At 38.0% G+C, this 144179-nt stretch overlaps 1 long non-coding RNA gene across 3 annotated transcripts; it reads right to left on the bottom strand.

The window, feature by feature from the left end:
- Window positions 1-66386: 66386 nt before the first annotated feature.
- On the bottom strand, window positions 66387-118211 carry LOC105470635 (uncharacterized). 3 transcript variants are annotated; one of them, XR_011613225.1, is made up of 7 exons: window positions 116579-118211; window positions 100738-101106; window positions 96522-100066; window positions 95686-95749; window positions 91679-91797; window positions 74219-74294; window positions 66387-67910 (listed from the first exon to the last, which is right to left on the bottom strand). It is a non-coding gene; the product is annotated as an uncharacterized lncRNA (long non-coding RNA). The 3 variants fall into 3 exon arrangements; XR_011613226.1 differs by lacking the exon at window positions 100738-101106 and having other exon boundaries at window positions 66389-67910; window positions 96522-97055; window positions 97206-100066; window positions 116579-118209; XR_011613224.1 differs by lacking the exon at window positions 100738-101106 and having other exon boundaries at window positions 66388-67910; window positions 116579-118210.
- Window positions 118212-144179: the final 25968 nt, after the last annotated feature.

Below are 144179 nucleotides of genomic sequence, written 5' to 3'. Positions count from 1 at the left end.
TGTGCCTCAGGAGTGTTCAGGCATTGCTTACCTGGGTCCTCTGTTCTGAGTCTCCCCAGGCTGTGCTTCAGATGTTGGCCTGAGCTGCAGCCTCACCAGAGGTCTGACTGAGATATGATCTGCTTCCAAGCTCCTTTAGGTTGTTGGCAGAATTTATCTTGTGGCTGTAGGAATAGTTATTTTATTTTTTGTAATCCATCAATGGTCATCTCAGATCTACAGCTCAGAGGCCATCCAAAATATCTTGCCCCATGGGCTTCCTCAACACAATGGTTCCCTTCATCAAGCCAACAAAGAGAATCTTTTGCTCCAGTCTGATAAGATGGAATCTGCTGCAATGTATTCTAATCAAGGAGTAACATCCCATCACCTTTGCCATATAATGAAATCTAATCAACAGAGCAGAGCAGTATTTCATGGTATTAACCATGTATTGGAAACATGTCAACAGTTTCACCGATTCTCAAGGGAATCAGAGTATGGATGCTAGGAGGAAGAGATTCCTGGGGGATCACCGTAGGGTCTTTTGACCATAGCTGATAAAAGGTTTGGCTTTCTGTATTTCAAACAAGCAAGTAACTCAACCATTTTTGGTTCATTTGATACCTATATATAAAATGGGCACAAACGCAAAGCCTTATTCATGAAGTTGATGAGAAACAAAATGAGATACCATGTGGTACCATCATAAAGTTTTATATCAATATTATAACTTTTATGTTTCCTATACATTTCAAAGCTGAGAAGATAGTAAAAGCTGATGAACTTTCAAACTAATAAAATAATTCCATTCCATCTTTTAATCATAGATCACAGGAAGGCCAACTGCAGAGTTTGAAGAACATAATTTTCAGTACTACCAGCTGGGTTAAACCTCACAATGCATAAAATAATGAAGTAGTGATTAAGAATATTGGTTGTAGGATTTCTTCTTCCAGTATGCCCGAGAATCTCCTTTCAGTTTACCCTTCTTCATATAACTATTCTGAAAAAAATACAAAAACGACCAACTGGAGACACTAGAGAGTGACCCAAAGTCGGCTGGAACTGGCAGGGAGAAGGGAGTAGACTGGGTGAGTTTCCCATGACTTGGTGGTTTTGTTTGTTTTTTATCCTGAGGGCATGCCCTGTCTGCCCTATCCTGGAAAGTTAAAACTATGACAGAAAACCTCCAGTCTTGGCTGGGGGTCGTGGCTCATGACTGCAATCCCAGCACTTTGGGAGGCTGAAGTAGGAGGATCACTTAAGCCCAGGAGTTTTAGACCAGCCTGACCAACATGGCAAAACCCCATCTCAACTAAAAATACAAATAGCAGTTGGGCGTGGTGACACTCGCTGTAATCCCAGTTACTTGGGAGGCTGAGGCGGCAGAATCCCTTCAGCCTGGGAGGCGGAGGTTGCAGTGAGCCGATATCTCATCATTGCACTCCAGTCTGGGTGACAGAGCAAGACTCTAACTCAAAAACAAAACAAAACAAAATCCTGCAGTCTTGCTGGCAGGAATACTAAGAGACTAAGGAAAGAGGCAGTCACAGCTGTTAAAAAGTGAAATGGTGGAAATACCAGAAAGGAAAGAGCCAGGCAGGAGAAGCACAAAATTGTATCAGCTCTCCCCAGATCACTGGCTGACTCCACAAACACGTGCGACCGTGTCCAGTCAGCCTATCTAAGGCCAGAAAAAAGTGAACTGAAAAATGTAAGCTGCCACCCAAAGCAGGGAAGACTGAATTTTGTGATTTGAGTTCAGCCAATTTAAATGAATATATACATAAATTCTCTTCAGTGGAGCACAAAATCTAAAGTTTCTATAGCATACTTTTTACAATGTCAAGTATAAAATCTTATTCAGTATTACGGAAAAAAACAAGAAAATGACTTACCGTCAACAGAAAAGGCAATAAATGGAGACCAATCCTAAACTGATCCAATATTAGAACTAGGGGACAAAGATTTTTTAACTCTGAAAACTAAGCTGAAATCTTAAAAATATTCTTGGAATAAAAATAATGAAAAACTTAGCAGATAAAGAGACATTATTAAAAATAAAAATTCTAAAATTTTAAAATGTGACACCTGAAATAATAAATTCACCGTATGAGCTTAATGACATAAGGAAGGTAGCAGAGAAAAGAACCAGTAAGGGTTGGGCACAGTGGCTCAAGCCTGTAATCCCAGCACTTAAGGAGGGCGGAGCATTTGAGGTCAGGAATTCAAGACCAGCCTGATGAACATGGTGAAACCCCATCTCTACTAAAAATAGAAAAATTAGGCAGGCATGGTGGTGGGCACCTGTAATCTCAACTACTTGGGAGGCTGAGGCAGGATAATTGCTTGAACCCAGGGGGCGGAGGTTGCAGTGAGCCAAGATTGTGCCACTACACTCCAGCCTCTGTTGAGTGAGGCTCCATCTTAAAAACAAAACAAAACAAAACAAAAAACAAAAGTAAATGTGAAGATACATCAATAGAATTATCCAAACTGAATAAGGGGAAAAAAGTAAAATAATAACAAATGATAAGAGACTCAGAGACCTGTGGGAGAATAGGAAGAGGTCTAATTTGTATATACAGTTTTAGAAAAGAGGAGAGACAATAAAATCCAAAGAAGCGAGGGAGGAAGAAAAGAAATAGGTCAAATATTTCCTAAATTTGGTGAGATAAATCAATTTATAGACTCAAGAAACTCAACAAATACAAAGCAGGATTGATACAAATAAAAAAACATATAGGCACATCATAGTTAAACTGATGAAAAACAAAACAAAAAAAAAAAGAGCGAGAACCTTGAAAGCAGCCAGAGAAAAGTGATATATTGCATACAAGGAAGCAATGATTTATCTATCCACACATTTGTTACCAGAAATAATGGAGGCCAGGAGACAGTGCAGCAACAGCTTTAACATTCTGACAGTGTGGGTTACAGAGTCAGACAACATGACTTAAATTGTATGGCCACTACTTAGTGTCTGTGTAACCTTGTAACAAGCTATTTGATAGTTCCATATCTCAATATATTACCTTTCTAACTAGTGATGTTAAAAGCTACCTATCTCAGTCTGCTGTTGAGGAGGTTAAATGAGTTACTAATACATGAAGTTACTTAGTACTTGATGAATATAAGCAAATTCAATGCTTGCCATTATTATGATCATGTTTTAATATTTATGGTCAATTTGAGTACTTTCAATTTTCAGAAATAATTTCACATGTATAAAGACAAACACCTTTATAAAAGATCCAAAATATAAGAGTAGTTAATTTTAATTACCCAAAACAGCAGGAGTTTGCCAAACAAAAGAATGATTTCCAAAGGGACTCTTATTCAATCATCCTTCTTGTACCCTCTGCAGCAGAAGTTAAACTATTTTCGCAGCCAGAGGAACCCAGTTCTCCCCCAGTGATAGTTGACTCCAACAAAATCTCTCACTTTCTCACCTCAGGCTTTTGCCTGTACTTATTCCCCAGTACAGGTAATTAGCAGTCAAATTCTTAATTACTCAATTAGTCCAACCCACAATGCTATCTGAATAAATCAATTAATGTAGCTTCCACGGAAGAGCCCATGTTTACAACATAACGGTTATAATATTGTCCCAGTTAATCAGTGCAGAATCATGCAGACTTTGATTTTGACAATGATTGCCTCGGCCCACTGTGGAATTTACTTTGCACATGACAGAAACAGAAGTAGGACTCTAAATTTACAGCAATTTTCTCATTTTTTCTTCCTCAGACACCATACAAGGAGGTGAGAATCAAAAGGCTGAGTGGCCGCAAGTCACTCAAATTTAGCTACTGATCAATTTTTAAAATTTATCCCTTGTTTTATTTAACCAATGTACCCTCATGCTTTGTGCCTGGTTCTTTGTTAGACCTAATAGAAGCCTCTTACTGCAGAACTCTCTCAGCCTCAGTTTCCACAAAGTGCACCGGTACTTCTCAAACTTCAGTGTATAAATGATTAACCCAGGGTTCTTGTTAAAGTAAAGTTTCTGACTCCATAGATCCGGCATAAGTGCAGAGACTCACTAATTCCCAGGAGATGCTAATGCTATGGTTATAGGAAACTGTCTTGGAGCAGCAAGGGTGTAGAATAAAGATTAGAGTGCTCACTTCACATGATTGTTGAGGCGGTTGTGAGATCTGCGTGAAACAATGAAGATGACAAACCTAGCAAGCTCTAATTAGAGTATGAAGTTCATTGTTAGAGACATGCCTTATAAGGACCAGAGTCTTATAAAAGAGAAAATACATAAGAGGATGAAGACTTACGGGAGAGGGAAACATTGGGAGCATCAGTAGATTGGGGTTCTGAACTGGTTTTACTACTGATACACTAACATTTTGATGAATTTGTCACTTAAAACCTTGGATACATGCTCTTTATGCATTAAAATAAGCTGCTTTTGAGATTTTTGTCATTTTCAGATGCTAAATTGCCTTTCATTGTAGATTATTTTAAAATCAAATCAGTTTTGAAATGTACCCTTTTTCTAAGCAATAATTTTCAGAAACCACAGGTAATATATTTTTTCTAGCAGATTAAAATACATAACTACTATAATTCAAATAATCCTTCCATATATTCCCTAAAGTATCATTTCCTATGTTACAAATTATGTTTTTTTGAAAAACAATGCATTCATTAATTTCTGCAGTTTTTTGACAAATTAAGCAATAACTGGTTTATGTTTCCAGATTATCTGAATCTTAGAAGAATAGGGACTTCTGAGAAGAGGTACCCTGTAGGCTGACCCTTGAAAAACAAGTAGTCTTTACATTTAGACAATCTGAAACTGGACTTCTGTGTGTGTTGGGGTAGGGAGGAGAGAGTTGCTGTTCAAGAAGAGAAAGAAGAAAGGGCGTTCAGGATACAGGGAGTATCAAGAATGCGAGCAGAGGTGAGAACTGGTGAGTAATTTCTGACCTGCCCAAGAGAAGAAACATGGGTGTTGTTCTAGGACTTGAGGGATAGTATGAACTGAAACTCCAAGGTTAGAGAGAAACGCTTATACCTGAGTCCAGAAAGGGTTTTGGATTTGTCCAGTTCTCTTAATATTCTGATAAACTCTCTGCATTCTCTCAGGAAAAATGCACACAGCACACACAGAGCGTGCATGCACATATATGCACACACACACACATAACATTTTGACCACAGTATCAGGATGTGTATTTCTCCCTAGGGCCAATAAGTGAAAAATCTAGAGATCTATAGATCAAACATCCAATAGTGACAGCTTTTGGAAAACTGCAACTTTAAAGATTTAAAATTCTGCCCAGTGTCTCAGCATCATGGGGCCTCTTCTGAGTCACACAGCTCCTTTATGATGTTGGGACAGTGACAGAAAATACAACCCAAACTGGCTTAGGCAAGAGAAAACATAAAACTAATGGGCAGAAAGAGGTTTAGTTTCAGACAAATCTCCAAATCCCGTCACAGGAATCAGCTGTCGCTGGGCTCTGCTGCCCTGCTTCACATTAGCCTCAAATCCATGTTCCACTTGAGGACAAGATGGTACCCATATATTCTAAACCTGGATTCTCTCAGATTCAAGTCACTCCAAGGAAATCATCCTAAATTTTAACATCCATCCATCCTCTACCAGATTCATATAGTTTCCATGAAGCTGATTCTACTCCTGGTCCCAAGTGTGCCATGTCCCTTGGGCCTGGACAGTCTGAAACTAATTTCAGTGGTGATACGAATTGGTTTAGAGATGAGTGTGTGACTGTCTCAAGATTGCTGAGATGTCCTAAGAATTTTCCGAGGCTTCCAAGACAGAGCAGATACTCCTGACCTCTGGATCAGGACATGAGGGGATGTAAAGGCTGGAGCTGCTGCAGTTGCTTTGCAGCCTTGACAAAGGGATCTGAGATGGGAATCAATAGGTGGAAATGCCGGTGAGAGAAACAGAGTGAATGCAAGCAAGGGAGAAGGTGTTACTGACATATGCTGAACCACTGATCCAGCTGTGCAGGAAATTTAGTAGCTCTGGTCTTTTAAGTTCTATGACCTACTTAACCTCTCTTGGATCTGTCAAAAAGATTCTTGTTAGCAAGTGTTTTAGGATAGATGACTTCCAAAGCCCCCTCAAGCACCATACTTTTTGTAACACATGTGGCAAACTATTTACGTGAAGTTTGTAGGCATCCCAAGGATTAGGCTCCTGTTTCATAGCTAATAATGTGGTTCCCCAAATCTACATAATTTAATACATCAGAAAGTAACTGAGACCATTAAGAGACTCATCTCTGTTTTGTTCATCTAATTGCTGATTCTGTTTTACTTTGAAGACCAAAAATATCTCAAACACTTCTCACTTTTTACAGTCTTTATTCAATGCTCATTGAAGAGTGATTTCTATTGTGTTTGTTTCTTATTTATTATTTATTGAACACACACAATTAACTCACAATGCTTTTACAGGCATACCTCAGATACATTGTGGGTTTGGTTGTAGACCACTGCAATAAGGCAAATATCGAAACAAAATGAGTCAATTTTTTCTGTTTCCCGGTACATATAAAAATTACATTTACATCATACTGCAGTCGATTAAGTTTCAATAGACTACTGTATATCTACGTTATGTCTAGAAAAACAAGGTACATAATTTAAAAATATTTTGTTGCTTAAATATACTGATGACCATCTGAGCCTCTAGCAACTCATCTTTTTGCTGGCTGAGGGTCTTGCCTCAATGCTGATGGCTGCTGATGGATCAGAGTGGTGGTTGCTAAAGTTTATGGTGCCTGTGGTAATTTCTTAAAATAAAATCAATGAGGTTTACTACGCAAAATGACTCTTTGTTTCAGAAAATATTTCTCTGCACCATGTAATGCCATTTGATAGCATTTTACCCACAGTAGAACTTCTTTCAAAACTAGAGTCAACCCTCACAAAGCTTGCCACTGCTTTATCAGCTTTTATGTAATATTCTAAATCCTTTGTTGTCATTTCAACTATGTTCATAATATCTTCATTAGAAGTAGATGCCTTCTCAGGAAACTATTTTCTTTGCTCATTCATAAAAATCAACTCATCCAATAAATTTTTAATTTAATGGATGTTTTTTAATTCTAGTGTTTTTTACTACTTCCAATACATCTTCAGTTGTTTCTTCCACTGAAGTCTTGAGCCCCTCAGTCGTTTATGAGGGCTGGAGTCAACTTCTTCCAAATGTCTGTTAATGTTGATGTTTTGACCTCTTATGCATCATAAATGTTCTTCATGGCAGCTAGAATGGTAAATCCTTTCCAAAAGGTTTTCAATTTATTTTGCCCAGATCCATCAGAGGAATCACTGTCTGTGGAAGCTACAGCCTTATAAAATGTATGTCTTAAATAATAAGACTTAAAGTCAAAATTACTCCTTGATCCATGGGCTACAAAATGGATGTTGTCTTAGCTGTCATGAAAACAACATTAATCTCTTTATACATCTCCATCAGGGCCCTTGGATAAAAAGGTACTTCGTCAATGATCAGCAACATTGTGAAAAAAATCTTTTATTCTGAGCAAAACTAGGTCTCCTGATTATAGGCCAGATGACCAACTAGACACAGGAGGAACACCTGCCAAAGAGGGACCAAGACGCTAGGAGGAATGGCACACTCTGAGCAGATCTTTCCAGGGAAGGCACCGAGAGTGAACAGAGGGAGGATAGACACTAGGCTGAAGAGGGAGGAAGCTGGGCGCCCTGCATAGGGATACTGTGCACCAGGATTCATTCCTGGTTCCCAGAGACTCCTGAGGAAGGAGTGAGTTGAACAAGCAAGGAATGACCCGCTCTTGTCGTGGACCTCTGGAATCCTGGCAGCAAGATACCCCATGACCTCAACAGACACTTGAGCTGGCAGGAAGAGCTGCTTAGAGAGGTGCTAGAGGAAGGACTGCAGCCTGCGCAGAGCCCAGCAGGTTTGGTGCGGGAACATCTGCAGGTGAGAATTAAAAAATGATCAGGTACTATGCCTATTACCTGGGTGACAAAATAATCTGCACACCAAACCCCCGTGACTTTCAATTTATATAACAAATAGGCATGTGGACCCCTGAATGTGAAATAAAAATTAAGAAAAAAAAAGTCAACAGTGGTCTTAAACCATGTTCGGTAAGCCACACTGTAATAAACACATATGATGTCACCCAGGCTTTATTATTCCATGTATAGAACACAAAGTAGATTTGGCATCATTCTTGAGTGACCTAGGATTTTTGCGATAGTACCTAAGCATTGGCTTCAACTCGAAGTCACCAGCTGCATCAGCCCCTAAGAAGAGAGACTATATTTTGAGCCTTTGAAGCCAGATGTTGACTTCTCTTCAACTATGTAAGTTCTAGGCAGCATCTTCTTCTGATATAAAGTTGTTTCATCTACATTGAAAATCTGTTGTTTTACTGTGGCCCTTTCATCAATGATCTTAGCTAAAATTTTTGGATAACTTGCTGAAACTTCTGTATCAGCACTTGCTGCTTTGCCTTTCACTTTTATATTCTAAAGACAGCTTCTTTCCTCAAACCTCATGAACCAACTTCTGCTAGCTTCAAACTTTTCTTCTGCAGCTTCCTCACCTCTCTCAGCCTTCATAGAATTGAAGAGAGCTCAGACTTTGTTCTAGGTTAGGCTTAAGGCTTAAGAAAATCTTATGGCTGGTTTGATCCTCTATCCAAACCATTAAAATGATCTCCATATCTGCAATAATACTGTTTTTCTTTCTTATTTATCACGTATTCGCTGGAGTAGTACGCTTAATTTCCTCCAAGAACCTTTCCTTTGCACTCACAACTTTGCTAACTGGCAAACAAGGCCTAGTTTTTGACTTATCTGGGCTTTCAACATGACTTCCTCACAAAGCTTAATCATTTTTAGCTTTTGATTTAAAGTGAGAGACATGCAACTCTTCCTTTCACTTGAACATGCAGAGGCCATTGCAGGATGATTAACTGTCCTGATCTCAGTATTGTTGAGACTCAGGGACTAGGGAAGCCCAAGGAAAGATAGAGAGAGTGAAGCCAATCAGTGGAGCAGTCAGAACACACACACACCATTTATCGATTAGGTTTGCTGTCTTATGTGGGCATGGTTTGTGGCAGCCCAGAACGATTAAAATAGTATTATCAAAGATCACTAATCATAGTTCTCATAACAGATGTAATAATAAAAATAAAGCTTGAAATATTGTAATAATTACCAAAATGTGACACAAGGGAGCATATGCTGCTAGAATGTTGGCATGGCCCTAATAGACTTATTCAATGCAGTGTTGCTACAAACATACAATTTGTTAAATAATAATAATAACTGCAAAGTGCAATAAAGTGTGAAGCACACGAAAACAAGCTTTGCCTGTATAATAGTTTGGAGTAAGCTGAAAAGCATCCAAGTTCATAGACCCTGAAGCCACAAAGTGAAATAGGAATCAATTAGTGACTCAGGCAATACATTACTTGGGGAAGAGTGAAGCCAGGTGAGGCCTTGGGAGTTCCAAAATTAGTTTGTGGTCTGGAATCCACAGGAAGTTCCTCATGCAGTTAGGTTCGCAGTGGGATTTGGCCTAATTTCTTTGACAAGTGAGTAACTTCCAGGCAAATAAAGCAGGGTGAACACTACTTAGACCTTTTTGCCACCCCACCTTTCACTCACATCAACAGCTCTCCAGTAAATAATTACCTCTTTTCATCTGACCTATGGCACTTAGCAATTTTTCTTCATCAATTTTAAGTGTCTTAATCTCATCAGATTGGTTTTATGTAGAAGAAACTTTTCTTTTTTACTTTTATTTTTACCTTCATTTAAAAATTGAGGATGTATACCATATGCCCTTTGGCTGAGCCTGTTTTATTAGGCACGATGTATTTCAAGGGTGATAAATCTTTTATTTGGTCTGGCTCCAGATCACTGTGTTTCTTATCACTGTAGGAAAAGGGAGGTGGTATTCAGAAGCAGAAAGCTAGCTAGACTTCAATCAAGAGGCTCAGGAAGCAGCCCCCACTTTTTCTATCAGCTGATACCTTTTCTACCTCACAGTGCCTCAGCTTCCTTCTCCATAATGGAGAAACTACTGGAGTCAAGCATACCTACCTCAGGGGAATAGTGAAAGAAACCTGAATATGCTACAGTGCATTGCAGTCCTTTAAACCTCCTGATGGGAATACAAACTGCCAGTAATCACATACCTGGAGAAAACATGTGAGTTGTAGGAGAGAGAGATCCAGTCCAGCCCCTTCTGTACTTCCTTCCACCATTTCTAATAAAACACAGGCTGGGAAGCAGAATGGTTACAAATTGTTCATTCTGGGAATCTTGTATAATAACATACTTCATATACTTTAACTTTGCAGCTAATTTCAGGGACTTTTTTTTTCTACTTGCTACATTCCATAGATAAATTCTCATTTGATTTTATAGAAAGCCTAGAAGGTGCCAATCAAGTCAAATACCAACCAAAGTTAAAATTATGTGGACATGAAAGCATCTGCAGTGGAGCATTCTCTGCCCCCCTTGCTTTGCATCCTCTTAATCATGTTGCCTTCCAGGGAGGGATGTCAGCGAAGATTGCTTCTTCCATAATGCATGGTGTCTTTTTCTTATCAATACCATTCAATATCGCTTTCTTCAGGAAGTTCCTTGATTCACCGTCCTCAGAGGTGAGCAGCTTCGTTTATTTTGATCCTGGGGACATAGGCTGTGAAAGGAAACAATTTACCAAGAAGAAAGAATGTTGAGGGCTACACACAGATTTATTGGCATAAAAAACAAAGCAAGTCCAGATGTGACTCATTTTTGAAGCATGTTGTAAATATACCTGACCTGTTTCATTTATAACAAAGGAAGATGCCCTGGCTTACAGCTGGGTTCTTTCTTTGTGTGTTACTCAACTTTTCTCTTTTTTTCAGGGGAGAACTAAAACTAGAGTTTAGGGAGTGATTGATGGGGATTTGAGGATTGTAGTTTTTTCAATGTTCCCGTTGGCTTTCTAAATTACTGCTTCTTCACAAGCTAATCATTTATCACCCTCGCCTCCTACAGTGGTTTGCATGTTGGTAACTATTTCCTGCCTTTGCCATTTTAAGGCTAATATTTAAAAATAAGGGGTTGATGATTTTTATAATTCCACTTAGTGATATTAATTAAAATGTTGAAAGCAGCACATCAAGACAGAAAACAACTGCTTCTAGTTTCTGCTGCACCGAAGAATTTTACTGACCACCTGGGATTCCCAAAGCCTTCTGAAACTCGTATTTACATATGTGTGTATAAGGTGTGCACGTGTATGGTTCTCTGCCACCTAAAATGTGGTCTGTGGGCCAATAGCATTGGCCTCACCTGGATCTTCTCAGGAATACAGCCTCAAGCCTACTCCGAAATGCAGACTCTGCATTTTAAGCACTCCACATGATTTGTATGTACAAAGAGTTTGACAGGTAATGCCTGAGACATTTTACTACATTTATCTAAATGATGAAATTAAAACCTTAAGAATGAAGAAAAGCTCATATATCACATAATATTGGCCCTGTGTGTTCAACTTCATCTTTTATTCCCATTGTGATGGTATACAGAGAAAGATTTGCTTAAATGCTACATAGTGCATTTTGTCACTCTTTTTTGTTATACTGTCATTTGTTTTATATATATAATTTCAACTTGGATTTTAGATTCATGGATTACATGTTGAGGTTTGTTACATGGATGGTGTATCTCATGATGCTGATGTTTAGGGTATGATTGATCCTATTGCTCAGGTAGTAAACGTAGTACCTAATAGTTAAGTTTTTCATCCCTTGCTCCCCTCTCTCCTGCCCCCCTCTAGTAGTCTCCAGTGTCTATTGTTGGCGTCATTATGCCCATAAGTACCCAGTATTGAGCTCCCTCTCATGAGTGAGAACACTCTGTATTTAGTTTTCTATTCCTGTATTAACTGACTTAGGACAATGGACTCTAGCTACATCCATATTGCTGCAAAGAACATGATTTTATTTTTTACAGCTGCATACTATTCCATGGTATGCATATACCACATTTTCTTTATCGTATCCACTGTTGTTGAGCACCAGGTTTATTTCATGTCTTTGCTATTGTGAATGGTGTTGCAATGGACATGTGAGTGCATATGTCTTTTTGGTAGAATGATTTGTTTTCTTTTGGATATATACACAGTATTGGGATTGCTAGGTTGAAAGGTAATTCTAAGTTCTTTAGAGAAATTGCCAAGCAACTTCCTTTTTAAAATTATTTTAATTTCTCAGATATTTGTGCAGGACATGCAGGTTTGTTGCATAGGTAAACGTGTGCCATGGTGGTTTGCTGCACCTATCAACCCATCACCTAGGTATTAAGCCCAACATGCATTAGCTATTTTACTTGATGCTGTCCCACCACTTGCCCCCAGATAGGCCGCAATGTGTGTTGTTCTCTTCCCTGTGTCCATGTGTTCTCATCATTCAGCTCCCACTTATGAGTGAGAACATGTGGTGGTTGGTTTTCTGTTCCTGTGTTAGTTTCCTGAGGATAATGCCTTCCAGCTTCATCTATGTCCCTGCAAAGGGCATGATTTCATTTCTTTTTATGGTTGCAGAGTATTCCAGTGTATACGTACCACATTTTCTTTATCCAGTCTACCATAGATGGGCATTTGAGTTGATTCCATGTCTTTGCTATTGTGAATATCACTGCAATGAACATACACATGCAGGTATCTCTATAATAGAATGATTTATATTCCTTTGAGTATATATCCAACAATGGGATTGCTGGGTTAAATTATATTTCTGCTCCTAGGTCTTTGAAGAATTGTCACACTGTCTTCCACAATGGTTGAACTAATTTACCTGCCACCAACAGTGTAAAAGTATTCCTATTTCTCCACAGCCTCTCCAGCATCTGTTGTTTATTGATTTTTTTAATAATTACCATTCTGATTGGCTTGAGTGGTATCTCATTGTGGTTTTGATTAGCATTTCTCTAACGATCAGTGATGTTGAGCTTTTTTTCATGTTTTTTGGCCTCATAAATATCTCCTTTAGAGAGGTGTCCTTTGCCCACTTTTTGATGGGGTTGTTTGGTGTTTTTTTTTTCTCATAAATTTGTTTTAAGTTCCTTGTAGATTCCAGATATTAGACCTCTATCAGACAGGTAGATTGCAAAAATATTCTCCCATTCTGTAGGTTGCCTAGTCACTCTGATGATAGTTTCTTTTGCTGTAAAGAAACTCTTTAGTTGGATTAGATCCCATTTGTCAATTTTGGCTTTTGTTGTAATTGCTTTTGGCATTGTCATCCTGAAATATTTGCCCTTGCCTATGCCCTGATTTGTATTGCTTAGCTTTTCTTCAAGGGTTTTTATGGTTTTGGCTTTTACATTTAAGTCTTGAATCCATCTTCAGTTAATTTTTGTGTAAGGTGTAAGCAAGGGATCCAGTTTCAATTTTCGGCATGTGGCTAGCCAGTTTTCCCAGCACCATTTATTAAAAAGGAAATCCTTTCCCCATTGCTTGTTTTTGTCAGGTTTGTCAAAGATCAGATGGTTGTAGATGTGTGGTCTTATTTCTGAGACCTCTACTCTGTTCCATTGGTCAACGTGTCTGTTTTTATACTAGTACTATGCTGTTTTGGTTACTGTAGCCTTGTAGTATAGTTTGAAGTCAGGTAGTGTGATGCTTCCAAATTTGTTCTTTTTGCTTACGATTATCTTAGCTATATGGGCTCTTTTGTGGTTCCATATAAATTTCAGTGTAGTTTTTTTTCTATGAATGTCATATAGTGTAGTTTTTTATTCTAAGAATGTCAATGGTAGTTTAATGGGAATAGCATTCAATCTATACATTACTTTGGGCAGTGTGGTCATTTTCACAATATTCATTCTTCCTACCCATGAGCATGGAATGCTTTTCCATTTGTTTGTGTCTTCTCTGATTTCCTTGAGCAGTGGTTTGTATTTCTCGTTGAAGAGATCCTTCACTTCCCTCATTAGCTGTATTCCTAGGTGTTTTATTCTCTTTGTAGCAATTGTGAATGGAAGTCCATTCATAATTTGGCTCTCTCCTTGTCTATTGTTGGCATATAGTAATGCTTGTGATTTTTGCACATTGATTTTGTGTCCTGAGACTGCAGAAGTTGCTTATCAGTTCAAGAATCTTTTGGACTGGGACAACTGGGATTTCTTGATATAGAATCTTATCACCTGCAAACAGACAGTTCAACTTCCTCTCTTTCTATTTGAATACGCTTTATTTCTTTCTCTCGCCTGCTTGCCCTGGCCAGAACTTCCAATACTATGTTGAATAGGAGTGATGAGAGAGGGCATCCTTGTCTTGTGCCGGTTTTCAAAGAGAATGCCTCTGGCTTTTGCCCATTCAGTATGATATTGGCTGTGTGTTTGTTATAAATGGCTCTTATTATTTTGCGGTATGTTTCATCAATACCTAGTTTGAGAATTTTTAATATAAAGGGAAGTTGAATTTATCAAAGACCTTTTCTGTGTCTATTGAGATAATCATGTGGTTTTTTTTTCTTTAGTTCTGTTTATGAGATGAATTATGTTTATTGATTTGCATATGTTGAACCACTGTTTCATCCCACAGATGAAGCCAACTTGATCATGGTGGATAAGCTTTTTGATGTGCTACTGGATTTGGTTTGCCAGTATTTTGTTGAAGATTTTTGCATCGGTGTTCATCAGGGATATTGGCCTGAAGTTTTCTTTTTTTGTTGTATCTCTGCCAGGTTTTAGTATCAGAATGATGCTGGCTGGCCTCAAAATGAGTTAGGGAGAAGTCCCTCCTTTTCAATTGTTTGGAATAGTTTTAGAAGAAATGGTACCAGCTTCTCTTTGTACCTCTGGTAGAATTCAGCTGTAAATCCATCTGGTCCTGGGCTTTTCTTAGTTGGCAGGCTATTTATTACTGCTTCAGTTTCAGAACTCATTCTTGGTCTATTCAGGGCTTCAACTTCTTCCTGGTTCAGCCTTGGGAGGGTATATATGTCCAGGAATTTATTCATTTCTTCTAGATTTTCTAGTTTATTTGCATAGAGGCTTTTATATTAGGTTGGCCCAAAAGTAATTGTGGTTTTTGCATAACTTAATGGCAAAACCACAATTAATTTACAACAAACTAGTAGTATACTCTGGTGGTTGTTTGCATTTCTGTGGGGTCAGTGCTGATATCCCCTTGTCATTTTTTATTGTGTCTATTTGATTCTTTGCTCTTTTCTTTATTAGTCTAGCTAGAAGTCTATTTTATTGATTTTTTTTTTCAAAAAAACAGCTTCTGGATTTTTTTTTAAAAGGTTTTTCATGTCTCTGGCTTCTTCAGTTTCACTCTAACCTTCATTATTTCTTCTGCTAGCTTTAGGTTTGTTCTTGTTTCTCTAGTTCTTTTAGTTGTGATATTAGGGTGTCGATTTGACCTTATTGTAGCTTTTTGATATGGGCATTTAGTGCTATAATTTCTCGCATGATATTGCTTTAGCTGCATCCCAGAGATTTTTGGTATTTTGACTCTTTGTTATCATTAGTTTCAAAGAACTTCTTGCTTTTTTAATTTCATTATGTACTCAGGAGTCATTCAGGAGAACGTTGTTCAATTTCCATGTAGTTGTGTGATTTTGAATGAGTTTCTTAATCCTAAATTCTGGTTTAAAGTCTGTTTTGTCAGAAACTAGGATTGCAACCCCTGATTTTTTGCTTGGTAAATTTTTCTCTGTTTCTTTATTTTGAGCCTATGTGTGTCTTTGCACATAAGGTGGGTGTTTGGAATACAGCACACCAGTTGATCTTGACTCTTTATCCAGCTTGCCGTTCTGTGTCTTTTAGTTGGGGGCATTTAGCCCATTTAGTGTTAAGGTTAATATTGTTATGTGTGAATTTAATCCTGTCATCATGATATTAGCTAGTTATTTTGCAGACTTGTTGATGTAGTTGCTTGAGAGCATCATTAGTCTTTGTACTTCAGTTTGTTTTTGCAGTGGCTGCTAAGTTTTTCCTTTCCATATTTAGTACTGCCCTTGGGAACTCTTGCAAGGCAGGCCTGGTGGTGATTAATTCCTCAGCATTTTCTTGTCTGAAAAGGATTTGATTTCTCCTTTGCTTATGAAGCTTAGTTTGGCTGGATATAACATTCTGGGTTGGAAATTCTTTAAAAATGTTGAATATTGGCCTCCAATCTCTTCTGGCTCATAGGGTTTCTGCCGAGAATTCTGCTGTTAGTCCAATGAATTTCCCTTTGTGGGTGGCCTGGCCCTTCTATCTGGCTATGCTTAATGTTTTTTTCATGATTTCAACCTTGGAGAATCTGATAATTATGTGTCTTGGGGTTGATTTTCTCATGGAGTATCTTAATGGGGTTCTCTGGTTTTCCTGAATTTGAATGTTGGCCTTTCTTGTTACATTGGGGAAGTTCTCCTTGTTGATATCCTGAAGTATGTGTTTCAACTTGGTTCCATTCTCCCCATCTCTTTCAGGTACCCCAGTCATTCATAGGTTTGGTCTTTTTACATAATCCCATAGTTGTCAGAGGATTTGTTTCTTTTCATTTTTTTTTTCTCTAACCTTGTCTGCGTGTCTTATTTCAGCAAGATGGTCTTTAAGCTCTGAAAGTCTTTCATCTGCTTGGTCTTTGCAGTTACTGATACTTGTGGTTGCATCGTGAAGTTCTTAGTTGTGTTTTTCAGCTCTATGAGGTCATTTATGTTTCCCTCTAAACTGGTTATTTTGGTTAACAGATGCTGTAATGTTTTATCATGGCTTTTAGCTTCTTTGCATTGGGTTAAAACATGCTCCTTTAGCTCAGCGAAGTATGTTATTACCCACCTTCTGAAGCCTACTTTTGTCAATTCATCCATATCAGCCTCTCCCCAGTTATGTGTCCTTGCTGGAGAAGTGTTGTGATCATTTGGAGGAAAAGAAGCACTCTTGCCTTTTGAGTTTTCAGAATTTTTTTGTTGATTCTTTCTCATTTTTGTGAGTTTTTCTACCATTGATCTTTGAGATTGCTGACCTTTGGATGGGGTTTCTGTGGGGACTTTTTTGTTGATGATCTTGTTACTTTTCTGTAGGGCTGCTGTTGTTACTTTTCTGTAGGGCTGCTGTTGTTACTTTCCTGTAGGGCTACCGCAGTTTGCTGTGGGTTCACTCCAGACCCTGTTCAGCTGGGTCCCTCCTGCATCTGGAGGTGTCACCAGTGGAAACTACAGAACAGAAAAGATGGCTGCCTGCTCCTTCCTCTGGGATCTCTGTCCCAGAGGTGCACTGACCTGATTCAGTGGGAATGCTCCTGTATAAGGCGTTTGATGACCCCTGTTGGGTGTGTCTCATCCAGTCAGGAGGCACAGGATCCAGGCCCTGCTTAACATATTACTCTGGCTGCCCCTTGGCTGGGAAGGTGCACTCTGCTGGGGGGAATCCCACTAGTCCAGACTGCCTGGATTACTTAGAGCCAGCAGGGGGAAAACTAAGACTGCAGACATGTGGAGAACATGGCTGCCCCTCCCCACAGGTGCTCAGTCCCAGGGAGATCAGAATTCTGTCCCTAAACCCCGGCTGGAGTTGCTGAAATTCCTGCAGGGAGGCCCTGCCCAGTGAGGAAGGATGGGTCAGAGTCTGACCCAAAGAGGCAGTCTGGCCACCGTCTACCACAGTTGCTATGCTGCTGTTGGGAATTCCTCCTAGGTCCTAACCAACCAGTCTCCCCAGCACTGGCAGGAGAAAAACAGCAGACTGGAGCCTCAGTGATGGTGGCTGCCCCTCCCTTAGGAAGCTCAGTTGTCTTAGGCAGCAGGCTGCCACAGTGATTATGGCCACCCCTGCCCCTGGAACTTGGTAGTCTTAGGCAGTCTCCAGCCAAGTGGCTGCTGAGAATCTGCACAGCTCCCTGCTTGGAACACAAGGCCCTGGTGGCATGGGCTCACAAGGGACAAAGGGCCAAGATGGTTGACTAGAAATAGCTGCGGTTGGAGGCTCCCACCAAGAAGGAAAATGGTGAGTGAATCCTGTACTAGCAATTGAAGCATCCAGGTTCTCTCATTAGGACTGACTAGGTGGTCGGCAAGACCCATGGAGAGCAAGGAAAAGCACAGTGGTGCGACCGCCTACCTGGGAGCAACATGGGGAAAGAGGAGCTCCCACCCCCAGCCAAAAAGGCGATGAGTGACTCTGCTACCCAGCCTGGGAAACCACGCTTTTTACATGGATCTGTGCAACCCACGGAACAAACTGCTTTCTGTAGTGGTTAAACTAATTTACATTCACACTAACAGACTATAAGCAATCCCTTTTCACCACAGCCTCCCTCTCCAGCATTTGTGGCTTTTTGATTTATTAAGAAAATCAATTCTCACTGGTGTAAGATGATACCTCATTGTGGTTTTGATTTGCATTTCTCTGACTGGTGATATGGAGCATTTTTTCACATGTTTATTGGCCATGTGTATATCTTCTTTTGAGAAATATATTTTTGCCCACTTTTTAATAGAGTTGTCTTTTGCTTTTTAAATTATGTTCCTTACAGATTCTGAATATTAGATCGTTGTCAGTTCATAGTTCATGAGTATTTCCTCCAATTCTATCAGTTATCTGTTTACTCTGTTGATAGTTTCCTTTGCTGTGCAGAAGCTCTTTAGTTCATTAGGTTTTACTAGTCAGTTTTTGTTTTTGTTGAAATTGCTTTTGAGAACTTAGTCATAAATTCTTTCCCAAGCCTAATATCCAGAATGGTATATCTTAAATTTTCTTTAAGGATTCTTAGAGTTTGAGGTCATCTATTTAAATCTTTAACCTATCATAAATTAATTTTTATTCATGGTTAAATGTAAGGGTCCACTTTTATTCTTCTGTATGTGGCTAGCCAGCTATCCTAGCACCATTCATGGACTAGGGAGTCACTTTCCCATCGCTTATTTTTGTCAACTTTGTTGAAGATCAGATTGCTGTAGGCATGCAGCTTTATTTCTGGGTTCCCTATCCTGTTCCATTTGTCTATGCATCTGTTTTTGTACCAGTACCATGCTGTTTCGGTTATTATAACCTTACAGCATAATTCAAAGTAAGGTAACCTGATGCCTTCAGCTTTGGTTGTTTTGTTTGTTTGTTTTAATTGCTGTTGTTTTATTTTGTTGTGTTGTGTTTTTGCCCAGACTTTTTCATTTCATAAGAATTTTAGAATAGTTTTTCTAATTCTGTGAAAAATGACATTGGTAGTTTGATAGAAATGGCTTGGAATCTGCACATTGCTTTGGACAGTATGACCATTTCAACAATATTAATTATTTCAATTCATGAGCATGAGGATGTTTTTCCATTTGCTTGTGTCATCAGTGATTTCTTTTAGCAGTGTTTTGTAGTTATCCTTGTGAAGATCTTTCACCTCCTCGGTTAGATGTGTTCTTAGGTATTTTATTCATTTTGTGGCTATTGTAAACGGGATTGTGTTCTTGATTTTTACTCTCAGTTTGAACTTTATTGTTGTATAGAAGTCTTACTGATTTTTGTACATTGATTTTTGTATGCTGAGACTTTACTGAAATGTGTTTATCAGTTCCAGGAGCCTGTGGGAGGTGTCTTTAGGGTTTTCTAGGCATAGAATTATATCATATGTGAAGATAGTTTGACATTTTTTAGTGTATTTAGATGTATTTTATTTTTTCTATTGGTTGAATGCTCTGGTTATGACTTCCAGTACTATCTAGAAGAGGAGTGGTGAAAGTGGCTGCCTTATTTGCTGCAGTTCTCAAGGGGAATACTTCTAGCTTTTTCACATTCAGTAAGATATTGGACATAGATAATTCTTGTTATTTTGAGATGTTTCTTTCACAGTTTGGAGGGGTTTTTTAATCATGAAAAAATATTGCATTTTATTGAAAGCTTTGTCAAGGTCTATTGAGAGGTTCATAGAAATTCTTGGTCTGGTTAATAACCTTTATTGATTTACAGATGTTAAACCAACCTTGCATCCCAAGAATGAAACCTACTTGATCATGGTGAATTAACTCTTTGATATACTGCTAGATTCAGTTTCCTGGTATTTTGTTGAGGATTTTTGCATGGATATTGGCCTGTAGTTTCCTTTTCTCATTGTGTCTTTGCTAGGTTTTTGTATCAAGGCAATACTAGCTTTGTAGAATGAGTTACGGAAGAGTTCCTCCTGGATTTTTTTAAAAAATATTTTCCGTAGAATTGATACAAGCTCTTCTTTGTACATGTGATAGAATTTGGCTGTGAATTCATTTGGACCAGGGCTTTTTTAGTTGGTAGTTTTTTGGTTTTTTTTTTTTTTATTACTTATTCAGTTTCAGAACTCATATTGGTCTGTTCAGGGTTTCAATTCCTTCCAGATTCAGTGTTGGAAGAGTTTGTGTTTTCAGGAATGTATCCACTTTCTATAGATTTTCTAGTTTGTGTGCATAGAGGTATTCATAAGTCTCTGAGGATATTTTGTATTTCAGTGGTATTGTTTGTAACATAACCTTTGTCATCTCTGATTGTGCTTATTTGGATCTTCTCTCTTTTCTTTGTGAATCTAGCTAGTGGTCTATCAACCTTGTTCATCCTTTTGAAGAACCAACTTTTGGTTTCACTGATTCCTGGTGTGGATTTTTCGGTCTCAATTTCATTCAGTTCAGCTCTGACTTTAGTTACTTCTTTTCTTCTACTAGCTTTAAAGTTAGTTTGTTCTTGTTTTCCTAGTTCCTCTACATGTGATGTATAATAATTAATTTGATATCTTTCTTTTTGAGGTAGGCATTTAGCACTGTAAACTTTCCCCCTGACACCGCTTTTACTGTATCCCAGATACTTAACTATTTTTGTCTCTGTTGTTATTGATTTCAAAGATTCTTTTTATTTCTGCCTTAATTTCATTGTTTACCCAAAAGTCATTCAGGAACAAATAGTTTAATTTTCATATAATTGCCATCATTCTTTTTAAGCTATCAGTGGGGACATATCGTAAAGAGCATGACATACTGTTTCCAATTAGCTAATGAAAGATGACATCTGTGCCAATGGGCCTGGACTACAGATGACAGCTGTGCACTCTGGCCTCATTTTTTAGTTTTCCTGCATAAGCAGGGCACAATCTTGGAACTCAGCGTGTGGACTTGCTTCCAACTAATAATATTTCCCTATCTATCTGCCATCATTAGTTATCATTTTTTTCTGAGTGTAAACTGCTTAATTTCAATGCTTACAATTTCTGAAAATCAGGCAAAACAGTAAAATCTGAAAAATACGTATGCCTCCAAACCAAAGTGGTTTTTGTTGTTGTTGGTTGTGGTGGTTGGTTGGTTAGTTGGGTTTTTTGTGCGTATTCTATTTTAACCAAGTCAGCATTCTTGAGTAGGGTCTTTCAAGGTATGCCTCTCAAAGAACAATAAAAGCTGCAGCACTCTAAAAATGGAAAAGTTTGTAACTCTCATGTGCCATGAATTCCACAAAAATAGATTACCACTTAAGTTGGCATCAAACTTACCTGCGGCAACTGCATTTTCATTAAATAGCTATTAAGAGATTAAAAAAAAAAAAGAACAAAACTGGCACTACCACCAAAAAATGATAATTATCAAACAGGGAATCTATTGCCAGTTTCTGAGAGAAAGCTAATCACAGTGACATTTAGGTACATGTACCAGGACTCGTAGGTGGTGATATGATTTGGCTGTGTCCACACCCAAATCCCATCTTGAATTGTAGTTCCCATGATCCCGATGTGCTGTGGAGGGGACCCAGTGGGAGATAATTGAATCATGGGGGTGGTTACCTCCATGCTGCTGTTCTCGTGACAATGAGTGAGTTTTCACAAGGTCTGATGGTTTTATAATGGGCTTCCCCCTTCGCTCAGCTCTCATTCTCTCTCTTGCTGCCATGTGAAGAAAACCACATTTGCTTCCCCTTCTGCCATGATTGTAAGTTTTCTGAGGTCTCCCCAGCCATGCGGAACTGTGAGTAAATTATACCTCTTTCCTTTATAAATTACCCAGTGGTGGGCATGTCTTTATTAGCAGTGTGAGAAGAGACTAATACAGGTTGGTACTAGACAGTCTTTTCAATGCATTTAAGTTCTGGGACCTGGGTTCAGTTGCAGAAAAGCAGAATTTGAGGCAATTTTATAGCCCTCTCCCTTTCTATTTGTGTTTAGAGATGGTGGCTCACAAGAGCCAATAAAGCAGAGAATGTCAGCATATTGTCTGTGCGCTGGGGTGGGGGTCTGTCAGAAGTGCTGGTGCCCTGACTGTGTTAATAACAGGAAGGTTTTTAGACACAGTGTGCTGGATATAATAGCTTTTTTTTTTCTTTAATAACTTTTTTCATTCAGATAATCAGAGATTTAAGCACTGTGAGGAGAGGAAGATGTCATATTTAAGGATAATCATGTTTTTCCTTTCCCCTATTTGTAAGGGATTCCTGATATCTTACTTGTCCCTTTCCTCCTCCTCATGGAGGAAAGGCTGATAACATAGTTCATGTGTGGAAATCAGGAGCCTCTGGTTCTTTGGTTCGAGCTCATCTAACAAGGCCTTGAATGTAGGGATGCAATCTTATCTTCCTTCCTCTTCACTCAGAAAGCTAGAAGCTGAAAGAAGAGAAGCTGGCATGCTCTATCGATTCAAATTTCAACTTGAGAATGGAGCATCAGCAAACTCATTTTAGATTTCATGAAAAGCTACATCAGCCAGCCAGGATGTTTTCAATAAAAGAAGTTGGGTTTGGTTCTCCACCTGCTGACTCTTGTCTGATTTCTCAGTTGGTTCAGAACTTGAACAGGAAGGAGAGATGGTATTCGTCATGTTTCAAAGAGTACAAGACACAGTAAAAGAATGAGCACTAAAAATGTATGCAGTGGGTTAAAGGCTATGTACATTAATGAATCTCAAACTGTATATTTGAAAAAGAAACCTCACCAAAGATCTATCACTGAAGAATGTAAGAAAGAATATTTCTGTAAACTTCAGACAGAATCTCTTATTTATATATATTTTTAAATGAGGTTATTCATCCAGTTACTTTTATGTGTATGCATCTTAAAGAATAGTAATTTTTTTAGATCCAAACATTTTAAATATACCACAACATTTGTAATAATGTATAGTGATTTTTTGTTGTTGTTTTTAAATATACAAGAGGCCTGAAAAATGGAAATGATCTGGGTCTTTCCTGACCTCTAAAAGCGCTTAATGGGGCTATTCTGAAGTGGCTGAAGAGCTGGGTCAAAGACCAGCCCAGGCTCACTTCTGAGAGGTCTCGGTTCATTCAAGTGTAACTAGAGAGGAAAACTGAGTGTTGCTAGGAAAAGCAATCTGCATAAACTCTAAAAAGAGAAAATGACCTGGAAATATATAAACCTTAGATCTCCAGAAATTATTTGTGCAGGAACCACCATAAATTCACATGAATGTGTTCATTGTCCTCAATAAAATGCAAAAAGGCATTCTCTGAAACAGAAGCAGGAAGCCATAAGATCAAAGGGTTGTTGAGAAGTTCATTTATATTAGAAAGGTTGGGCAAGATTAAGAATGATTCGAGGAAATTAAAAATGGAGAGTCGTAACTGTGATCCACATTGGAGACAATGAGGAACAAAATCCCTTCTCTAGGTAAAATACATCTTTGTTGCAGATGACAGATGTAAAATGTTTGCTAAGAATTTAGACAAAGGAAAAGGCTAACGTGAAATAGACACAGAATGAAGATGAAGGAGACCTGTGATCAGGGTTCCAAATGAAGAGACCAGAACAGAACTAACAAAAAGCACAGAAGACTATGACATCTACTTATAATGACAACAACAACAATAACCTTCCCGAGTTTAGCAAAATATAAAAAGGAAAACAGGGTACTGTGTACTCAACAAAATCAGAAAAGAGAACTGTAAGAATGTACACGTGGTCATAATTTTTAAATTCTATGAGAGGTAAAAATATCCTTCAAGAATATTTGAAGGAAATGAGGAAAAGAAAAGGTTAATGAAGCAAAACAGACTGGCTTCACAATTACTACAACACTTGAAAAGTTACACAACAAGAAGCCAGGAAGGGCTCAGGAAATAGAGCATTTTAGTAAAAAGAAGAATGATAAGTGAATATACAACTCACTTATTGAGCAAAATTAAGAACTTGAGATCAGAGGGATTAAGGCATAAAAATATGATAGGCAACACTGAAATCAGTCAAGCGTAGCACTGAGGCCACATAATTTTATAAACCTAGACACGAGTGGAGGCATGTATTTAAAATGACTTTTGAATGAGAAAGTTTAGGATGGTGAAAACGAGATGAGGATAACCTGTGCTAAAGAAGATATGCAACAGAAGAAAATAAACTCCCTGAAGAAAAGAGTTGGTCTAAATGTAGGATATCACAGTATTATTACTAATGATGAAATAAAGGTGGAAATGCAGTTGTGTGTACTTGTAAGTGTATGCAAATGTTTATGATGCTATTAATAGTATTTAATAAGCCTGTTGTAAATAACATAAAAACCTCAGACATGAAATTGAAGGAATGGCAATAGTAATAAAATGTAAAATGAGATGACAAAGTCAGACCAAATGTACACATTATAATAAGAGTACTAAATAACTCTTTATTATAAAATGTGTACACTAAAGGATGTTTATAAGAAACACAAAATGATTCCAAAAGGTTCTAAGTAAAATGATAGGCAAAGAAATGCCAGTTTATTGTACAAGAAAGCAGAAGTTTCAATATTATTGTGGGATAAAGTAGAATTCAAGCAGAAACATAATAAAGGTGAACAAAATCATGTGTTTATTGGCAATGGATAATCTTAATGTGAATGAGCAAATATGAAACATTAAACACAAATATTAACTTTATTTTTGACAAAGGAGTAATTAGATATGGCTCCCAAACTCAAAAATAAACATTTGGGGGCGGGGGGCGGGGGGCGGGCAAGGAAATATTGAAACAAATAATTGTCATGCAAAATGCCTAATGTACCTTTGCATTAATTCAACAAGACTTTGTTGAGATTCTTTCTCTGTAACGTAACTCAAGCATTGAGAATGCAGTGACGAATAAGCAGGTATGCTTCCCAACTTCCGCATGTTTGCAGTCTGTTTTGAATGAAAGGAGTAATACCCAGAAGAGAACAATGAAAAGCCAAAGAAACAGAGTGAAGGAAGGTTTCGGTGAAAATCTGCAGGGATTTCACTCATTTCACTCATTTCACATCCGGTTGGTAGAAGTTGCTTGATCAAGTGCATCCGGCTCTGTTAGGTACATGGAGAAAATACACAAGAAGGCACTCCAAATTAGTGTCAACTGCAAAATAAATAGATAAATAAAAATTCTCACAAGAAAATTAACGTTTTTTTGAAAGAACATGGTCCAAGAATTGCTTCCTTCCGAACCACGGGCCCACAAATTTCCACAAGCTTCCCTGATACGTCTTCCCCAACCAGGTTCATGGAAAGAGCAAAATTGTTCCCAGAGAGGGTATTAAAAGCATGGCCACGATCATGTGCATCATTTGCTGCCAACAGGCACAAAAGGAATGACTTGTGTATTCTCCAGGCTCATCAATTGCAGATGTACCAGTGGCTCATTTGGTCCCTTCGTTTGTGCCTGGCACCCTATCCCTACTTACTGAAAATATTTAATAGAACAGAACCTTCTTTTCTTGCATTTAGCTGAAATAAAATGAGTTCAAAGTAACAAACTGTTACCTTGACTAACTGGACGTACTAACAGTGAGATGTGTGGCAATACATTTCCTATTATGACATTTTTATCTAGCAGCATAAGATGACTACAAATGGCATCTTTACTGACATACAGACCAGTTCTACGTTCGCGTGTGTTGATTTTACTCCTGATTTTCTCTGCAGTCTTCTAGAGGTTGAACATGACTCTCTTTGTTCATTTCCCTTAGGATTTTCTGTAGATATTTAATCATTTTCAAGTAATAACTTAGCTTGATAATAGGCACTTGGGTTTAGGAGAAGTCCCTTTAAGTAAGACTTCACCACCAGAAACAATATGGGGTGTGCACCTCATGCATTCAGCAGCAATGTATTGTATACGTATATCTGTTTTGTGATATCACTGATGGTCAAGAGACATTGAATTGTGTATTGCTCTCTGCTTCCAAGCTGTGAAATGTTCCAGTTTCAGAGTCTGGATTTGATTTTATTTTATTAAAAAAAGAAAATTTTGAAAAGAGGTCTCTTTGTTCCATTACAATAATTTTCAGTACTCTCTTCATCTCTTATTAAGTCATTCTGTGCCTTCTCTCAGAGCACATTGTGACTGAAGCATTAATTAGCCTTCAGAGATCCTCAGACATGCTTCTTTCAGCAAAGATCTGACATTTGGGGACTGTCAGTCACTTGGAGTTATACTGAATAAAAAATTCATATTAAACATTTCAACAAGGAGTTTATATAAACTAGCAGAGGGAGAAGGAAGATTGGTAGAGTAGAAGGGAGTCTGTTTAACTTTATATATTAGACAACATGGGGTAAATGACATTTGGAATTAATGAAGCATATAATCATAATTACATGGCTGGTTCATCATCTTACCTTCCAAATTGTGCCTGAAATCAGCTAATGGCATAATACATGTACAATTCCTTGTTCAGAGCCTGTCTTGGCATGAGTATTCAATACCTTAGCCAACATTGTCAATAAGAAGCTGCTCCTCTAGCAGGAAAATATATTAGGCTCTAACCAATGAGATAGCTGCAGCAGGCTTAACAAAAAACCTTGCATTTTCTGTTCTTGTCGTCTTTTCTCTTTCACCAGATTTCACAGGTTTGAGAAGGTGGGATGACATGGAGGAAAGCTGATGTTATGAAAGCATAGAGCTCTCCCACAGGCTCTCCCTTGCTCAAATTAGCATTGAAAAAATGGAAATGAAAGAAAGATGGAAACTGTTGTTTATTAAATGGCTAGTATGTACCATGGGTGTTGCCTATACCAATAGATAAAGTATTTCATACAGAATAGATGCTCAATAAATGTGAAATCAATAAATAGATGTATGATTTATATGTATATGTATGTATTATCCATTATACATATATATATGCATTATATATGCACATGTACATTCATTATATGTATAATGTGTTAAATATGTGTTACATGTATAATGTATAATACATTATATAATACCTAATATGTGTTACATGTATAATGCATAATATATATACATGTAACATCCACATATAACACATGCATATTTAATACACAATATGTATTATACATTATATATGTAACACATGTATGTATTACATATGCATGTGTACATATATATACACATAAATATATAATGTGTCTAGAAATATAAAGTGGTAAAGACCATGGAGTTTTGTGTTTCGTGGACTTGGGCCCCTGCTCAGGCAGTACATCCTTAAGCAAATAGAACTATGACTGCTGTCACAACTTTTCTTTTCCATGTTATTACTGTTAATATATCCCTCACCATCCCATAACTTTTACTTTAATAATTCTCAGGGAAGATCTTGTCATCTCCCTGAAAAAGTCATGTCTGAGCATGAGGTCCCAGATTCAATTGAGATCTTTATGGAATCACTGTACATTTCAATATTTTGCCTAAATCCCTTATGAGGTTAGTGGTTTATTTTCTCAGCCTATGGAGAGAAGCTCTGGCAAGAATACTGCATAGGAACAGCCTAAGAGGACCTGTGGGATGCTGTCCAGGGTCCTGCTTCCACGATGGGAAGTCCAGCCATGCACTGCTAACAATGAACTGCCTTGTGGCCCATTCTCTTTCACTCTAAGGATAGACAGCTGTTCACTGCCCATATCCATTTACACCACTGACTTACTGTGACAATTGGGGTTTGAATATCTGTTTGCCACATCCTAGCTCTGTTAACAGTTTGTATATGATCTGACATAACAGCATAAACTAACCTTCCACCCAGCTCTGTATTTGATCCTAAAAAGCAAGTCCAGGTGTTTTGTTTTTGCCATAATTAAAACAGCAACAACAAAATATCGTGTATTGCACAGGAAACAATGCAATGCTCAATACGTTTAAAGAACCAATAGGGGTTCATGACACTCTCTGGGATTAATGACAGTGGATGACTTGACATGAATGGGGGGAAGAAAGGGAAGAAGGTGGCCGAGCACAGTGGTTCATGCCTGTAATCCCAGGACTTTGGGAGGCTGAGGCGGGTGGAACACGAAGTCAGGAGATCAAGACCATCCTGGCTAACATGGTGAAACCCTGTCTCTATTAAAAATACAAAAAAGCCGGGTGTGGTGGTGGGCACGTGTAGTTCCAGCTACTCAGGAGGCTGAGGCAGAAGAGTCTCTTGAACCCGGAAGGGAGAAGTTGCAGTGAGCCAAGACTGCACCACTGCACTCCAGCCTGGGCAACAAAGTGAGACTTGGTCTCAAAAAGAGAAAGGAAAGAAGGTTCTTGGAACCTGGGAAGAGCTGGAATGGTGGAAGAGGCAGTGCAAGGCAAGAAGTGTAGCCATACACAAATGCAACTACTGCTCAAACCAAACAGGCAGGGAGAGAACAGTGGGGAATAAATACTCTGACCTCTTTCTTCTTTTGTTCTTTGAATTTTGTTTGACATTACCTATTGGTTGGTCACTACTGAGCATCAGAGGACAGGCTGGCTAGACCGATGCAGTAGGAGGTAGCTACGTGGACAGAGAGTGGCAGAGAAGGCATCGTGGAGCTGGGATAGCGGCAAGCAGAGCAGAATCAGCACCATTTTGTTTTTTCCAGCCCTGGGTCTCCCTCCAGCTGCTGCTCTCTCTCCTTTTAGCTTTACAAGATTCAAAAACGCTTGCTGCTCTAGGAGCTCACCTCCTGTTGAATATTGACACTGGGAAATCCAGCATTTATTTCTGCCTCTACTCTGAAGCCTTCTTCAACCAAGTCACACTGGTGTCTTTATGGCTAAATTCTACATTGTTTCTTCAATTCTCTCATGGCAAAACCCGCTCCCATGTTGCCCGTCGTTCTCTGCTCTTTCTTTACCTTTTTGGCAGTCATTGTAAAGATCATGTTGATGACAAAACAAACCAACAACAGAATCCAAGAGCAAAATGATTGTTTACAATACCATCCTGTATTTAATTTCAGATTTTTTTTTTCTGAGACGGGGTCTTGCTGTGTTGCCCAGGCTGGAGTGCAGTGGCACAATATCAGCTGACTACAACCTCTGCCTCCCAGGTTCAAGCCATTCTCATGCCTCAGTCTAGTGAGTAGTGGGGACTACAGGCACACGCCACCATGCCTAGTTATTTTATTTTATTTTATTTTATTTTATTTTATTTTGTATTTTTAGTAGATAAGGGGTTTCATCATATTGGCCAGGCTGGTCTTGAACTCCTGACCTCAAGTGATCCGCCTGCCTCCGCCTCCCAAAGTGTGGGATTACAGGCATGAGTCACCATGTCCAGCCTAATTTCAGATTTTTATTTATTCATTATTTCTAGTCTGTATGGCATTTCACTTAGCACACAGAGCATATTGCATCATTTTGCCAGTTTCTTTCTTGTATTCCCCTCTTTCCCTTTCCTACCTCATCCAACTTGAACCGTGTGAAGAGTCTCGCATGTGTGTTCTTCCATATCTTTCTCCATGACCCATACAAGCTTATGTAAAAATGTACATATGCATGCAAGGTGACTTTAATGTGCTGGGGTTTTTTTTTTTTTTTTAATTGCACGAACACATAAAATAACACCATATATGTTTCTCTACAACTCCACTCTCATTGTAATGTAAATTATCCTAGGCTGATTTGGCTGGAATTTATTTTGTTTTATAATACTTTACCTTGTGGTTTTACAGATGAGCATCAGTCTTGACACAGCTGATCCGTCTGGCTAGGTAGGTGTCCGTTCTTTATTCAGTTCAAGCTGAACTCTCCTTTAGTCAAAAACAGGAAACCTCAAAATGAGCCACCAAGTTCCTTCTTGAAGTGTTCTGTGCCCATAGTTTCTGATATCCCTGTGTCCTGGTTTTCTTCCTCAAGTTCTCTCCCCACCTGTGTGTGTGAAATCTTCTTTCTCTGTTTCCTTTCTTTATGCTTACCTATGAGTCAACTTTTTCTGTGATAACAATGCTTAATAAACAATGCTGTAATTTTATTGGCTTAAAATCGCAAACATTAATCTGAAAAGGCTGATTTTACATTTCTAGTAAATTTCTGATAATTTCCCCTGGAGTAATGTCTTACATACGTTTGTACATGCCAACTTATTTCCTACAAATCTTTTTCTTCATATTTTAATTTGCTTGAAGCCTTTCTCCAAGCCTCTCTATGCCAAAAAATAAATAATAAGGTAAAACACAAAGTTTTTCTTGGAAATAAGTGCAAGGTGCTGTGATGAATAACAAACTGGAATTAATTCTGTCTTAGGTCATCATAAGGGACTCAGGTCTGGGTAAGCATCTTCTTGGTCTTGTTACTACAAGGCCAAAGAGTTTGTTATATCTTCATAATTTATTTCAAGTCCTCAAGGAATAAATCACTGGTTTTTCTAACCTTGATTTTATTATGTGAAAATCGATCTGTATCATTATATCTCAGTAGTGTCTACAAAATGGACCAAATATATTAGTGTCTAGAAACAATACATGGAACACAGAAGTCAATTTATATCCTCCTACTCAGAGATTTAAATCTGGAAATTTCTAATTATCGTCCTCACCATAGAAATTCAAGAAGTGAGTGTGCTACACTCCTTCATGGAAAATTAGAGTTGGCCAAGTTCCAGGGGCAGAAAAAGGGTTTTGTAGGGCTTTAGCTATACAGGGGAAAACACGTATCTTAGAAAATACGAAGAGATAAAGTGGTGGAAAGAAATGCAAGAAAGCATAAAGGAGAACCAATATCCTGAGTCCGAAGAAAGCACATAAAATCCCAAAGTCAGCTGGGAGCCAGAATAGGGGATTAAGACATAAGTTAGGAAGCTGAGAATTGAGCAGTCTGGACAAATGAAAGTCAGAGAAGTGAACAAAGGTCCTATGTTCTAGAAATGTTTTCAAATATCAGGGCAGCTCAGAGTGATAAAAGCCTAAGCCATTTCCATCTTTTGACTATTTCAGTTTTCTAAACATAATAAATGCCCAATCAGAAGTATACAAATTGTGATACAGTTTAATGCTCACTTTTAACAAATCCTTTTAACAAAAGCTTTGTAATGCAGTGTAACTGTGCCATACACAAAGCAATGATCAGACTTTGAATTAAAAAAGCACACGTTTGTAGTACCTGTTGTTTTGGTTAAGTTTGGGAAACCGAGTAAGTTGAATGCTGTGTTCTTTCAATTTTGTCAGTATTTCTCTATAATTGAGTATATAATCTAACATTTACTTTAGCAATGTAAACTTTGCATTAACAATGTAAGGACTTGTAATGAATGTGGCTTGGCTCACGTCTCTGCCTCATCATCTCTGTCCCTCCCAGGATGAATCTTTTAAATCTCAGCTGGCCACTCATCTTTATTATTGTGATGAGTTTGGCTGACCTCAGGATTAGCATCAACACTATATGAATTTATATAGCCATGAAAAAACTAATTTAACATTTCTGGGGCATCCCTGATAGGTAAATTACCCTAGAGACATGTTTTATTTATGCTTTTGTTTATTGACTTCTTTCACTCTCTTGCATGCAAATCTTTGTGTCTTAATTTGCCTGGACTCGTAATTCTCATGAACATAGCAAGACTAAAAGGGAATCTTTGGAAAGTACTTCTTTAATTTGATGAACACAGACAGGTAATCTGAATAAATTCTGTTCAAGTATATTAATTATCCATTGTGGCAGTCCACACTAATCAATTTCACCAGAAGTTACCTGTGTTCTAGATCATTTTCTGCATGGAAGTAATAGTTGAAATCATTATTAGGACCCATATAACAGAGAACATTAGAGACACACCAAAGTTAGCAAAATAAATAATGTACTATTTATAGAACCTCTTCACTTACACCGTTGTCTTTAAAGAATAACGTAAATAACTGCACATAGGAACAAGCTCAATTATAGTAAACTAAAGAAAAATAAAAGATCCTCCATTGCAGAATCTAGCACTTGGAAACTCCGTAATACACAGCCTAGCTCTTTACACTTTTTTTTTTTTTTGGAAAAGTGTATGTATGTAGTGTTCCCTTAATATCTTTGAAGATAGATGTTGAAGTTAACTTTTTAATTTTAAAATAGCTACATGTGCTTCAACTCTGGTGGTTCAAGATAATTTAATCTCCCTAAGGATATAACTCTTACAGCTGTAAATGACCAAAAAAAATCCATTGATTTAATCAAATAAGGAATATATTGAATCATACAACTAGAATGCCCAGGGTAAGTCTTGCTTCAGGTAGGGTTAGATTCAGGGGCTTAGATCAGAAAAACATTTTTTCTATCTCAGATCTGCTTTCATCAAGGTTAACCTCTTTTCCAGGTAGCACTCTCTTTCTCTATATATAACACAAAGGTCATTTATTACTCCAAAATTACATTCTACCACTTTGTCAGCCAAAGAAGTAGTGCCTCTTTCCTAATCTTTCCAGCAAACCTCTCAGGTAGGATGCCCATTGTCTCAGCTCTACCACAGGCTCATCCGTGAACTGATCCTGTGGCTGAGGAATGAGGTGCTTTTAATGCCTCTACTGGAAACAAGTAGAGTGAGAATGGAACAAACTTGTCTTCCAAGGAGAACACCTAGAAGCAAGAGAGATGAATTTTGCTTCTCTACTTCTCTGGGTAAAGACAACTTGTTCATTAGAGAAGCAGGATTATGCCTGCTTTTCATCTGGCCCATATAGCACGCCTCATTCCTTCCCTGCAGCATCTACCTGTTACAATACACATAGTAAACGGGAGTACATGTTGAATAAATGAAGGCATGAGTTTCATTTCAGAGTAGAATGGGGAATTGATTGGCTCTGAAATCAGAGGGAACTGTTTTCTAATTGTGGGTCTATAACATATTGAGAGATCTTGTGGAAAACTAATGTGTGTGCTTTCATCTTCTCTTTTGTAAGTTAGGGATAATATAGGGATTTTTAAGAGAAAAATATGTGAATATATGTAAATTACATAGTCTAGGCCTTTTTGTTTAAAAAAATTAAGTCTACTCTCCATTAAAATGATTCCATTCTACTAGAATTATTTAAATTTAACTTATTTGAAATTTAATATTTTATTAAAACCTAATTAATTTTTTCATAGGATTAAATAATGTAATTCAATATCTATTGATTTGGGTTCAGGCATATTAAATTTTAATGCAATCTTTGTATTTTTCATAAAACAAAATTGAAATACATTATTTAAGGACATTCTACACTTGACCTATTTTCTTATAAAAATATGTGCCTGCCCCTTTAATGTTTGGAACGAGTTGATAATTCTGTCACTATGTGTAAGTATATAAAAGAGGGAGAGGGAGGGCCAGGTGCGGTGGCTCATGCCTGTGATCCCAGCACTTTGGGAGGCCGAGGCGGGCGGATCATGAGGTCAGGAGATCGAGACCATCCTGGCTAACACAGTGAAACCCCGTCTCTACTAAAAATACAAAAAATTAGCCAGACGTGGCAGCATGTGCCTGTAGTCCCAGCTACTTGGGAGGCTGAGGCTGGAGAATGGCATGAACCCAGGAGGCGGAGCTTGCAGTGAGCTGAGATTGTGCCACTGCACTCCAGCCTGGGCGACAGAGCGAGCCTCCGTCTCAAACAAAAAAAAAAGAGGGAGAAAAAGAATGACCTTTTGTGTCCTGAAACAAATACTTTACTCTTTCCATTTCTGTTTACCCCAGCGTCTGGAGGACATAGAGGCAATATTGTGGAAGAGTTATCTTTTGTATGTGTGTAACAGACCAAAGAATAAATATTAAATATGCTGCTTCACTTCTCCCGTCTGTTTCCCCAATGTCCCAAGTGGGGTCAACTCTGATATCTTTTGCTATGACAACAATCCCAGAAAGATAAAAGGAACTGGCATGCTACCTAAGGAAACTACCTATTGACAATATTTTTGTTGTGATTTAAGAAAGAATAAGCCTATCAACAAATACACTTCTTTAGTAGTGGATGACATTAAATTTAATCATGCGTAGTCCTTGTTTTGGATACACTGGCAAAAAACAAGATGCCAAAGTGGCATTCAGCTTATGGAACACTGAAAGAAACATTCTGCAGCAGACTTTTGTATGTTCTCCCATCAAAAATAGTTCAGGTAGGTGTTAAAGACTATTGTAGACATATGTCTAGACAGCACCAAATCGTGTCCCTGTGCACATTTCGGAAGAACCAGGGACTGAGTGGGGAAAAAAGCCCCAGGATATTTTGGAAAAGGTTAAAGTGTATGCTTCCTGGAAGAAGCAACACCTGATAAGTAACATATTTAAACAGGAAGTGATTTGATTCACCCTATTGTTGTTACGTCCATTGGGCTGTCATCAGACGTCATAGACATGACTCGAGATGGTGTCATTAGAAAAAGTTCACTGACAGTGTAATCAGTTCAATCCCTGGTGATCTTCTTCCTAAACATTGTCGAGATTCATCTGTCCCCATACTTGGTAAACATTTTCACTAACAAGACTCTAAAAAACAACAAAAAACCTTCCATTCCCCAAGTATGTGGAGATTTGCCCAAAGTAATGACACATTCTTTAAGGTTTAGTGTTTTATCTTAAAAAGCAATTTGCATCTCAGCTTCTATATAGTTGAAAAAGTGTTCTTGATTCAGTGAAACGTATAGTGTAAAAATACTCATTTGAGTTTATTCCCATTGAACTGACCAGATCTATAAGTAAAAATGTGTGCAGCAGCTAGATTTGTGTGACTCTAGCTTTAATATTTATTTCACAACACCATTCTACAAGCACCAGGAGAAATGGAACTGTGACTCATTTCTTCACTGCTGTACCCCCTGGGTCTAGTCAGTACCTGGTAAAGAGTAAATACTTGATAAATGTTTGTTGACTGAATGAAAGAAATAATTAACATGCCGTGTGTATCCTCAGCCTTCCCATTTTCTCAGTGTACAACCCCAAGAGGATGTGTACTTCCATTTGAAAAGCACTGCTCGATAGGATGCAAATTGAAGCCAAGAATCAGAATTCACAGAGACAAATTACTGGAACAATTTTCTCTTCACTTCTGTGATTTTATTAGCTGAATTATGGGTGCGGCTTATTTCATGGATCAAATGACCGAGTCTTCTAAGTCTGTGGACTCAGTACTCAGCAATTATCTAGTTAATATGATTAATGTTGACAGTAAAAATGAGCATCAGCTTGGTCACGGGGGTCTCATGTTTCTGAGGCTTGGAAACCACATCGAATCTACGGAAGAAATGTTCTTTTGAAGGAATTAAGCTCCGGAGGATACCTTGTTCCTCTCCACTGCCTCCATATGTCTTCTGCCCTCTCATTCCTCCTCCTCCTCCTCCTCAGATCACTCAATAATTTTTTCGGATATTCATTTCTGGCCATGCTGCATGTATGTATGTTGTCAGTCTGAATTACCTCTAATTTCTCAAGCATCGGAAAGACAATGCTGTTAAAACATGATGGCAAAGCCTTGACTAAACAGTGGATATGATGACCTACGGTCATATGGGGGGAGGAAAATAATAGCTGATTAAAAATATTATTTTACCTCAGAAATGCTCACTTTTTAAGTGAAAAGTTGTCTTAAAGAAATCCAATACCAAAAATAAAAAAATCAGTGAAGGACATTTGGGCTACCTTTTGTTGAGCACACCTTAGATGCTAAGTACTTGAAAATATGAACCTGTTGAACCTATTCACCTCTCTGCACCAACCTGAGGAGGAGGGTCCTGCTGTCCTCCGGTAAAGATGGGGCAGGGAGACTGGGAACAGTGAAGGCTCTTGCTCAATCTTAGAGGAGCCTTGGCAGAACAAGGGTCCAGTGCCGATCTGACCTAAGGAAACTACCTTTGACAATACTTTTTGTCCCGGTTTAAGAGAGAGTAAGTCTATCAACAAATACACTTTTTCAATAGCTGATGACTTAAATTTCATCAGGCATAGTCCTTATTCTGATACACTGGCAAACAATGAGATCCCAGAGTGCCATTCAGCTTACGGAATGCTGAAAAAAAAAAATTCTACAATATTACTTTCAGAAGTTCCCCCCTCACAAATAGTTCAGGTAGGTGTTAAGTAAATAGACTATTGTAGGCATGTCTGGACAACACCAAATCCTGTCCCTGTGCAGGTTGGATCATCAAAGCAAGGATGTAAAGGATTACACAGAAGTTGTGGATACAATCAGAGTGGAAATTTGGTTGGCTACGCAGAGAGGATTAATCATGATTAAGAATAATTTTAACTTAAAAGCTCTGTCTGGCAAATCTGAATTCTTAACCACTGTGTTAGATTTATTTTGGCTCTGTAGCAGGTCAAAGACTTAAAACTATCAATTGAGCACCATCTAATGTAAGACTTTTTAAGTGTGACGCATACACACACACGCGCGCACAGAAAGAATAACCATATTCCAGTATATGTGGCCAGGTAAAAATGACAGTGAATTATTCTTGCAACCAAATTCAATAGTCTGAATAGAATAAAGTGAAATATTGTCACTTTATATCTCTTGATTGTGTTTTAATATCTCCTAACACCACAGCTAATCTTCAGGGTATATAAAGCTTGTTATTGAAATAATATAATTTGAAGACTTCACCTAGAAACCTTCCATTTGAAATTTAGCCATCAACATATTGCTCTATCACCTGGAATGAAACTTCACCAATGGGCTGAGACTCATTTATTTTAAATTTCTCTTTACCATGCAAAATAGTCTCATGACAGACAACACATATTTAAGTGCCATAAATCCCATTTTGAACGCATTTTTTGGAGTGATGACTATATAAGAGTTCTGGTTTATTTATACAACAACCTCAAGTGGGTTTTTTGTTTTGTTTCGAGATGGAATTTCACTCTTGTTGCCCAGGCTGGAGTGCAATGACACAATTTTGGTTCACCACAACCTCCACCTCCCGGGTTCAAGCATTCTCCTGCCTCAGGCTCCCAAGCAGCTGGGATTACAGGCATGCACCATCATACCCCGCTAATTTTGTATTTTTAGTAGAGACAGGGTTTCTCCGTGTTGGTCAGGCTGGTCTCAAACTCTCAACCTCAGGTGATTTCTCTGCCTCAGCCTCCCAAAGTGCTGGGATTACAGGCTGACAGCACCTGGTCCATCAAATGGGTTTTTATCTCCATTTGCAGAAAGATAAGGGATTTCCCCAAGCCCACACAAATCGGATATGGTAGAGCTTGGATATTGGGCACTTTTCTTTAGCTTTTCCGATTGTGAACTTTCATATTCTATAAGGAAATTTAGAAATGAGTACTAACAGCTTAAGAAAATGGGACACTGAGTAGTGAGTTTTGATAAGACTTACCAATAGAGAGGACAGGAACAAAAAAGTGCTCATGGCAAGGATTCCAGCAATAGTCACAGCAACAACATGGAGATTCCCAAGGGCTAAAGTTAGACTGATCTTCATCAGTTCTCAGATTTGCCAAAGAAAGCCTGATTATAAGGATTGGTGATAGTTAATATAATTAATGGAGACAGTACGCTACATTTAATAAAGTGTTTTGTCAGCAAATATATTTTACATTTTGAGCAATTTAATTTCAAGAAGTTCATATTCTATTCAGGAGAGGATGCCTAAAATACTTCATTGGAAAAAATAAAGGATTGCATAAAATATTTAACATAGAAAATATATGGTATGTGCACATGTGGTGTAAGGAGCTGTATAACTGTGTTACTTGAAGAAGCCCCTCAGTGTGAGTCTTCTAGGTTCTGGGCGTGTTGAACAAATAATTGAACAAAATGCACAAAGTAACAATGAAACAGTGAATGTAGGGATTTATTGAAGTGAGAAAACACTTCACAGGGTAGGAGCGGGCCTGACTCAGTGATTCAAGGGCTTAATTGCAAAATTTTCTGGGGTTCAAGTACCTTTTAGAAGTCTCTTATTTGTTACCACCTACATGAATGAAGGATTTGACCCACAGCCAACCTGAGGCCAGAGTGGATTGATGCATTATGCAAATGAAGGAATGACCTTGGCCAGGCCAATTGGGGCACTTTGCGTTTCCCATTTGTGACCCAGTGGAAGGGAGGAGGTTGTAAAGAGAGTAGCCTTTTGATCATTTGTTACTTGGGCCTGAGAGGTAGATTCCCTTTTTGATTCAGTTTTAGGAAGTCAGTGCAAATTGGTCTTAGCTTCCCTGTCTCCAGGCTCTATTCTCCTGCCTCAGTTGCAAGGTGGGGAAGGGTGAATCGTGGTGTCATCTGCATCGAAGTGATAGCTTGAAACCTGGGATGGTTGAAGGAAGCTGAAGAGATGCCAGCACCTAAAACACCTCAATTACAGGCATTGGGGAAACCCTACATTTAGGGAGAAGAGGAGGAGGATTTCCAGGACACAGAGTGGAAGTGGCTAGGCAGGTCAGGGTGAAATACAAGGATTGACTTGGATCATCAAAGCAAGGATGAAAAGGTTTCAATAGAAATTATGGATATATTGAGACTGGAAATTTGGCCAGACATGCCGATAGAAAACTAATCACAAGAATAATTTTAACTTAAAACAGTTAAAAATGAAATATCTTTCATATGTAAATAGAAAAACTCCATTTCTGCAGGTCTGTCTTTTGAATGTGGAAATGCTCTGATTTCATGTGCCAATTATGGTTCCTAGATCATGCAACCTTGTCAAACCATCTATAGAATATAGAGCAATTATGTTTTCCCCAAACACAATGAAGAAGCAGTTTTCCCTATGCAGTGGACTCCTGGTGAACTTCATTACTTCTCTTTTTTTTTTTTTTTCCACTGCTACCTTCGCCTGCCTTTTTACAAGCATAGACTTGAACATTTGCTACTCTCTTTATCTCTCCAAAGGCCCTGTTTTATTTCTCAGCAGCTGCCCTGTTTCTAAGGAGGTGAAGTTCCCTTTCAAAGCTGAACTTCAGACTGTACCTTGACCATTATTACTGCAACTCTCAGCTCCAGGACAGCATTTAAGGCAGACTAACCAGAGACCTGCTTCCCCAGCCTGCAATTGAGGAGAAAAAAGCAGACTGTAGCAGGAGGAATTTGCTATGGATTGTGTGGTATTGCTCACATGAAGCTTCTTGGTATTTTTTCTTTATATGACATCAGTTTCCACACTTTTCTTCAACTCTTTCCTTCCTGGACTCTTCTGAGGTCAAACTGCAGATAAAAGCAAACTCATAAATAGAGGCAACAAGAAAGGAGATGAACTGTTGGTCTTTATTTTCTTCCTCTTCTTGATAATCTTCCCCCTTCTCTTTATTCCTCCTTTAAAATTTACCCTGAAATTGAACTTTATGGATAGTAGAGAGTTAGTGATTTATTATTCTCTAGCAAAAGAGTATTTTTCCTTTCAGATGTGTGTCTTTAGAAGTCCTATTTTAATGTCCACAGGCACCCCACAGATAGATTGAAAAAGGATATCTGCAGAAGCCCAGTTAGCCAATTTCGTGAGTGTGATCAAAGGAGTTCAAAGGCAAATTGAGGTCTCAAGGAAAGAGACAGGGGAAACGAAACAGACCAAAGCCTGTTCTACTCAACCTAGTGGAGGACAGAGGCTTTGAGGATGAGGGAAGAAGAGGAAGAGACTAAGAAAAGAGGTCAACTCATGATGGAGCTAGAAAAACTACATCTGGAAAACAGATTAAAGGTGGCAATTTAGGGATTTCTGAGTAAGACTGGAACTTGAAAATAAGTATCTAGATCTCCCCTCCGATCTCCCCTCCTGTCTCTTCATTGAAGTTTCTAAAGGCACATTAAGGTGTGGGGAAAACACTTTTACAGCTGAGGACTTCAGAAGGAGGTCATCAGCAGGTAAGAAATATTGAGTTTTTCTCATGAAAAGTAGAAAGAACTAAATTGAAAGAAGGAAGACACAGCAGGGAAACTCCACCTCCACTACTCCACCAGCTCTAGGAAACATCTTTAGGATGAAAGTCTAGAGGACCATGTCAAAACCTATTAATACAACCTGAACAAGAAGACGAAGTACTGGAGCTAAAATTGGGCCATTTCCTGTGAATCGTCTGTGAAATTAGGACCAAAGAAAGAAGGGAACATCAGCCTTGGGATAAATGTGTTGCCTGCAGATAAACAGTGTAGCAGATCCCATTTGGGGCTCTAATCCTTAACCTCTCTCGACACCTGCACCTTTTACTATGCAACATCACAGCTGTCTTCCCTTGCCTGCCCCACTTCATGGGCAGAGTAAACCCCACTCTATCTCCTGACTTACAGTGTGGCCATGTGACTTGCCTTGGCCAACAGAACAAGGCAGTGATGCTGATGTGCCAGTGCAGGGGTGACACCTTAAGGGACCTTGCATAATGCCTTTTGCCTTTCATATGGGACAGAGCTAACCCCGAACAACCTGCTGATCTTGACAGATCAGCCAACCCCCAAGCTCAAAAGCTAAATACTTGTTTTTTGTTGCATGCTGTTGGAGATTTTTGTGGTCATTTTTTTTACAGCAATAAGTTACCAATATAATACACAAGGGCTTGTCCCTAATCTACAGGAAGCCCAGCCAAAGATCATGGTGACCTGGACCTGCTATGTGACCATGAAAATAAATGACAAAATGTTATGAAAACAGGGAGTTCATGCAAATGGATTCAACAAAACCATAGAAATCAGACCCAAAGATGGATAAAGGAAGCCAGGATGAATGTTGTTCTTCTTGCCCTGGATGGGCAGAAGGTTGACTTAGTAATGTAAATCAGTGTTGAAGCTATTCACATATTTTCTTTTCTGGATTCACTTATTTGGCATTAATCCAACAAATATGTTTTAATGCACCCACTATGTATTAGGCAATGATAAGTGCTTTGGAAAAAGTGTGGAGGAGCAGATAGACATGGTCCTGGCCTTCAGGAAGGTTGATGCCCATCAATTCAGGAAGCATGCATTGTGTGTTTTGGTTTTTTGCCAGTCAGTATAAAGGAGAAGATAATGGAGTAACTTGCATACAGTTATGGAGGGCAAATAATATCCCACAGGAACTGCTTACAGAAACAAAATATGTGTTTGTGAAGACAGAGTTGTTTGTCAAACAAAAATTAGAAGTGTATAACATTCATATTGTCTTCCTTACCCCTCCCCACAAAATACTTTAATATGCATACTACAACAAACTAAGAATAAGAAATTCATGGAACAATTAAAGATTAACATTACAAGCAGTCTGGGCACGGTGACTCATGCTTGTAATCCCAGCACTGTGGGATGCCAAGGTGAGAGGATCATTTAAGGTCAGGAGTTCAAGACCAGCCTGGCCAACATGGTGAAACCCTATCTTCTAAAAAATACAAAAATTAGCTGGGTGTGGTGGTACATGCCTGTAATCACAGCTAATCAGAAGGCTGAGGTGTAAAAACAAAAACAAAAACAAAAAAACCATTTAAGCATGGAGGACAGTCTAAATAATTACTAAATACATAAATGTTTTTGAAATTTTAAATTTACTTTTGAAAATAAAAACAATACATAAGAAAACATCCAGAATATAAAATTTAAAAATATATAATCTAATATTAATAACTCTATGCCAGGGGTTGGAAAACTATGGCCCATGGAACAAACTTGCTCACTGCCTATTTTTATAAATCTTTACTGGTACATAGTCATGTTCATCCATGTCATATTGCCCATTGTTGCTTTTACATTATAACCCCTGAATTGAATAGCTATAACAGAGGCCTTACAGCTGTACAACCAAAAATATTTGAATTGCTACCAAAAAAAATTGCTGACCCTTACTCTATAGTGATAAATTGGGAATTCTTAACTAAATGAGTAATATTTTCAAAAAATATAAATTTCAAAATTTATCCAAGAAAAAATAGTGAAAAAAACAAAAGGAAAGCAATGGATGGCAAAATAGTTGTTCCATGAATACATCTCTAGAGAGCTTTGATGCTAATGTACTCAAATTCTCAATGCTGTACAATCTTTAGAGCAGAGCAAAAGAATAAAAGCACTTCTAGTTATATTATGTGGCATAACTTTGATATTAAAACATAAAGCTTTATATAAAAAGATACCAAATATCAATCTCATGTACTAATATTGACATAAAAATAAAAGATTAATTCAGTCCACTACTATATAAGAAATATGCCATGAATTAAAGTTTATGTCAAGAATGTTAAAAAACCTCAATGTTATCTCTTGAACTAACTGATTGGTTGCTTTAAATTCCTAAAAAAGCACATTAAGATGTGGGGTAACTGCTTTTATATGGAATCACAAAGATGCTGTCATCAGGTAAAAAACTGTGAGGAGTTTTTGCCAGAAAAATTATAGAAAGAGGCTGGGTGTAGTAGCTCATGCCTGCAATCCCAGAGACTCGGGAGGCTGGGGTGGGAGGATCACTTGAGCCTAGGGGATAGAGGGTGCAGTGAGTTGTGATCTTGCCACTGAACTCTAGCCAGGGCAAAAGAATGAGACCATGGTCCTATTTTTTTTTTTTAATTAAGAAAATTTTAGAAAGAATCAGAATGAAATAAGTGATTTCCACTTTTTCGGGCAAACTAGGGCTACCATTTTTACCATTATGGCACCTTCTTAGTAAGAAAGTGGGGAGGGTGGGCAGGGCAATGGTGGAGAAAACATATAATCTACAGATGAATAAAAGGCATTTGGTAAAATGTAACATCATTATCACTTATAAAATAGTAATAGAGACTTCCTTATGACATCAGACTCAATGTTCAAATATTTAAGCATTATCACTGAAGTTAGAAACAAACCCATTGTCCACTATTACATAGCATTGTTCTGGAAGTACCAGCCAAGGTAGTGAGACAAGACATAAAATCGAACCCTAATCCACTGGCTACTGCTATTGCTGTGAGTAGTAGACTGATACTCTGCTCTGACCTAGGAGTCTCTTGTCTTCTTACAGCGTCCACGAAACTGTGGCAGGCTAACTGACTACATGGTAGGGTAAAATCTTGATGAGCTTGGGAAAATGTGCTAATTTCCTTTCAGTGCAATTTTTCCATTTTCTAAAATAAATACAACTCATGGAATTTTGAGGGATGTTCTAAGAAAATGTGAGTGGCACATGGTAAGCACAAATTTCCCCATTTAAATATTTTGTATGAATAATTTAATTGGAATGAGTAGAATCTTTGTGTTTTAACCACAGAGGATGGTGCTTCTGGTTCTCTGCTTCTCTTCACTGATCTGGCGTTTTTACTTCTTACATTTTAACCTTCAGATCCTCTCAACTCAGTCTCAAAGTCTAGCAAGTTAACTAGTTATCTTGTTAATTAGCTTTACCAAATAGCCCAAGTCATTATCCCTGTGATTTTTTTGAAGTATAAAGAATAATAATGTATTGACAGTGACACTCTGCAGAATGCAGTCTATTTTTAATAAAATAAAATAATACACATGTAAAAACCATTTATATTTTATGTGTGTCAGCATATTTTTCTCTTTCTCTTTTTCTCTCTGTCTCTTTCTTTCCCTCTCTTTCTTTCCCTCTCCTGAAACAAAACAATCTTTTGCACATAACATTCTCATGATGTTTTTTATTTTTAACACGTATCTCCATAAACAATATCCAGTTCTGTATTTGCACAGTTCACATAATAGCATCCCTGTAAAGTACCCTCTTGTAGCTTGCCTTCTGTTTTACAACAAACAATATGCTTTAGAGAGTTACCCAGGTTGATTTATGGAGATACGATTCATTCATTTTATCTATAGTAAAGTATATCATGAATAGACTACAATCTATTTATCCACCTCCCCACCAGGGAAGCAAGTTCTTTCCACAAATACTAATGCCATTTTCCAATTGGAGAAAATTGGACTCAGATACAGCATGGACATTAAATAGTACTAAGAAAATTTCTGCTTTGCACTTTACACGCAAAGAATGATACAGTCATTTGGATTGACTACAGTGGTTAAGTATGTCTTTTGAAACTTTTTCCACAATACACTAAATTTACCTCCTAGTTATTATCTCCCCTGGAAGTTAATAGAAGGTCAATTACACTATAACAGTGTAATTGATGGAGGTTGGCAATATTCAAACATTTTTTCCTTTTTTTTTTTTGTTCTTTCACGTACTAAATTGAGTTGTTTCCTTTGCGAGATTTAAAAACTGATTGAAGCCAGTTTTCTTCCATTCTCCCCCATGTCCTTGTACATATAAGAAAAGAGAGACAGTTTCTTCCAGCCCCAAACACAAGATTTTAACAAAAGGCAGGCAAATGTTGACGTTTTCTTAGTATTTTATTTATCAAGAGTATTAGCAATCTGTTTAAAGCAGTGGTTCTCAACTGGGGCAATTTTGCCACCTCCACTCCACACCTGAGAACATTAGTCAATGTCTGGAGTTAATTTTGGTTGTCATGACTGGAGTGGAGGTGCTACTGGCATCTGGGGTGGAGAGGCCATAAATGCTGCTAAACATCTTACAATGTACAAGACAGACACACCTCTACTGCCACCCCCAACACAGAATCGTCCAGTTCTGAATAGCCATAGCGCTGAAGTTGAGAACCCCCTGGTTTAAAAAAGCAGAAACCAAAATTACATCCCTCAGCTGCCATCTTTATTCCAGGAGAACCCTTAGACCAAGGCCTGACCTGACCCTATGAGGACATAAGCTAAATCATAAGGCAGACAGAATGTTCTCTCTGTCACCCTCCTATTCATGTCAGTTACCCCACACAGCCGGTTTTAATTCCTGTCTTATTTCCCTGTTATGTAATTCCCCAGCTTCCTTTGAAAGCTCCTTCAGCGCCACATCTATGTATCCTTTGGAGGTGGAGCTCAGGTGGCTTTGTTCGGCTGAGCAAGTCAACACACTTTTCCCTTTCCTAGTTACTATTCCCCTGAGGTTGTCCTCCACAGCTACTGTACTAATCTCCAGGCAGCAGCAACAACAACAATGGGCTGATTGCAAAGAAGGTGAGCAGGAAACACCCCTGGCTGCACTGTGAGAATTCAGGGCACTCTGCCCACTGCCAGCTGGCCGGCATTCTCAAGTTTAGGTTGGTTCAATTGGAGCTAACTTTCTAAGTAGACGACACAAGAGGTGGTGGTGTTTTTGTAACTCTTGAGAGCAGTCCAGAAATACCTGGGGGTGTGAATGAAGAACAGGGCAGCACAGCAAGACAGAAAGGTCAAAGACTTGTGCTGGATTCTCCTGCTAACTAGCCCTGTGACCTTGGGTAAGTTACTTAAAATGAAAAATGCCTCACAAAATAGACAGTATGTTCTTAAGCTGCATGCACCCAATAGCAAACCCAGAAAGGGGAAAGTGGAAGCTCACCTTCCATGAACTTCACAATCTGACATCCTAGAAGCAAGCTGTGTTGATTTCACTATTCATGTAAGTTTGATTTTAATTTTAAATTGCACAACCTTTTCAGTGCTTAGGATTTCTAAAAGTCTTAATCGAGCCTTGACTGTGAGGGATGTTAGATTTTCAGACTCTAGACTTCTATCTCCAACTGTCTCAGGGTCCATATTGTATAGACTGAAGGCTTTTGACCCATCTCTTCATTAAACATACAATTCTGAGCACTTATTATGCACCAAGCATTGAACTAGATCTTGGAATTTGCAGAAATGAATGATACTACGAAGTACAGGACAATCATTCATTTATCAGACATCTATTGAATCCTACTCTATCAAACAATGTGTGTAGCAGTCAACTGAGAAGAGTTCCTGCCTTTAATGATGTCACAGTCCCATATAAAAATAGGTAGATGAATACCCAGGAATAATAGTATGTTGGAGTCACAGAGTATAGAAGTATGGGGAGGGAGATAATATAACCCATTGAGTGGTGGAGCTTTCTGGAGGAGATGACATGTGAAAAATATAAGCTATGTCAAGGTCTAAAGGAATTCCATACTTGCTTGTTTGCTTTAGTCCTTGCATTGAATATTTATGGAGTATCTACCATATCATAGGCAACATGAGACGTTTCCAAAATTAAGAGAATAGTCGTGGTTCCAAACTTCACAGAACTTGTAGTCTATAAGGACTTATTGATCATACAATTCAAGGCTCTCACTTAGAGGATGTGAAGTCCAAGCACGTAGATACATTCCTTGTAAGTGTTTTTAGTGGCAGTTGCCATAATGGAACCTGAGTCCTGTGGTTTACCATAAAGCGTCTTAATACTCTATTGTATTGAACTCCATAGTGGCTTGGATCCTTCAAAAGAGCTGTTCTATCTTAAGAATTTGAACTGTTCTCTGAGAATGGCTGACTTTGTAGATTTCACAGTTTCTACTTCGAGAAACTGTTGCCCTTTTATCTGACTATAAACTTCCAGAAAAGTCATTCTTCTGGGTTATACAAGGATACATTATTCTGTGGGATGCTCTTTATCAGCTGCCCAGGGAATTTATCAGGTTACATGATTCTAATAAATATTGGTCCATGGTCTTCAGTAATTTTCAAGTTTTCAGACTGTTCATTCCAACAGCTCTTTACAACATGTCTTTCCTTAGTCATGTTCTTCAGTTCCATACCGTTTTTTTAAATTGGGTACTTCTGATCTTTTATGGTTGTATACTATTTACACTCCCTTTGCTGCTTTGGATAATGAGCACTTGCTTCCTTTGCATCCATTCCTCTTTATTTACATACAAGCTCCCTCTCTTCCACTTTCAGCCAATTATTTCTGCTGAGGCAAAACTTCTATGTGCAGGGCCAGGGTATTGAAATAGGAGGCCTAAGATGACAAGAGCTAAGTATCAAATTCCTCCTGTCATGGTTATTAAGTGCTTAGAATGCAGCCTCAGTTGACCAATTGCAGAACACTTTAAGACATTTAAATGTGTAATTTAAGAAGAGCATTTATTTTCTGCTGTACTTAAACCTGGAATGTCAGAAGGCTAGCTCCACCATGAGAGAAAAGAGTAGACCTCTAGGAAGCCACTATGCAGAGCTTAAGAAAGAAACCTATGCAATAGTAGTCAGGCCAAGAGTTGGATGGAAGACTAAATCCTGGTGACTTTGGTTGGCACCAGGATATATCCATGTGTAAATAGTTTGTTTGCTACCTCATTTTCTAATATATAAATTCATTGCTAGTATATAAATACAAATGATTTTTGCATTGTGACCTTGAATCCAGTAGTCACATTTTCCTACTTTTTTGGTGTACCCTGTAACTTTTTAATATAAGATGGAAATTTTACATGAAATAACACTAGATACTGAGCTAAATATTTATCTTCAGGAAATATCATGGCCTCTCTTTTGTGTAGTCATGAGAATGAGGACTTGTTTTAGTCTGATCTGTCGATGAGCTGGATTAGCAATGACAGCATTTGGGGGAATATTATTCCAGACTGAGGAATGGCAACAGTCAGAGCCCTGAGAAATACCAAATCTTCAAATGTTAAAGAAACAGACAGAAAAATTGTGAGTCCAGGATGGATTGAATATGAAGGGAATGTGAGGAGATGAGTTTTGGGGGTTGAGCCATGGCCTGTTATATAGTTCCTATTAGAGATTTGTTTTTTTCTTTTGAAAGAAATGCAATTCTTTTTAAGTAGGGGAATGGTGTGATCTGATTTTGATTTCTTTTTGTTTTGTTTTCTGACTGATTGTCATGTGCTGTAGAGGTAATGGGCTGTCAAAAGGCACAACTCAAAGTAGACAAGCCAGCAGTCATCACTAGAGACATGAGGGTTGCTTCAACAAGTGAGGCAGCAGTAAAATGCAAAGAGGTAGATGGATACAGACAATATTTTGGAAGTAGAGATGATGGCATTAGCAGTTTGGGGAAGGGAGTAGAGGAACAAAGAAGGATAACGGATTATTCCAAGGCTTCTTACTTGAACAACCAGAAAAATCAATATTAACTGAGAAGTAGAAATGGTTAAAAAAAAAAAAAAAAAAAGGAAAACAAGTTTAGTTCAGTCTTGGACATGGTAAGCTTAAGAAAGTGGCCTAATAAGTGTCTTTAGGAATTTGCCATGGAGGCAGATGACTATCAAAATCTGGAACTCACAAGAGAGCTCAAGACTCAAGGTAAAACTATGGGAGTCATCAGAAGAGTTAGAAAACATTGGTGACCCAGAATAGAATTTCTAAAGGAAGAAAAAATTGGGAAGTGCATGGAAAACATTTAGACTCATAAAATTCTTTCAGACAGGAACACTTACCACACAATGGGGCAGTCTGTTGTCAAAAAAAGAAGTTCTTCTTTTGCCTTAAGTTGGTTTGCCCAAGTAAGAGCCACAACTACGGTCTATTTTGTGCAGGGAGATTCTGACAGTATAGAATTTCAACGACGTCTATGCTTTCAGCAAGACTTCATGTATTTAACATTTGTTCTGAATAGAGCCCTAAAATTTTACCACCTTCCATAAACATTTATTGTTTTTCTGGGTTTCCAACTCCAAGCAGAAAGCACTAGTGCTTTATCATATATTTCTTGAAGTGTGTCATTGTCAAAGACACAGAACATATTAAGCATGTGAGCCACAGCATATAGGTCCCTAGAGAAAAGAGGCTTAGAAAGAAGCATGGACCATTGTTCCCTACAACTATTTTTACTACTTGACTAATAGAGTTTTCACCATCCTTGTTACATTTTTCAATTCAGCCTCAACAAGCTTTGCAGACCGCATGGCTAATACAAATTCTAGCAACATATTTCACTTCTTTTATCACACACCTCAAACCTTATTACTTGTTCATTGTATTGCAGTTGGGATTTAGATTTTTATAAACATTTTCTCAAATGCTATGCACTTTACAAATTTATGACTTTTATTGCAAATCAATAAATTTTATCCACCTATTACTCAGCAAGGGACATACTTTCCTGAATAAACTATGCTATTACCTTTAACTTTTTAATCCAGGGGAAATTTTAAATTAAAAAAAAAAATTCTTAGCACAGGACAGGGAGGAAGACAGAGAAATGGGGATGTGGGATTCAGGAATACAGTAGAAAGAGTCATGAGTACAAGTCTTTTCTCCAGTGATGTGCCAAATTTCACGAATCAGCAGAACTCCTTTTTTCTTTCAAAAATTATTGAAATGGTTGTTCAAGGATAGTAGTTTCCAACTGGGGATGATGAATTTTCCCTTCCCCTTCTCCCAGAGAAGGCATTTGGCAACATCTGAAGATATGTTTGGTTGTCACAAATGGGAAGGAGTTAGCCCTGGCATCTAGTGCGTAGACGCCAAAGTTGCTGCTAAACATTCTACAGTGCACATAGCAACTCCCCACAATAGACAACTATCCAACCAAAAGTGTCATTGGTGCCAAAATTCAGAAACACTGGCTTAGAACCTGGGGCCTAATGATTTTGTCCTTATTCATGCTAAGCCATACCGACAAAAAAGAGTTTTCAATATTTTGTGTATTTCTATTCCCTTCACATTTGAAATAAAGCATTACAGATTCACTTTTGATAGAGTTCCAAATAGGCTAATATTATCGAATCCTTGGAAGACTATGAATAATGTAGTCATGTGGATTTATCAAAATGCCAGTGAATGGTGAAAGGTGAATTCCTTAGATATAGCTTATAAACTGATTAGGGAACTTTAACCTGTTTCAGAATAGTCTCACAAGTCACCAGGGTGAAATTGTTGATGAGGAATATATAATTGGTTTCTTCATAAACACATACTCGGCTGACTGATCAGCAATGATTTTGTGAGATTAACAAACGGAATTAAAAACGACTATTATTTATTTTTTTACAATTTCAAATGTCCCAGTTTTATTTAATTGGAACAAGCACCTGTATACCATTTTAAACAATTACCTGCTACCTATGTTTTGAAACTCTATATAGTATTTTGTACTGTATTTTATTAATACAATAAATTTTGCATAATTCTTATTTATAGCTCTTACTCTGATTTTAGAAAGTGAATAGTTTGCCTAGAACAGATATTAGAACATAAAACTTTTCAAACCTTCTTAAATACATAATAGGGAGAATTTAAGCAACTAGAGGCATCAACGTACAAATCCATGTTACCCAACATGTTGGGTAATGAGTAATCCTGAGAAGTGCAGAGTATCTGAAAGAAGTCTTCAATATACGTGCTTCATAAGCAACTATTTAATAGTTGTAATAAATTGATAATCACTGACATTCATTGTGCAAGAATAATGTCCTAAGAGCTTTAAATGCATCAGATTATTTAACCTCCCCAGAAATCCAGTAGGCTGACATGGTTCTACCTCATCTGGAAGACAAGGAATATAGCCTACTCAGAGAGGTTAGTAATTTACTCCATGTCACATAGCTACTAAGAAGCAGAACTAGGTCTGTCTATCTCAAGCCCGAGTTCTTTATATAGAAATGCTATAGATAAATGGTTTCATTATTAAATATACAAAGTTGAAATGCATTGCTGAACATGGAGTACTCTTTCTGTCATTGTGACCTTTATGAAAGTATTGAAAAATAAGACTCCATACAAAGCTTTAACTTTACAAAGACTGAGAATGACGATAATAAATCTTCTTTCCTTGCGTTTATGTGTGTTTATCAATTATTCACGCAGCATTAGAGATGGTTGATGAGATCTTCCCACAGTAACTTAATCATCGATCATGAAACAACACATGGACTGTTCTACCTTTGTCTCTAGCCTTAACTTTCTACTTCAATTAATACCATTTCAAGACATATTACTGTACCTATTAAATATAAGTAATTGTTTTTTGCAGGACTGTGTAATTTAATTGAATCAGGATATGTGTCTCCCTCCCAGACTAATTAGGTTCTCAACTACTCTTCTGTGTGATGAGAATATTAGGGCTCCAAATAGCAAAAATTCATCAGCATGGTTAGCTCTGATGCCCAAGGAGGCAGTGATGGTTCCTAGGAACTGGAGCTTGGCAATAAAAGAGAATGGAACGAATATACTTTCCGTATTGCATTCCCTCTTAATATTTCTGCCATGAGGTTACTCATCATGTTTTAAAGGAACCACTGATACGGAACTCACTTCACTTCCTACCTAGGCATCCATTTCATCTTCAGACAGCTTTAACTTTTGTGGTTCTCATATTGAGCTGAAATCTGACTCTGAGAACTGTTTACTCTTTGACTGTAAGTGCCAGAGAAGCTACCTGATTAGACAAAGATTCAATAAGTTATTAACTTCTGTGACAGACTGGCCACACCAAAATATCCCATCTGCATGACCTTAACGTCATGCTATGTTAACACCCCTCCATAAAGTCTGTACTTTCTCCCCTTGAATCTGGGTGGGCCTGTGGCTATGGTGGGAGGAACAGTATCCGCCTGGTCCTTTTAGGATGCTTGCCTTTGAATTGCATCCCTTTTGCCGTGAGACAAATCTCCCTCATAGATATTATATGGTAATGGGGAGGCAAAAAATAAACATAGGGAATAAAACAGATATTGACCTCTAATGCTATAAAGAAAAATAAAAATCCTAAAAGGTAGTAATTGATAAAAGTAGGGAGAGATACTAATTCACATATGGTCATTTGGAATAGAGACTTGAATGAACTCAAGAAGAAGACAAGTAGATATCTGGGACCATACTGTTTCACACAGAAGGGAGGGAAGTGTAAATGGCCTGAGGCAGGTGTATGTTTGATATATTCCAGTGAGTGAGGAGGCCGAGGTAACTGAAGTGTAGCAGGGCAAAAGGGAGAATGGTAAGAGATCGGGTCAGAATAGATGCTAGAAGTCAACATACAAAAGACCTGGAAGAGTCTGCATTGCACATGAGATGGGAAGCCCCTGGGGGGGTGAATGAAGGAGTGACTTGATATGACTCCCATGTCGAAGGATGACTGATGAGAAGCAAAGTAGTTGGGAGGGCCCATTAGGAAGTTGCTGCCATGGGTGGAGGGGCAAGTTGATCTCAGCCTCACCAGGCTAGCAGCAGTTGAGGCAGTGAGAAGGGGTTCAGATTATCATCATAACTATGGGTACTTTTTCATTGTTAAAACATACATTCACATGTATATGCATTCACCTCACAGCATTTCTCTGTGGTTACTGATGCTAGTATTGTTAGCAACAGTTATTTGTGGGTAAAGGTGAAGAAATGAAGGCTTGGAGAAAACCAATAACAGCCCTCAGATAATTCTTTTTTGTTTCTTTTCATCTCTCAAACTAAATGAGGTTGGTATTCAAACCTAGAATTTCCAACTTCATGTCTATGTTAGTTTACTAGGTAAACAGGTAGTATCGCTTTTCTGATTTAAAATTCATGTTTAGTACACTGTCAATATTTAGAAAGAAAATTACACAAAAAATGAAAACAAAATAACTCATAATCTTGTTACTCTGAGATATCGTTGTCATTCTGGTGTATTCTCACACTATATTTTTACTACTTTTACATTTTATGTAATAGAATATATATAGTGTTTCATAGGCAACATTTCTATTTTACAATGTTTCACAGTTACAAGTTTAGAATTATTTTGCAATATGATTATTCATGATTACATGGTCTCAATGTACTATTATTCATTTAACCAAACCCTAAACAATGCAGTGTAACAACTACTTACATAGCATTTACATTGCATCAGGTGGTATAAGTAAGCTACAGATGATTTAAAGTATATGATAGGATGTGTATAGATTATATGCAAATACTGTGCCACTTTATATAAGAAACTTGAGCATCCACAGATTTTTATTTTCTCAGAAGGTGCTGGAAACAATCCCCCAGAGATATCAAAGGATGACTTTATTTACAAATGCAAAAAGCAAGCAAACAAGCCTCTAATATTTGACAACAGAAAATTGATTATATTAACTATGGAATATTTAATTTTATCCTTATACATTTGAAATTGATATGCCTTTAAGTATTACCCATTTTACAAACATGTCCATCCTGATCTAAACAAGTGTTTTTTGTTTGTTTGTTTGTTTTTCTCAAAGTGCAAAACAGATATGCCACTGGTTGCTGTAAGATGAGCTTAGGTGGTACATGGACACAGTATTACATTCAGCTAAATAATGAGAGATTTGGCTTCTTTTAAATTCCCTTTTAATTTCAATGTGGTATTAACCTTAACTCTTTTCTAGTACCAACTAATTTTCCTTTTGATAAAAGAGGCTTATGAATAATTGTTTTTTTAATTTTAATGGCAATAAAATAGTTAAAACTTGCACAGTATTATGTGTCAGGCATCGTTCCAAGGCTTTACATTTATTAGCACATTTCATCACAACCGTGCCAAATAACCTGTAGAAGTGTCATACTATTGTTTTATGCCTTTATAAATTTTGTGCCATTACATCCCACATATGGCAGCTGATATTTCTGTCTAGTTTTATATGTATATATTTGGGTGAGATAAGTTGATTAAATGAAAAGAATCTCAGTTAAAGACTAGCATATTGTTATAGAAGAGATCATGAAAGTGATGGGCAAAGATTGAAATTTGAAGATCACTGGTCTAGAGGGGTGTTTCTCAAATTTTAGCATACATTTTATTCACCTAAGGAGCTTGTTAAACTACAAATTCGGATCCAAGAGGCCTGAAGTGGGCTGATATTCGGCATTCTAAACTAGCTCCTGGGTGAGGCCATGCTGCTCACCTGTGGACTAAACTTTGGAAGAGCAAAAACCTAAAACCCTGTCAGCTACATGCATAAAGCCATTCAACAGGTGGGGAAAATTAGAAAGATTGGTGTTGAATTCTGGTTACTCGGACTCTGGTGCAACATCCAATGTATATAAAGCTAACTAATTTCATAATTTGTATGATGCAAAATATTCATCAATAATATATCTGAAGAAATTCCTGGGGCTCTTCCATTTTTGTACTGGTGCCAAATCAGGAAAAAATAAAAACCAATCTTATTGTATTTATCTTTCAACTTACATTTTAGATTCAGAGTGTGCATGTGCAGACTTGTTACCCAGGTATATTGTTGGAAACTGAGGTTTGGATATGAAAGATTCCATCACCCACGTACTGTGCATAGTACCCAAAAGTTGGTTTTTCAAACCTTGCCCCACTTTCTCCCTCCCAACTCTACTAGTTTCCAGTGTCTATTATTGACATCTTTATGTCCATGAGTACCCCATGTATAGCTGCTATTTATAAATCAGAACATGCAGTATTTGGTTTTCTGTTCCTGCATGAATTCACATAGGATAATGGCCTCCAGCTGCATCCATGTTGCTGCAAAGAACATGATTTTGTTCTTTTTATGACTGTGTAGCATTTCATCGTGTATATGTACCACATTTTCTTTATCCAATCCACCACTGATGGATGCCTGGGTTGATTCCATGGTTTTCTTATTGTGAATAGTGTCTTTTTGATAGAACAGTTTGTTTTCTTTTGGATATACACCCTGGATTGGGATTGCTGGGTAGAATGCTACTTCTAAGTTATTTGAGAAATCTCCAAACTGCTCTCCATAGTGGCTGAACTAGTTTACATTCCCACAAACAGTATATGTAAGTGTTCCTTTTTTTCCACAGCCTCACCAACATCTGTTGGTTTTTGACTTTTTAATAAAAGTCATTCTGATGATTTGAGATGGTATTTCAGTGTGGTTTTGGTTGGTATTTCTCTGATGATGAGTGATGTGGAGCATTTTTTTATGTCTGTTGGTCACTTGTATGTCTTCTTTTGAGAAGTGTCTGTTCATATCTTGTTCCTATTTTTTAACGTTTTTTTGGTTTCTTGCTGATTTAAGTTCCTTATAGATTTTGAATATTAGACTTTTGTCAGATACATTGTTTGCAAATATTTTCTCTCATTCTGTAGATTATCCATTTACTCTGGTAATAGTGTCTTTTTCTGTGCAGAAGCTCTTTAATTAGGTCCTACATGTCAATTTTTGGTTTTGTTGCAATTGCTTCTGGGGAATTAGTCATAAATATTTCCCAAGTTCAGTGTCTGGAATGGTGTTTCCTAGGTTTTCTTCTAGGATTTTTATAGTTAGAGGTCTTATATTTAAATATTTAATCCACCTTGACTTAATTTTTATATATGGTGAAAGGAGAGGTCCTGCTTCATTCTTCTGCAAATGGCTAGCCAGATATTCTAGCACTATTTAGTGAATAGGGAGTTCTTTCCACAATGCTTACTTTTGTAGACTTTGTTGAAGTTCAGATTGCTGTAGAAGTATGGCTTTATTTCTGGATTCTCTATTCTGTTTCATTGGTCTATGTGTCTGTTTTTGTACCAGTACCATGCTGTTTTGGTCAGTGTAGTTTTATAGTATAGTTTGAAGTTAGGTAATATGATGCCTCTGGCTTTGTTCTTTTTCCTTAGAATTGCTTTGGCTATTTGAACTCTTTTTTGTTGTTGTTCCACTTGAATTTTAGCATTTTTTTTTTAATTTTGTAAAAAATGGCATTGATAGTTTGATAGGAATAATGTTGAATCTGTAGATTGCTGCATGCAGCATGGCCATTTTAATGTTATTCTTATAGTCCATGAGAATGGAATATTCTACCATTTGTGTAATCTATGTTTTTTTTGTTTTTTTTGTTTTTTTTAGGAGTGTTGTGTAGTTCTTATAGAGATGTTTGATCTCCTTGGTTAGGTTTACTCCTAGGTATTTTATTTTTTGTGTGGCTGTTATAAATGGTATTGCATTCTTTATTTAGCTCTCAGCTTGAACTTCAGTAGTGTATAGAAATGCTACTGATTTTTTTACATTGATTTTTGTATCCTGAAACCTTGCTAAAATCATTTATCAGTTCTAACAGCTTTTTGGCAGAGTCCTTAGGGTTTCCTAAATATACAATTATATCATCAGCAAAGAGAGATAGTTTGACTTCTACTTTTCCTATTTGAATGTCTTTTATTTCTTTCCTTTGCCTGAATGATGTGGCTAGCACTCCCAGGACTACGTTAAATAAGAGTGGTGAGAGTGAGCATCCTTGTTTTTTTCCAGTTCTCAAGAGGAATGCTTCTAGCTTTTGATCATTCAGTATGATGTGGCTGTGGGCTTCTCATAGATAGCTCTTGTTATTTTGAGGTATATTTCTTCACCACCTAGCTTGTTGATGGTTTTTATTATAAAAAGCGTATTTTATTGAAAACTTTTCTCACTTCTATTGAGATGATTACATGGTTTGTGTTTTTAATTCTGTTTATGTGGTGAATCACCTTTATTGATTTGTATATGTTGAACCAACCTTGTATCTCAGGAATGAAGATCACTTGAACATGGTGAATTCAGTTTTAATGTGCTGTTGAATTTGATTTGCCAGTATTTTGTTGAGGATTTTTGCATCATTTTCATGAGAGATATGGACCTGTAGTTTTGCTTTTCATTTGTTTTTTGTTTTTTCATTGTATCTTTGCCAGGTTTTGTTATCAGGGTGATGTTGGCTTTGTACAATGAGTTACGGAAGAGAAAAACCTCCTCAAGTTTTTGGAAGAGTTTCAGTAGAATAAGTGCTAGCTTTTTGTCATACATCTGGTGAAATTCGACTGTGATTACATCTGGTCCAGGGCTTTTTGTGGTAGGTAGGCTTTTTATTATTCATTTAATTTTGGAACTCAACATTGGTCTATTCGGGATTGCTATTTCTTCCTGGTTCTTCTTGGGAGATTGTGCATTTCCAGGAATTATTCACTTCCTCTAAATTTTCTAGTTTGCATGCATAGAGTATCTTTTGTATTTCTATGAGATCAGTTGTAATGTCACCTTTTTCTATCTGATTGTGCTTATTTAGATCTTCTTTTTTTTCCATTAATCTAGCTAGAAGTCTATTGATCTTGTTTATCCTTTCAAAAACAAACTTTTATTTCATCGATTCTTTGTATGGATTTTTGGATGTCAATTTTGTTCAATTGTGCTCTAATTTTAGTTTTTTCTTTTCTTCTGCTACCTTCGGAGTTGGTTTGCCCTTGTTTTTCTAGTTCCTCTATATATGATGTTTGATCATTAATTTGAGATCTTTCTAACTTTTTGAGATAGGTGTTTAGCATTGTAAACTTTTCTCTTAATATTGCTTTTACTGCATCTCAGAGATTTTGGTATGTTCTGTCTCTGTTTTCATTTCAAAGATTTTTAAAATTTCTGCCTTGCTTTCTTTATTCAAAAGTCATTCAGGAGCAAGCTGTTTAGTTTCCATGTAATTCTTGGTTTGGAGAGATCTTGTTGGTATTGATTTCTATTTTCATTCCACTGTGGTCTGTGGGTGTGGTTGGTATAATTTTGATTTCTTTTTTAATTTATTGGGACTTGCTTTATGACCAAGCATTTAGGCAATCTTTGATTGCATTTCATGTGTAGATGAGAAGAATGTATGTTCTGTGGTTGATACATACAGTATTCTGTAGAGATCTATTAGGTCTAATTGGTCAAGTGTCAAATTTAAGTCCAGAATTTCTTTTAGTTTTCTGCCTTGGTGACCTAATGTTTTCAGTGAGGTGTTGACGTCCCCACTATTATTGTGTTACTAAGTCTTTTTGTAGGGCTAGAGGTACTTGTTTTTTGTCTTATTTTGTTTTCATACAGGGTCTCACTCTATCATCCAGGCTAGAGTGCAGTGATACGATCATAACTCACTGCAACCTCAAACTCCTGGGCTCAAGTAATCTTCCTGTCTCAGCCTCCTGAGCAGCTGAGAATACAGGCATGCACCACTGTGCCTGGCTTGTGTGTGTGTGTGTATGTGTGTGTGTGTATAGTGTGTGTGTATATATATAGTGTGTGTGTGTATATATATATATATATATTTTTTTTTTTTTTTCTCGTACAGACCAGGTCTTGTTGTGTTAACCAGGCTTGTCTCAAGCTCCTGGCCTCAAGCTATTCTCCTGCCTTGGCTAGAAGCATTCGTTTTATAAATCTAGGTGCTCCAGTGCTGGGTATATATATAATTAGGATACACAAGTCTTTCTGTTGAATTGAATCCTTTATCATTAGGTAATGCCCTTCTTTGTCCTTTTTCACTTTTTTTTTTGTTTGAAGTCTCTTTTATCTGATATAATAGCAACCCTTGCTCTTTATTTTCTGTTTGCATGGTAGATCTTTCTCCAGCCCTTTACTTGGAGTCTGTGGGTGTCAATATGTGTGAGGTGGGTCTCTTAAAGACAGTAGGCTAATGGGTCTTTTTATTGTAATCCAACTTGCCACTCTGTGCCTTTTAAATAGGGCATTTAGGTCAATATTGATATGTGAGATTTTGATTCAGTCATGAAGTTATTAGCTGATTGCTTTATAGTTTCTATAGTGCAAAATCCTTTTTTAAAAGTAACCCCAAATAAAAATCCTCCAAACAATGTAATTTACATCAGCTCCAAACAATGATTTTCCTTTGATTGGATGAGAGAGATTTTCTCCAGCTGGAATGTGTAAAATATAATTTGAGCTAAGGCAATGAAATCTGACTCATTTCTTTTAAGAGATTATTTAGTGCCGCCCTTTCTTAATTATCTTTTAATCTTATCTTTTAATTTCTAACTCACTTTACTGGATCATATGCTTTCAGATTACAATATGAACTCTTATTTCTGTGCTAGACAGTCAGACCCATTCACCTGATCAGCCCTGAACTTGTCAGCTAAAACAAGGTGACAGAGCCTGACATTCCCGTGCTCACTACAGTAAAAGTCAAGCAGCCATTCATGTTGCACAGCTGCCACGTCTTCTTTATAAAATATTCATTCACATTATGTCATTCTTTATTCAGCTGCCAAAATGAAACAGTTGAAGAACCTTCAAGTCATCAGAATGCAATCGTTGCCCATAGAGGCACATGTCAATGTATCTACGATTAATTTGGAGTGTGGATGGGACAGCGGCCCTTGAACTTCTGTCAATGGCTTTAAAAATTATTAGAAAAAAGTTGCCTAGAATACTGTCAGACATTCTTGGCTTTCATTCATATACAGTTGGAGAAAAAGATCATACACATTGCAAATAAACATTTTGTATTGTGATGAAATACACATGAAATTTATCATCCTAACCGTTTTTAAGTGGACAGTCCAGTCGTGTTATATACATTCACATTGTTGCACAACATCATTACCATCCATCTCCTGAACTCTTTCTATTTGCAAAACTGAAACTTCATGTCATTAAACAACTCCACATTATTACCTCCTTCAAGCCCCTGGCAGCCATTATTTTGTCTTCTGTTTCTACGAATTTAACTACTGTAGATACCTCATATAAGTGTCATGCCATAACTGTTTTTAGGTGTGTGCCTGGTTTTTTTCACTTAGCATAATGTCCTAAAGTTTCATTAAACTTGTAGCATGTGTCAGAATTCTCATTCTTTTTAAGGCTGAATAATATTCCATTGTAAGTACAGTATATACTACATTTTATCAGTCCATCCATCTATGGACATTTGGATTGCGTTTACCCCTTGGCTATTGTGAATAATATTGTTATAAAAAAGAAGGTGCCAATATCTCTTTGAGAGCCTGTTTTCAATTCTTGTGTGTGTGTGTGTGTGTGTGTGTGTAGAGAGAGAAGTGAAATTGCTGGATCATACGGTAGTTCTAATTTTAATTCTTTGAGAAATCATAGTGCTTGTTTCCACTGTGGCCACACCATTTTACATTCCTAACAATAGTGTTCAAAGGTCCTACCTCTTCACCAATAACTTTTATTTTCTGGGATTTTCAACAGTAGCCAATAGTATATTGTACTTACAATGAAATATTATTCAGCCTTAAAAGAATGGGAATTCTGACATGTGCTACAACATTATTGAAACTTTAGGACATTATGGTAAGTGAAATAAGCCAGACACAAAAGGATAAATATGGTATTATTCCATTTATAGGACGTGGAATCTCAAAGTGGAGAAAGCAACATTCCTAAAAAGAAACAAAATAAGCCAGACACAGACAGACAAATATGGTATGATTCCACTTATATGAGGTAGTATCTCAATGTGGAGAAAGCAAATTCCTAACAAAAAACATCCTGGAAAGAATAAGCAGAAAATAGGCTCTGGTAAGTGGCAAGGTAGTGCATTAGGCAAAAAATGGCATAGCTTGCCCTTGGGGATCTGAAACCCAATAGCAGAGTGTCGCGCTGGACCCCTGTTAACTTCAGTAGGGATGGCACCAAGTTCAGGAGGCGGAAGAAGAGATCCAGAGCCAAGAAACGAGATATAGGATTTTATTAGTGGGAAGCTTACAAACAGGGCAGTCCAGTGGCAGAGGGCTGGACAGGAGAACCACAATCACTTGTAAAAAGCATGCAGTTTATGTAAGCATGCAGTTTATAAAAGCAAGCAGTTTATATAGCAACTTAGCACCCTCCCCTTAACAGCCTCTACCTGGAAACTTTTATTTAACCCAAAACACGGGGCTTCTATGCCTTGTATGGCCCACATCCCACGGAATGGGCAGAGGGCTCCAATGTTCCTCATAGATAAGAAATGAACCTCTGTGTTGCCCACCCTCAGATTCCTTGGCACGAAACGCAGAACACACATTCATGTGTGTCTGTCATATGGGGTCACTCTCAGGGCATGCTTAAGCTAAGTTATTGCTGTCAAGTACATCTACCATACAGAGATTTCAAAAGGAAAATAAAAAGTGAAGCTCTGTCTAACTGACAACTTTTCGTTAATCACAGCCACTCATTTTCACCTGACCCTAACTCCCACAGATAGTCAACAACTCTTAGAGAAGGACTTGGGATTAATTCCAACCCATTTCCATAGCAAAGAAAACATGTCAAATCTCCTAAGCAGTGGGTGAAGATGATAATCATGATTTTCAAGTAGTACTGTGTTAAATTCCTACTTTCGAAAGCTTTGCATATTATTCTATCACCTCAACAAAAGAAAATCCCAAGTCCTTCTTTAAGCTCTACAAAGTGTAAATATATTGATGCCTTGCCCCCAAGTGAAAACATAAATGAAGGGAATTATGAATTAAAATTATATCAGTTATTGATGGAATAATGCTATACACACACACACACAACTAAACTCACTGCCTTAGAACAAAAATAATTTACTGATATGGGTAAGACTTAAGTCAGCTGGGGCATTTCTTCAGACTGGACTTTGTTGGACATGCCTGATTCAGGCTGTCACAACTAGAGTGGGTCAGGGTATACTTAGGTGTGGGCGACTTACACTTCTTGGACCAATGGTCTTGCCAGCGCATGTACTGCTTCTGGCAGTAGCAGAGGCAAGATAGCAAGCAGAGGCATGCAATGCTCAGAACTACCATGCTGACATTCACCAAGGGATATTGGCCAAAGCAAGTCCAACTCAAAGTCAAAGGGTGGGGATGAACAATGGCAAACGGGTGGATGCATGGAAGAGTGAAGAACGGAGGACATTCGCTCACTCCGTCAACTACTTTAGCTGCCATTTCTTGGCCATTCTCTGTTTGACTCCACCGTGGAAACTAAAAGTTGAGCTCCATGCTCTGTGAATTCTAAGCCAGGAAGAGTTAGGTTGTTCCAATCTGCTCTGCTATACTTTCATAAGAATTCTCCCCTCTGCTGCTTAGGGCATCCTTTTTCTGACCCATCGTCATAAAACGGAAGTTGCCCTCAAATTAAAATAATTATTGACTCTAACAGAATGTAGAAAATCTTAAGCTGTGTGCAGAGTAGTAAATGCATCTTCTCTGCTTTTAGAAACTTTTCCAGGGAAGCAGATACTGTGTGTTTATCTAGGCCCAAGCTTTTCTCTCTGCAGTACTGAGCACCACAAACAGCAGCCTCTATTCATCAGCAGCTACAGAGGAATCTTCTAAAAAATGGTGAACTAGTCAGCCAAGATGTATGGAAAAGTCCATGTGTGACTCATTTTCCAAATAGAATGTACATCCTTAGAACAATGCAAATAAATTCTCACAATTGTCCCTAGTCTTGGGATATGTGTGCAGAATGTGCTGGTTTGGCAGAAGAATTCAAATTAATAGATGTGACCTTCCAGTGACTTTGCCCCACATTCTCATAAATTTGTTTTATTTGCTAACAATGCTCCAGTGAGAGATACTCTGAAACTCTCCAACATGAAAACTCACAAATTTGGCATGATTTTATAATTCTATGAATCTATTAAAAATAAAATAAAAGCAGGATTGTAAATTACCAGGGTGCCTTTGTGTTTTGGTGATGCTTGGAAATTATTCATAATATATATTTTGGAATTTAAGTCCCCTTTTCTTCCAAGAGCAAATTCTTTGGTGGTGTTATTAAACATCAAATAATACCTTGACAAATTGTTGATGAATGCTGCCTGCAGACCCAGCTGTGCGAACAGCATTGCTGGTGGGAAAATGAGAATGTTTTCTGATGCCTTATGGAACCCAAGCAGCAAAACTCATATTTCTGTGTTCATTTCTTTCTTATTTTCTTGTGTTGTGCATGATATTGGAGGCACAGCAGCAGGAATTTGACAGGAAGAGAATATTTAAAACACAGACAAAATGTCTCTGTCCTCTCTGGCATGTCGGTTCATTTGTGAGAATCTGTCAGCCACTGGCATCGATCTTCATCTTTGGGTTCACAGTTTTGTTCACACTCCCTAAAATAAGCTAATATACTTGATACACAGCATATTAAATTCTGCAAATGGCACTTGGTTGAACTCTAATATCTAGGGAAGCTTCCCTCCCCAAATGCAAGCTGCCTGCCTTCAGGAAATCTGTTCATTTCCAATATCTTACACAATACTCTTAAAATATTCCTTGAATAAGTAAGTGATGGTTATATCCCACCACCTCCATTCTGACGCTATGTCAGCCTGTTCAGAAAGCTTGGCCATGTGATGAGTCACTGGAGAAAACGTTCTTACCTTTTACCTGGTGTTCAAGACTGTCAATATTCTAGCTGTGCCACGCCTATAGCCAACTACGGGGAATCCATTCTGGAGTTCCGCGGCTCTCCTTAGATCACCCGTCACTAGGCTTGGCTGAGGACCTTGTCATTGTTTATTTCACAAAATTATCTCTCTCATCATCTTGACCCTTTTTATAATTTCTAAATGAGATAAGGGGTTCAAGAGGTATGCAGTGGTTCCGGATCCTTCCCTTTGAAAATCTCCGTAAGTAGTTTACACTCATTATGGTATCTGCCATCCATTCTTTGGGCAACTCAGGGAAAAAACTAAAGCGTTATCAAACCTTATTACAACATAGCAGCTTTCATTTTGTAAGTTCTCCAGAAATCTCACTCATCATAATTAACGTCCTCAACAACTCTAAGGGAAGACTCTGCCAGTCAGACTTTTTCATTCCTAAGCACCCATCCCAGTTTGTTTTATGTTTTCCTAGATTAAGGCTCTTTTCCTTATCCCACATTCCTTTCTCAGAACTTTTTTCCAATTCTTCTGGGCCTAACCAAATGCTACCTGTTTCAAAACACACAACCTCCCCAAACTAAAAATCACTCCATTCATATAATAACCTGGAAGCATCCAATATTAATGACAAATGTTTTATATTTCTTCAATCACCTATTTATTGAATAAACATTAATTGAGCACTATCTAGATCACAAACATTGAGAAAAATTAAAAGACACAGACCCATGCTCCAAGGTACTTACATTCTACTTGAGAAAAGACAAACAAACAAAAACTGTGATTTGAATACAGTGCTAGGACCCACATGGCAAAGGAGCTAGTGGAAGACATCTAACCAAAAGCTTAGTAGGGTGTGACTGGAACAAGGGTTAGAGAAATAAGTGTCAAGGAATTCACAGAAGAGTGTTACTTGAATTGAATCTCCAAGGATAGAATACAGTCAGCCAGGTAAAATGGAGAAATGGGTTCCAACTAAGGAAGGCTGTGTTGGCAATTAATCTATATTAATGTTGATTATCTCAAACTGCTATTGATTTTTTTTCTTTTTCTAACTTTTATTTCACATGAGAGAAATCTTATCTCATTTTGTTCATTATAAGGATTTTCCCACTAATAGGGTTGTTTTTTTCCCAAAGAGAATTATACCCTGTATGTCTCTAGGAATCATAATATTATTGACCCCAAATAAGAAGGACTTCTCTAAAAAGATTCCTAAAGTGTTTGAGTCATGTAATTAGCGGGCTGTGATTGAAAGCAGAAGCATGAAACATTTTGTTCTACAGAGTGAAGCTCCACGTACCAGAATCCAGCACCATGCCTGAACCAAGATTGTCACTGGAGAAATATTATGTGACTGAATAAATTAGTAGTAATTTGGCCCCTTGATGAATGCATCTGCTGAGCAGAAAATTCTGAGGCTTACCTATACCTGTGTGTGTCATCTTCTCAAGCACTTAGCATAACCTGAGTATATAGCAAAACTGTATTTTCTAGCCTCATTGTAGTTAGACTGTTATAGCCTAACTGTGACCGAGTTACAGCCAAGCGAAATAGGCAAAATGGTGGGCATCACTTTCAGGACTGAATCATATACGTCCCCTTGGCACAATTTTCTCTTTTCTCTTCTTACTCTGCAAGTCTATGGAGGTCACATGTTGAAGATGGTGATTCCAGGTGGAAGGAACCTGGGGTCTCTGAATAACTACATAGAGGATGTCCCCACCTACTCTTCCATGTCCACCGATAAGCCATTGGAGAAAAGTAGATAATGCTTGTTCTCAAGATGATGAGGCCTGTAGATAATGTTTAAGCGTTTAGTTTTAAAGACATGTCTTTATCCAAATGCATGATAATGAGTATCTTTCATCTGTGGCAAGTTTTTTTGCAGGAATGATATGTTTTCTTATCAAATAACTGCATTCATCAAAAATGAGTTGATTTTAAAACTTAAATAAATATGTGGATATCATATGAATATAGATAAGATGAAAGAAAAGTTAAGGATGGAATTCCAGAAAGGATTGTATTAAATGATATAATTTTGGACATCCCTGGCTGTATTGTTCACTGTGATGTTTGAGACCACTATTCCTGTGGGTGGGCAGAGAATAGTGAAAGTCATGAAGAAAGTGTAGATGCCAGAGTACAGTTAGAAAAGCAGGAATCATACAAGGTGTTTTAATTTTAACAGAATTTAATACAAGGAATTCACTTAAAGGGTATGAGAAAATTGAAAATCTAAAGGGGACAGTGAAGCAATACAGGCATATTAAATGCACCAATAAAAAGCAGGAGGAGCAGCCACACTGTCTAGGGTTGAGCAATTACGAGAAAGGTATTGGGATTACAAGAATCTAGAATCTTTGAGATGTAACCCCATGCAGCCAGGACTCAGCTCTGAAAGCCAGGACTGGCTCGTCCTAGCACCTTAAAACCTTGGCAAAGGGCTCAGTAGACATTTTACCATGCTAGTCATTCTTTACTCCAATGGGAAAGGATTTTCTGTCCCACGTTGTGTTGTGTTCCTTTATTCTCTCCTACCCACAGATACTGAACCAGGAATAATGACAATATAATATTGAAATAATAACGACAACCACATGAACTAAATGTGTCGTTTACTGTGCTAAATACTTTTCACACATTTTCTCCCTTGATATTCAAAATATGTATATGAGTCGGAAATAATTATCCCAGAGCCTAACATTTTACAGCAGATGAAACTATGATTCTAAAGGTGAAGAAAACTGTACAAGGTACCAAAGTTAAAGTAGTAGAACTATGATTTTAAGATTTTTTTTTTCCTCTGATTCCAAAGCCTCTGTTTTTAATCATTATGCTCCAATGCTTGAATCTTCAATCATAGATTAAAAAGTAAGTCATAGTATATCCACACAAGGGAACATTGTACATCTATAAAAAGTGGTGTTATAAAAGTACAGTTATTTATGTGAGGGAAAAAAACAGGTGTTAAGAGGATGTATACGCTGATCACATCTTTCTTTTCTTTTTTCTTTCTTTCTTTTTTTTTTTTTGAAACAGAGTCTCACTGTGTTACCTAGGCTGGAGTGCAATGGCATGATCTCGGCTCACTGCAAGCTCTGCCTCCTGGGTTCAAGCGATTCTCCCGCCTTAGCCTCTGGAGTAGCTGGGATTACAGGCACCCGCCACTACGCCCGGCTAATTTTTTGTATTTTAGTAGAGACGGGGTTTCACCATGTTGGCCAGGCTGGTCTCAAACTCCTGACTTCAGGAGGTCCACCCACCTCGGCCTCCCAAAGTGCTGGGATTACAGGCGTGAGCCACCATGCCCAGTGTGATCACATTTTTCTTTAAAAAAAAAAAAAATCTATTTATTTAAAAAATGAATAAAGATGATCACTCAGTGTGAAGGGTTAGGAATGTTTACTATCTTTCAGAAATCTATATTTACTTTTATAAAAGTAAGCATGTATTACACAAGAGCATGCTTTAAAGACATAGTTCATAAAAAAAGAAAGTTTTCATGATAAAATATATATACTTTAAATATGCTCTTCACCATGATCTCTATTTTGTGACTTTTTAAAAGTAAAATATTTAAAGGAAAATTAATATGTGTTGGCAATCTCTAGATACAAAAAGCCAGGTGATTTTAATTATTTTCCTTATACTTTTTTAGTTTTATAGTTGTTTTCTAGAATTAACCATAGAATAAAAGTAAGAGCTAGTATTGTGTGTGTTTATCTGTGTATGAGTATGCATATATTTTATTCTAGACAATGTCCTAAATGTTGAGAATAAAACACATAGCTTATGTCATTTAAATTTATTATGAGGTAGTTTCCATTTCTACATTTTTTACTTTAGTGGACTAAAGCTGAGATTGTTTAAGTAACATGTTCAAGGTCACTCAGCTAACAGGCAGCAAAGCCAGAATTTTAACCCAGGTCTATAAAAACCAAAAAGAAAGACCTTAATGAATATACTATGTTATAATGCTAGTATGTATATTTTTAAATCGCCCTGCTAAATTAACTGACCTTTTACTCTTTGATGAGACTAAATTGAATTTACCTATATAATAACATTAATTCATCCAACAAATATTAATTAAGTGCCCTACTACATCTGACACATAGTGCCCTAATAGAGAACCAAACAAAACCCACTCTGGTGGATTTTATATTCTACTGGAAAGTCATAGAAAACAAACAAATAGGTCTTATTGTGGGATCTGGCCAGCAGCCCACAGTGCAACGGGGCTCTCTCTTTGCTCCCAGGCGGATCAGCAGGTCGAGAAATAATAGACACACACAAGATAGTGAAAGCTGCGTCCAGGGGGGTCACTGCCTTCTGGTCCCGTGGTGCCAACAATGCACTGGATATGCCAGCATTTATTAAGTTTAGTGAGGGCAGGGGTAGGTTAGTGAGGGATTTAGGATCATTTGATTATGAGGTGAGATGGTCACATGGGGATGAAGTAATTCTTTAACATAACATCGTTATGCAGAAGTACAGTATACAGAGGTAAGAATTTACAATATAGTGTGTGCATCAGTAATTTCTAACAGAGCCTTAAAACAGAAACACAATCTTTCCATAACCTATGATTAGCAAGATATTAATCAGCAGTAACAGTTGCAGCAAAAGCTGGTTACAAACAATCCATAGAGACAGGATGTGAAGCTAGACAACCGGTTAGACCAAAAATTCTCAGAAGGGAGTATGCCTTAACCCTAAAGAGGGCTAGAAGAGCCGTGGCAAGATGAGGGCATTTGTAGCCCTATCTTATCCATATGGACAGGCGCCCTCCATGCGTCCGTTTATAGGCTCCCCACGAGGGTCGCATTCCATTCCCAGAGCTGTGAACATCTGCTTTTCTGGGATAGGAATCTTGGCGATGTGAAACCTCCCTGACTGCACGTCCATTCACAGGCTCTCTGCAGGCGGAAGCACATGACATGCTGTTGGCTCATTCTGGCACTCCAACCTGGCATTGTCTTGACACAATCCTGCATGCAGTTTTGTATTTACAATAATCAGGAGCATTTCATCTTTTATTCTGTAGCAATAGTTTCAGGGGGGTCTCCCTACAAGGTCTGACTCTGAAAAAATGAATGAATGAATGAATGAAAAAAACTGTGTAAAAGGCTGTCAAGTAAATATGGTATTCTGGTTTTTCTGATGAGGTAACATTTGGATAGAGGTCTAAATGCATTGAGGGAAAAGGCAACATTGATATATTTGGGGACAGTTTTTGAAGCAATAAAATGATTAAATGCAAAGCTCCTGGGGTGGGATCAATAGGAATAGTGCCATTCAACCAAACAGAGAGGTTGGTTGCAGGTGAGGTGCAGATGAAGTCTTATATACCCTGATAATGACATTGTATATATGAAATGGGAAGTCATCCTAGAGTTTTAAGCCTAGAAAGTGTGATTATCTGGTTTATTTAAAATATATTATTTTCAATAATATGAGATTAGATTTTCCAGTATAGAAACAGTGAGAGCACGAAGCTTACTTAAAATGTCCAGATAAGAGATAATGGAGCCAGAGACTGGGATGATTCACAGTTGAAGTGTATGAAGATGTTTAGTAAGCAACCTTTTTTCTTTCATTTTTTTAAATTTAATAATGTAATATCTTTAAACCTTGGATTTAGCCCCAGGGTACTTAAAATGGTAAGGATTATTTTGGGGGAGTCAGGAGGTGAAGTTAAGCTCTTGATAGCATTCTGATGGCAGTGGGTGGTATAAAAGGTAGTACATCTGTGTCTGTTCAATTATTATACCCAGAAATTCACTTCAGATGGCAAATCTACTTTGGGACTCAGTGGATATGGGCTGGGATACACAAATCTACTTGAGAACTTACCAGTTAACAACTACACATATATATATATATCTACCACGGATAGCCATTTCATGAGGACTTTCATATAGATATATATAAATATATATATGAGGACTTTCATATAGATATATAAAAATATATATGTGAGGACTTTCATATATATAGGAACAGTACCATGTAAGATGCACCATGTAATATATAATTCATATATATGGATATATATGTGAATAGCACTATGTAATATATAATTCATATATATGTGTATACATATGGGTGTTAGAAGTTTAAATGAACTCTGAACATCATCTGCAATATTTCCCTAGTTAGTAAGCTGAATAATTGTCTATGAAAAATGCACTCTATTCTCTCTTCAAACAAGAACAATTTAATGAGTGGCAGTGGATTGTTTTGCATTTGAAAAATATTTAAGTTGACTTGCCACACTTTGATTTCAATGCAGGTTGTGTGTTGTTTTTGTGTTGTTTCAAACCACACAGGTGTCATTTCTCAAAATGATCTGGAACATAATTACTCATCAATGAGTAAGAAAAATTTTTCTTAGTCCTTCTTTCTTCCTCTACATAAAGATTGACATTCATTTTCATAGAGCACAATTTTGAGGCTTAGATTTTAAGCTTTCTAATTGTATTTTCAAATAAATGTTATGCTTCCTGTAATTGAATAATGGAAACAGGAAATGATAGTTTATCTCAATGAGATAAGCAGCATCATTATTTTCCTATTTTTCTGGAACCCATAGGGCCAGATTCAGCACTTGAGGTGACTAGCAATACTCCAGCATCTCAATTAAGAAAATGCTTTGAGAGACATTATGAATATCTTCCAATCCTTATTGATCTAGTTTGTAGATGAGAATCCTGACATCTGTTCTTTGTTGTTCTCAAAGTGCTTTTCTGTAATCATTTGGTCCTTATACCACCTTCAGCATTAGGGAAATGAATTTTACTTTCATGTTTTATAGAAATGGGAAGTGACATGCTGAGTGATTAGGAGATCGGCCCCAGGTCATGTAGCCAAAAAATGATGAAGAAGAGAGTCAAACATAGGTCTGCAGATTGGAAGTTCACAGCTCATTTTGTGCCTCCACTGTCCCTCCCAATTTGGATGGGGTAGATGCAATAAAAAAGCAGACTCCTCCAATTACAAGTGACCAAAAACCCAATTCAACCTGGTTGAAGCCAAAACATGAATCTATAACATGATGTTAGAGTCCACAAGCATGACTGCTATAAGACTGGAGTTACAGGTAAAAATGTGCTTACAGTAGAAAAGACAAGGTAGAAATGCTATCATTGCAAATCTGTTTCTTTCTATCAGCTCTGCCTTCTACTCTGTCAGCTTTAGTTTCAGGTTCCAAGTGGTGGTGTCCGGTCGGTCCAGGACAAAAGAGAAAACTCACTTTCTAGTAGTTCTAGCATTGTCTTAGTCCATGTTGTGTCTCCATAACAGAATGCCTGAGGCTGGGTAATGTATAAAGAAAATAAGTATTTGGCTCATAATTCTGGTGGCTGAAAAGTTTAAGATTGAGCAGCTCCATCTGGTGAGGGCCTCATGGTGCTTCCAGTCATGGTGGAAAGTGGAAGGGGAGCAGGTATGTGTAAAGAGATCATATGTGTAAAGAGATCACCTGGGGAAAGAGAAAGCAAGAGAGAAACCGGGAAGGCCAGACACTTTTTAACAGCTCACTCTCATGGGAACGAATCCATCCCTGCCAGAGCAGGAATTTGTTCACCCCACAAGAAAGGGTTTTGATCTATTTTTGGGGGATGCACCCCCATGACCCAAACTGCCTCCTACTAGGTTCCATCTCTCAACATGGCCACACTGGGGATCAAATGTCAACATGAGTTTTGGTGAAGACAAACCATATCCAAATGATTCACTGTGATTGAATGACTTGGATCATGTGCCCGCCCTGGACCAATTGCATCATTCAGGAAGATAAAATTACTCTGATTAGCCAGGTCTAGGTCTCCATTCAGAGCATGTGGATTAAAAATAAAGAACTAATGTTTCCTCCAATAGGCTCAGGGTGCTGTTACAAAAAAAGGTTAATAGCAAAACAGATATCCATTACCAACTGACAAGAAAATGAGACAATTTTATCTGACCTGGTCCTGACATGTTCAGTTTTTTCCTCTCTTTTAACAATTGTGTTAAGTGAGTGTTTCTAAAATTGCAATATGAAAATTTGTAGTTGATTAATTTAAAATGTCTGTTAATAATTTCTGTTAAATGCCTTTCAATTGTGTGTTTTCCTGTCTCCATCTCTCTAGAGGCTTCTGGTACATAAATAAATGGTGATAGCAGGTAACAGCCCCAGCAGCAGGCTGAGTGGGTTCAGGTCACAGCTCTGTGACTTTTCTTGACTTGGATAAGTTAGTTAACCTCCTGGGCTCCAGTCCCTTTTCTTCATTTGTAAAGTAGAGATAAAGAATACTCACCTCATCGGATTGTTGGGAGGATTAGAGATAATGCCTAAAAAGTGTTTGGCATATGTAAGTGTTCAGCAAATATTCAACATGATTATTGAACAAATCCCTAACTGATTGGGACAGCTTCTGGAATTTAGTAAGTTATCAATAAATATTACTTTTTGCTATCTTCCCTTCACCCAGCAGCATTTTTTGGGATCTCAAGAAAGGGTAGATTCAAATCTTCTCTTTTACATTGCTTTCGATTATCTTTCAGTAAATGCAAGATGAAGCCTTTACAAATGGATGTATGTGAAGCCCACACATCTGGCTAGTTGACTGGTTCTAATTGCCCAATCTAATGTTTTTAGAAAATAATCACTTTCAGCCGGGCGCGGTGGCTCACGCCTGTAATCCCAGCACTTTGGGAGGCCGAGGCAGGCGGATCACAAGGTCAGGAGATCGAGACCACGGTGAAACCCCGTCTCTACTAAAAATACAAAAAATTAGCCGGGCGCGGTTGTGGGCGCCTGTAGTCCCAGCTACTCGGGAGGCTGAGGCAGGAGAATGGCATGAACCCGGGAGGCGGAGCTTGCAGTGAGCCAAGATCGCGCCACTGCACTCCAGCCTGGGCGACAGAGCGAGACTCCGTCTCAAAAAAAAAAAAAAAAAAAAAAAAAGAAAATAATCACTTTCTTACAAAACAAACAAACAAAAAAATGTGTACTTCACCAAAGAGAAATCAATCCTGTGTTCTGAATAGCTGAGTTCTCAACATACAGAGCAATGCTCAGAATGGAAACAAGCATATAAACAACAGCTACAGAAAATTCAAAGCCTAGGTACAGAGCACCTTGATTCAGCACCTCTGGGAAATTAGAAACAGAGGCTCGTTTCAATTTAGTCTTTTTGGCTCTAAAAAATCAGCTTCATCCACTTTGTTCTTAAGAAAAATGGAAGTTACAGTCAGAATTAAGTTTCCTGTTACCTGTATTAGAGTGACCATTGTCCCTGTTCTTACTTGAAGCTGTAAATTTGATTATAAATACTTGCATACAAATGCCAAACGAAAGTCCTGGGGGAGAAGATGAAGCAGAGGAAGTTACCTCCAACTGTCTAAGTCAGTCATATCAATGACCAGCTTGGGATCATGTCATTGACCTTTGAAAATCCCCATTGCCTGCACCACCAGCTACCTCCAGTTAAGCCAGGTTTATGTGTAACTGTGGTTGAATATCAAGTGGATCAGCAGACTCAAAGCAGGAGTTGATGCTGGATGCTCCCATAGTAATATGACAATATCACGATTATTTTGATATTTTTCTTAGTTTATATATATATATAGAACTTCATGAAGTACTTACATTTTCTAATAGCATTCACTCTTTAATCCACTAAAATGGGTTACTGTGTTCATTTTTTAAATGTGGAGATGGAAATTGTAATTCAGGGAGGTTTGTGGTTTGTAAACAGTAAGAAAGCCAGGCAAAAGCAAACACTGAGTCAGCGTAGTATCATAATTAGGGTGAGTTTAGGAGCTAGACTCCAAGTATGTGGTCGTATTTAACATTCTAAGACTGAGTTTCTACCTCCACAAATAATTATAATGAGACCTGCCAAGGATTAAACGAGTTAATACATGTAGGACATTGATGTAGAAATGGCTCACAGAAATGGTAATTGCAATACCATTGTGATAATGGTAGCTTTTAGTAGTAGTATTTTCATTCTCACTCTAGAATTTTTTAGGCAACATATTTTATTTCCTCATAGTCAATAACATACATGTGTAGTTCCAGCCATGAGCATTTTCTATAGAAAAATCAACATGATCTTTTCTATTTCCCTGGGAAAATTTAGTTAGTTCATGATAGACAAAATCTCCAGCACCCATACAACTATTGCATTTGAAACCAGACCTCTGGGGATTATATGTCTAGATATTTGCTAAATCTTCATTGAAAATTGTTTCCTTGCAGAACATGCATGTTTAAAATAGCCGAAGAAATGTGCGTTGAATCACCTAGATTATTGACTTAAAAAAATTAAATGTCAAATATCCTCCTAAAAGCTTTCTGACAGAATGACAAGCTAAATTTTTCACAAAACGGTTTCGCCTCTAAAACAATCAGTTGCAAAATGCCAAAAGTAACCAGGAGGGGTGATTCATGACTTCCACACCTGTTTTGAGGTAAAGAAGCCAACAGTGGGTGGCAATTACGCCAAGGCAGCCATGTGGACTCCCCCTCCTACTTGGCCAATTAATGCTAAAAAAGATCCTTTGTATTTGTTCAAAAGATAACTTGGGCCTATCTCTTGAAAATTCAAGGTTGGCATATTATGGGTGCATATTGAAATATTCTGATCATTAGGCAAAAAAAGAGACTGTAAATAAGTTGGCTTTAATAATGCTATTTTTCAAGTCAACTTATTACTTTCAGGGTTTCTCAAAGCATGACACACAGCTCACCTTTATGAAAACCATCCAGAGTAATATAAATTTGGGTTTTCAGGCCCTGCCTTGGATGGACTAAATTAGAATCTTAGGGCATAAGGCCCTGAAATCTTTATTTCTAAAAAGAACCCCAAGCGATACTTCTATGAATGGGTTGAATAAGCTTGTATGCACGTGTGCAAATCTTTTTAAACAATCCTACAAGAAAAAATAAGTCAATGCTTGTTTGGATTTCAATCCAGAATGACTCTGATCCCTTTCTAAATATTTATCTTCTTGCGTGTGCAGTCCCAGGTTTCATCCTAACAATAAATTTCAATAAGAAACAGCTCTAAGAACTCTAGCAGCTTGAAGCTGGAAGCCATCATTCTCAGCAAGCTAAGACAAGAACAGAAAACCAAACACCGCATGTTCTCACTCACAAGTGGGAGTTGAACAATGAGAACACATGGACACAGGAAGGGGAACATCACACACCGGGGCCTGTCAGGGGGTGGGGAGCTAGGAGAGGGATAGTATTAGGAGAAATACCTAATGTAGATGACGGGTTGTTAAAAACAAAAACAAAAGAACTCTAGTAGCTTGTGCAACGTGGAGAACCAAGGCCATTTCTGGATCTCAGACCTGTTGGACACTGGGTGCGTTTCTGAGACACTGGGCAACTCACCATGTTCTTTTCCTTTCCCACTGGCCTTAGTAGCAGATCTCTCCTCTCACTTCTTGTATATACATGGTCTTCAACTCTGTCATTTAGGGAATACAATTAGAAATAAAATTCTGGAGTCTGCCTGCAGTTATTTAAGTAGGTTACTAATAAACACACGGTAAAATTATTTTATATTTTTTCATTTTAGCAATGTAGTGATAGTTACATTCAAAACACATGCCCTCATGCAACTGTAGGTACACACACACACACACACACACTCACACACAAGTTGAGGTGTTCAATTAGAAAATTTAAAAAATATATAGTATATATCTTAACAATTTTCTCCATCTTGTATTTTAAAATCCCTTCATATTGTATTCAGCTGTTCTGCAGTGGGGGAGGGACAGAATTGAAACGGGAGTCACCTTGTAATGTCATTAATGGGTAGGATGTTTTTCCTCATTCTTGCCAATTACAAACAATAATGTTCTCTGCCCTCCTGCCATAGGATGTAAAATGCCCTTTGCTCTCACTTAATTAAAAACAAAATTCAGCTTTTTTCAAATCTCTAAATTAACATAGGAAGAGTTATTAAATTAAACCTGTGCTGTGCAATTAAAAAAAAACTTTCACGTCATTTCTCTAGAGGTGATGAAAAAGGTTAAATGTGCAACCACAGCTTTCTGCTAATCCATAAAGACGCCCACAGGGCCCAAGTGAGTTGCAGAGCCATCTCCGAGACGGAGTGACTGCCGCGCGAAGCAGTCAAGGCCCTCTGAAAGCATAAGACTCATTTCCTGTATTTCAAGAAAAAGCAGACACTTCACACTGTCTACAAGGGAATTGAGATTTATGGAATTTGTTGAATATGTGTATTCTATAGACATACATGTTGTTTCATGTAATCCTTATAACTGCCCTAATGGGTGGGCCCAGCTATCTCCTTGATAATATGAAAATGAAGGTTGTTAAGCCAGCAAGGGGCAGGAAATACTCCATCCCACGATGGCCTGATTAGGGACATCCACCCTAATTGTTCATTCCACCAAGGAGGTTCCAGTTCAAGAGCCTACATGTGCTGGCAGTGTCTCTCCTCAGTGTCCCCACATTGAACCCCAATACCTTTTATTCCTTTCATTCTTGTCTAGGGATTGGAAGACTATGGCCAAATCCAGCCACTGCCTGTTCTTGTAAATAAATTTTTGTTGGAACTTAGCCACCTCCATTTATTTAAATATTGTTCATGGCTGCTTTTATGCTACTATTACAGTCAAGTAGTTGCAACAGAGACCTCATAGCCCACAGATACTAGAATATCTGTTACCTAGAATTTTTTTTTTTTTTTTTTTTTTTGAGACGGAGTTTCGCTCTGTTGCCCAGGCTGGAGTGTGGAGTGCAGTGGCACGATCTCCGCTCACTGCAAGCTCCGCCTCCCGGGTTAAGGCCATTCTCCTGCCTCAGCCTCCCAAGTAGCTGGGACTACACGCTCCCGCCACCACGCCTGGCTAATTTTTTGTATTTTTAGTAGAGACGGGGTTTCACCATGTTAGCCAGAATGGTCTCAATCTCGATCTCCTGACCTCGTGATCCACCCACCTCGGCCTCCCAAAGTGCTGGGATTACAGGTGTGAGCCACCGTGCCTTGCCTACCTGGATTTTCAAATAAAAAGTTTGCTGGCCCCTGCTCTAGTCATACTGGGAGTCTTCTCTGTCCCAAGATTAGAACAGGTCCTTTCTTGTCCCTCAGGTTCTCCCCACATGCTGTCCCCTCTGCCTGAAGCTAACTTCATGATATCTTTTTATCAGGGACTCTCTCATCATTCAGGACTCATTTCAAAGGTCATTTCCCTGAGAGGTCACCACTCATTAGGCCCAAGCTTTATTTTTCGTGGCTGCCATCCTCTTTGTTTTAAGTGTAATACTTTATATGTTGTCAGCCTAGAATGGAGCTCCACTTGGGTAGGGATCACATCTATGTATTCATTTGACACAACCAAGGCCCAGCTGTCGTGAAATAGGTGCTCACATAACAAATTAATATTCTAGAAGAAATTTGGCAGAAAAAGATAAACAGTAGCAGAAATAGTCTCTCTGACTTATTCTGGAAAAACACTGTTTAAAATGAGAAAAATTCTCTCCTTAAAACTACCATCACAGGTAGAGATACAACTACATAGAGTTAAAAATATATTTGTAGATACAGAACTGGTCACATGAATAAGCTGTTGTTAAAAGAGATTAAACACGCCCAATTCTTATAAGGACAAGTAGCACCCAGAATTAGGTTAGATTTTATTTCAAAAGTTGGCTTATTACAACCCCAGATGGTTCTTCCATTGTCATATCTGGTGGTTAAGTTTCAAACTGCTCCTCAAAAACTTTAAGAAGACTAACAATCTTAGTAGTTAGGAAGAAAGGCAGACATTTAGGGCATAAGAGAATATTCTAATTCTTCCTTTCCTAGATGAAAAGCAGACACCACGGGCATTTTTACAAACAGGTTAAAAGTGAATCGAATCTTGGTCAGCCTGTCTCACCGGACTTTGTGCACCTGCCCTCACTTCCTAATCAGTCCCTTCCAGGCCCTCATTAATGCACGATTTTATCTAGCAGATAGGAACTCAAGAATGTTATGGTTTAATAGACTGATTAAGCACACCTAATTGTGTTAGACAGTGCCCCCAAGAAAGGTAAGAAAAAGTGTAGTGAGGGCTAAAAAGCACTGTTCAGCCGAGCAGTTAAAAAAATAAGTTAGATTCAAATCCATGTATGTGAGGATGCGTGTGTGTGCACACGTGCCTATATATATGAAATACACATTTGATTAATGTTTCAGTATAACTTCTTCAGTGTTTTCCCCGGGCAATATTTTTTATGTTGCAATCTTAAATATCTTCCCTATTCTTTTTAATGGCTGTGTAATATTCCATGAGAAATTAGACACTCTTGTGTTCCCTAAACATTTCAAGCTTCTGTTACGATAGCCCCCATGACTATTACTGTACATGGGCTGTGGGAACTGAGCTGATCGGGGCTGAGAAAACAGTTACTAGAGAGGCTGTTTTCAATCTCAGTGGTTTTAAGTCAGGAACTGAATGCACTTGAAGGACTTAGAATTTGGTATGCAATTAATATATAAAATATGAGTATATAGTTGAGTATAGAAAGGAGCATTATTAGTGGACATAGGTGGAATAAGATTTAGTGAAAAGAGTTTAGATCATTTTTATTTTTATGCCTCAGAGATAAATCTGGAATGCTTAACAGAATAGAGTGTGGCAAAGAAATACTTTTCAAAATTATACAAAGTAATTTTCAGTAATTTACTAAAAGTAAATTTGGAACACCAAAATTTCAATATATTATTAGATTCTCCACCTAGAAGTCCCCACGTGTGCTATTTCCCAATACCATCATTCTGTCCCTATTATACCCTTGAAATACCTATGTTATTGCATTGTGTTGTGTTTATTTGTGCATGCCTGCTGCCTTAATTCTGAGCTTATTGTGAAGGTAGAAGGTCTTGTTCATTTGTATATTACCGGTATCTGACATGGTACCCGACACAATGTAGGTCCTAAAAAAGTTTTTGGAATGAATGAATTAATCAATGACTTCATTAAAAACATTTGATCCATATGCCAATGTTAGGAAGACTGTTTGCTTTGGGATCAAGCAAACCTGGTTTTTAAATTGCTCTGCCATTTACTAGCTACGTGACTTTGGAGGAAATAAACTCTCAAGGCCCGATTTTCCACCTGTAAAATGGAGGGTGATAATAGCCTTATAGAAGCATTGCAAGGATTAAATGAAGTAGGACATCTGTACTGGTTAGCTTTTGATGCATAACAGATCACCCCGTATTTGGCGCCTTAAAACAATAAACATTTATTGTTTCTCACACATCAGTGTCAGTTCATCTAAGATGGTCTCGCTCACGTGTCCAATAATTGACAGGCTATTGGCTCAGACACCCTGGTTCTCCTCCACAGAACTTCTCTAGCAGATGATTTCAGGTTCATTCTCTTGGTGGCCTTGGGGTCCAAGGGAAGTGGGAGAGAGCAAGCCCAGATGTGCAAAGCACCTTTCAAGCCTCTATTTACATCACATTTCCCATTGTCTCATTTGCCAGAGTAAACTACATGACCAGTCCCGGGATCAGTATGGGAGGGGTCTACCCAAGATGCAGCTAGAGGTTGGGCAATTATTGCAGCTATTTTGTAAACAATCGACACCCAGCATCTTAAGTGTTTAGCAGTGTCTAGAAAATAAAAACGTTTAATTTAGGTTAGCAATAATCATAGCACAATTGTTATATAGAAAAGCATTTTCTATAAAGAAAATATCATATATGATCATATACATCATATATGATCATATTTAATTTCCATGATACTTTGAGATCCTTCTTAGCTTCTGACTACTCCTTAAGTCTCTGCCTTACCAGGACTCCATCAGTCTTCCTTCACATAGAATTATTACTACTGACAGCTGATGATGATGCTTATATCTTGAGATGGAATCTAAGTCTGGGTTCCCTCCAAATCAGAATTCCAGCAAGAACTTGGAGGCAGATGGTTTATTTGGAAGGGAAAGCTAGGAAACAGGAGAGAGACAGAACAAAGTGGGGAAGAGAAGACAGCCCATCATAGGAAGGAGATGCCTGTGATGTTGGGAGAAAAGCAGATGAATTGCTTTGGATCTCTGGGAAGCATAAATATGCTTCTGGGTATTGTCTAACCAACAGACAGGAGACTGAGCATTAATCCCCTGGCTCCTGCCTCCCCTGCGTTGAATTTGCTCATGGAGCATTAGGCCCTTCTTACCTCACTCCCGTACTTGGCATCTATGCTTGCCCACGGGTGCAGGAGACTCACAGATCAGCCCTAGAGCTTGAGTTTCAGAGACTACAGGGGCACACTTTAGGTGGGAATCTTTCAGTGGGAGGTGAGTTGGAAATGGACACCAAAGCTGCCACTGAAATGGAATACGTCCCAAAGAGATATAACAGGAACACCCTAGCATCTTCTGTGGATGGTAAAAAGAGAAAAAAAAAATTGCAGGACTTGCAGACGAGAGTCTCCCATCATAACTCCACTCCACAAGTAAGTCCACACTGCCCTGGGGGGCTTTCACTGCCGGTGCATTTCTAGCAACATTGGAAACATAACCAGGAAAACAGTGATGCATGGCCCATCGAGGAAAAGGCATAATCATCAATAAAGCTACAGTTTATTTCACAATTTGATCTGAGCAATATTTTATGCAAGTCTTTCTTCAAGTATCTTCCAAGCCACTTTACTTTTTAAATGTTACAAATCCTAATACCCATGTTTTGGTTTGTTTTGCTAATTTTTTTGAATGGGTAACTTTAAGAAACTGTCTCTCATATAAAGAACTGGCCATCAGGTTCTTCAAAGAAGCACTTAAACCTAAATGGAGAAGAAAATCCTGGAGTTGTATTTATTCGAATAAGTTGGTGCTTAAGGATTCAGTGTGATTTTCTTTTCTGATTTTTAGAAGCAGCAGAAACAATTATCTCTTGGCATACCCTTGATCAAGAGAGCCAATTACAAATCCTCTGTATTTACCTTTCCTGTGTTGGGTAAGACAATTTTCAATATAGACATCGTTGACATTGAAATTATACCCTGTCCAATTGTCTTGCATACACAAGGAACCTTACAGGTTGAAGAATTCACTCCAACTTCTCACTTGGTTTTTCAAAAAGAAAAGTGAAATTGGTTAAATTGAGAAAATCTAACAGATATCTTGATGTCAGAACACAAAGTCAATGGCGAAGTTTCCAGAACATCGGAGGCACTTACATCCTCTGCTCGGCTTGTAGAGAATGTGGCATGTTTTATTTCCTAATTAATCACAGCTTAGTCACGTGGCACTTAAGTGCCCACAACTTGCTTGGAAACCAGTAGGAATTAAGCTCGGCTGGGAAGGCTGTTAAGATCAAGCCTTTTATGATTGTTCTTGCGAATTAACTGATAAATAATATATGCAACATCCCGCTGATTCAAGGAACACTGAGTTTGATCGTAGAAATCCACTTACAGAATTTTTGTAAACAAGTCTGATATGATTCCTGATATATTGTATGCTTTCTCATGAGAGTAATATGCACACATAGGCAGTCTGATTCAGGCATATGTGTATTATTTCTTTATTATTCAATTTGACAAAACTTTTATTTGAAAGTAGTTTTAACAAAAGATAGATAAAAAATATGCTTTTAGGTTGCTCTTATGAAATAATGATATTGCCTTGTCTTATGTAAATATGATTTTAACCAAGTAAAAACTTAGTTTCAAAAACACAGTAGTCTGATTTCAACAGTTACATTATACACACAAAGTCTCCTGTGATATTGATGAAAAGAAAAGAGGCTTGAGAAAGCTGAATATGAAATTCTGCAATGATGCATGATCTTATAGACAAGAACTCGATATACTGGGGCATGAACAGGGATATATAGTTCTGATTAACACGTCAGCAAGACGCCATTCATGTGGCCCCTGGGTTGCAAATGACAGCCCATTTACTGGGGTTACACACACATTGCTCAAATGAAGAATCAGTCAACTAAGGCATTTTAACACACTTCATGTAAGCAGTGTTTTCTAGCAAGCATTACTAAAGAACATTGCATGGAGAGGGCTTTGTGCACATGAGCAGAATAAGATAATGCACCTGGTTGTGCAAACATAACCTCAAATATGTCATTTTTTTTCATTGTAATTCCTCTTTCTCCAAAAAAATAAAGTATTTTATGTGAAAAAAAATAGGTAGATGAGCTAAGAAGGACATATGTCACGACACTGTTCAAGTTTCAAGATGGGCACCTGAGGTCTGAGCACAATTTCTCCCTCTCACTAAACCCTTAGAAATGAGGAAAAATAGATGAAATAACTTTTGAAAAAATATATTTTCATATTATGTTTTCTGCTATACTCTTCTGTGTGCTTAAAATACCATAATAAAATTACCAAAAAAACAAAAAGGAAAGAGAAGATACTTCATCAAGCAAAGAATTAATCTTTGTATTTCCAGGCTTTGGTAGGGATTGATCCTGACCTTGTTGCTCTTTAACCTTTCAGATGACTGTGCCTTGTCTCATAAACTGTCTCAGAATCATACCTCAGCTGCAACAAATCTCCCTCCACGTTGAAGCATCTGCATATTTAACCAATATGCTCCAATTCCAGTAGATTGTTTATGATGTAATTTTCTGCCTCCTGTGTCTAAAACAGAGGACTCTGACACCCTGCTGCCCCATAGGGAAGCCCTCTTACTGCTTAATTTTTAATCTTCATATATTAAAAACCCTCTGGTGCTCTTTCCAGGCAAAGTAAAATCAGAAGTGCAAGGCTGGTATCCACAGAAATCTGCCAGTCCTGACAACTGGGAAAGAAAGAAAAAAACTTGCCATTTCCTAATGAAATGGGAGAATTTCCTGATGCTCTCATGGGACTTGTGACAGGGGTGCTTCATGCTCAAACCCATTAGGGGAAGGGGAGCATGCACACAGGCAGGTGCAGGAGCCAGGGAGAGCACTGTTTGGCTCCAGGGCAGTGGTAGCATCCAGGGGTGTGTTACAATTTAATGCTCTTTTAGCAGTTACCTGTCCACAGATGACTAAGTGTTAGAGTCAGGGTGACAGCCTTTTACACCCTGCCCTCTTGGTACCCAGGTCCTTGTCTGGTGTCCAGGAAAAATCAGGTCACACGTACTTGAAAAATGGTGAATGCAGGGATTTTATCGAGTGATCGAAGTGGCTCTCAGCAGGACAGATGGGGAGCTGGAAAGGGTATACAGTGGGAAGATGATCATCTTCTAGAGTTCAGCCATCGGTGGTTGATCTCCGCTCTGACCATCCCCAGTTGAAGTCCTCTTGATGTTCAGACACCCCTTCTCTTCTTTCCTTCTCTGCTGCTCTGCCGCTCTTTGGTTCCTCTGCTGTGGAGCTTGGAGTTTATATGGGTACAGGATAGGGGTGTGGTGAGCCAGAGCGGTCTTGGAAAAGGCAACATTTGGGCGTGAAAACAGGAATGCCTGTTCCCATTTAGGGCCACATGATTCCAGGCTTGAGGATGGGGCCTTTACTGGGGAACCACCCTCTTTTACCCAGAATTTCCTTGCCTCCTGTTCATATCACTAATTATTAACCTGTCTTGTGAATGACTACAATAGAAACACATTTTAATCATTGTTACTGATGCTCTGGAAAGCACTTTCTCTCATTAGGGTGAGTACTCCCAAAATGACCGAAAGAGTTCTTCAGCCTCCACATGATCAATAGTATAGCTAAATGATTCTCACTTGTGGGGATTGTGCTGTGAGACGTTTAGCAGCATCCCTGGTTTCTATCCAATAGATTCCAGTAGGATTCTCCCAGTTGTAATGACAAAAATGTCTCCAGATTTACAAAATATCCATGCAGTGGGAGCAAAATTGCCCCCAGCTTAAAGCCACTGGTTTAAACACAAAAGGATTTAATGTATAAAATGATGTACTTAAAATGTGTTCCAAGTTATAGTGAATCAAGCTCCATGGAATCTTCTGAAGATACTTCTCAGGACACCACAGAAACTGAATCTCCAGAAAATAGTGGGAGATCAGGATGCCACTGACCTAACTCTTAGATGACTTGGGGATAAGGATGTCATAGACCCGACTCCTACATCCAAGACCACCTGGTCACCATCACATTTTTTTCCCAGTGCAATAGATAACTCTCTCTTCCTTTAACATCCACAACTTTAGAGACTGCACGCTATTCATCTTTGCCTACAGTCTAGTAACCAGCTAACACAATAGCTACAATCTGGCAAAACAGCTCACTTGGAATTGGATCTTCATGCAAAGGGCACAGCACATGGAACAGAATAAGCCCCCACTCAACAGAACTGTGTCTCTACAATAGAGAGATGGCACCGACTAACATCACAGATCTAAAACTTTACTGATGAGATATTTCACATTCTTTTTGTGTGTGTGTACTAAATCTTCAAAATCTGCCATGTATTTTATGGTCAGAGAACCTCTTGTTAAGTGGTTAACATGTTAAGTACTCAGTAGTATATAGCATATGGAACAGCCTGGGTCTAAATAATTTAAGGTCATCATTCCTAAAAGAAAAGCTTCATGCTGTGGAAAAAGTATATTGTCATTAGAGTAGTTGTAGTAACAACAATAGCTAACACTAATATGGTACTTATGGAGGACCGGGCGCGGTGGCTCAAGCCTGTAATCCCAGCACTTTGGGAGGCCAAGACGGGCGGATCACGAGGTCAGGAGATCGAGACCATCCTGGCTAACCCCGTGAAACCCCGTCTCTACTAAAAAATACAAAAAACTAGCTGGGCGAGGTGGCGGGCGCCTGTAGTCCCAGCTACTCGGGAGGCTGAGGCAGGAGAATGGCGTAAACCCGGGAGGCGGAGCTTGCAGTGAGCTGAGATCCGGCCACTGCACTCCAGCCTGGGCGACAGAGCGAGACTCTGTCTCAAAAAAAAAAAAAAAAAATATGGTACTTATGATGTGTTCTGTTCTGAGCACTTCACAGAGATAAACTCAGTTACTCTTCTCAATAATGCTGTGAGGATAGCAATATTATTAAGAGATGAAGATTGAAAGGCATGGGAATATTTGATGCCTGTCCAAGGCCACAATAAGACATAAATCTCAGAACATACTTAAAAAATCAGGAGAATGGAAGAGAATATGGAAGGTAAATGTACTAATTGCCTGAGTTTTATTTTGTTTTTCTTGTTGTACAAAAGGAAGCAATGAAAGTTATTTTGTTCCGAAGTTGTTAATAATATAGGATTAAAATATGCTAATTAAGGAAATACAAGTAACATTAAAATACTTTCAAAATGCTGGAAGAAGTGCATGTGGGAAAATGCTAATTACCTGAAAATGAAATTAATGCTAAATAACTGCCCATGTACAACTAAAGCCATCTTACCACCACCAGGTGTAAGAATCCCACACACTGTGATATGTAGCAGAACCTTCCAGGAATAGCAAGAACACAAAAATCATATAAACACACTAGTGGTTGTAACCATCATCATACTATTCCATCCTTCAAAAATGACAAAGATATAACAAAAGTTAAATGCTGAAATCAGAGTACAGCATTTTAAAAAAGGAAACACACAGAGCCTACCACAGAAATAAGAGCAATGTCTCAAACATAATAAATAGAAATCACATATTCATTAAAAAGACTTTCATAATGAGTAAAAAATCAAAATATACTACAAAATAAAATACATACCAAATCAAAGTAATGAAAATTGTTTTAAAATAAAAGGATGAACAATAACATACAAGAGAAATAGAAAAATATTGTGATTATATAGCATCAGGCCTGGTATTACTGACTGCATTATAATGTATAAAGAAATAATGTATAATGTAGCTTTGAAATGTATAAAGCAGTGCTTTTAAAACTTGCTTAATTCATAGACTAGTTTCATAAGTTTTTGTTATGCCTTCATGAAATTTAAATTGTAATTTGCTCTATGATTTCTTTACATTGAGTTCTTTTAAATTAAATATATGCATCTTAAACAGAAGCAATATATCACTATCAAAATACAAAATCATTCTCTATTGCAAAAAATAGAAGGTAACCTATTAATGGGAAATTTCCCTAGATGTGCTAGTGTCACTGAAACTCTCAGAAAGAAACAGATAAAAGGAGTTTTGAAACTAGACTGTTTACAAAGGTTTGGACTGGTGGGGACAAGTATAAAGAAGTTGACAAGGAATAGAGTGATGCCCTGGAAATAGCAGCCCCTGGGGACAGTTACCCACCCTTGGCAGGAAGGACACAGAGTGGACAGTTTTTCGGGAGGCATGGCTCCTAGAAGCTGTTGCATTTGGAGACAAAAATGTAGCCAACCCTAAGTGGCCCAGAGAGAAGGATCCAGCAGTTCTCAAATCTCTTGCCATTGCCCTGTTCGAACATACGTGTCTGCCTCCTGGGGCAGAAAACAGAGGCAAGAAGAATGGAGAGTGGATGGGTGTGGGCAACTAGAAGATTCTCAAAACAACTCTATTCTACCCAATATTCTTACCAAGTCTTGCTCTTCTCTAGTAAAAATAAACTAATACCGCCAAGTTCAGATTTTCTTCTATTATAATGAGACTTGAAGATAAATGAAACGGAAAGCACTGCCCACAATGGTCATGCCATGCCCATGTACAGTTGAAGCCATCTTACCACCAGTCATAAGAATCGCACACACTGAGATATGTAACAAACCTTCCAGATAGAGCACAAACACAAAATCACATCAACATACTATTAGTTGTGAACACAATCACTCCATTTCATCTTTTACAAGCACAAAGATACAAAACAAAAGTTAAATATAGATGAATCTGAATAGCATAGCCTGTAAATGTAGATTATATTTTATAGACAGAGAATGCAGCTACTACTTATGTGTATATGGGTTATTTACAAATATTGACCACAAATTAGATTCCAAACAAATTCAAAATTCTGAAGAATAGAAATTACACATACATAATTGCCCATAATCTCTGACAACAATGTAATATACCTAGAAACGCGTAACAAATGAAACAACTGAAACTTGACTAATTTGAATTTAAAAGAAAATATTTTCTACTGAGTAACTCTTGAACCACAGAAATAAATGAGAAGTGCAATTGCTAAATAGCTAAAACACAATGATACTGAAAACTCTCAGTATAAAAAATAGGGAATGATGCCAAAGAATTTGCTCAAAAGAAAATCAGAATCATAAATGTTTTCCTTACCAAAAACAAAGAATGAAAACAGAAAAATAGTGTATTCAACATAAAAAATATATAAAAAAAATAAAGAGCTAAGGAAAGCAGACAAGCAGATCAATATAAAAGCATGAATTAATTTGTTGGAAAAGACAAAAAGTAAAATTGATAAGTACATGAAATAATTGAAAAAATAGAATCAATAGAGAAGAAAGCATACATTGGAAAATAGGAAAACAGAACTGAAAAATGTATAAAATAATTCTTTTTAAAATAATAAACAATTTTATTATAAGAAGGAAATAATAGATCAATATGTAACCTTATGATTAGGAAAATGGAACTGATTAAAAGAATATTTAACAGAATACTTGCTCAAATCTATGCTAATAAATTTGAGAATGTGAATAGACCATTTTCTATAAATATCAAAGTACTATACTGCAAACTGGTCCCACAAAAAAATAGAATTCTTCAACAAACTCAAAACCAAGGAAGAAATTGAGAAAGTTGTCAAAGATCTAGTTCTCAATAAAGTTTCAGACAATTTCATGCATGAATTCATACAAACCTTCAAGAAACAGATAATTCATGAGCTTTTTAAATTGTCCTAAAGCAGAAAGTTAGAATTAATGCTTTCTAATTATTTTTACAAAACCACCACAGCACAAATACCTAAGCTTAACAAAAATACCACTGAAAACAGAACCTATAAACCAAACCCATGAATATTGACTGAAAAATTACAAAATATCAACAAATAGAATCCACATAACATTTTAAAAATAATACATTGAACTAAGCGGGTTTTAGTTCAGATATTCAAGAATAATCCAATATTAGAAAAATATCATTTTCATTCAGCATATAAATCAGCAGAAAAGTAATAAAAATGATATGATCGTATCAATAAGGCCAAAAACACATATGATACAATTCAGCATTCAATCCTATATTTAGTAATATCTATATCATTTATTATAAAGTAGATGTAGCTGCTAAAATTTAACATGTGATATATAAATAACATTTCATAAATGAATGAATCGCAATAATTTGTTCCTGCATCTACAGCTTTCAATCTGCATAGAAGAGTCGCTTCCTCCTGAACAGAAAATAGTAGCCTGGATAGAAAAGCATGTATGTCAAAATTGTGCAAACACAGGCACAAATAGGGCTCACCCAGGTATTAGCTAGGTAATTATGTCCAATTATGTAATCTATTCAAGACTCAAAGTTGTAAAAGTAACATGAGGGCAATAAAACACATCTTGCCAGGTTATTTTCAGGACTATAAAAAACAAATGCAGAACACAGTACAAAGCAGGCACTCAACTAATGCTCTCTTCATTGCCTTTGTTGCTAGCTGAGGTATAATAATTTGCACAATTTGCATTTGAATCCAAACTTACAAGATAACTATTTTCTTATAAGATCTCTACCCCTCTACCACATCCATTTAGGGAGAAGACATAACAGGTCAAAAATATTTTTTCCTTTATAAAATCATTCTTGCTTATGTGAAAAAGAATGTATAAAATGAAAATGCATAATACAGAATTAACGTTTCTCATAGTTAATTCTCTGTCATAGGCTTCATTACATTTGACATATATTCCTCTATGCTTGGGATCCTAGTTGGAACTGTACCCTTTAAATACATTTTTTAAACAAAATTGTAAAGTCTTCAACAGAAAAATACTTAATTTGACAACTTCATTTCACACATTGCTTTACAGTTACTTATCTATTTTACAACACCCAAACTGGCTGTGTCTTTGATCTGATCCAAAGTCATATAGTACATAATATAATCTGTCAATATTTAAAAACCTAGGTCATTGGTCAAATGTGGAAATGTTTCAAGAGATTATGACTGTGCCAACCTTATCCCTTCTCATCATGTAAACAAACAAATCAGTTGGAAGTGGATGACTCTTAGTGGTAGCTCAGTCATAAACATTTTCAAATATGAAGGACCAGAAATAAAAACAGATGGAACAGAATCCCATCAGATGACATACAGGTATGCTTAATTATTAGTCTATATAACAAAACATTTTAAAGTTGCCCAGTTTTCCAGTTAATTTGATCAATATCGATAACTATAAATTGGAGGTTCCTCAGTGGCAAGTAATACAAATAAATCATTGTCTCATCTTGAATTATCTCATTGAACTGTCTACAATTGATGAGATTAACCATGTAATTGCCAAGATTCCAATTTCCACTGGGCTAATGAAAACCTCAACACACTGATAATACCTCAAAGTTTTTGCCTGTCCAAGTTTTTAATGTTGCTTATGGTTAAAGTTGGCCACAATTACATTCCAGACTATTGTCTAAAATGCTTATTGTTGTTCTTGTTCAGCTGTCTAATTTATTTTCATTAATATGCTCTTAAAGCTGTTACAAAATGCTTTTTCCAAGCTAATTTGGGAAACACATTTTACAAAGAGCAGGTAGTTTCAAAAGCATCATTCTAAAGTTGATCTTTCATTATTTCTCTAATAAACAACATAATTGGTAGGACCAAGGCCACCTACAGATCCGTATTTAGGCAAATCTTATATATTCAAGGTATAAAACTTCTCTCTGAGCCCAATCTCATTATCTTATGGGAAAGTGTTGAGAAAGATCAAAGTTATAAGATTTTTTTTCCCCTTGCTTTCTACCCCACCTCCCTACTTTCACAAAACATCTTTTATCAGGTCATGTCCTGGAAAATCAGACATAATTGCAGTAACCTTAACAAATAAAGGGAAGAATCTGTCATATCCTATTTTTATCAACTTCGTTTTGAAAGCTTTCCGTGTGTGGCTTCTTCTATTAAATGACTTAATGCATATGTGCTCTGCAAGAGGAGAATAAGCCATGTGTATGCTGTCTGCTGTATCTAGGGGTGTCATTTTGAGAATCAACTTCAATTAAATGTAATTACATTCCCCTTCAACTAGAGAGGCATGAAAAGGACCCATAAACTTAATTTTAATTGTAAGCCAATTACCTTGTGAAGACGCAGAAAAAATATTAAATGAGTATGACAGAGTCATCCTGCATGGATACTATACTCTCAGACCTCATGCAAAGAGAATTACTAGGAGTGAATTTAAATAAAAATCCATATTCAAATGTTCCCCAAAATATTGTACCCATTTTTTTTAACTAATACCCATATTTCCAATGGGAACACAATCTAATGTCAAAAGACATCATAGTTCATTGGGAATGAAGAATGAAAATTCCATGAATTCAGATCATTCAAGGGAATAGACAGACAGGGATTCTTTAAAACTCAGACAACCAGCCTGCTCTGTAATCATGGCCAAAAATAACAAAGTTATTTTTATACATACCTTTCAATTATTTAATAGACTTTTGGAAAATAATGCTCATAATTTTAGAGGAATGTGATGTTATCATTGGCCAGACCCAACTTACAGAACCTCTCCTACAACTAAAGGTGGAGACGGTGTCAAAGTGCATAGACCAAGAAATAGGGCAGGGTGCCCCTACAGGAATATGGCACATCGTGAACACAAGCGACGCGAATGGATACTAAGTAACACAAACAACAGATTTCCATCATAGGCATTCTAAAATTATTTCTTAGATTAAGACATATTGGTGGCGATTTTAATTACTGTGCTATATTGCCTGTCCTCTCTCCAAGGCACTTTAATGAAACTGGTTTATTTTATGAGATTAAATGAAACAGTCTTCTAGAAATAGTCCTCATCTTCATTGTGAAGGTATTATTCAGGACATTTTTTTCGTATATTCCACACTGTTCTTTTTCTTTCTTTTTTAGAATCCATGTGAGAAATTTTTATCTGCTCTTAGCATCAAGAATAGTTATGACTCCTCTGAGAAATATGTTCAGTTTCATTTTCTAGAATCCTGGGGCTTGTGTAACTAATCATATTTCCCTAATGTTTTCCTATTTTTAACTCTCTGAGAATACTAGCACCCTTAGCAAGGAAATGTACAGGAAACTTATGTATGCTTTTTACAAAATTGTTATTACACAGACTTTTATTTACTTTTAACTTACTGTTTGAATTCAGTGCATTTTATATTTTCTTGTAAGATATAAAATTTGTTTCATCAAATGAGCAAAGATATGAATACATCAGGAGTAACAAACTCAGTAGCTTATGGGAATCAAGCTAGTGATGGAAATGGGTCAAGCATCCCACATGGGAAGGGCATCTGGTTCTCTTTCTAATGATACACTGGTTCCTCTGATCCAGCCAATTAGTGTCATATAAAGGATTGAGACCCATATGGCCAGATCTTTTAAGAAAAGGCAAAACTCCATCCTAAACCCATGTTCCCTTCAAAAATAGATGGTAGATAATACAGAACTATATAATCTTCCTTAACATATTTTTGTCTTCATTAAAAGCATAACAAATGAGAAACATTTTATTTATTAAATCAGTAAAGAAAATGATGGAAAGGGTATTTGTTAGCTCATGGAGTCATTGAAGAGTCCACAGTGGCTGGTTGGGAAAATGGGCAAGAACCAAGGATGCGAGTCTGAGCACAAACTTGACTGCAGGAATGGGAAGCCCTAGTTCTGCCACTCTGGACATTCATCAACATGCTGCTGGATCGGCTGCCACCAGCACCCTGCACACTGGATTGTCTCCACCTTTGAAATTAATCCCAAATGCACCCTGCCTCTTACAGGAGCATTCAGTAGACTAAGCTTAACTGCATGTTTAAAGCAAAGCTGCCAGAAATTGGTGAGAACCTGCACCTGGGCTTTGATCCTTCATTGCAGGAGGGTTTTCTAAACATTGGACGGAGATTCACAGATGTGGTATGCATAAGAAGGGCACATCTCCACCATGTGACCCAAGTGCAATATCCAGCTAACAGTTTTTTGAAACGAACAACAAACAACCTATTTTATGTTAAGCAATTTTTTTTTTCTTCTAAAACATCCAGTTGACTATTCTCTTAATAGGCGATGAGAACAGTTTTATCTTTGGGACTAGTAGTTATTATCCATTAGGTTAGGGCTCTTTTTGAAACTTATGTGGCATTATTAAATAATAATATTCCCCTTATTGTGGTGATTAAACAAAAATTTAATGATCTCTCTGTGAGAGAGAAAAATAAAAATACCTAGATAATGAAGCAAAAGTCTTTCAAATACCCTTAGAGGAAACCAACTACAAGGCCTTAGTGACGGCCTCCACATGCTATCAAAAACCAGTAGCTCAACCTTATTTAGACTCACCTGGAAAGGTTAAAAGTTTTAAAGTACATATTCCCAAGCCATCCCAGAGATTCTGATATAACCTGCCTGGGTTGGGGCCCAGCCTTGGTATTTGTTAAATGTTTTTCCAGGTATTTTCAGCACTGAGATCAGCAATGTTCTGATCCCAATAAGAAGGAATTGGTACCATAGATAAAGGGGAAAAAAAGGGGAAAGGAAACTTCCTTGAGAAGACCACAAGTAATCACCTTTATAAAAACATTTATCCCACTGGCATATTATTAGAGCCATTTATTTGCATCAAGGATGAGATGAGAAAAAAGTTTATATAATTTCCACAGGATTGTAGTACTATTGAGGGCTGATATAATAATGATGATGATAATAATTGTGAGCTCAACAGGAGAAAGTACAGTGACCAACTACCAAGGCCGGCCATGGGTGCAAGTAGAGTGACTTACCACGTACTCCAAGTATTTGCCATTCTTAAAGTGTTTTCTTGAAACATGCTACTCAGTATGTATGATCTCTGATTAAAACTATCCACTTGACTAGCTCTGACATAGCAGAGAATCTGGCTCTGTGAGGAGACAAGAAACAGGTGAATTATTTGCAAAGCAGAAAGAACTAAAGCAGTGGCAACAAGTCAAGACAATGAGACCAAACTGGACTAGTAGCCTCTGTATTCCTCTCCTCCAATCACTTGGCAGTTAATTATATACACAGTCAGCCCTTCTTATCCACAGTTCCACATCTGCATCTGGAGATTTAGCCAACTGCAGGTGGAAAACACAGTGATGGTAGGATGCAGAATCTGTGGATAAGGAAGATGGACTTTTTGTATCCATGGGTTCCACAAGGCTGACCACTGGACTTGAGCATCCTCAGATTTACGTATTGTTGGGGCTCCTGGAACCAATACGTGTGTATATGTGTGATATGGTTAAAATACATATTTAGTCTTCATTCCCATTTCCTGACAATATAGCTTCTAAAATGCTTGGAATCTCGGGAGTGATGTCTTCTGTACACCAGTGCTGAGCTGACTGGCAACTGGCAGTCCCTGGGCAGCTTCAGGTTGGGCTGGTAGCAAGAAACACTAAGGCAGGATTAAAGGGTTGGGGGTTTCAGACCCGCCACAACCTTCAGGGACGGGAGGAGGATGAAAGCTAAGTTGATCGCCAACTATTTAATCAATCATTCCTACTTAATGAAGTTTCCATAGCCAACCCCTCAACCTGAAACACAAAAACAAAAAAAAAAAACAAAACACACAGGGTTTGGGGAGTTCATGGATAGCGGAACACGCAGAGGTTCCCGGAGTGCAGTGCACTCAGAGATGGCATAGAAGCTCCAAGCCCCTTCCCACACACCTCGCCCTATGCATCTCTTCCATCTGGTTCTTCATCTGTATCCCTTGTAATATCCTTTATAATGAACTTGTAGAGGTACTTCTGAGTGTTTCCCTGAGTTCTGTGAGCTGCTGTAGTAAATGAATGAAACCCAAGGAGGCGGTTGTGGGAAGCCTGATGTATAGCCAACTGGTCAGAAGCATGGGTGAAACAACCTTGAGCTTGTAATTGGCATGGGAAGTTTGGGGGCAGTCTTGTGGGACTGAGCCCTCAACCTGTGATATCCAATGCTATCTTCAGGTAGATAGTGTCAGAGCTGAATTGAATTAGAAGACATCCAACTGATGTCTGCTGGAGAATCTGTGGAATTGCTTGCTTGGTGCGAGAAATCCCTGCACTTTGGTGATTAGAAGTCACAGAAACATTTGTGTTATCTTGAGTACAGAGTAGAGTAGGAGAAACTATTTGTTCATTCCTGTATTATAGTATGAATTTAATTTGTATATGTCATTAATATAAGTAGATATACATGTCTCATTAGGTAAAGAGCAAGTGTTCATTTGAGAACATATATATTCAATTTAGTAAGTTCAAGGAAATATATGTGCTTGAATGAAAACTGGATGTTTACCCAATATATAAAATGTATAATATTAGAGAACCAGTTTTACTCAAGAATTCTTGATGAAGCAATAAATATTATTAATTTTATTAACTCTTGACCCTTACATACATTGCCTTTGGTGTTGTTTGGTGAAATGGGAAGTTCCCATAAAGCACACCAAAGTATTGGTGGCTATCACATACCAAGGAAAAGGACTTGCAGGGAAAATTAGCCTCTTTTTACCTGTAGTGCCATTTTTAACTATAGTATATGATAGGAAATTATGGTTACTCAAACTTGTGTAGTTTGAAGGTGTATTTTTGAAAGTGAATGAAAGGAGTTATCACTTTAAGGGGAAAAACAAACTGTTTGCCACCAGTGATAAAATTGGACTTTCAAGTGAACATTAGAATTTTTAAGTTGTGTGTGCCACCATGAGCCTGGCAACTTCACAATACTTAAAATACTTTTCTGCTGAGATAGCTGGTAACATTAATGAATGTGAGTTTTTTGTATATTTGAGAATGTATTAGATCAATATTTGGAAAAATGCATGATGCAGTGAACCAGTAGTTCCCAAATGACCCCTGTGAGATGCCATGCATGGGAAAAGGACCCCTTCATAGTGGAAGATAGACCAAATGGGTTTTACCATCATAAAGTACAAATGCATTGATATAATTTTAGATTTTTCACCTAGCAACTAATGTATAACTGCTCACCTCTTGTTGAATTTCACTGTGCTATCAAGCAAAGTACCAACAATGAATCTAAAGAGACTTAACATTCTCCCTCCCAGTGGCATGTCATGGTCACTTTGCAAAGACAAAGACAGCCAAGGAGAAATAGAAGGAAGCAGAAGAAAGGGGAGAGTAGAGTACCCTGAAGACAAACTGACTAGCTCCACCTTTCTTTTTTTACCAAAAGAAGGGCCCTGTGATAATGGGAAGTGTCTATGAGTGCACTTTTAAATCTTGTACATTCTTGCCTTACCTTAGACCCAGCCCTATTCTCCCCTATATTATTAATTTCATTTTTTCCTGTAACTCATCTTTCCTTTACATGTGTTTGAAAAGCAAGGTTTATCTCAGTAATGCAAATGATACACCAAAAACATTTGTCTTAAGTGGAACTTAACTCTCAAATCAATGCACAGAATTAAGATAAATGTATCTTTCAGTCTATCCATATAACACCCAAAATCATTGACATTCTAACAGAGGTGCATCTATTGTTTTTCAAGTGTCTTCCTTAGCTTCATTTTAATTTCTCATGTGTTGTTCAAAAATTAATAAAAACCTTCAATGTGAAAATTCTTTCTACACTAAGAAATTTTCATTACAGTCTTTGGTGAATGTGTTTGATCTTGGAGTAAGATTAAGTGAAAATAACTAGCCAAACCAGTCACCTCTCCTTGACCATATCCTCTCCTACTATAATCTATTCTCCACCGCAGCCAGACTTATCTCTCTGGAAATTTTATCCAGTGATATTAATGCTCTGCTTATAGTTCTCTTCCTTAAACTCATTGTTTATTTCTAACTCAGGACCCTTGCACATGCTGTTTTCTCTGCCTGGAAAGCTATTCCCAGAGATCTTTAATGGCTGGTTCCTCTTTATAAATGCTGTCTTGACAACCTCCCCATCCCCCCGCCACCCAGTCTCAGGAATCACCTAACTGTGGCACCACTCTGAGTGGTGTAACTGTGGCACCACTCTGTTTTCTTCAGATCACCAATCAATATCTGAAATTATTTGTGTACTTATTTTCTCTGCCTCTAGCATTAGGTTTCACTCATCACTTATGGAAGATTGATTGCAAAAATGGCTTTGATTATTCCCCTTCCTGTATCTTTACCCCTTACAATGTGGCTTTGCACCTCATCTTTGAAGAGGTAAAGTCTAGTCCCTGAGCCCTGAAATCTAGACTGGTTTTTAATTTGCTTTAGCTAACAGAATGCATAAGAACTGGTAGTAGGTGACTTCTGAGCATAGGTTCAAGTGCTTTCCACTTCCTCCTTAGTACTCTGGCTTTACTAGGAGATAAAACTCTGGATAAGCTGAGGATGAAAGACTATAGGAGAGAGTCTAGTTGTCCTAGGAGGGGCCATTCTAGACCCATCAACAACCAACTAAGCCCCCAAACAAGCGGGAGGGCCCAGCCAAGATTAGCTCATCTGTGCACCCTATCGGTACCTGAGTGCAGATTTGTGAGTGAACCCAGATGAGAACGGCAACCTAGGTGCCCCATAGGCTGATGAGCAGTAATAGATGCTTATTGTTCTAGATAATTTTTTGCTGTTTTTGATAATTATTCACATAATTAATGTGTCAAATGATAACAGATTCACCACTGTATCCCAAGAATCTTGAGTAATGCTTGGCACATAGAAAAATATTTTGATTAAAAAAAAAAGTTAGTGGATATTTGAAAGAATGAAGAAATGAACTAAAAAATAACTTCTTTATATATTAGTCCAATTACATTTTCCCAACTTGGTCTAGAACTAACCTAAACAATATAATAAGTTTGCTCATGCAATTAATTCAGTTCTTCTAGGCATCCACACCAATTACTGGAAAAGACAAAAAAATAAAACATTAGAATAGACATTGCTACTAAATAAAAGGTATTCAAATATTTGTATCTACTCACTCTGCAGTCTATAAATACACCTGTCCAGACAAGCTTTATTGGTGTTAGATGAAGCAGATTGCAGCTCAGAGACAACCGTTGTTTTCTACTTCCCTTTGAGCCACTGCTGGCTCATAGAGAATGAAGATTTTCCTGTTTTGTTTCTGCCTAATCATTTACTGTAATGCCGAAGGGAAGAAAATAAATCTTGGAAACTTTGACCAAATCAGTTTAGTTTTTCCATTATCACAGCAGGAGAGGAAAGTGCAGGGTTTTCATTTTTAAGGATAATGTCTCTTAAAGTGTGTGCAATAACAAGCTAGGCTGAAATAATATTAAAGACATTGGAAATGTTTTTAAAGGGATTCAGGGCTACACTGGTTTCTGGCTTTAGTCAGAAGTTCATTTGTTGCCTCCTTTCATTTTCTCTGGACAGTTGCAAAGGAATTAAGTATTCTTATAGATAGATGCCATTGACCAATTCAGAGAAATGCCTGGCTTGAACTTTTCCAAATGATGTTACCATTTAAAGATTCTTCCTTGTATTTGGGGGGAAAAAGGTTAAATGCAATTATTATTTGTTTTGAATGTAATGTTTTAATTAATTTCAACTCATAAGGCACTATCAATGTAATTAGAACATTGGACTTTGAAATTAATTGAATATTTATACAGAAATGAGTTTTCTGTGTGTGCCAACAATCTTCACCTACCTATGTGCCAAAAATTGTTTTCTTTCATCTTTCCCTCTCTTCCTTCCTCGCTCAGTTGTTGATTTCCTCCTCCTTTTCTTCCTGCCTGCCTCCTTTTGTGAGCTCTCTCCACTTTTTCTTTCCTTCTTTACTTCCTTTCTGTCTGTTTTATTTCTTCCGTCCTTTTTCTCTTTCTATACTCCCTTCCTCTTCTGTCCCCTTCCTTCCGTCTTTTCTTTCTTTTTCTTCCTTGCTTGCTTGCTTTCTTCTTGTCTCTCCCTCTTCTCATCTTTACTCCTTCCGCCTTCCCCTCTTGCTCCCCACCTGCCCTTCCAGCCTCGCAGTAGCCTCTTGGTGATGGTAAAGAGGATGACAAGGATATTCCTTGTTTTAGCACATTTACTCAGATAATTCACAGCTTGGGTCCAGCATGTCTAATTTATTCTTTTTCATGAGCCGAATATAATCACTGAGAGATAGAAAAATAGATTGAGTGTGGTCAAGGATCATTCAACTTCTAACATTCTCAAATGCAGACTGAATTTTGTCTTCTATCTGTTAGAATTAAGAAAAAAAAATCATGTTTGGAGTACCTTTTCTGTTAACCAACTTTCACATTTTACACATTTAACAGTTTTAGGCTAATTAGCAACACGGTTGTGTATATGTAATTTTGATGTAATTCTGAAACATATTAGAACTTACCTTTGTTAACTATATGAAATTTCAATTGGATGCTAGATGCTGTTATTTGATCAATTTGTGATGTATACTTTGTATCTGTACCCACTTATATTAATCAAAACAGGTGTTTTAACTAAATTGGTATACTAGTTCAATTTGACTTCAGTTTCATCGACTTTATCAGTTGACTGATAATCTGATTTAATCAATGTCTTCTTTCTTCTGTATAACTTTCCTCAGGATTTAGAACTAGCTTTGTTATTGGAAGTCCAAAATTAATCTACATTTCAATAAGAGAATGAGAAAGAGCGTGGTTAGGATACTTGCTAAAGTGGGCTTGAAATTAAAATGACTAAACTCAAAGCAATTATAACCTCACTAATAAGATTTTAAAATCATGGTGAATGTTAACCCAATGTGGAGGTGAATCTTATAAAATATTTACACTTATGCCTTACTATAAAGAGTTCCTTTTTGATCTGTTGTAAGCTAATTTGATAAATTTTAAAATCATAGAAATGTTCAAACACTTAATGGTTTATCATAATAAGAAACATTTCTATCCTCAAAAATTAGAAAAATGCCTGGGCATGACACCATTCATAGTGGTGTTATTTATAATAGTAGAAATTGAAATGAACACAAATGCCCCACAATAAGAGAATGACCAAATAAATTGCAGTAACATGAAATTGATTAAATTTTATAGAACCAATAAAAATAAAAATGATGATGACTATGCAGGAACATAGAACATTCCTATAACAAACTGTTGTGTTATTTGTGTTATCATTAAATTTGTATGAGGATCATAGAACCATAACTATTTATTCAATATGTACTCACTGAGAATGCACTGGACCCTGTGCTAAAAGTGGCAGACATAAAACTGTCAGATAAAACGGAGGGAGATATGATCTCTGCCCTCTGCATTGGACAGACCCAGAGGAGCACCCCCAACTTCCCACTTAGGAGCTGTGCATACTTAATCTCTTTCAGTCTGTTTCTTTCTCATCTGCAAAATGGGGATGAAATGAGTAACCACCTCTACAGGGCATCTTTGAGTATTTAACTGATATTATGTGTATTTGTTTAATCCATTGCTTGGTGTGTTAGTTTGCTAGTTTGTAAACTGAGTGGCTTAAACAACAGGAATCTATTGTCTCATAGTCCTGGAAGCTAGATGTCTCAGATTCAAGCACTAGTGGAGTTGAGTACTTCTGAGGGCTGTGAGGGAGAATCTGTTCCATATACTTCCCTTGGCTCTCGTAATTTGCTAGCAATCTTCGACGTTTCTTGGCTTGTAGAAGCATCACCGCAATCTCTCCCTTCATCTTCCCATGACATTCTCTCTCTGTACATGTCTGTCTTCATATTTCCCCTTTTTATCATGACACCTGTCAGATTGGATTGGGGCCAACTTTAATGACCTCCTTTTAGCCATATTACCTCTGTACAGATCTTATGTCCCAAGAAGGTCACATTCTGAGGTACTGAGGGTTAGAATCCCAACATAGCATTTTGGGGAGACACTAATCGATAATACTTTGTATGGTGTAAGTTTTCAATAAATGTTAGCTACTATTACTACCAATATTGTTAAGACTAATAGTCTTATGACATTATAATGGTGTATGTGGCAAGACCTGACATGCTAACCAAATAAGATGAAAACAGTAGATTAGTTGGATGATAAGAGTCTAAGTTATCAAGTATCTTTTTACATTTTTCTTATCATTTTTATAATGCCCACCCATCCCCCTGGAGTTTGCACTATTTAGGGAGGGGAAAAAATCTGCACTGTCTCTTAAATATAAGCAACTGCCATTCATCCATAAATACCATTTCACTCACTTCCCACTGATTCCCACTCTCAAATAGAAACATCCATAAAAAAGTCCAGCTCACTTTTGGAGAATGAAAAAGTCTCTCTTTTACTCTATTTTGTATTCTGTCTTGTCTTAATTATTGCATGAAACAGTAGCCTTTTTACCTTCCTTTGTGTTCCTTCCTAGTATTTTATTTCAATATTTATGTCTTTCTTCTCCAGAAAAGAAAGCATTGTTTTCTAATTTCTCTCATCTCTCCTGACTGCTGTGTAGTGATTATGACATATGGATTACCACCTATAGATTCTTTATAGCAAGAAGGTCCTCGGGCCAAGTGACAAAATCTTTGACTTTCTTAGAGTTATTCTTTTCTCTCGCAGTCTTTTTAAATATTTATTTTCCTTCAGGTAACTTTGGCTGTTGGATTTCTTTCTTCCTAGTATGTCACAACCCTTGGCATAAAAACTCAATGTTTTATTTTCAAAATAAAGTATATTGAATTGTGCAGTTTTCAGATTAAGGGAAAGAAAGATAAAAGTAAGCATTAACTTGGAGTATTTGATGAACCATTTACAAAAATATTTTTTATGGATGATTCAGCTAAAATTGAATACATAAGTCCACATGAAAAATTGTGTCCACAAAAATATTTAATTTCAAGTCATGAAAAGTCCAAGTAAGTAGATTAATATAAAGAGAAGATGTCAGGTCATGTAACAGAAAAGTCCAAGATACATCTCTTCAGGTGAGGCTAGATCCAGCAACTTTAGTCAAGCAACAGATGATTTTTCTCTTTATCCCTCTGTTCTGTTTTCTAAATACTGACTACATCCTCAGACAGAGACCTATCTGGAAATCTCAGGACATCTCCTCACAGTTATAAACAGTAGCTGTAGGTTCAAAGCTCTCATCCTCCTTTCACACACCCAAGAGAATTAGAACGAGTCACCTATTTGATTCTTCAGAAAAGAGAGGTAGCGTCTCCTCCTCAAATGTTTCCTCACAGGTCATTGGCATCGATGCTGCTTGACTTATGCATCCAGCTCTGAAAGGCTATGGACAAGAAGACATTAGCATTCTGTGTGAGCCACATGACTGAGAATGAAAGAAAGGTCCCTTCACAAAGAAAATTCAGGGTGCTGTTCTTAGCAGGAATGGGAGTGGGGCATTGCTGCCAAATAGAAAACAACAGATGTCCACCTCCAGAATATATTTAATAGTGGAAACAATTTTTTTTAATGATCATAGCCTTGTATTTTATAGAAAGGTGATCTATACCTTGCCTGAGGTGTTCAACAGACAAGTTTGTTTTATATAGTTTAGTCAAGATTTCAAATGTAGTGTTCTGTACAGCCCAAGAGGCAAGGACTCCTTCTCCTAGAAAGTGTTCTTTTCATACCTCACTCAAGAGGGGTTCGCAGAAGGGGCCCTGAAAAGCCAGTTTGGGTAGCTTGATCCCATTACCCTGTTCATGGGTGACTGAACCAGGGGTAAGCTGCCGACCTAAAATGAGCCATCAGATTCTCTAGCCTATGCATTTGGAAATGGTGGTGGGGATGGGGAGAAAAGCTACCTAATAAAGAACTTATCCCATTTATAATAAACAGAAGCATACGCCAATAAAAATACAGGCAAGGAAAATAAATGGGAAATTCACAAAATTAAAACTTTAAAAAGTTTGTATTAGCAAGGTTCATACAAAAAATAGAGTAAGAGCAACTTACTGAGAGATTTACTGCAAGGACTCAGCTTGGGCAACTGTGATGTCTGGTTGGGTAGGTCTAGAATCTGGGGAGCAAGTTTTCAGGAAGCTGAGACTCTAAAACATGGGCTGAGACTCTGTCCTCAGGCAGTATTTCTTCTTCAGAGAGCCTGAGCTCTTTCTCTTGAAACCTTTTATGTGATTGGATCAGGCCTGATCAGCTTATCTATGATAATATCTCTTACTTAAAATCAACTGATTATGGACTTATATCTACAAAGTACCTTCCCAGCAACACTTAGACAACTATTTGATTGAATAACTAGGAACTGTGGCCTCGCCATGTTGACACATCAAATTGTCCATCACGATATTCAATCACATTGATAACCTAGGAAGGGAATATGAAAGTCACAAGCATATTACTTTTACCTAATAAATTAAAAATTGTCTTAAAATACTAAGATTTGGTATTACTATGAAAGAAAAGCAAAAGACACATCTACTGGAGACCATAAGTTGTAAGCTCTCTGTCTAGCAGTGTGGCATTCAGGGACACCAACATTTTTAAAAGAAATTTAATGTGAAAGAAAATAGAGGATAAATTAGGTAAATTATTATTTAACCATAAGATAGAATGTCACATAACTATTAAACATTGAATTAAAGGACAATATTTCATGGTATAAAAAATGCCCTCAATATATTAAAGTAGGTATATTAAAGAGGTAGTTGATAAATATCATAGACATTCAATTTTGTACAGCAATAAATAAAAAGGGTAGAAGTATATAAATCAAACTATAAGACTAATTAATTCTAGGTAATGGGTAAATTTGTGGCTTTTAGCAATTTCTAATTCTTACAACAAACATGCTCTTGTTCTGAAGTTAGTTAAAGTTGGGGTTTGTTAGAATATTGGGGAGTTAAATAATGCCACAATATAGAGAATCTTGAATATAAAATGCATTTGGAGGTTCACATACACTCATGTACTTTATCACTGAACCATTAACTCAACAAATACATTCTAACCTTTCATTTTATGATAGTCACTGTTTTAGGCAATAAAAATAACATAGTGAGCAAAGCAAACTGAGGCCCTGCTGTCATGGAGCTTAGCAGGTAAGACAGAAAATAAAGAATCAGATAAATACACTTGTAATTGCATTCTATAACAAGTGCACTGAAGGAAAGAGTGCTCTGACTGTACCAATATTTATATTAAAATTTTAAATTATTATATAATGAAAATATGTAGTGTGTGTTCGTTTGGTATGCTTGTGCATGTGCGTGCTGTGTGTTGTGTGCTGTCACCAGCATCAACATCTCAAATTAGCACTTGCAGAATGAGATTCCAGGAAAAAAATATCCAGAAATGCCTAAAATTGCTGAAACTCTGCAAAAGAAATATTGAAAAAAAAAAATGCACCATTGCATAATGAATCCTGAGTAATTGGCTGAGGCTCTGAATGGCACACCCACATACATTTAGAGTTTTCCGCTGGGCTCATATCATTCATGCATTTTCCCCCAGAATCTGAAAGATAAATCTGACAAGCTCTGGATAAACACTGGCTAAGGCTCTATAGTTTCTGGGTATGGAGAGGTGACATGACTTATTCTCTGTTATCATCGGGTTTCCTATTAGGCAGCTTCAGCAAAGACTCTGGATAGATCAACATGTCAGGCTGGAGGCTTAGTGATAATTCAGACTGGGTTGAGTTGAAGCAACTGCTCAGGCAATCAGGAGAATATAGCCATGCATAGTTCCTTTCAAACTACAGGAAAACTGAGAAGAGAAATAGGGTTTTGAACTCTTAGGTATAATGAATCAGACCACAAAGCTGGAAACTTGCCCACTAAATTAGGCCAATTTTATTGTTCCCCCCTAGATGAGATCAAATAATGGTCCTCATGGAGGTGTCAGAAATAGGATTGCAAACGAGAGTCCATATACAATCAGGAAAAATAGATCTTGCATTAAGATATCTTGGCATGCATGACTATGGTGATGGCTTCCTCATTTCCCCCCAGATACATTTTGAGTGAATTATTCCTCCTCATATAGCTGTAGCATAGGGAGAGATCATATTCTTAGAATGAGAAAGGAACTAGGTTTAGCTACCAACTATGACTTTTTGCCTGTGAAGACCCATCTGTCTGCTATTGATTTAATAACCAAACAAAGTTTCAGTAACTTGGTAAAATTTTCATTTGCTATCTGCATTAGGTGGAATTCTGAAATGGCCCCCAAATTCTCCTTGGATGTGGATGCCTTAGCATCATACCTTCTCCTTGAGTGTGGGTGGGTCTGCCCTAAGCAAGTGAGCCCTTTAAAAAGAGTCTCTAGGGTCAGAGACCAGAAGTTAGAGACATTCGAGGCAGCAGAATATATTCTCCTGCTGGTGTTGAATAAGAAAACTGCCACGCTGTGCAGTGAACCAATGTGGTAGGGAACATGGAGAACTAAGGGTCAGCCCTATAACTGCAATGAATTGAATTCAGCCAACAACCAGTGAGCCTGGAAGAGGACTCCTGGCCTCAGATGAAATCACAGCCCTGGCTGACACCTGAATGCAGAATTGTGAGATCCTGCACAAAGAAACCAGCTAAAACATACCAGAAAACTGCAAGAAAATAACTTCGTTTTTGTTGTTGTTGTTGTTGTTGTTAATTGTACTTTAAGTTCTGGGGTACATGTGCAGAATGTGCAAGTTTATTACATAGGTATACATGGGCCATGGTGGTTTGCTGTGCCCATCAACCTGTCATCTACATTAGTATTTCTACTAATGCTATCCCTCCCCTAGCCCCCCATCCCCTGACAGGCCCCAGTGTGTGATAGCCCCCTCCCTGTGTCCATGTGTTCCCATTGTTCAACTCCCACTTATGAGTGAGAACATGCAATGTTTGGTTTTCTGTTCTTGTGTCAGTTTGCTGAGAATGATGGTTTCCAGTTTCATCCATGTCCCTGCAAACAACATAAACTCATCCTTTTTATGGCTGTATAGTATTCCATGGTGTATATGTGCCACATTTTCTTAATCCAGTCTATCATTGATGGACATTTGAGTCAGTTCCAAGTCTTTGCTATTGTGAACAGTGCTGCATTAAACATACGTGTGCATGTGTCTTTACAGTAGAATGATTTATAATCCTTTGGGTATATGCCCAGTAATGGGATGGCTGGGTCAAATGGTATTTCTAGTTCTAGATCCTTGAGGAATCACCAAACTGTCTTCCACAATGGTTGAACTAATTTACTCTGTGTAAAAGTGTCCCTATTTCTCTACGTCCTCTCTAGTATCAGTTGTTTACTGACTTTTTAATGATTGCCATTCTAACTGGTGTGAGATGGTATCTCATTGTGGTTTTGATTTCCGTTTCTCTAATGACCAGTGAGGATGAGCTTATGTTTGTTGGCTGCATAAATGTCTTCTTTTGAGAAGTGTGTGTTCATATTCTTTGCCCACTTTTTGATGGGGTTGTTTTTTTCTTGTAAATGTAAGTTCTTTGTAGATTCTGGATGTTAGCCCTTTGTCAGATGGATAGATTCCAAAAATTTTCTCCCATTCTGTAGGCTGCCTGTTCACTCTGATGATAGTTTCTTTTGCTGTGCAGAAGCTACAGTACCATTCAGGACATAGGCATGGGCAAAGACTTCATGACTCAAACACCGAAAGCAATGGCAACAAAAGCCAAAATAGATAAATGGGATCTAACTTTGTTACTGAGTTACCTTATGAGCTAAGTACGTGAGATTGCTTATGCAGAAATAGAAACCTAGTAACACTATCTATGCTTCCTTTCTGTTTTTTGGGTTTTTTTTAAATTCAGTTAAATGAATTATTTCTTCCTCCATGGTCAAAACTCTAATCATGATGTGTCCAGAGACTGCAGATTTCAGTACAACATAAATGCAAAAATCATCCCCAGTGATCTCTTTTAAAAATTTAACACTAACATTCACACTGGATAATTTCTTTGGCTTGAATCTCATAAATAAAACTAAAAATATTACAGAAGTTAGCATCTAGAACTTGGTATCTGAATAACAATATTAAAGATTAACTCGTATTCATTGCTTGTTCTTTGCCATTCATTGAACTTTTTTCTTCACTACATTTTCTCATTTAATCCTCCCCCAAAATGATAAAAATGGGGAGATACTGTATAATTTATGGATGAAAACACTAAAATTTAGAAAATAGGTAACTTGCCAAGGGACACACACGGCTGTAGAGGCCAGATCGAAATTCCCCATTCAGCTGCTATGCCAGCACTATATATTAACGCAGGCTTTGTCTTTTAGCCTCCTATAACCAACCTCTTACCCTGGAAAGTGACTGCATTGTCATAGCAAATGCCTCTTGCCTGACTAAACAACAGATGTTGAGAGTTCTTCCTTTTTGCTTTTTCCTCCATGCTTGCTTTAGTAGGATCTAGATCTCTGGTCTCATGAAATGGTTCGCTTACATTATCACCACTTCGTTACATGTTTACTTAGTTACAATTTAAAAAAAAAAAAAAAAGGACAGAAATCCCCCAGCTGGTCTGGGAATTTGCAACTAGAGAGGCGCCTGATACTCTCTCTGCTTAGCCTGCCTGGCCTCCAGCACTCCGCTGCTGGGCTCAGACATATTTTGATTCCCTAGTTTCCTACCGAGTCAGAGTAAGGTGCTGTATCACTTCCCAGCATCAATAAAGCAGGTCTAATTTCCCTAAGTTGATGAGGGTCTGATAGATCCGATGACCTTTTGTTGGAATGTCATTTACAAGTATGATTAAATTATTCTCCATGGCTGAATTGATACCTACAGCAGATATATCTTCCTCCAGAGGCAGCAGAAAAACCCACTGCTTCACCCTCTCATGCGCGGCAGAGATCTTCTGTAGGCAGATTACAGATTTTCAGCTTTGAGTTTGAAAAGGTGACCCTGGTGATGATGACTTTTTTTTCAAATGTGTTTTAGCCGATACCATTTCTCTCCAAACCGATTAACTGTATCTCTATAGCTATACCTAAAAAGGCTATTTATTTAATCTGTTAGGGGAAATAGAAAAAAAAGAAAGGATGCCAGTCAAATTTCTTGAACTACATCTTCTTGGGAAGTAAGAAAAGTGACATTTTAGAGCATTGTCTATTTGCTATGTTAAACATTGTATTTTTGTTATTTTGACAATAACATATGAAGTATAATATTTGCATTAAACTTATATTTTGAGCCTACTGTGTGTCAAACACAGCTCAAATTACTAGAGATACAGTAAATTCTGCCCTCGTCGAACTTAACTGCATAGGAGGAAACTGAGGCAAGGAAGATTAAGTAGGCTCCCTGTGTGCACAGCTCGTGCCTAGAATATGGTATGTGTTCAATAAGTGTTGAATGAATAAAACAGAATCAAGGTTGACCCAGGTCTGCCTGCCTCTACAACCCAAGCTTTGTTCTCTACCATATGAGAAAAAGAGATGAGCATAAGAAATTCATAAAGTAAAAATATTCAAGGGGAAAGATGAGGCTTCAGACTTTGCTGTGAGCTGCTAGTCTTGACCTCTGACTGCACCTCTTGTGTTAATTCTATACCATGCACAGAGCTAAGCTTACTGCTACATGTGTTGTCAATAGATGGTGGCTCATAGGCCAAATTCAGCCCACTGCCTGTTTTTGTAAATAAAGTTTCATTGGAACATAGCTAAGCTCATTTGTTTACCTATTGTCTACAGCTGCTTTTGTGCTAGTTTGAGTCATTGTGACAGAGACTGTATGATCTATGAAGCCTAAATGTATTTAGTATCTGGTCCTTTACAGAAATGTTTGCAGACTTCTGTAGGAACTTGTCAAAATAATCTTAACAATTCTAAAAGACAGATACTATTACTATCCCTGTTTTACGAATGTGGAAAGTCATGCAGTTAGTAGGTAATTATGTCAGTATTGGAGACCATAAATAAAGTCTTTTAAATAAATTATTACACTACCTCCCCCCCACACACAGATGCCTTCTGGGAGATGAGTGTGTGTGTGTGTCTAAAATGCTCGTGAATTGGAGAGGATGTGTCTTAGCTACTGGGCTTCCAGAGTTTTAAGCACTGACAACTTCTCTCAGCTCTAATCCCTTGATGTACAGTTGGTGAGCTGGCTCAGGTTCTTGACTTCACCATGCAAAAGAATTTGAGAGTGAGTCCAAAGGAAAAGTTAGCAAGAGACTTGATTGCACAGCAAAAGTGCACTCTGCCAGCTGATCAGAGCAGGTCGCTCAAAAGTGAGACAGCACTGAGTGACACTGGGGAAGCCCCCTTATGGTAGTCTGACCTGGTTATTCATAAAGGGGTGCTGCTGCTAAGCATGTTCTGGGCTGTCTTCGGGTGGCACGTGCGCTGTGGTTGAGCATGCTAGTACATACATCACACGTCTTATTAGCATCATAAATCCCCACCCAGGTGTGGGTTCTTCACTATTATAATGAGCACAGGTCAGTCCAAGGACACTAATCATGGGTTTCTGCACTTGCATGAATTTGAGGATTTTCCCTTTTGCTCTTCTACCTCCTTGCTGGAGGATGTTCTAATCACAAGCCCAGGATATGGCTCCTATTGTGTTGGGTGGCTTGTTCTCTCCATCTGTTTAGCAAGTCTGTTCACCTTTAAGGGAAGCTATGACCATGCCCCCAACCTACCTCCTGTGTAGCTGTGAAGCCCTGTGCTGAGACTTACCATGAACTTCTTTCAATTCCATTTTTATGCTGGTGATCATGGCATCTCATGCTACATATTCCCTTCCAAATGATGATGTCATCATCGATTGGAAAAGAAACCCAGAACCTTCAGAAGCAGACAATGTTTGGGTTGCCCTCAATTATTGGACTATCTTGAAGAGATTTTATTTTGCCTTAAATTAAAGGTGGTATCGCCATTTTCCACATAATCAAAAATGTTTCCATGTTTAATTTTTATTGTAAATTGAAATTTTACAGTGATACTGAGTTTTTTATACCTACATTTTCTTTCATGATGCCTAAACGTTCTCTTTGAAATCTATAAAAATCTTCAAATTGTCTTCCAATAATAAATACCATTTGGTAACATTTGGTAACCTTTACAATATAAGGCTGTTACAACTCAGCTCCAGCTAATAATTGACATTCAGGCGTGTAAGCCCGATATAGCCAGATCTTCCGTATTTAAAAAAAAAAAAAAAAATTTTTTTACACGTGTTGAGTCATACAAACTTTGATGGCAGGCAGCTTCAGCTTGATGGGCGCCAGGTTGCTTTCACCACAGTGTGCTAAACTGCATCCCCAGATAGCCCAGGGCTGCATAACCGAACTCACAGCTCCCAAATCTGGACGCACAAATAAACCATTGAATCTGGTGTAAAAAGAATTTAAATACCCACTTAAAATAATGTATGTCTTACAATTTTCAAAAAATAAGAAATAAATTAACTTTAGTAACACTCAATAATGCAGAGAGACACTGACATCCCTCACTTGGATCCATAAACCTGATGCTGCTGTGTCCGCTATGATTTGCTGGGTATCCCAAGAAAGACTGCAGTTTCCAATGGAGAGATGCCAGGGTAGGCTAGATGCATAATGAAACTTACCGAAAATCACAAATGACCAGGTGAGTGAGTTTTTGAACAATAATATGTCATTTCAATTAAGCTAACCCCTTCCCAAATGGGGAAGTAGCATAAAAATATTTATATAAAGGACTATAAACTGAAGATAATGCTAAGGACACAAAAAACACAAGCATAGAAAGATAATGGAAAACGTGGCATTACACAACTCCTATTTCAATTGCTTGGTAAGCAATATAGTAAGAAGAACAGCAATCTAAAAAGAACTAGCCAATTATCGCAGCACCATTTGTTGAAAAGGGTGTCCTTTCCTCACTTGTTTTGCTTTGTCAAAAATCAGTTGACTGTAAGTATTTGGGTTTGTATCTGGGTTCTCTATTCTGTTCCATTGTTCTATTTGCCTATTTTGATATCAGTACCATGCTCTTTTGGTGACTATGGCCTTAGTTTCAGATCAGGTAGTGTGATGCCTCCAGAGTTGTTCTTTTTGCTTAGTCTTGCTTTGGCTGTGCCAGTTATTTTTTGTTCCATATGAATTCTGGAATTGTTTTTTTCTAATTCTGTGAAGAATGATGGTGCCATTTTGATGGGGATTGCATTAAATTTGGAGATTGCTTTTGGCAGTATGGTCATTTTCACAACACTGATTATACCCATCCATTAGCATGGAATGTGTTTCCATTTGTTTGTGTAGTCTATGATTTCTTTCAGCAGTGTTTTGTAGTTTTTGTTGTAGAGGTCTTTCACCTCCTTGGTTAGGTATATTCCTAAGTATTTTATGTTTCTTCTTCAGCTCTTGTGAAAGGGGTTGAGTTTTTTATTTGATTCCCCACTTGGTCACTGTTGGTATGTAGAAGAGCTACTGATGTGTGTACATTAATCTTGCATCCAGGAACTTTGCGGAATTCTTTTTTTTTTTTTTTGAGACGGAGTCTCGCTCTGTCGCCCAGGCTGGAGTGCAGTGGCCGCATCTCAGCTCACTGCAAGCTCCGCCTCCCGGGTCTACGCCATTCTCCTGCCTCAGCCTCCCGAGTAGCTAGGACTACAGGCAGTTCTAGGAGCTTTCTGGAGGAGACTTTAGGGTTTTCGAGGTAAATGATCGTATTATCAGCAAACAGTGAGTTTGACTTCCTCTTTACCGATTTGGATACCCTTTCTTTCTCTTGTCTGATTGGTCTGGCTAGGACTTCCAGTACTATGTTGAAGAGGAGTGGTGAGAGTGGGCATTCTCATCTAGTTCCAGTTCTCAGAGGGAATGCTTTCTGCTTTCCCCTGTTCAGTATTATGTTGGCTGTGGGTTTGTCATTGATGGCTTTTATTACATTGAGGTATCTCTCTTGTATGCTGATTTTGCTGAGAGTTTTAATCATAAAGCAATGCTGGATTTTCCTGAATGCTTTTTCTGCATCTATTGACACTATCGTGTGATTTTTGTTTTTAAGTTTGTTTATGTGGTGTATCACATTTTTTGACTTGCATATGTTAAACCATCCCTGCATCCCTGTTATGAAACCCACTTGATCATGGTGGATTATTTTTCTGATCTGTGGTTGGATTTGGTTAGCTAATATTTTGTTAAGGGATTTTAGCATCTATGTTCATCAGGGATATTGGTATGTAGTTTTCTTTTTTGGTTATGTCCTTTCTTGGTTTTGGTATTAGGGTGAAACTGGCTTCACAGAATGCATTAGGGAGGGTTCCCTCTTTCTTTAGCTTGCGGAATAGTGTCAAAAGTATTGGTACCAATTCTTCTTTGAATGTCTGATAGAATTCTGCTTGCTATAGCAGCACAATTTGCAATTGCAAAATTGTAGAACCAACCCAAATGTCCACCAATCAAAAAGTGGATAAAGAAACTGTGGTATATATGTATGTATGTATGTATGTATGTATGTATGTGTATACACACATACACATACACACACAATGGAATACTACTTGGCCATGAAAAGGAATGAAATAATGGCACTTGCAGCAATCTGGATGAGATTGTAGACTACTATTCTAAGTGAAGTAACTCAGGAATGGAAAGCAAACATCATACTTCCTCACTGATATGTGGGAGCTAAGCGATGAGAATGCAAAGGCATAAGAACGATAGGATGGACTTTGGGGACAGGGTGGGAAGGAGGCGAGGGATAAAAGACTACAAATAGGGTACAGCATATACTCCAGTGAAGGATGCACCAAAATCTCACAAATCACCACTAAAGAACTTACTCATGTAACCAAATACAACCTGTACCCCCATAACCTGTGGAAAATAAATATAGAGATTAGAATAGTGTCTGACTTAAAGGGTTCAACAAATGAGTCAACTAGTTAAAAAGAACTAATGAACAGTCAGCCACAAATTTTCCAAATTATTAAGAATATTATTGCTATGTCACTTTATTTTTAATTTTTAGAACATGCTTTTATGTATATAATGCCTTGAAATGTTAGTCAATGAGAGTAGTAGATGTGTATGAATGTATGAAGTCAGAATGCCTTCTTGAGATTAGGGAACATGATTGAAAATATAACACTATAAAATACTCAAAAAGCTATTCAGTTTACTTTGAGGTAAAAGGCATTTTTAAAATGGCAAATCCACATGGTAGAAGCAATCCAGGTGTCCATCAACAGATGACCAGCTAAGCAAAGTGTGGTGTAGATACACAAGAGAATAGTATTCAGCCTTAAAAAGGAAGGAAATTCTGACATATGCTATCACATGGATGAATCTTGAGGACATTATGCTAAATGAAATAATCCAGTCACAAAAGGACATATATGTATGATTCCACTTCTATGCGGTTCTTAGAGTAGTCAAATCCAAAAAGACAAAAAGCAGAAGAGTGGTTGTCAGGGGCCAAGCAGTGAGGGAGATGAGGGGGTTGGTGTTTAATGAGCCAGAGTTTCAGCTGGGGAAGATGAAAACATTCAGGAGATGAGTGGGGTAATAGTTGCACATCATTGTGAATGTACTTAATGCCACAGAACTGTACACTTAAAATTGTTGAGATAGTAAATTTTATGGCATGTTCTTTTTATCCATCCCCACAGAACAAACTTTTGAAAAAATACACCAAGATTGTCTATTTGGAATCACTAATGACATGTATACATTCATGGGGAAAAACATTAAAAAATCCCTAAAAATAAAAATGACAACTCACATGGCTCAGTCCCCTTATCCTCACATCATTGTAGGGAAATGGAGGACCAGCCTTGGGGCATTGCTGCTTTTCCCTTTCTCCAAACTTGTGCATTTCAGAGTGAAAATCAGCACTGAGACTTTCTTAGCTGTCTCAGCTTATCTCCTCTACCCATATCATAGAAGAAAACTGAAGTGAATCATTTCCAATAGTTATAAAATGAAAAACAACAAAAGTAACCTCCCAATAAATATGTGACTAGTGCCAACATATTTCCAGAACTGCAATGCACATCTGCGAAATATGCCTGCTTCATTCTAGGAAGCTAACATAACAGCTGTACAATAAAGAAAGATCTCTGATAGCTTCTACCATAAGCTTTCTAACTTTAGAGAACATACGAAGTCTAACACAACTACATTCTTTTATAAAAAGCATCATCAACTAGTTACAACTCATAACTGATTGGCTCCTTACCATCTCATCTCATCTTTCTCATTAATAATTTTAGCATAGTGGCTAATTCTTCCTGGCTTTTAACCTTCACCCATATTAGTCAATATTGTTTTTACATTTATGGCAGTGGTTATTCATACTTGCTCACATTTTATCAATTTCCCTGCCTGCCATTGTTTATTTTTTGGAATTTTTACCATATATGATTAACATCCTATAAAATTTACTATTTTAAAATGGGCCATTTAGTAGCTTTAATATATTCAGAAAGTACATCACCATCATCACAATCTAATTGCAAAACATTACTATAAAAAAATCAAGTACTTATTAGTAGTCACTTCCCATTTTCTCATCCCCAAGACCTTGGCAGCCCCTAATCTATTTCTATGAATTGCCTATTTTGGATTTCTACAAATGGAATTGTATAACATATAGCATTTTGTGGCTGATTTATTTCACATGCCTCATGTTTTGTTACTAAACACATTGTAGCCTGTATCGGTAATTCATTCCTTTTTATTGCCAAATAATATTCTATTGTATGGTATACTATATTTTGTTCATTCAACAGCTGATGGACATTTAGATTGTTTGAATATATGTTTAATTCTTGTTAGAAACAAATGCTCGGTGCCGCAAAGAATAATCAGCACTCCAGCAAAAGTTTTCTCAGCAAGGCAATTTACTTCTATAGAAGGATGTAAATTTCTCCACGGATGGAGAAATGGCAAGAGCACACTGAATAAAGAAAAGCAGAGGTTTTTATATCCAATGCAATTGGTTTCTACTACTGTGTCCTGTCTCCATTGGCTGGAGCTGGACTGCACAATCTAAACTGGTCCTGGTTGGCTAATTTGAAGGGTGCAGGAAGGGGGTTACACTGGCAAGAACGACAGTTTTGATGGGAAAAACCATTGTGGTGGGAGGGGTAATTTACAGGGTGAGCAGCAGATATGGAACGTGGGCTCTATAGATTAGAACTGATGGGCAGATGTTTACTGAGACCAGGATAGGGAGACATAAAGAATAAGAAAGTTCCACCTTAAAAGCAGGAAACAAAGAACAAGGGAACTTAGATAAGCTAAACCTTTGAAGAAGAACTTCTTACTGTATTTAACATTCCCTTGGGTATACACTTCTGAGTAGAATTGCTGGCTCACATGATGACTCTATATTTAACTTTTTGAAAAACTGCCAAACTTTTCAAAATTGGCTGCACTATTTTACATTCTTAACAATGTCTCCATATTCTCAACACTTACTATTGCCATATTTTTATTATAGCCATCTTAGTTAGGTATGAAGTGGCTTTGATTTTGATTTGTATTTCCCTAATAACTAATGACGTTGAGCATTTTTCATGTTCACTGTTGGTTTTTGCATCCAGTGTCTTCCTTCAGCATTCAAATTCCTTCCAGCTGAAGTATAACCTGTAACAGTTCTTTCAGAATACATCTTGGAGAGGTGAACTTTCTTAATTTACATATATCTGTAAATATCTTTTTGTATCTTTTGACTATTTTTTGTTGTTGTTGAGACAGAGTCTCACTCTGTCGCCCAGGCTGGAGTGCTGTGGCTGGATCTCAGCTCACTGCAAGCTCCACCTCCCAGGTTTACGCCATTCTCCTGCCTCAGCCTCCCAAGTAGCTGGGACTACAGGCGCCCGCCACCTCGCCCAGCTAGTTTTTTGTATTTTTTTAGTAGAGACAGGGTTTCACTGTGTTCGCCAGGATGGTCTCGATCTCCTGACCTCGTGATCCGCCCGTCTCGGCCTCCCAAAGTGCTGGGATTACAGGCTTGAGCCACTGCACCCAGCCTCTTTTGACTATTTATTGACGTAACAAATACAGTACAAATTATAATCATGTAGCTCAATACATTTTCACAAATTCAGAAAAAAACACTTGAATAACCAATACCTATAATAAGAAATAAAAGCTTAACAGCATCTTGGAAGCCCCACTGGGCCACTCTAAGTTACTGCTCTCTCTGCCCACCCCAGAGATAACGTTTATCCTGGCTTTTGCACCACACACCAGTTTGCCTAGGTTTAAACTTCAAATAATTGGAATAGTATCAATCTTTCCTAATTGTTTTAGTATATCATGTGCTGTGGGGATACATATTCTCTTTAGTTGTATCTATTGACTATTTCTTTCATGTTAGATTATATTCTTATGCAATTTGCAAATTTTGTAGTGATCTTATATTTCATAGGGTCATATGTTATTTTCCTCTCAGATTCCCACGTTCCCTGGTTTAGAAAAACCCATACAGAAGAGGTTGTTTTTAGACTGACTGCACTGACCACTTGGAATGGCCTAGGATTATATATTAACTGGTCTGGCTTCAGATTTTCCTGCCTTAGAGTTAGTGAAAATGCAATGCAACACCTGTGCATCTTGCTTGAGATTAAAACATACACACCTCTGGCAGATCCTCAGGATTTTCCATAACTTGTCCTTCATAAGACTTTTTTTGAATTGAAGCAAATCTTTTTTTTGCCCCTTTTGTAAATTCAAAACCAGATTCTTTGTATGACAATGCAAATATGATAAACAAGTGTGTGGGTTAAATGACAAATAACCCAAAGACTCTCAGTTTTTATCAAGAGCTTATTTCTAGTTAGCACATAAATATATATTTTTGCTTATGTAAGACACTAAATGGGATCTGAATACTTAAAAGGATAGATATATTCTATGAAGACATGCAAATACAAATAATTAACTATCAAGTTTCCCTGTGGGCAGGTGTATTGAATCCAAGTTCCTCTTCTTGGTTTCTTGATCCCACCCCTCCTTACCAACATTTCCTTTTGCTTCTCAATCTGCATAATTCATCATAGTTTGAGTTCTTGATAGCCCTTTTCCCTGTAGCACATTCTAGATTTCTGGCCTTGCTATTGACAGCCCCACCTCTGAAAAACCAGCTCATTTTATTCTTTAACTATACTTTTTATAATATCCCTCAGGCTATATTTTTTTCTGAAGAACTATCATTTTTTTCTAACACTTTGTCTATGCTAAGACCATTAGTGCTTCATAAAATGTAGTTTAATTATTCATACGTAGCTATAACAGTAGGATCTGCTTTATATGCTCCTGAGCTTTGCATAGCTCAGGGTAGGCCGTATACTTCTTAATCCCTTAAGTGAAGATTTGGGATCTTGTTCTCAGCACCATGTTGTATGTTTAGTGGTCCTCTTTGACCCTCTAGTTATCTCTGCAGAGTTACTGTAGTGATACACATTTCACGAAATGAGCATTGTTTCTGGGTCAACCAGTTGGATCCTTGGTGCAAATAGATTTGTCTTTATTTAAATTAAGAATGAGATGCTGGACGTAAAGATACAGGTTCTGAGAACTTAAATAGCATCCTTCACAGCAGTCTTTCTTGATTAACTTTCCTAGAACTGCTAGGTGGCAACTTCCAAATTGGATCCTCTCTTTCATCTTAGGATGCCTCTGGGGTCAAGATCTTCTTGTTTCTCATCTCTCCTACTTTCCCAAAACTTTCTTCCCCATACCCACTTATCCTTCACACCATAAATTTTATTACTCTCTTTACCTTTATCCCCTTCAATTATGAATCCCATCATTCAGCTCATTAAAATATGACTTCAGGCTTGGCACGGTGGCTCATGCCTGTAATCCCAGCACTTTGGGAGGCCACAGCAGGTGAATGATTTGAGGCCTGGAGTTCAAGACCAGCCTGGCCAACATGGCAATAACCCATCTCTACTAAAAATACAAAAATTAGCCAAGCGTGGTGGTGCACACCTGTAATCCCAGCTACGTGGGAGGCCGAGGCACAAAAATCACTTGAATCAGTGAGGTGGAGGCTGCAGTGAGCCAAGATCATGCCACTGCACCCCAGCCTAGGTGACAGAGTGAGGTCCTGTCTCCCTGTCTCATATACACACACACACACACACAAAATATATATAATATATAAAGACATATATAGTCTTCAAAATGAAGATCCTGTATCCTATATAACTTCAAAAGTGAGATATATATATCATATATATGAAGTATCTCACTTTTGAAGTAAAGTGAGATACTTCATATATATGATATATATATATTATATGAAGACATATACGTATGTCTTTAAAAGTGACATCCTGTCTCTCATATGTATATATGAAGACATACCTATACATACATATATATAATATACGATGTAGGAACTTTAGAATATACAAAATTCTCTTCTTCAGGATAAGAAAATCCTGATATTCAGCCTAACCTCCACTGCCTATAAAGGAAGAATTGGTTTCACTTTCAGGGAAGGTCACCTTCATCCTCATGAAGAACTGTCAAAAAATAGCCTGCAAAGAGTCCCAGATTAAACACCTTCTATGTAGGCGACAAAAGGACAACAAAAATAATCAGTTCATGGTTCACGGGCTGATATGGGATATTAACAAATGCAAACATTGTAATAGTTAATGTCATTCATTAAAGGCCATCGTGTGCTGGTAGGATGCTCCACATGAAACTGACTATGCAGATGGTATGTCATTCCAAGTCACTGTATGCTCCCTACAGATAATAACTATGTTATAACTACCTTGCAAAATCAGGACTGACCCCCACCCAAAGTTCAGATGGCAAGGCTGACGAAATCACACACACACAAAGAGGGTATGGAAAGGCTGATTACTTACATAACTGAGGTCTCTGGGAGAGCAGGGCAGACCTCTCAAGGTCAGAAATGGTCTGCAAGGGCCAGGAAAGGCGATTGGCTTGGGTCTTTATTATGATTCACGGTGGTTCCAGGGTGAGCATTCCATATGCGCAGGCGTTTCCATGGTTTGGATGTCTCACTGGTGCCAAAGGAGAAAGCACCCGGGCTTTTTTTTTTTTTTTTTAATGAACTTGTAGAGATGTGACTACAAGGGAAAGCAGAGGGGTGAGGCTTAAAATCTATCAACAGTCAGACAGCAAAAATGGGAGTCAGACTCCTCATTACAGAGCATTTGTTGACAGTTCTTCATAGCTGTCATTTTGCTTCCATCATGCTAAATATTTTGTAGTCCACTCAGTAAATGCTTCTAGGTTGACTGTTTGGATCACAAACCTTATTTTTTGTCTAATGTCAAGAGGAAACTCTAAAAGCATAAAATCTTTGTAAGGGCATTAAGCTCAATCCCAAAAGTGCAATGCTTTCAGAAAGCCAAGCTGACGCTGGTTGAGTCCATCCAGCTCTATCCTGCTAGAGCTGCCAGCACTCTCCCTCAGTTGTCTGAAATATGCCTTCTTCCGTAATTGGCCTTGCACCTCTGCTCCAAAGGAAGGTTCAGTTCTGTCTACTCATTGTCTTCTAAGTCTTACTTCCTTTGGCAGTATCTAAGGTTAGGTCAGCAGCATGTTTTCTATTGTAGTAGGTGATCTCATCCCCTAGGACCCTACATGAATTGTGATCTCAACAATCACTCTCTCTTTCCCTTTGTGTCCCCATTAGCACCCCTTGGTTGATTTGTGCCAAAGCCTATTGTCCTTTAAGTTATGAGGAAGAAAAAGGAAATCTGATAAATCAATTTCCTCCTCAACAAAAAGGAAAATATTTTATACTTCTTAACTGTGCTTTGATATGCACATATTATAGGCTATATCAGCTATCCACTACATACTTAGAAATTTAGCTACTTGTCATAACATAAATTAACATTTTATGGCCATGCAAAGAGAGTAGAAATGGATTTTAGAATGTCAAGTATTTATCACTAGTATGTGTTAATACAAATATCTAACTTAATTAAAAATAGGGCATTTATATGTATATATGTGGGTGTGCGTGTGTACATGCGCATGTGTGCATGCACACACACACAGATATGTTGGTTTTGTGTAATGCAACCACATCAATTAAGTATACATAGGATAGAGTCACTGCCCTGACTCTTAAATGTAACCCTTATTAGATAAAAAATGAACTAAAAAATTTTATCAACCCTGAAATCTGCAATCAATGATATTTGGTTATAAGCAAAATAACATGAATGATAATCTAAAATTTCTGACCAAATAACACTGGGATAATTGCATTATTACCTCTAGTACTCTTAGAAATTTCATTCAGCAGTTATAATATTGTTGGGGGATGAGTAAACTTTTCAATAGCAAGTACTTTACCATTGAAGAAATGCATTCTGGGTATTTCCCAAAGTACACCTGAAATTTAGATTATTTTATTGATAGTTTTTGAGAAGAAAATAATAATCATTTTTCTGGTTGTTCACACCAAAAATTTTTAAATGAAGTTGGGCATTTTAAATACTCTCTTTGGATTTAGAGCTCTCTAATTATATTTGAATCAGAGAATAAAATTCCATTAAAATAATTTTAATTTCCAATATTATGCACCAAGCATCTGATTTTTCATGAGTTTGCCAATGGAAGTTCATTCTGCTGGCCAACGTTCCCACTCATATAAGAATAATGCCTCTTACCCTTGAGGCCTCCTGATTGCTGCAAGCAGTTTGTCTCTGAAATTTAAATTTTTTTTTTTTTTTTTTTTTTTTTGAGATGGAGTCTTGCTTTTTCACCCAGGCCGGAGTGCAGTAGTTCACTGCAACCTCCGCCTCCCAGGTTTAAGCGATTCTCCTGCCTTAGCCTCCCAAGTAGCTGGGAATACAGGTGTGCACTACCACACCTGGCTAAATTTTGTATTTTTAGTAGAGTCAGGGTTTCACCATGTTGGTCAGGCTGGTCTCAAACTGCTGACCTCAGGTGATTCACCTGCCTTGGCCTTCCAAACTGCTGGGATTACAGGCATGAGCCATCACACCCAGCCTGACCCATTCTTTAATGGAAAAAGAAAATGCACATATTATTCCCAAATGCTACTGTCAGCAGTCAACCTATCAATGATTGACATATTTTATTTTCTCAAATACAAGAAAAGCAATCCTTAGCATCTAAAAGGTGATGTTGTATAGTATATATGGTATTATCTCATCTGTTTTTTCAAATTAAAATAATTTTTAGTGAATGATTAAAATTTACTAAATCTCTCTATAGCCATGCCTAGGGATCTGACTTGTTCCATATCTAAGTACATGCCCCATATATTGACACAATTTTAGAAATGGCTTTTAGCTGTTATCTCTGGGAGGAAGGATTAGTAGAGACTCATTTTAACTTTTATATTACCATATTGTTTGAGGAATACATAATCACATTTATCAGATACAGATCTCAGTTTATAAACTCAAGTGTGAAAGAAATCTTTTCTCAGAGTGTGTCTTATTTCCGCAAGGGGACACACCTGTTGAAGTGGCATTTGCAGGATGAGATAGCAATCTAGATTTCTGTATTTCCTTTCTTTTGTCTTGGTGTATGCAGACACCCTGTTCCCATCTGGCCTTTATATACTGACCCATGAAGCCATGCTGTATTATCCTCTTCCTGTCTGTGAATCCCTTCACCCTCACTGGCTGACCTTAAACCAAGTTATTTCTGCTCCCAGAGGAAAACATTCTCCATCTCCTGCTCTGCTACAGTTGGCAAAAGGAACTGTGAAGCCAAACTGCTCAGATATACTGTAATGATTTACAACAGACAAGAGAAGGTCAGGTGGTAAGAACGACTGGGAAGGATTTCACAACTGGACATTGTAATAGTTGGGAAGGCCACTTCATAGTGGACAGTCAAGGAGGGCTTCTTGGAAATCATGCCATTTGCACTAGTAGCGTCCATTGCTGTCTCCATTAAAAAATTATGAATTCGATCATGTGTTATGACTGTAGAACATGATCAAATTCATTGAAGAGCTGATAACTTGGCTTGAAAGGGGTGCAAAATGGAACAACAACTAGCATCCAGGCAGCAGGTATCCATCAGCCATCACATCTCGGCCTGGCCTCCTAGGAGAAATTAGTTCCATTATTTGTTTTCTCCATCCCTGTGAGACCCCATTCAAGGCTCAACATTCATGAATGCCTTAAAGGCATTGTACTATGTATACCCGCTAAACAATCAATTTTATATGTAATCATAACGTTGATTTGAAACATAGGTTCCTCTCCTTTTTTCAGTGGTGTGCCAGGTAAAGGAAAGAGTCCAGGGGCGTGTAGTTAAGGAGAATTGCAGGTGGAGAGGCTCTGCCTCACATCATCAGCTTCAGCTGTGATTTACGTTCATATTAAATGTTAGCTTGTGTGTTGCACACCCTGAGGCTTTTTACTCCACCTGGGGGTGGAAATTTGCATTATTATGCATTTCTGACTCTAGATATAGTGGGGATTTTATTTTTGTCTCTGAGAACAAGCTAAAATCAAATCTTACTTAAATAGGGGCCGAATATGCTGCTTAGGAGAAGCACAGAGAGAAGATAGGGCAAAGATGGGGCAATGAAAACTTGGGAATGAGGCAGATATCAACATTCGATACATTATTGTCCATTCATTTTTTCTCAGTCTTACAATATGTAAGAATTAATTAAGCCAGTGCTTCACATTTCTTCTCCTTGCCTTATAAAATAAAGTTAACAAAATCTGTGTATAACACGTTTTCTGTCAACAAAACCCATTCCATACCAAGTACATTGAGTAAATATCTATGTAGGAAAATGTATGTTAGGCAGTGCCATCATGTCCTCCTACCAAAGACCAACACCCCATGTAGTATTTGAATTATTCCTTAAAGCCACATTGTCACCAGATTCTCTGGTATTTGTGTTTTGTTTATTTGTGAAATGGGTATTTTGGTGCCTTTTCTTCCCTCTTTCTTTTTTTTTGAAATAGGGTCTTACTCTGTTTCTGAGGCTGGAGTGCAGTAGGACAATCATGGCTCATGGCAGTCTGAACCTCCCCAGACTCAAGCAATCCTCCTGCCTCAGGTTCCCAAGTAGCTGTGACTACATGTGCACACCACCACCACACCTGGCTAATTTTTTTTTTTCTTTATTTTTTTAAAGACAAGGTCTCACCATGTTGCCCAAGCTGGTCTCCAACTCCTGGACTCAAGCAATCCTCCTGCCTCAGCCTTTCAAAGTGCTCGGATTACAGGCGTGAGCCACCAGGCCTTGCCAAATCCTTCCATTTTTGCCTGTAAGTTTAAAAGGATTTAGAAGATTTAAGCTTGAAAAATCAAGCAGAGATTTGGCTCAGGTAAGGTTTTGGTTTTGTTTTGTTTTACCAAACAATAGGGTCAGAGAAATTGAGTATTCTCTCTCAGGGTAACTCCTACCAGCAGAGGCAGTTGCCAGGACAATAGGGGCTGTTTCTACACTGGCAAATAATATTGTGTAAAATTGCCTTGGTTATTGTTGTTGTTTTCTACTACTAGGGCAACAATCACACGTAGTTACTTTTTCTTCTACAATGTACATTGAGCTCATATTATTTTAGAAATGTATTTTACTTTGCCTAATTCTAGAACCAGTTACTTACATGTCTGCCTCTCCCTTAACTCCTAACAATGAGGCAGATAGCATATTTTTGACATTTCCCGATCCTTGTGTTACAGAATTTTTGGGATGTCACTTTTCTGGCCGGAAACCTCTGTGACCAGTAGCACCTCTGCCTGAGTTTTGCTTGGGCCCACTGGGCTCGTTCTGCCCACTCAGCCTGGCAGGCTGTGCTTGGCTACACTACCAGTCTCAATCCCATGCCTGCCAAGGGTGAGTCAGGTGTGGAGTGGCAAGGGGTATGTGAGCGAATGTAGGGTCCAGCCACTGTGCGCAGTCAGACATGCTGGCTGTTGCTGAGGGGTGGGCAGCTCCAGTGCCAGCACAGGCACCAGCTCTCTGCAAGGCTGCAGCTGGACAAGGCTCACCACAAGCAGCTTCCCCTGCTGGCACCAGGGAATGCAGCAGCACCTGGAACATTGCTTCCAGGTGGAAGGAAGTTCTAGGGGACTCCAGGAACCACAAGGCCCCAAAGAGGGAGTCACAGCCCTGGCTTTGGGAGCTCCCAAGTCTGGGTTCCCTGATGGACTGCAGCTCTTCTCTCCAACCACAATGTGGCAAGCAACATTCCATTCATAATGGATGAGGCCTTTCCAGGTCCTCAAAATTGCAGAGATGGCTGGGTCTGCAGCAGTAGTTCAGATGACTGCAGGTATACTGAGGGGGGAGGGTTGTGGGTGAGGTTCCTGCCTACTGCATGGAACAGGAGGCCCAGATCTGCAGCTACTACTTGGGCTGCTGAGGCTGCACCTGGGGAGCTCCTATCCCAACATGGAAAGGGCAGGTCTCCCATTTGTCCCTGATTCCCTCCGGCTCTATGGAGTGTGCAGTCCTGACTGCCTCCTCGAAGCCTGGGGCAGGGACTCTGGGTCCTTACTCGGCTCCTCTCTGCCTGCCCCCCTGTTAGTGGCCAGGCCCCATTGTGGTGGCCCCTAAGGCAATGGACTGGGAGTGTTGGGGGTTCCCACCAGCTCTGTGTAGTACAGCACCACCTCTGGCTCAGCTCCACCACCTGCTCGTGTCTTCCCTGCACTGGCCAGTGTGATGGCAGCAGCCATTCCAGGCAGTAATTAAGATATTATTTGGAATAGGTGAGAAAAATGAATGAATGGATAAAGAATAAAAGAAGCTGGGGGTAGGTGAGGAATATAATCTGTAAACCTAAAATTAGCATTGCTATAATATAATGGATATTTCACTATTATAATTTAGGAACGGAAACATTAGATCAATTACTTCCTTTATAACTTAATTTTTATAGGATAATAGTTGTTCACTCTAATCACTAAAAAAAATGCACATATATGTAAGGATATTTCTTTATATTTTTAATCTTATGGTGATTCTTAATTTACTCTTATTAGTACATTAGTTCAGTCACTTCAAAGACTCTAAGGGCTAATGTTGCTCATGTATTTGCATGTAATTTTCACAAAAGTTATAAAAAAGGGGAAACAAGAAGTTGTATCCTCAAACTTGCAGGTTGAGATTAGACAATATAATTCAGATATAGAAGTAAACAAGGTTTAATTTTTCAGAATAGACCTCATCCCTAAAATTTATAAATAAAAGAGAAATTAAAAATCCTCTTTGAGCTTAGAATAACCAAGATTCCATTCATAATGAACAAGTCCAAAACTGCCAGTGGAGATTATCCTGAAGTTCAAGGCAACTGCAACTTGAAGTTACAGCTGAAAGGAGAACGCAGTCTGCTGTGGTGCTTTTTTTGCCTTCTCAGAAGGTTTTCTGAGGTGACACTCAGAAAGTAAATGGCACTTTGACACTGTTAAGCAGTAGCAAAGCGAATATTTATTGTTTCAAAGCAGCATCAATGTCACTTTGATTGGGCTGTTTGTTTTTAAGGCCACTGTCATTTGGACTTGGATTGGTCACTGAATCACCCCTTTGTTATTGACTTGTGTATTGTTATGGAACTGATAAAAATGTTTGGGTTGGTTACAAGTTCCAGGGAACTTCAAACAGCCCTACAGCACAATTCTATGTGCGATTTGGAATCATTCATTTTCCGGATGTCAGGGTTTGAAAGACTTCTCTGTAGAGAATTGAAAATCGTTTGTGCCTGAGGACCTGGGCTATTTTTCTATTCCACACTGCCATTTAAAACATTTAATGACTTTTAATGTTATATTTTATAAGAAAAAAATGTAATGCATTCAACACTTTGGGAAAAAAATGAAAAGGAAAACATTTTGACATATCTTGAGAGCATCACAAATGATGTGGGGTCTTGATGAAGGGCCCTCCAGTTTCTGTTTGCCTGTTTTCCACATTGAGATGCAGAAGACAAGGACACTCATGTAGCTGGTGTCATCCTCACCTTCTCTGCATGCCTTTCCATCCATAAAATTCAACAAATATCAGTCTAGCAGTCCTTCATTAAACACTGCCTACCTATAGAGCTGAAACCAACATTTACATTAATCTTTATCCATTTTACTAGGACTTTTTAATTAATGCACCTCTAAGTCAGAAGGAATAACTGCAAAAATGAATTGATGTGTGATATTCTAGGTTTGGTGGATGTGTCCTAGAAAATGTCTTAGGGAAGACATCGTGGGGAATCAGGAGATGCCTTTATGTTCCTTGTTAGTTACCATGTACAAATTGTGAAAACAGTTTACTGTATAATTCCTGGTGACCAAGAGTTTGCATTTCTCTGTATAGACACAGATGTAGTAATGCTTGTAGTCCTGGTCACAATCATGCTCAGAGATGTATTTATAGTTGTAGATGTCTCTCAATAGAGAGCCAGAAAAGAAATTATGTCTTACCATATGTCAGATACTGTGCTGGCTTGCAACCCAAGATCATGTTCCTTCTACAGGAAAGTAATGTGATTGCAAACAGGACCATCTGATGCTCTTCATCATTTCTTTACCAACGGGTGTTTTCAACACACCCTCCGAGAGAGTGGTAAAAGTAGAATTTCACTCTATAGATCCCCTCAGTTTCCTTGGAACTCATTCTCTTTGTTTCTGTAGTACCTCTAACCCTGTTTTTCTTCCTTCTTCAGTGGCCACTGATCCTCGTTGGCAGTGACACCTTATCTCCCTCACCTCTAATGCTAGTGGACTCCAGCACTAAGTATGCAAAACCCATTGTCTACATTCATTTCCAATGTGGTCTGATCAAATCTCAGAGCCTTAAATCGAATCTTTGTCTTTACCAAATTATATTTCTTGCCCAATACTTATTTCCTATTTCCTTAGAGTGAACATTTATATCCAGTAGCCTACTCGAGATCTCCACTGGCATGTGTGGTAGGAATCTCAAATTTAATATGTATAAATTAAACCCTTGGTCTTCCTCCCCATATTTCTTGCTGACTTCCTATCTCTGTGACAACTCCACGGTTCCAGTTGCTTCAGCAAAGTTTCCCATGACCAATCCTGTCAGTTCAACCTTGCCATTATACCCATACTCCAGCCACTCCTTACCACCTCCACTGACAGCTAAAACTAGCACAACCACTTCCTAAAAGGAGTGAAAGACCCTCTACCAACTGATTCTGCTCCCTTCCACACACAAAGGAAAACACAGGGATCCTTTTAAAATGCAAATACAATGAATTTACTACTCTACTCAAAAACACCCAATGTGAAAAACCAAAGCCCTGCCTCATCTAGACCCAGCTCCCCACACCCTACCCATTCTTCTTTCTCATTGACTCCAGTCCAGCCACATTTTCTTCCTAGAATGCTCTTTTCCCTCCTGTGTGTGGCTGAACTCCCTGGCTTCCTTCAGGTCTTAGCCCACGATACTGGCTCAGTGAGAATTTCTTTTTTCATCATCTTCAAAATAGCAGTCTTCATCCTAGGAACAATTCATCTCCCTTCACTGCTTTATTTCGCTATTTCTCTTCTTCACACCTACTACCACAGTCTGACACACTTTGATAAATAGATAAGATATACACATAGATGTAGTGTAGTTATAGTGTAGGTACAGACACGTGTTTACTGTTTCTATATCTCTGCATTACAATGGGAGCAACATGAAAGACAGGACTTTGTTTTACCTACAATTATATTCTCAGCCCTAGAACAGTACCAGATATGCAGCAAGTGCTAAATACTTAAAATCAACAGATAACGGAAAGCACACATATTGCTTACCCTTAGTTAAGTCCTTCAGCCTCAGACATCTCTGGCTTCCCATTGTGTTGCTATTTAAAAATGAATATTGAAGGAGAATTTCATAGGATACAGTGCCTCATCCTTCCATGGACACATGGGAAACAAACGGAAAAAAGGCACCATAATGAAAGAATTGGTATTGATTCAATTCATTCTCGGACTGCATACCACACAGACACTTTTATAGGGGCAAAAAAACTCATTTATATCTTAAGCATCTTGTGCGAATGGACTGGAAATTCAAGGTGAGTGGTGCCTGAGGGTATGTATTAGAAACACAAACATATGGAAATATTCTGTGAGTGTGTGCACGTGTGGCGTATGCATGATCCTTCCCCTTTATAAAAGAAAAATCCAAGCTGCTTTTGAAATTTGGAGAAGGGGTTAATGTCAAGTACATGCATCTTTACATCAATATCCTGGGTGAATTTCCCCTTTGGGTATATGACATCCTTGAGTCAGATCCTTCTATCAGAGAATGGGAAACAACCATTTCCAGCTTTATTTAGAAATAAATAAATAGTAGACAATAGCAGTTAAGGTATAAATTAATCCTGTCTCTGCCGCTTCCTAGCTGTGACTTCTCCATCGGTATGTAGGAACGATTATAGGTTCTACCTCACGAGTTTACTGGAAGATAAATTAACTAATTCATTTTCAAGTGAAGTACTTGAAAATGTATTTGGCAAATAGTAAGCTTAGAATTAATATCCTCTTTTTAAATTCAGGACTATGAACAATGATCTCTATGTAAGAAAGTTCTCATTCATTTTAGATATTGCTTGTATTTAGATATTACTTGTATTTATTTAACAAAATGCCTAAATACTAAAGATCCAGAAGTGAATTCTATAATGCCTTCCCTTAGGAGTGCAAATTTTGATAGAGAAAGGGGTAACTTACTTTCTTTTGATAGAAAAAGGACAAGTAATTATAAATATATACAGCAAAAATTATTGCAGCACTGAAGTCAGGTTAGTTTTAGAATTTGACATAATCACAGTGGAATAGTAGCTGCTATCCCCACTTTATTCTTTTACAGAAATAAAATGTTTAGTTAAAAATTAAGTAATCACAATACAGGAGACAACACATATTTTAAAGATGACTTGGGAACAGAAATAGTAGCTAGTTCAGGAAAGATGCATCTAAGCCTACGCTGTAAACGAAATGTCAAAGCTAAGAATGAAATGTGACATTGACAAATTAATTTTTAAATGAGTAAGAAAATCAATACTTTGAACAAAACTGTGTTTGCAAAAGGATGTCATTAGAGTTTTAGAGTTTCATAGTCATATTTACTTCTAAGCTCAGGTAGAAATTAAAGGGTAACAGATTGTAGATCTATAAGCTAAGATCAGAAAATGGAAAGGAGAAATAATTAGTATCCAAAATGAATTTTTTTGTTTTGAGATGGAGTCTCCCTCTGTTGCCAGGCTGGAGTGCAGTGCTTGGCTCACTGCAACCTCCACCTCCTGGGTTCAAGCATTTCTCCTGCCTCAGCCTTCCAAGTAGCTGGGGTTGGCCAGCATGGTCCTGATCTCCTGACTTTGTGATCCACCCACCTCAGCCTCCCAACGTGCTGGGATTGCAGGCGTGAGCCACCATACCCAGCCCAAAATGGATTTAAGTGCCTGCTAAATTTCAAGGAGACCCTGAAGACCAGGGGCCTTTCCATTAAAGCAGGGTGAGGGTTTCATGGGGTAGGGAAATTTGGGTACATAGTCTTCTGGTTTATGCTCCAAAAGAAGTTTGCATCTTGAAGAGGAACTTGAAATTGAGATATCATCACTGTATTTATGCCTCTTTGATGGACAATCCCAGGAAACATCAGAATAGCAATTTCAGAGAACTATGTTTTCCAACCTTTTGATATGTTAGTCAAAGTCCAACTTTCACAGGGTGAGGATAGAGAAAGAAAAGAGAAGCAACAGAAGTCAGGGAGATGCTAGAGACCCTCCAGGATGTGTGCTTTTGTCCATTCCCATTGGCTTCAGATGTCCCTGAATAAATGGACAGACTAAACTGCTGTCCTTATCCAAGAAGACAGTGTCTACCCCAAGAAAGTTACAATCTCCAACTGCAGTTGGAGTATGAAATTCCTTCAAAACAATTTGAATGTTGGAGAACTCAGTATCTCAATTTCCATGTTGAACACAGGTTCCAGTAAGGTAACAGATCTTTACTTTCTATTTTCTAAAATAATTTACATTTTGATGGGAGGAGAGGTGATTTTGTTTTGTTTTTCTGTCCTGAATGTTGAATAAATTGAAGATTATTTGTCATGGAAATTGGCCAATGATTTAGGGGTAATATATAATCTGTTAAACATGAAACAAGATGCCATTATTTCAAGGGAAATGATATTCCCACCCCAGAGGAAGTTTTTTTTCTCAATGTCTTACTCAGGTAAAAATATAATTTTTTATTAAGGCTGCTTAAAACAGTAAAGTAGGCTAGATACAAACGATCACTTTGAAAATAAGATACTCTCCCATCTTGAGTTGAAATTTGCCAGGAAACTCGTTTTATAAAATGATCTATGGAACCATTCTACAAGAATATAAAAAAATTGTAAAATATTTAGAGTGCAATAAAAACGTAATGTTTTTGTTGTCTGTCTCATACTAATTTCTACATTTATTTTTATATCAAAGAATATTCAATACATCTTGAAACACGAACTCCTTCACAAAGGTTAGGTAGAAGACACTAGTAAACCCTGAAGAGAGTTTTAGGGTGGTTGAGCCATTTTGTATGGACCCCTGAAATTTAAAAAGGGCTTGATGCATGACTGGTATCAGAATCAAAGATTACTACCAAGAACAGATTTCTGGCTAGTTTTTAAATCCATGCTTCCCTTTGATAAACAGAAAAAAAAAAAAAAAGATATGCTCTTCTTTTAAAGCTATTGAAATTTTAGGATTGGTTATGATGATTAAATATGAATTAAAGCAAAGGGACAAAATACTGTTTATTTCCAAACTCTTATCTCCCAAGACTATAATCACTCTAAGGAGAATAGGACTGGACCTGCCTTCCACAGCCCTCTACTCACACAAATCGCTACTCATAGACTTATGCATATTCACCAGCTCTGCGTGTTCTAATGCCCTCAAATTTGAGGGGACATCAAAACAGGTAAAAATTACTGAGACCTGACAGCTGCAATAGGTGACCACATTAAATTCATGCGGGTCATCTCCAGTGTATCATAATATTCAGAGAGAAATGAACTCACCCTCACACTTTGGTAGAGGCATCCTTCAAATCTTTTACCATCTGGTTTCATAAGTGAGTCTGACTCCTTGGACTATTTTAGCCTCCACACATATCAGAACACAGATTAACCAGTTGTAAAATACACATTTTTCAAAATCTTTGATTATCAGAATCAAACCCAAAAAGTTGTTAAAAAAAATGGGGTGAGGAGATTAAAGGAGAGAAAGATGAAGTAAAAGTCAATGATGCAGATACTTAAAAATGTGGTTCATTAATTGAAGGTTGAGAGCTCCATGCCTGCCCAAAACCATTTCAGGATTACCCTGATGAGCAGGAGCTCAAATTTGAGTTTAATTTAATTTAGACAAATATATTTGCATATTTTTTCCTTGTAACTGAGTCTTCTTGAAAATGTAGAGCATTGCATAAATTTAGACAATGATAATGATTTCAGGATGTCGTGAAGATGCAAAGGAGGACATTGGCAAATGGGGAAGGAGGCAAAGGGAAGAGCCCATGACCCAGAGAGAAACTGGGGCACCTGTGACAACATAGCTTCTCTGTGAGGACAATGGAAGCAGAGATGTGGGAGCTCCCAGGGTCCCGGAGAGAAGCAAATCTATAGAGAGGTCACTTTTCTGCTGCAGAGCCACATTTTACATCAGATAGACAGGCTAACAAAAAACTTAGGACCTAAGACAAGGGTAGGAGGCAGTTTGAAATGATTCCCAATGACCCTATCATCTGGCATTCATGCGCTTGTGTAATGCTCTTCCCGAGTATAAACTGGAGCCAGGGACTCACTTCTAATGAAGAAAATGCAGTGATCATGAAGGACTGTCACTCCTGGGGCTAGATTATAAAAGACTGTGGCTTCTATCTTGGCGACACTCTGTCGCTCTCTGTCAGTTAAACACTTTGGCGAAGCCACAGTTTGTCAACTGCTCTATGGAGAGGCCCACGTGGCAGGGAACTGAAAGAGGCCTCCAGCCCACAACAAGGAAGGAACTAAGACCTCACTTCAACAGCTCACAAGGAACTGAATTCTGCCCGCGTGCAGAGTGAACGTGGAAGGGGATCCTGCCCCTGTTGAACTGCAGGATGACTGTGGCCCCCACTGACACCTTGATGGCAGCCTTGGGAGAGACAGACAGAGAACCCAGCTAAACTGCTACTAGATTCCTGATCCACAAAACTGTGAGTGTTATTTTTAGCTACTAATTTGGGGAGGTAAGTTGCTGCACAGTAATCGGTAACTAAAATAAGCTTTCCCATGTGCCATTGCTTGTCCATACCTCACCTTCACTTTTCCTTTGCATGTTAATGATAGGCTGACAAGTGCTCATTTCTTCCCTGAAAATGTCGACTTCCTAATCCCCAGAACCTGCGAATATGTTACCTTCCATGGTGAAAGGGGCTTTGAAGATGTGATTAAGGATCCTGTGAGGGGCAAGTTTTCCTGGATGACCTGGGCAGGCCCAATGTCATTACATAGGTCGTTATATGAGAAGGAGAAGAGGGTCGATGTCAGGGAAAGAAAATGTGATATGGAAGCAGAAGTTGGAGCCATGCACTTTGAAGATGGAGATAGAGATGCCAGGAGCTAAGGAATATCATCTGCCTTTAGAAGCTGGAAAGGTAAGGATGTTGATTCTCCCCAGAGCCTCCACAAGGAACGCAGCTCTGCCATACCCTAATTTTAGCCCCCAAGACCCATTTTGGACTTCTGACCCTGGAATTTCAAGACAACAAATTTGTGTTGTTTTAAGCTACTAAATGTGCGGTAAACTAGTACATATGCATATACTCTGTCCTATTATTTTCATTAAATCAGCTCACTTTTGTATATACGTCTATTGTAAAAAGGCTCTGATACTATGAGTTTGGAGTGCTGATTGTATCCATCCCTCCACCATATATCATGAAAGTAAACAGCCAATGAAATTTAAAGATTTAAAAGTGTGCCCCTAACATCATGTTGTGTATAAGAAGTGTGAGGATCTTACTTTAGGATGCAGCACAGAAGGAGAAATGCCCCATCAGGCCTCTCAGAACTCAGTCCTTTGGGCAGGATAAGGCTTTGTGTGCTCAAGTTCATTTTGGCTTTGAGTACAACAGATTTGGAAATGGTCACTAACAACCACAAATCCTCCAGCTGAATTTATCTATCTAATTTGGCTTTCAAACTTGGAGAAAGACTTCACTGGGTCCCAATCTGCTGGCTACATGTAAGACTTCCTCTAAAAGCACAGATATTTTCCCCTCATCATGAAATTGACCTACACTGGAATGTTGTTTGCTGTCTGTGGACTCACTTGAAGAGGGAATTGGCGCCCTACTCAAAACCATGGTCCACAGCTGAGTGAAATAAGCCCATCAGGGCTGGTAGCTTCATGGTGGACCAGTGGTTCTCAACCTGGGTTGATTGGTTCCCCAGGCGACACTTGGAAATGCCTGGAGATTTCCAAGAGTCAAGACTCAAAAATGATACAGACATTTAGTAAGCAGACTCCAGGGATACTGCTATCTATCCTGTGATGTCATCCCCCCTCCTCACACATTCACACATACACAACAAATACTTATTCAGCCCCAAATAGTATTGGTGCTGAGGTTGAGAAACTCGATACAAACCAATACAAATGCTAACTCTACTAATTTACTAAAAACTCAGGGACAGATGGGATAAGATAACCTGGTCCTCTGGTATTATTGTAGACTATCCTTTAAAAGCATAAAGGGTTAAATACAAACAGCCCAGGCAATTACATCAGGACCGGGAAGGTAGAAGAAGAGAACGGTGACAATAACTTCTCTGCAGTGTCAGGTGCCACTTCGTGTCCTATCTGTTCCCAGCACATCAAAATCAGGGGAGAGATAAGTGCAGGGTTAAAGGGAGTGCCAGCTTCACAAGCCCTCGCCATCACCATCATAGCACAAAGTCAGAAACAAAAAGCGAAAAGAGAAGTCCTAAACCCATGAAGGCTAACATTTTAAAATAAATGAAATAAATGCTGTATGAAGCAATTGCAGACAAACCAAGAATGCTCTTCAATCAAAATGGAGCTCACAGGAACCAAGGCTGCAATCCTAACATGGATAGGACAGAAGAGGACATGGGATATCCTGGGACATTTTCAAGAATTAGCAAATAACAAGTGATCAGAGTGCCAGAAAATATATGACGTCCCACAAACCAGAAGAAAAGCAAATCCCTTGTTCAAATACAGCAATCCTTCCTAAGTAACAGAAGATCACTAGTTCATGAAGAAGCACTCTATAAAGAATAGATCTGACAGCAGTTGGCCCAATACTCCCCAGTTGCATTTCTTTTTCCTGTACACACAGAAAAGCTAAATTTCCAATTCTCCTGTGCAGTTAACTTGGCTTCATGTGACTTGATTCTAGACAATGAGATATTAATGGAAATGATGTTCACCATTACAGGCCTACTCTTAAATGTCCCCTTATGTCTGGTCACACTCTTTTTCTCCTCTGTAGCAACTAGGAATTCGAAGAGGTACAGATGATGTCTTTACCCTTTGAGGAGAACAATCCAGGAAAGCCTAATGACCTGCACTTGTCCATGGCATAAGTGATGAAATATATTAAGTCACTAAGATTTACAGCATATATATGCTATATATATAGGTGTGGCATGAGCCACTGCACCTGACTAGAGATTATCTTTTATAGACATCATTGGCTCTAATATAAGACCTTTGGCATATACATATGCATATATATACACACATATATATGCTGTAAATCTTAGTGACTTATTAGCATATATATATGTTAATATATATAATATATATGCATATATAGAGAGAGATGCAATTTCACTCTTGTTTCCCAGGCTGGAGTGCAATGACACCATCTCAGCTCACCGCAACCTCCGCCTCCTGGGTTCGAGCAATTCTCCTGCCTCAGCCTCTCGAGTAGCTAGGATCACAGGCATGTGCCACCACACCCAGCTAATTTTGTATATTTAGTAGAGATTGGGGTTTCTTCATGTTGGTCAGGCTGGTCTCGAACTCTCGATCTCAGGTGCTCTGCCTGCCTTGGCCTCCCAAAGTGCTAGGATTACAGGCGTGAGCCACCGCACCTGACTAAAGCTTATCTTTTAGAGACATCACTGGCTCTAATATAAGACCTTTGGAATTCAAAGCCTTAACATATTAGTTTGAACTGTTTGAAAGTATATTAACAAATTACTACAAATTAGGCAGCTTAAAACAACATGTATTTATTATTTAAAGTTTCATGGATCAGAAGTCTGGGCACAGAATGGCTCAGCCAGGCCTGCTGCTTAGGTTTCACAAGGCCAAGGTGTGGGCCATTCTGGGCCAGGCACTGAAGAAGATTCCACTTTCAGACTTATTCTGTTGGCCGCATTCAGTTCCTTGTGCTTGTGGGACTGAGGTCCGTACTCCCTTCCTGTCAGCCAAAGTCCCACATTTACACCTGAGGGTGCACCCTTCCTTTTCTGCCGTGGCAGGTGGAGTTTCTCTCACTTTTCAGATCTCTCTGACTTCTCCTTCTGCCATCCAACTGGAAAAAGTTCTCTGCTTTTAAGGGCTCATGTGATTAGGCAGAGCCCACCCAGATAATCCAGGACCATCTCCCTTTTAAGGTTCAGCACCTTAAAATCTGCAGTCATTTTTGACATGTAACATAACATTTTCACAGGCTCTCAGCACTTAGGGTGTGGACATATTGGGGATCATTCTGCCTACCACAGGGAGTGATACCAAAGTTTCATAACCTGCAGTAAGGTGTCAGGTTTTCAGAGACCCATGTTTATATCATGATCCCTGATATCATGATCACTGCTATGCAACAGCACTTAGCTAGGATGGTCCAGGTCAACCACTCAGCATCCTCACATCCAAGCCCATTCCGCTTACTTACTGCTATTGCTGTGTGGTAACTCTTGTGAACTGTTCCTGTGGGATTTTGCCCTTAGAGATTTGCAAGGATCTGAGATTTACCCACTGCCAATGTGAAGAATCAGTATTATTTTTTCACTTGGTTTATATATACATCATACGTATTGTCATTTGTCTAATAAATTACATTTAATTATCCAAGTAGAATAATCTCTTTATTAATACAAAGCATCTGTGGCAAATATACGGCATACATGTTACCTCCACTGCCTCCCATACCCAAGGCAGACATTGCTAGTCATTCATGGCACTCTTTTCTAGTGGATAATCAGCTACAGAATCTCTGAAATCAGAGTTCCAGTAAGTCACTACCAATCAAGTGGAGCTAGCAGGACTTTAATATCGGCAACTCAGAGAAAGCTGCCCAGGTAAACAGAATTATGTGAATTGGCTGCCTTTTCCTACTTGTGTTATTTTTAATATTAAATTTTACAGATTATATACAAGATTTGTTTGTAAGGTTTTTTTTAACTTATAACTTGCTTAAAGAAAAAAAAAATTCCTGAAAACAACCAAATGGGATTTTTTTCTTAAAGTCTAAATCTTTTTACTTATTTCAACCCCTCACTCTAATATCCCTGTAAAGTTCACAAAAGCCTCAATTCAGCCATAGATTCAGAAGCTGGATCACTTCTGAGCTCTACAGACAACAAAATTCTCTTTGTTATGAGCGGGGTAGTTTTTCAAGGTTTTTAAGGAACATTTTAAATGGCTCCAAACTTTATATAATAAAGCTTTATGATGAAATATCTGGCTATATTATGGCACTGACTCTTTTGCCTATTAAATCATATTCTCTTTACTCCATACCAGTAAAATGTTGTGCTATGGCTCTCTAACTTTAGTGTGGAGAGTTACAAACATGGTTGATCTATTTCCTGCACTTTGAGCAACTGTTCATTATACATCCCTCGGGACGTTGCATTTACATGAGTGTTTGTAGCTTTTCTGCTCTCAAGATCAAGATTACATGTGCAAAAGGATAGCAATGTTCTTTCAAGTTTCCTAAACGATGCCATTTAGTGATGTGCATATTATCTAGCATTGTTCAGAGGATTCAACAGAGTAGGATGCATTAACCTAAACTCACAGATCATGACCACAGAGAGATGGGAGATGTTAATTACCATGACTAGCTTAACCTTGTCCTATCTAACTAATAAGCTGATAAAACCATGATAACTCCAAGTTCCACTAACAAATAGATTCTTTATATGCATAACATATTAAAAACCAACTACTCCAGGCTGTCCTCTCTCCTGTCACCATTTGTTTTATAAGGTAATGCCATAGCCTACTGTCGATGGGTCATTAATCTACACTCATTAAGCCAGTGTGACTTTGAGGGCCATTGAGCATGGTGAATTTGCCCTTCTGCACCAGAATTAAATAAACATCGACACTAAATAAAACTGCAGTGATCTTCCAAGATCTCTGGTGGAGTAGTTAATAGCCCTTGGAATGTCTCATTTCCTTCTTGACATGGTGTGTTATGAACAGCTACCCATTTGGGGTGCTGTGTAAAACAGAATACAAGCTAGTTTAACAACTAACATTAAATTGTTGATCTTTTTTTCTTCATTTTATCACTGTCTATGTTTTTCATAATTATTTCATACAAAGGGAATCACAGATCTCCTCAATTTACAGAGGGGTCACATATGAGGTTAAACAATGAAAATCATACATATATACACACTCACACACACACACATATATATATATATATATATGGCTCACTAGTGCTTTATAATTTTGTGACTTGGTTGCCAACACTAACAAATATGAAGATTTTATATAAAAATACAAATTCTTTTGAAGAGTAAGAAGACTGGCAACAATAGACTTGTGGCTAAAGAGGAGACACACACCCTCTAGTTTCTTACGGAGACAATGGTTTTGCTCCTTAGCAATGCATACCTAATGTAATTAATGACTTTCATACTTGCATGTTACCTATACCTAGCCTAAGTCCTTGCAACTCACAGTGTGGTCCATGAGTGTTGTTGTGTCAACATCGCCTGGGACATTACCAGACCTGCAGAATCCCAGACTTCATCTCAGAAAAGATCCCCAGGCATTTCATGTGCCCTTAAAAGTTCAAAAAGTACTGAGAGAGATTCAGGTTCACACAGGATGGAAGCCACATACTCAGTTTCTTTTGGGTTGTCTTGGCTTCTACCTTTGGCTTTTAGTCTCACTTCCACCTTCCTCCTCTACTTACTTTGCTCTTTGAATTTAATGCTACCATTGATACATTCTAGACCTCTCCAGTCTCCACTTGTCCTCTACAGACATTCACCGGATACTGATACCTAAGGGAGCAAAAACATCCTCGTTCTACATTAATAGTGCTATTAAAACTAAGCAAGTTTTCATTAGAATTATAGGATCTCTGGCTTAAATGTAGCATTGTGAAGGTCTTATAGCCACATGGATCCTTCAGTGGGTTGAATGGTTCCCCTACTCCCCAAGATATGTCTATGTCCTAATCCTTAGAATGTGTTAATATGACCTTATTTGGAAAAAGGGTTATTGCTGATGTAATTAAGAATATAGTGATGAGATCATCCTGAAATATCTGGGTTGGCCCTAAATCTAATGACAAGTGTCCTTAAAAGAGGCATACAGAGGAGAGACATGGAGGGGAGAAAGCCATGTCAAGACAGAGACAAGGATTAAAGTAATGCAGCCACAAGCCAAGGAATGCTGACAGTCACAAGAAGCTGGAAGAGGCAAGAAACAGAATTGCTCTTAGAGCTTTTGGAGGGAGCACGGTCCTGCTAAAACCTTAGTTTCAAATTTCTGGCCTTCAGAACTTTTAGACAATAAATTTCTGTTCTTATAAGGCAACTGGTTTGTGGTGATTTGTTATGGCAGCCACAAGAAATTAATACAGTTCTCAAATGTGGTTGCCTATCAGCATCACCTGGGTGGTAGGATGAGTGGTGAAAATTGCAGAAGGCAGAGAGTGGAGGTGGGGAGAACTCTTTACAGCTGAGATAGAAAAATAGCCCGCAGCATTGACATCATCAGGAGCTTCTTAGGAATGAGTTAGACATAGAGAATCTGAGGCCCCAGACCTACTCAATCAGAAACTGCATTTTAACAGGATCTCTAAGTGATTCATAGATACATTTTTGAGAAGCCCTTCAATTTCAATTAGCAAATTTGGCAGTGTCTTCTTGATCCTGTGTTTGTGTTGATCAGAAGTACAAAGTGTTCCTTCTCCTCTGTCTTGTCTAAGTCTTTGAGATAATGTTCATAAAAACACAAATTCCAGAACAATTCAGAACCAAAAGACACTCAAATTCTAACTTAGGGGGCGAGAGCCCTTCCAACTCCTTAATAGGACACTGTGAGAACAAAGCTAGATAATGCACCAAACGAGATGTTCGAAACTTGTGAACAAAGGCAAGGTCTGCTAATGCATTCATTTCTACTTACTATCACTACCCAGGCAAAAGAAATTTGTGTATTAAAGTGTTTATCTCAAAAGGGGCTTAATCTGTCAATTGAAAGCAACAAAGGTGCACGAAATTGCTGCTGAGAATTTGAATGTAAGAAATTCTCACCTAGGTCTCAAAATAATAGCCTATTAAAATCACATTGGGAGAGTGGAGGCTTATGCAAGCTGGACGATTAAACAAAGTCCAGAGCCAGTGGAAGGAGGGAGGAATGATGAGGGAATAATGAATACATCTGCTGATCCTAAATTCAGAAATGCCAACCCTACAAAGCAATGCCTGGAATGAAAGCCTTTATTGTTTCCGGCTCTCCACAAAGCTGGTACTGCCCAGTTTCCATGTATAACAGTACAGCTGATAGACTAGGGTGGGGAAGGAGTGAGTTTCATACCATCTGCAGATTTTCATGCAATACAGAAAAGAGGTAACGATGGATGAATTAGAAAAATTAGGGAAACTTGAATTGCTCCACCTCAAGGGAACATTTTTGGGTATTGTGAAATCAAAATTTCTATGATGTATGGAGTGAAGGCTTTCTCATTTCACTTTATGTAGATGGAGGAAAAGCAAAATGTGAGTGAATATTGGAAGAGATTCAGTAATGCAAGTAAGAGAATTTTAAAACAAGGCCCACCCAGTTAGGTAATCTATGGAAATACAGGGACACAGAGGATGAAACAGTAACCACAAAAAGGTAAAATGAAAAAAAGTGGACAGAATTTAATACTTTTGTACCTACTATGTAGTGAGTATACTTCATATTATCTCATTAATTCATTTAAAATGGGTCAAAGTGGATAAATGTTATCTCTGTTGTACACATGAGAAAATTGAGGCTCCGAGAGGTGTTGACCAAGTCACACAAATAGCAAAATCATAGGGGAAAATGGAAATGAATAACTCATGTTTCAAGAGTCCACAGTATGAGATACTGTGGGTTACAATTATTAACTGATCATTGAAATATTGAGTGATATCTGAAGCAGAATTCAAGTGCATTTGTGTTATTCAAAACATTAATAATGGCCTATATAGTCTGTGTAAAAAACATTCATAGGTTTAAATGAATGATAGAGTTATTACAGATGGCTTTTAATCCCTAAGGCACCTGGGAATTAGCATGAATCTAGAAATATGTAAATGAAGAGAGCAGCTAAAATTGGCAGAAGAAAATAATCTGTTTCGCATAATTGAATCTCATTCATTTATTCAACAATTTGTATTGAATGACTATTTTTGGTTGGCACTTTCAGGCAGCAAGGATGCAAAGGTAAATTAGACAAGGTCTTCATTCTCAGCATTTTCCTTTAGTTGGGAAAGCAGAGGTAATTTGAAAATTAGAATTCAATGTGAAAAGTGCTTTAATAGAGATAAGAAGCACAAAGCACACAAGCATAAAAAACAAAAAGAGAACCAATCACAGCATGATGTTCAACCGCCTTGGGAATTCAGGCACTCAGAACAATAGAAGTTTATTCCATCTGCTAATAAGGCCAAATATCAAAGCAAAGAAATGAAAGAACAAGCCAGGGAAAAGAACCAAGATTCCATATAGAGATAATTTCACCCATGTCCTGTACTCCTCCACTTTCAGTTTGAATACCACAAGTTTTTTTTTTTTATGATTTGGTTAGCAGTTCCCTTTGGGCGTGTAATAATCTTGGCTGTTATGTATCAGCAGCTTTTTAATTGGTCTTCCTACTTCCATTTTGGCCAAGCTCCAATCCATTCTTTCCACTGCAGCCCAAAGTCTCTTTTGAAATTGCAAATCAGAACAAGCCACCTGCCCTCTCTTTGTTTCAAACCTTCAGTATTGTCTCATTGCTCTTAGAACATGAAACACCATACAACTTGGACAACCTCACCTGCTCTTCAACCCCATTTCCCCGCCCCTTCTACTTTCCAGCTACACTGATTCTTCCAATTCTGGGATCTGCGGTAGGCTCCTCACTGCCAGAAGTCTTTGCATGTGCTGTTTCTTGACTGCCAAGGTCTCCTGATCTGATCACCCAGTGAACTTCTCCTCATCCTGTATATTCCAATTGAGGGTCATATGTTACCCTTAAAAAATCTGTTCCTTTATTATAACAAGATAGAAGAGATTAGTCAAATCGCAGTGTTTCTAGAGCTAGAAGACCTGGGTTCAAATTATAGCTGTATCACTTACTAGCTCTGTGACTTTGATGTCAACTTCTTCATTGGTAAAGATGGGTAGCAAAATTAGTACCTGCTCCTAGAATAATTATAAAGTTATATGAATCATACATGCAAAACACTTCCCATTTCAAATTTAGAATTCAATCTCTATCAATCTTTTTACTATTTTTTCAAATATCACTTGTCCTTCTCTTAATTATTTTCCCTGCCTCTCTTAATGTTCTGCACTTTTTCTATGATGTATCTGTGAAGAATCTAATTTTACAGATCTGCTTGTACTCACAGTAAAATATTGGTTTAAGGACTCACATCTTGCTTCAACCCCAGGAAAAAAAAAGTCAAGTATTCTCTTTAAATATTACTTCCTTACCATTCTCTCAATTTTCTAGAACTGTATTATTCATGTGGAGAAAATGTTGAGGCTCAATGGAAAAAAGAGCATTGTTTAGACAACCACATCAGCACCCACGTCCCATAAAGGCCAGCTAGTAAATCCTGTTTTGGGCTTCATGGGTTAGGCTTCATGTCACAGGTATTCAACTCTACATTGTAGTGTGAAAGTGGACATTGACAGCATGCAAACATGTGGCTGTGTTCCAACAACACATGACACTTTACTTACAAAAACAGGCAGCAGACTCAACCTGGCCCATTTCTATACTTTGCCAGCCCTTCGCTTGGCACATTCTGGGTCACCTGAGTCTGGCCTTCCATTGCCTTTGCCCTGCTTTACAACTCTCTAAGGATAACTGAAAGCAACGCAACAAATTCTTGTGCATGGACATGAGAATTCTGACTCATGGAGACTTAGTTCACTTGGCCCTCAACCTTGCACAGAAAAAGCCTGTTTCATGTCATGTATTTGTAAGTTCATTTTAATATCTCTTTATTCTATACAAATTTGTCTTTAACTTATTCAAACCAGTTGTAACATTTTACAGATTCCCTAATTAATAATAGGCTAAATCAGACTGGGCATGGTGGTTCACGTCTGTAATCCCAGCACTTTGGGAGGTTGAGGCGGGAGGATCACTTGAGGTCAGGAGTTCAAGACCAGCCTGGCCAACATAGTGAAACCCCCTCTCTACTAAAAATACAACAAAAAAGTAGCTGGGCATCATGGCGCATGCCTGTAATCCCAGCTACTCAGTAGGCCAAGGCAGGAGAATCTTAAACCCAGGAAGTTCTAATTTGATTGCACTGTGGTCGTGGTGGCACAAAAAAGAGAGGCTTGAACCCAGGAAGCAGAGGTTGCAGTAAGCCAAGATTGTACCACCGCACTCCAGCCTGGGCAACAGAGTGAGACTCCATTTTCCATTTCAAATATATAGATAAATCAATCAATCAATCAAATCTTTAATGTGTTCATTTTTCATCTGTATGAGAATTATGATTTGTATCTATTAATATTACGTTTCAACATACATGTGTTGGAATCTCTCAGTCTTCATAACACCTAACTGGTTTTTTCATAGTCTTAAACCTCTTAAACCTCATATATTATGGTGAATTCTCAGTAATACTGGCAATACTAATTCTCTTTTTGACAATGTCCATTCTAGAATTTGGCCATTCACTGCATGCCTTACTTGAAGGATTATGCTTCTAATGTCTAACATTTTATTTCCACATTTCCTGTTTCATTGCACCTTGTTTTATACTCTCTTATTCTTCCTCATGGACACAGTTTCTGCAGATAAGCCTTTGAATTTCTTAAACATACCTAAGAAAATAAGCTCCATCTGGGCAAGGCATCCTGAACAGTGCCTGACACATGTCCACACTCAAAAAATAGTTGCTGCCTTACATTAAGTTTTTCCAGACGGGTTGGTCTAATTGTTCTAATTGTTTATTTTGCAGGCTCCTTGGCATTAATTTCCTGTGCTTTATTTACAAACCATTCTGACATAGCACATCTGCACTTAACTGCACATACATATGAAAACTTTGAGTGGAATGCATTATTTTTCACTTTCTCTTGGTGATCACACATATGTACATGCACACATACACACACTACTTTTGTTTATGCCTCCACCAACCCTCTGAGTCTCCTATCTAGTATTGGCCTTTTAATGGCAATTTGAGATTCCAATTTTGTAGAGACAAAGAGGATATCCCATATCCAGCCACTGAATCAGGGGTGATTTCGTTCAAGACTTGGTTTCAAGGCTAAGACTGCAGTCTCATATTTCCCTAGGTCTTCAGCTTTCTGAAATCATAAGCCTGGCAACAATCTGCAGAGTTTCTTCTAGTGGGTTTACAGAGCAGTCCCATACCAACTCTACCTTCTAAGCCATAAGCATGCCTCTGTTTTCTTCATATTTTTAACCTGATTACCTGGAGACACTGTCCTCCTAGCCAGGGCTGCCTGAATCCAGACCAGGAGCTCAGCATGAGATGTTCATTCTGTTTCCAAGCCTAGCTATGTCTTTGTTGGTATTTCTGGCTTGACATTTCATCTATCATGACTTTGTTTCTGAAACTGAGAGATTAAGTCAAAGTATGATAATACCATAATATTTTGACCACAACTGTGTTTATTATTCACATTGTATAACATGACTCATTTGCATATTAACAAAATAAAATAAAACTTTGCATTAACAGAAAAGTCCGCTAGTTACACTACTTAGAAAGACATAAATAGAAGTGACGAAAAAAAAAACTTAATGGGAGCTTGATACATTTTTTTTTCACGTGCCACCACGACCACAGTGCAATCAAATTAGAACTCAGGATTAAGAAACTCACTCACTACTGCATAACTACATGGAAACTGAACAACCTGCTCCTGAATGACTACTGGGTAAATAATGAAATGAAGGCAGAAATAAATAAGTTCTTTGAAACCAATGAGAACAAAGACACAACATACCAGAATCTCTGAGACACATTTGAAGCAGTATCTAAAGGGAAGTTTATAGCATTAACTGCCCACAAAACAAAGCAGGAAAAATCTAAAATCGACACCCTAGCATCACAATTAAAAGAACTAGAGAAGCAGGAGTAAACAAATTCAAAAGCTAGCAGAAGACAATAACTAAGATAATTAATTTTAAAATAACCTTTAGAAAAGCTAATGAATATTGCACTGATATCTACAAACTGATAAAAACTTTGCAGCCATCTCCAACATGCAATATTAAAATATTAAATATTTTTAAATCACTCTAAAAATAATTTTAACCCTTTTTCCCCATAATTTTCCAATTCTAAAGACAATCTACTAGTCTGGTGTACACTTTTGAGCTATTCTGTCTACCACCTATTAAGAAGATAACATCTTAATTCAAAGGAGGTTCATACAAAGAGCAAATTGAGTGCTTAATGAGTTTGCAATGATTCCTTTCAAATAAACTTAGCATATCTGCATTACTGGTCATATATATGAAGAGTGAAGTTTGAATTTGTTCCTTGAAGCTTGTGTAGAAATGGGGAAAGCAGACATTTTTTCACTGTGATGTCTGAAGATACCTGTGTATTATTTGGGTTCTTCTCATCAAAACTCAGAATAACAGATCCTGGCCAGGTATGGTAGATCATGCCTATAATCCCAGCACTTCGGGAGGCTGAGGCAGGTGGATCACCTGAGGTCGGGAGTTTGAGACCAACCTGGCCAACATGGTGAAACCCTGTCTGTACTGAAAATACAAGAAGTATCTGGGTGTAGTGGTGGACACATGTAATCCCAGCTACTTGGGAGGCTGAGGCAGGAGAATTGCTTGAACCTGGAAGGCAGAGGTTGCAGCAAGCTGAGATTGCGCCACTGCACGCCAACCTGGGTGACAAGGGCAAAACTCCATCTCAAAAAAAATAATAATAATCCTGGAGATTTTAAAGATGGGTAATATCAATTAGATTGGCAGAAACTCAGGCTAATTTAACTTCCAAGGGACATTCGACACTATCTATCTGGAGACATTTTTGATTATCAAAGTGGACAGAATATATGGTTGGCATTGAGTGGGTAAGAGGCCAGAGTTGTTGCAAAACATCTTCCAATGCACAGGACACCCCCCATAAAGATTAATCTAGACCTAAATGTCAGTAGGGCAAATGCTGAGAAACTGAGGGGCAGACTTTACAATTCCCATTTGAGAAGCGTTTAATAAAGTTTATGTCTAATTATATATACATATATACACACATATACATATATATACACAGAGGAGATATGCATATATTTCTAAATTTATGTATACAACATCACTGTGTATGTATATGCAGGGTGTTTTAATTTATAGGAAAACATGTTAAGTTGTTATTAAATTTAGGAAATTTCCTCCCACATGTCGTGGTTTATCCCACAAGAGCTTGCTGTGCTCAAAGATACTGTCTTGACTGAGCACTTTCTAATAAACTTGCTGGACCCTCATCACAATCCCAAGTGGGCATTATTATTGTTCCCACAGTGCAGATGAGAATACTGAGATCTAGAAGCTTTCAGTAACTTCCCTGAGGCCATAGGACTGACAAGTGGAGGATTCTCACCCAGTCTAGTTCATCTTATTTATTTTGCATTGTTTAATTGCTGACCCAATAAAGTCATTAAGGCCCTTTTCACTGTTGCCTTCCATCTTTTAGGAATGGTAAATATATGTACTAGGTGGCCCTTCAGAAGCGGTGATATCTGAAACATGAAGAAAACTTCAGCAGTGAAAGGCGGCACACATCAAAGCCACATAAATGAATGTTAATGAGAAGAGTAAACATATAAAACTGCATTTTTTTCAAAAACAATTTCCAAGTCCCTACCAGGTGCCATGCAGATAAAGCAGGGTCACAGAAGTGCTTCTCTGCACAGGTTGAACAGGAGGTGCACTGAGCCACAGTCTTAGCCCGAGGTGTTTCTTATAGCTAAGCCGAGAATTATGTTTGATTCATATTGGCTGGATTTC

The sequence above is a fragment of the Macaca nemestrina genome, chromosome 15 (assembly GCF_043159975.1).
Source record: "Macaca nemestrina isolate mMacNem1 chromosome 15, mMacNem.hap1, whole genome shotgun sequence".
In the NCBI taxonomy this organism is placed as follows: Eukaryota; Metazoa; Chordata; class Mammalia; order Primates; family Cercopithecidae; genus Macaca; species Macaca nemestrina.
The sequence above is the reverse complement of the archived record's forward strand: the minus strand, read 5'-3'. Positions and strand labels throughout refer to the sequence as shown.